Source organism: Macrosteles quadrilineatus, unplaced genomic scaffold (genome assembly GCF_028750875.1).
Source record: "Macrosteles quadrilineatus isolate MER2022 unplaced genomic scaffold, UCM_ALF_1.0 Scaffold_2__2_contigs__length_208266976, whole genome shotgun sequence".
Lineage (NCBI taxonomy): Eukaryota > Metazoa > Arthropoda > Insecta > Hemiptera > Cicadellidae > Macrosteles > Macrosteles quadrilineatus.
The window spans coordinates 78,671,408-78,815,020 of record NW_026542595.1 but is presented as its reverse complement, the minus strand read 5'-3'; the positions used below and the strand labels follow the sequence as shown (position 1 = coordinate 78,815,020).

Below are 143,613 nucleotides of genomic sequence, written 5' to 3'. Positions count from 1 at the left end.
CGGGAAGGGCAAAGTAATCCTATTACCGGGAATCTGGTACTGACTGGCTTATGTTGATCCAGTCTGCAGTTATGAATAAACACGAAACACTGTTGACATGTGACGGGGCATTGTTGATGAGGTTGTGGTACATTTGAGTGGTGAAATTTACTAAAATGGTTACTTTTGCAATTGAAGAAGGCACCACCAACGTAATTACTTCAACAATAAATGGCTTATAGCTTAATAAGAGCTGCATATAAGAAGGAAGTAAAATGTAAACATACATCGTAAATAACATTTATTGAAAGATTAAAATAGAAACGCATACCTCGAAGAAAGTTTTAAAAATAAGAAAACAACCAATTTTCATAACAAACGTAAAACAAGGACATTCCCAATGGGTGTGGAAACTATTGTTGTCGATCAGCTATTGCAAAAATAATTTATATAGGCTATTACACCCCCGTTGCAGAAACCCTGCAGATTAAGTAAGTTGCTAGATTTCTTAAATTGTTTTATCAATATCTTCCACACAGATATCCAGCTATGTTTGGAGGACCTGAAGTTCTAGTTCTAGATACTGTTTTCTAGAAATGAAAAATACAGTTAAAATGTTTTTTTGGAATTTTATTTTTAACTATTAAGCACATACCAACACTTCAAAAATACTAAATTATTTGTTTTTAAGTCTCACAAAATGACAATGAAATGAAAGAAATTGTAAAGTGTTATGTTTCGAATGTCAAAAATAGGAAACCAAAATTTTACCCTTATAGAACCCTGTTCCCATAGTTCAATCATATGACTATGGACAAATTGGACCAAATTTACAAATGCTGGTTCTTGAACTCGTTCGAATAAATTTAGCTTTACACCTAAAGTAAATCGGTGCCTGATCTAGGTCGTGTTATGAGACTTAGGACAATACCTTATTTTCTACATGGGAAATTAGCTTAAATATAGTGTCTCAAGAGCGAGGAGAACTTAAAGTGATCCATTCAATAAAAATCCTGGTAAACGCAATAACATCACCAAATCAAACTTCAAAGTTAATTAGACAAGGGATGCACCAATGTCCCCGTTATTGAAACATTCGCCAGTTAACAAGCAGTGTCCGTGTTCGTGTTGTGTTATCATCGGACACAGCTCGTTATCTCAGCCGTGTTGTCGTGTTGTGTAGAGACCACCAGCACGAGCCGCAGATGACGACAGATAGCAGCCAGCTCATTACTCATCCACCAATTATACGCAACATCCACATGTATTGGCCAGATCACATCTGTGTATTGATGGATCACCAACCTCAGCTACAGGATCTCGAGTGTGGGAACAATACTGAACTGGCTTTAGACTTGGTTAAACACCTTCTGAGTACATTATGTTTTAAATACGTGCATCAGACTCTTTCCATTTTCTGTCGAAAAATCTTTTAGATGGATTAGATGACTTCTCTATCAAATCAATCTAAAATGAAGAATAGATGCTCATATATTCTTCATTTTAGATGGATAAGATTACATTTCTACAACAGCAACTCCCAAGTTGTGTACTTTATAGCCGAAGAATGAGTTTAGAATATAAACGATATATTGGTAAGGTCGACCACTTAGAAAAGAACCTGCGCGCTAATGCTAATAGCATTATAGTAATATTATAGTAACTGATCAGTTATAACTATAGTTCTGTAGCCAGGACCATTTTGAAGACCCAATGATCGAAGACAGCTGCACACATACTCTATTTGAGCTAGCAAAAACACCATTAGTCTTACATCCATATAGCATACATGTTTAGCCTTAGTCATAATAGTCAATGGTCATAATCAAAGGTCTTGGTCGTATTTACAATGAATTGAAGAAAATCGGACTTAAACCTCATACATAACTATGCAACGATTCATTGTAATTTTGGTTGCTTAAAAACACCCTGTATATGGTATGAAAGTGGACAGTAGTTAAATACAATTGGATTTTTAGCGAATTTCCCTATAGGGAAGTAGCTATTACCGTAGGTCTCATGGTAAGACTTAGGCCCGGGACCGATTTACTTTTTCATTTTAATGTCCCCAGAGGCCAAAAACACCATTCGTTCAAATTTTTATATATGTATATATATATATATATATATATAGATATATATATATATATAGATATATATATATATATAGATATATATATATATATAGATTTATATATATATATATGTGTCCGTGAACACGATAACTTGAGTAATTTTTATCCGATTTTGATGAAATTTGGTTTGAAGGTGTAAGGCGGGATAAACTTGAATGAGTTCGCGATCCAGCATGATCGGACCATGGGAACAGGGTTTTATGGGGGGTTTTATGGGGTAAAAATTGGTTTTTCTCACTTCTTACCCTCAAAACACAAAATTTCCCAATTTTTCTCTAAACCTTCTTAAAGAGCTTAAAAAAGCAAACAATTCAGTATATCAAAGTGTTTTTGTACGGTTATTGGTTACGGAGAAAACGAAAAAAATGGTAAATTTAAAATTCCCATGTTATTCTTATGGAGAATATTGTAAAATGTTGTAGTTCGCTTGTTTATGGATATATTTTGATCAAACTTGGCAAATTTATTTATTTTATAGTAAGCTATCAATATTTTACTAAAAACACACTACTTTATTAGTTTCCTTGTAGCAGCAAACCTAGGTACTCGTTAAACCTAATGTTATTTAAATAGATCAATTGAAAATCAATTCGGCCAAATGGAAATTCGCTTAGACGGCAGGTTTGCTGCGGCGGGGGTATTTTTACTAGAAGTGGTTAAGGTTGGACTTCACTTAAGGTAAGGAGAAATCATGAGTTCTCAAATATATACAACCATTTTTTAAATTGAATTTACTGGTATTAATTGATGCCTTCTCAAATGCAACTGACTCTTCTCAACTTCATTTGATGTTGTCTAATATATTTTTTACTAATCTCAAATACAATTTATATGTTCTGAAATAAACACAACAGTTTCTCAAACAAAATTGGAAAAGGTGAAGTTTCCAACTGTAAGTTGTAGTGAAATCGCCACGATATTATAAGTGGGACTCAAAAACATTTAATGTAATTGAATACCTTTAAAATTCCCCAAGATCTTTTCTTTGCTCGCAACTTCTTGAAGATTTTTAAAACATCGTTAAAATCTTAACACTTTAAATCGCGTCTTACGAAACCCGCACAATGAACATAAAGGGCACGACAACAAGAGGCTCTCCAGCAAATCCCAAATCCCACATGACTAATGGCTAACACTCAATGTAAACGTGAGCTAGAAATTTAATGATCCAGATCATGATCGCGGAAGAGAGATCCGTTATTGTTGTGTGTGGGAAGAGTGGCAACAATGGAGTGTGCAGCCAATCAGAGAGCAGCAGTGATTGATGTTGCCGACTGTGTGAAAGCTGCAATTAGAGAGATGAGTAGCACCTCTCGAGAGCGGCTGTGAAGAATAAGTAACTCCTGTATAGACTACTGGTGCCTGCTGAAGGCGTGAGATATGTCACGTTTATCTTATGTGCGTATCGTGGTGGTTGTACGTGAATCGCAATAGCTAGTAGGACATTTTTACGACACGATGGCAAAGAATTGTCAGTCGAAAAACGCCGTTGGGATATAGTCTGTGGTGCGACAAACGAGGTTATGCGGAGCGCATGAAAAGAGCCCAAAATTTTAATCCCCAAAAAGGTTCACTAATCTTAAGCATGGAAAGAGCCCGGGTCTCCACAGGTACCTGAGGAGGAGGAAGCTGACTATAAATTGTGTGTGTATATATAGTAGTGTTTTAGTAAATACTGTTGTGTTTGGTTGGGTTAGGTTAGGTTAAGTTAGGTTAGGTTAGGTTGGGTTAGGTTGGGTTAGGTTAGGTTAGGTTAGGTAAACAGACTATATCTTAGTAATGTAAATATCTTTCAATAATATATATTTTATTATTGTATCTTTTAAAAGTGTATCTTTTAATATTGTAAATAATTTCATGTAATTCAACTGTGTTATTTGTTCTTTATATTTTGAAGACCCGTTGTGAAAGTTCTAAAAAGAGACCGGGCTCTTTTCGCACCATCCTGGTTGGGACCTTGGAGGTCCGGGCGCTTTTCAAGCGTCTGCCTGAGTTTTTGGGCTCTTTTCATGTGCGCCCAGGTTATGTATTAGTAGCGAGTTTTTCAAGAAGGGAACTATTACAATTTTCCATGCAAATAAAGGTGATGTAAACCAACCTAATTTAACCTAGACTATATAACCAAACAAAACCTAACCTAACCAAACCCAACTGTGCTCACCCAACATGCATAGGAGACATATTACTAGTGACAGCTCTCTTCTGGAAGCTTTACACGTTGTAAGGTTTCAACGCAAAATCGTAAGTTTTACAAAACTTCCATAAAGGATTATTCAAAATAAAACATGCTCCTTTATTAGTTGAGGTAAACATTTCAATATTTGTATAAGTTACTGAGATTCTTACTCGCGTTGTGAACAATATGAGTGACCGCGTCATTGAATTAGCGAATATAGATGTATAGAGCTATTTGATTGAACTGTAGTTCTCCCTGAAGATGAATTTCTGCAATGCATGCGAAAGGTTGGCCACCACCTTAGCCAATTCACCAATGGCTTACTACCTCAAGGGTCAGGCCTTGACTCACCCTCGTCAAAGATCAACCTGGTGGACTATACGCAATCTATGATAAATTCAAGTTGTACGCAAACTTTGCTGTACGTAATCTTTGCGACACTATGAGGCTCTCACCCGAAGACAAGATTTTCTCCCGTGGCGGTCTACTTTGGCCATGGAAGCCTCAGTTAGTGCAAAGTACAATAGTGTAATTATCTGTTATGATTGAAAGCTTTTGAATCTCCCAGTCGAAAGTAGAGGCTATACGTTAGAAGGCTAGTCTGATATGTCCCATTTTTTCTCCATATCTCCGTGACAAGCCTAGAAAGATGTTGTCGCGATACTGTGGGCTGCGGACAGACTGTGTATGTGTGTGTGTGTATTTTTGGGTGTAAGTGTGAGTGTGTGGGTGCGTCCCAGTTTTTGTCGGGCGGCCCTCTAGATCTGACACCAGTCCCGCAGTTTTTACTCTATTTTCGGTTGAGATATCAAGGCTCCTCCACATCTTATCGCTCAAATCTCGACGCGAGGTCCATTTCTTCTATTTACTTTGGCATAAAAGAAACCTTATTAAGGGCAGATTTAAATTAGACTTGTTAGCATTCCCTGACGTCCAAACAGTTCAAATGAATAAAGGAGACCGCCGAATGTGATCCTTGATTATGACGGTGTTCTTTGACGTGGTATTATTTAAGATAGAAGCTAATATACATAAAATCAGATTACCAAAGTATAAGTTCGCATTAGTAGGCTAAACAAGAACAGTTTTAGTAGAACTTCAGACGGACCTATGTCTATACCGAGTACATCTAGGGATTAAGGTGATGCGTGGAAAGAATACTAGCAAAGAAAAACATTGAGAGGTTGTGGATCCATCAAATTCGACCTGAAGCTACTAATTATAATGTTGTGTAACAACAGGTCAGCGTTGGAGAGCAAGAGAAGTTTTCACAAATTTCTTACAAAATATGTTCGAAATTTCCGTTTAAAACACACAACTTGAAAAATAATTAGTGATATGCGGGGGTTAAACCACCCAAAACAGAATTCACACACTCTCACTCCCCAATGAACTATTCGCAAATGAAATATGCTTATTCCAGTGATGTACACGGCAATGGTAGGCTTAGTTTTTCTTTTTACCCAGTTTTACGGCTTTTAACTTATTCTGAGGAAACAAATGGGTGGATGATTCTGTAACCTCCTTAAATAGCCCCGAAACATAAAATGCAAGTTTACTTCACTCATGAATTGTTCGATGAAGCGTGTTTTAACAGTTTAATTGTCAAATCATGAAATATTGAAGCTAAAAAGATGAAGTATAGTCGATTTAAAATAGGTACAAAGATTTTCACGTTACCCTAATCGACTGAGCCTAAACAAACCTTCGCAACCCTGAGGACGATGTTTACACCACATTACCCACAATGCTCCGCACGTCAGCTGATGCCTGTTATCATATTGACGTACAGCTCTTTGTCATATCGGTTTCACCTACAAAAGGCGCGACCGGTCGATTACACGGCTAGTTTGGCCGGTAGAAAGTAAGATTTAGTTTTGATTTAGAGTTGTAGAGCGGCAGACGCTCGATTACCCGATGAGCTACTGTGGACTGTGGAGGTAGTCTGACTAATCAAACCACATTCAGCCGCGCCGACACAGCGCAGCCGCAGCCGCGCCGTGTAAACCGTGTTTAATGACCTGCTGGGAGATGACCTCACGAGCCCCAGACGCTGGGATTACGTTCAGATCAAAACATTGAAACACTTCTGAAATATAACACAACTTTGTTTCTAAAACAAATAGTTATCCCTCCATAAGATTCATAATCGTGATTGTTTACTATTTTTAACCAGTTATATGAATGTATCTATGAAAAAGATTTAAGAAATATGAAAACATATCAACGAAAATTGGGTCTTTTTCAGAAGAGGGCCACTACTATTTCAACTGTGGAAAACCTCAGTTTAGGTTAGGTTAGGTTATAGCTTCACTCACACATATTTTTACTGAACAGAAATAATCACAAAGACTAATCACGTACAGAAACCTAAAGTGGCGGCTTAACTTGAAAACACCCCAAAATTGTTTTACTGCTTTTCTATATGAAACAAATCAGCACTGTGTTTGTGTGACATTGAATTGTGAGGAACAGAGTATCAGGGAATCGGGAAAATGTCAGAAACCTTCAAAACATAAACTTCACGTTTTTCACCTTCGGTAAAAATGTTCTACTCATTTCACCCCATGGACCGATATCATAGGTTTGGAAGTTACATATTTTTTTTAACCAGTTCTAAAAAAAAAATCTTTTTCATAATTTTTCATTAGGTCATGAACTTAATTATGAAAGTTCTTTTTACAACAAGACAACAAGACTAGGTTATGGATTGGACCATTCCCTACAATCATCTGCCATAAAACCTACAATAACGTGAGACATAGGTGTGGTCGACAGCTTCAACCTCAGCCTCCAACAGTTCATGCAGCGCCGCTGCTCCTCTGTCGGTGGTCTTCTGATCAACCTCCAGATAGGACTTTCATCGTGGCTACTGTTCAACTGACAACTGACAGGCAGATGATGAGGGTCTAATTTTCAGCTTATTAAATCCTTCCTCGGTCGACCGGTTACCAAAGCGCCGCCGATGGAGGATTATTCAGGATAAATACACTACGAATCCTCAACTCTTCTACTGGTCTAGAGTATAGACTGTTGAAACTGCTAATGCAAGGTTCTTCTACCTTGGTTTCATCTACATTCTCCTATAGTCGTGCACAAGTTACCAAAGCACCACCGATGGAGGATTATTCAGGTTAAACACACTTCAAATACTCAACTCTTCTACTGGTCTAGAGTACAGACTGTTGAGACTGGTGATGCAAGGTTCTTCTACCTTGGTTTCAACTACATTCTCCTATAGTCGTGCACAAGTTACCAAAGCACCACCGATGGAGGATTATTCAGGTTAAACACACTTCAAATACTCAACTCTTCTACTGGTCTAGAGTATAGACTGTTGAGACTGGTGATGCAAGGTTCTTCTACCTTGGTTTCATCTACATTCTCCTATAGTCGTGCACAAGTTACCAAAGCACCACCGATGGAGGATTATTCAGGTTAAACACACTTCAAATACTCAACTCTTCTACTGGTCTAGAGTATAGACTGTTGAGACTGGTGATGCAAAGTTCTTCTACCTTGGTTTCATCTACATTCTCCTATAGTCGTAGACAAGTTAACAAAGCGCCACCGATGTAGGATTATTCAGGATAAACACACTACGAATACTCAACTCTTCTACTGGTCTAGAGTATAGACTGTTGAGACTGGTAATGCATAGTTCTTCTACCTTGATTTCATCTACAGTCTCCTATAGTCGTGGAAAAGTTACCAAAGCGCCACTGATGGAGGTTAATTCAGGATAAACACACTACGAATACTCAACTCTTCTACTGGTCTAGAGTATAGACTGTTGAGACTGGTAATGCATAGTTCTTCTACCTTGATTTCATCTACAGTCTCCTATAGTCGTGGAAAAGTTACCAAAGCGCCACTGATGGAGGATAATTCAGGATAAACACACTACAAATCCTCTACCCTTTCTCTGGTCTAGAGTATAGACTGGTAATTCATACTTTATCCAAGTAATTGCCAATAGAAAAAGATACGGCAACAAAGCACCTCTAATAGAAGATTATTCGGGATGGACCAAGGCATATTGTCTTTGTTTGATCAAGAGAGATTGTATAGTGACAGTTAGATAATTCCAGGCTATTTAACATATTTCTACAGATAATTTTCTAATTTATAATGGAAGAACGAGCGAAATTTTTACAATGTTTTTACTCGTATGGAAATAGTAAAATTAGCTTTTTTGGCTTCCCTTGGGAATTGCAGGATTGAGAATGATTGCATCCTTATTTAGGTTTTAAACCATACCAATTGAAATTTCGTATTTGAAACCCTAGCATGCAATCATCACTCTCTCTCCAGATGATGTAAGGTCCGTTGCACAGTATTCTTCTTTACGCGGAGGGTTGAGGAAGGCATATTGATAAACAGGCTGGTAAAAAAAATACTTCTAGTGAAAGACTAGTAAAGAATCTTTCATTTTATTAGACATCCTGTCAGAATAAACCTAACCCTATGTTTAAGTGAAGTAAACCTTTGATCATAGTTGATGAGTTACTATTAAGAGTTTTCTCTTGAACTGCAGTATACCAGAATCGCCTATTCTTTTTTGCTCCCACCATTTGGTCTACAATCTGTTCATCTGCTCTTAGGATAAATCTTTGCGCTGTAGGTAATAATAGCCTAGTTTTGGTCAAACCGTAATCAACATTGTAAGCCGACACTTGAAATGTTTGTAGCTGTAGTTGGTGAACTTTGATTGAGAATCTGAGGAGTTGCTGTGCTTGTGGTAGTGTCATCCCTGACAGTGTGCAGGTTCAGTAGTGAGGGGAGGCAGCAGGACACCGACTGGCCAAGACAGGTCCTGGACTCAGGATTACTGGCTAATTGAATATTTGTACACGGTCTTGGCGGCCTTCCACTTCCACTCAGGATAACATGAGATGAGATATCTAGTCTCTGGCAAACTACGCAGCTGCGGCTTAAAATTATTAATTACTATCCAATTCACCTGTACCCTACTTCGCAACGAGATGAGGGCGCAGCAAAAATAATGCGGTTCTTTGAATATATTGTTGAAAATAGCCATACAACAGAAGTACCACTGATTATAGAAACAGTCACACTCAATCGTGCCACTTGTTTTCTTAATAATTAACTCTTCTTTTATTCGAACAGCGATGTAGCAGAGTGAGATACAGCTTCATCTAAATGTAAACAAAGTAGAACATTTGGTAAAAAAATAGTAACTACTGTATTGATAAATAATGTAATTATTAATTTATACAGGGTGGCTGAAAAGTATCTTTCACTCCCTTTCCTCAACTTTTTAGCTATTTGAGATGTTTGAAATTGGTTAGCGGCAACCTTCTTCAATATGAGGGGCTACAATAATTATGGTTAGTTTGAAGAATTGTACCTTTAGGGATAGTTGTGTTTGGGAGTAGCTCACATTTTTTTAGATGGGAAGTATAGTCGACTTTTATTTTTAGGGTGCCATTTTGTTGTTAGTGGTCATATTTTTATAGATGTATTTGTAAAGATTTCTATAGCTAAACAGGAAATGTTGGTTAAAATATAATTTATTTATGAATAAGATAGTACCTTGTTTGGCCAATAAAAGTCCATCATACATAACCAGCCGCAATAACAACAATGCTGTACAGATTCTATGAATTTGAGTTTTGTATGTTCAGAAACCTTCAACTAAGCTTGACATTTTAGAAAATGATGCATTAATGTGGAGATCAAGAAGTAGCTAAAACTAATATTAAGTCCATACTCTCTCTATTTATCCTGAATACTCACTACGATGTGGATAAACTAATGCCATGTTTAGGAATATACATTACTGTGAAGGATACCTTATTCGCGTAAACCAATTAATTAATTAATACTAGAGGTCGTCCAGTGATCGAAAACTCGACCAAAATATGTAATGTGGCAGAATTCTCCATTTTCACCCCACGCTAAAGAAAACATGCGTTGAAAATGTATTGCACTTGTTTTGATTTTTCTGTTTATATGGCGTTGTTATTTTGTCACCAGCATGGCAACCCATAAGGCCCATGTTAAATTTAAACACATTTAAATTATTTTTTGTGCTTATTCTTGAGCCTACGGGTATTTGAATTTATAAAGGGATTCTGCACATCTACAGGCAAATATATTTTTAATTATATTTTTTTGTCCTGTGATGCACAAAGGCTGGGGAAAAAGGTTTTAAAGAAATATGCTTGCCTATTAATATGGATATCTGTGCATATTGTACATTACAAACCTGAGACCTGAATTGATTGCACTTTCTACACACTCTATGGCCTTGTATGTGTATTTAAATACTTCCTCAGATTAGTTTTCTCGCCACTTCCCACGTAAATCCTACCCGTTGAAAGGCCCATCACATTCCCCAGTTGCGAGTGTTAGCTGTATAGACCGGTGTCGGACTCCCCCGCTGCGTCACTGTACCTTCTACGTTTCAATCGCGCCGCTTCGTCGCTTCTTTGCCGCTCTTAAAAACCAATTTGTCTTGCTTTCAGCGGCGCACAATGCCCGCTCAGGATACATTTCACGTTTCACACAAAGCTGAAAGCGCCTCCGGTCACTCGATGACCGTGTTGGCGTGTTTGGGCTTGTCCAGCTCGTTTGTCACATTGTGCCGCCACAGTCGCACTCAACTACGGTCCCCATGCTGGATTAAGGCCTGGTTCCACAGGATGCGGAATCTCCGCCGTGCGGTGCGATTTTTTCCGCTGCGGAATTAAAACGACACTGGTCTAATGGAGTTCCCATGTATGCGGTTCCACTGACTTGCGATTCCGCATCCCGAAATTTCCGTTCCGCATGGCGGAGAAATCATACTGGTCTGAGAGCAGTAGCAGTGCGGATTCCGCCAGCGGAGAAGAGCCATCAAATATTGTGACCGTGCAGTTTCATTATGTCTTGTGCTGTAAAAGAGTTATAGGAGTAGATGAACGATTATAAAGTAACGCCTATAATCGCAACGCCGATTTTCAACAAACTTACTGTTAAAATAAATTATTATAATACATTTAACATAAACTGTCAAAAATTGTAGACCTGACGAACAATTATCCTGAGATGTTTGGGTATCAAGTGTTAAACGGAATCTCGTGATTGAAACGCTTTAAGTTTTGTTAAATAAATAGCAAAAATAGGCCCCTTCACTGTCTCGATTCTTAAATATGTCACTTCGATCACTGTGACTTGACGCTAACAAAGATAAAAGATCGACAACATCATCATCAATGTCATCATATAGCATCAAAGCCAAAAGGGCTTTCGTCTTTCTATCCATACTCGTCGCTAGTTTGGACAGAACTGAATCTCCGCAACGTTATTTTCGCAGTCTGTAGAACCACCCCTCTAGATTTTTCGCTGCGTAATTTTCCACTGCGAAAAATTACGCACCGCATGGCGGAGATTCCGCATCCTGTGGAACCATAGCTTTACAGAGGTGCTATCATCCCTCGCCAAGATCGGATACTTCAACATTCTCTCTAGTGTTGGAGGATACGAGCGCGTCAGGACTATTGTGGATAAATATTTGTACTGAAGTGTATTTCAACAATTTGTATAACTAGTGTGCGAAGGGGCACTTTGCTACACATGAGAGAAATGTTTACGCACAAGCTGCAGGCGAGTGTGGAAAGTTTCTCGAGTGCAGGAAAGGCACTTTGCACTCGTGTTACACATTATACTTTGCCTACAGTTACTATAAAATCATGGAAAAATAATCTTTCAAACAGTAAACAACACGTTTTAGGTTATGTTAAACCCTAGCGTTTAACGAAATGGGAAACAATTGCACCAGCTGATCGTAGTCTTAATATGTGTTGCCACCATAACAATTGCACCAGCTGATCGTAGTCTTAATATGTGTTGCTCCCATAATTCCAAGCGTACACGGATTACGTGCATAATAAAAGCACGCTGTTTTGTGTTGTTTGGTTGGAAACCAAACAATGCCAGTTTGCGGCAAAAAAAAAAAAAATTGTGATTCAAAATCAAGTAAATGCAGCAATTAGCAACCTTCTGTAGGCCTACTATAATCAATGCAATGAAGCCCACTTTGTCGGGTAACTGTAGGAAAACTATATTTACAGTATAACTATAAGTTATGTCAAATACAATATGGTTAAACCGTATGGTTTCATCATTTAGTATTTGACATACAAGTATGGATTTCGCTTTATGGTGATAGAAAGTTGCTTTACAATATTATCCTAGTATTTCAAATTCAATATGGTCAAACCTATGGTCAATACGATACTATACGGTATAACAATATTATAAGGTAATGAAATACATTTTATCACCACAAAAATTAGTAGATTTGGATTGATGAAGATTGATATGAAATCATATTTTAAAACACTATTTTGTATGCAAAGTAATTATGTTCTGCTTAAGATGGAACTCAACTACAATATAATTGCACAAAGCAAAAACTTTAACTTTCCGAAACCCAAGAAATCCCAGGAAAATTATTGCACCAATAATTATAAATTAATCGGTGGCTGCATTTATAAACTATCCAAAATCAAGTGGGTCGTGATCAATTGTTTATAAATTATATTTATTTTGTAGTTTTTACTATAGTTCACCCCTATGGTAAACCTCCCCTGTTTGAACAAAATGATTCTTCTATTACGCAAGAAAAAAACGTTAAATCTCTGTAAAAAAATGTAAATACCCCAAAACTTGGGGCGGCGGCACCCCAAAAAGGGCGTTTTTTGGGGCGGCGTGTTTCAACCCGCTAAGCCGGGGTTGCGGCCGCGGGGGTAAACAAAACGTCGGGTGTAATCTACGCTCTATTGGCGGCGAAGAGGACAAAAAGGCGTCAGCAGCCCAGGGGCGGACTGGCCCGCCGGCCCACCGGCCGGTGGGCCGATACGCCTTCTCAACATTCCAATATTTGCGCCCTCGTTAAAGGAAAAATTCATAAACAATTTTAAAAAATGAGTCGAGATGTGTTTTTAGAAATCAAGAGGAAAAACTTAGAGTAAAAGTTTCAGCAGTGAATAGCAAAACATAAAGTCGGGTGTGAGACCTGAATAGACACTGTCGACAAGCGAGAGCAAAGCAGCTCTTCTCTCTCGTACGTGTAGGCCTACTCCGAGTTGAAGGCACTTTAACTCTGTGGTCTGAGGTACTTAAAAACAGCTGTCCTCTTCCCGCGTCATTTTACGCCGAACCCCAAAAAAACTGCACTGCGACTGCATCCGACATCGGTCGGTGTCACGATGTCGTCTGTGGTAAACAACTAGTGAAGATAATTTAATATTATTCATATTTGTTATAATATTTAATTATTGCTCACACTATAACTATTTCAGTTTAAGTCACATTTAATTTTTATCAATGTCAACTCAACTCTCTTGTAAAATGGCGTTTGCCGTGCATGTAATAAATAAATAAAGAGTGTGAGCTGCCAATTAAAATGTGTCTCTCTTTAGTGAGTGTCTGATTTGTGTCTCTGTGTCGAAAGCTTCAATTTATTTTTATATTATTTACCTACACAGGAAACATGAACGAAAGCAGTATTGTAGAATCACTACTTTTACAAAATTTAAATTAGATTTAGTGACAGTGTATTTGTTAACTTAACCATTACACAGTAAAGGTTAAACAGTAAACATTATTTTAATACCGTGTGGCTACCGCCTATTAATTAATTATTTCAATATGCACTATGGCACTAATTTGGTCAACTTTCCTATTTTACTTACAGATAGCCAGCTCAAAATACCTTCGTAGTTCTCTCTAGGCTATTTCGTTTGTAGAAATAGGTTAGGTGGGCCTACTTTAGGGTTACAGTTTTGACTTAATGTAATGCTAAAAAAGTTTAAGTCAATAAATTGGTTTTGTTCACAGTGAAAGCATATTGTTTGTGTTAAAATAATTTCATAGAAATCTAAAATATATAACTTCTGTTATTTACAGTGCCAAAAAATACAACAGTTGCAAGTTCAGGTTGTAAACAGGAAGCAAATGATTTATATTGTATGCATGCAGCCAAGTCATGCAAGGGAAAATAAAGAAAATACACAAATATAATACGAAAGAACCTAAGAAAATCATTTGTATTTTTATTTTTGTTAGGATATTTACTGTCAGAATAGCACCAAGTCGTGTGGGTAAATAGTCTAAATTTTGTAAACCAAACATTGACCAATAGTGTCAGTTATCAGATTTCTGATTTTCCACTGTTAATGCCTCTAGATTGCCTAAAAATGCGAGTTTACAGGTATAATTTTTAAAAAATTTCCCGGACCCCCCTCTTTATAGGGGGGTATTCCATACCCCCCAGACCCCCCGGTTGGCGCCTTCGGGCTGGTCAAGGTTTACGCCCTAATAGAGTACCCAGTCCGCCCCTGCAGCAGCCGCGGGCAGAGTGGACCAAGATCAGCTGCGGACGTATCAGGACACTTACGAGAGACGACGAAATTGTCCGTCCGGCCGAACTGTGTTTGAATAGTCGGTAGAGATTGATTTTGGATTGCAAGTGCTTCATTTTAAAACTAGATTTCATTTGATCAACATGGTGGTTGGATACTCGCACTCGCCGTTGGCTCCATGTGGGCTGGGAATATTTAGAAAACTGAAATCGAACTGGTTTACAGTCTTATGAAGATGTCCAAATAGTTTGCAAATTAAATTATTTTAGATCATGTGCATTGTGATATAACATTCCTGGGTTTCTCTAGTTCCTGGTAAGACTTTTAGAGCATCATTTATCCCATTGAATCGTATATGTGCAACTTTAGCTATACTAATGGTGGTTTTAAGTGGATATACACACATATTAAATAAGCAAAGACCACTGGACTTTTTTATTCAGTTATACTGACGTAATTGTATTACTTCATCCAAAGAAGCACACACTTCTTCTGCAATAATTGTGCCTGTTACATTTTTACTTGGCTCGCTAGCATGTTACGGGTAAAGAGGTTCTCCAAATTACCACAATCATGCTTAATTCTATGATGTTAAACTGAGAAATATTTTAACGGATGAAAATAATACTTTTTCAAAAATAGATTATTATAGTTTATGGAAAATATAGATATAATATAATAACATAAAAAATTTAGATTTTCGATCTAGTGTCCCCTGCACTGATATGCTGCTATAATAACTTTGTTTTTAAATTATTAGATTACCATTAGTTATTTTCAAATATGCGTATAAATAGATTATGCTCATAGATTCACTGTAAAATACTACTTCTAAAATTGCATCGTCACCTAAATTGTCATTACTTACTTACTTGATACTCTTCTTTATCTTTAACCGTGATTACGGGTAGATAGCACCAAATTTACAAAACTACTTTAAAAAATAAAAAATATTCAAATCTACGCATAAAACTGATTGAGGCTGTGGCGGAAATGCATCCCAGCATGAGGTTCCTCAACTAACTCTTGCATACCATAGAGTGGCCTTTGCAGAAGATAATTACCCAGTGTTGATCTGAGAGCCTTGAGGTCTATGTGTCTGACTCTTTGCGACAACAATAATTAACAGTAAGTATTACTGTTGCTGTGTTTTCCTTGCCATAACATTTTGTTATTTGGTGTTATATAGTTATTGTATAATAACCATATTGTCGTTGTTGTTTTTGTTTTCTATAAAGTTTCATTTGAGTGATAAGGGTAGCCTAAATTTACATTTTTGAGCACCGTCTTTAATTCTCTTTCAGACTCTTTTCATGGTACATAAATTACCTAATAATACTTCAACAATAACACTAAAACCCATCTGTATATCCGATCTTTATTAATTCAAGCATCCTAAATACAGAATACATTAAAATGCCGTGAGGCTGTTGTTGTTGAAACACAACACTGAGTTGTTTCTCATTTTAAATGTTTCAACCATTATCATATAGATTTTCAAATAATGGCTTGAAACCCAAACGGTTGGGGTTGTCTATTTGGAAAAGCGTGTTTCCTCTCATTTAATTTAACACTATGTAAATTATTGCAAAAGATTATTAAAAAAATAATTTTATAGAAAGCGGTACTATGAGTACTCTGTTTTAAAAGAGTTGTTGATGCTTCTAATAGTATCTTTTAAACGAGTTGTGGAATGTGGATGCTTCCAATAGTATTACAAATTTTAAAATGCTTTGACTAGGAAATTTTCAATAAAAATCAAACGTGTACATTTGAGATTTTCGTCGGCTGCCGAATAATATCAATATTCAAGAAATTGCTATATTACTCTATCTTCACTCTGAACAATTTCAGGGCTAAGCTCATACAGCATCAGTATCAGGACTTGAAGAAATCAGTACTATTGTGCACCCACTTAATATACATTTATTAATTTTAGGCTTCCACCACTAGCATTGACTATTAGATACTGAAGCCACTACTGTCGGGGAAATAAATATGTGCACTCGAGTTTGAGCCTAAATATCTCTGAGATGAATTATCCGATTTTGTTGAAACAAAAATTAAATGTAAGCTTGTTTAAATACATTTTACGTGGTAACAATTTAAAAATTTTCCGTTTACCAGAAAAATTTATATAGTTGAAAGATCCTAAAAAGTACCGGTTTTTAAGGAACTCTGCACTAACACTGAACTTTAAAAATTAATTGTAAACAAACCACTGAGCCAATCTTTCTGAAATTTTTATGGCTTATTGGTAGGTTTATTGTTAACATTTCCATGCATTTTAAAATTTTTACTCACAAAAGTTTTTATGCTGCTGTTAATTTTTAAAACCTATGCTAACATCGTTAATAAGACGCTAAAAATTTCGTTCAAAATACCATCGTGTTTGTCGTGACACAAGAAATAACACCAATATAATAGATTTATAATGCGAACAAAGGTGTTTTTTAAACAGATTTATATTTGTAAACAAAAATTTCTCCCGCGACTGGCAGCGGGCCGCCTGGTGTGTGTACGATATTTCCCAGCCGGGCGGGAGCGCGGCGAATCTGCGACGTTGCCGATGTGTACCTGGCCAGTGGCCACCACACTGACATTGCATCGGTAGCCTATTCAATCATGGTAAACAACTTTGAAAATCAATATTTAGCTTCTGCCTTAATTTTTCGATCGTTGGAAACATTTTTTGCACGTAAAAATCATATAAGTACCTTCGTATCGCTCCCACGGTAAATTGGTCCACATTTATCCTTGTTCCGATGTTAAAACAATTGGCCACATGATCATACACGGGATAACGTTTGTCACCGCACTTTTCTTTTTCCACATGAAAGAAACAAATCGCACTAACTATCATCTGTATTTCACCATCGAAAAAATTCCGGCGAGGAGCCATTTTCGAATGGATGTTACCGACCGGTGTAAAAATCTAAGACGAACTGGTTAGCTTGGTTAGTCATCTCTCATAGCGACCATAGTTCAAGAAAGGTGGGAGCTAATGTTTACATTCCATTACTCATCGGATATTCCAGCTTAACGCAACACTTCCCGGAAAGGGTGATGACCGCTCCGATTTCTACTCTCAGTTGTATATTTAAAAGTGGCAAATTAAAGAAACCATAAAAAAAATACTGGTGGAAAATATTTACTTGGCATTTAGCTGTTATAATTTATTAACTAGCTCAATCAACACAAAACAGTTGGCTTGTTGCTTGTAATACAAAATTAATTTTTCATACCACCAAAGTTAACTTATTATAATGTATTTGTTTCATGACTAGTTAATTAGAATATTTTGTTAGTAAATTTATGTAAATTTCAAACTAAATATTGATATACACAGTTGTTTGCCGTGAGTTAATACCGATGCAATGTCAGTGTGGTGGCCACTGGCCAGGTACACATCGGCAACGTCGCAGATTCACCGCGCTCCCGCCCGGCTGGGAAATATCGTACACACACCAGGCGGCCCGCTGCCAGTCGCGGGAGAAATTTTTGTTTACAAATATAAATCTGTTTAAAAAACACCTTTGTTCGCATTATAAATCTATCATATTGGTGTTATTTCTTGTGTCACGACAAACACGATGGTATTTTGAACGAAATTTTTAGCGTCTTATTAACGATGTTAGCATAGGTTTTAAAAATTAACAGCAGCATAAAAACTTTTTTGAGTAAAAATTTTAAAATGCATGGAAATGTTAACAATAAACCTACCAATAAGCCATAAAAATTTCAGAAAGATTGGCTCAGTGGTTTGTTTACAATTAATTTTTAAAGTTCAGTGTAAGTGCAGAGTTCCTTAAAAACCGGTACTTTTTAGGATCTTTCAACTATATAAATTTTTCTGGTAAACGGAAAATTTTTAAATTGTTACCATGTAAAATGTATTTAAACAAGCTTACATTTAATGTTTGTTTCAACAAAATCGGATAATTCAGTTCAGAGATATTTAGGCTCAAACTCGAGTGCACATATTTATTTCCCCGACAGTAGTATCAATTGTTATTGTGTTATCGTTATTGTTTAACTAGTGTGATTTTGTGTTACACATCACACTTTCATATTTTACAGAATTTTTTCAACAGCTAAAGGACTTAAGTTAAAAATATTTTCTTCTAAGATTCTACTTTGAATCTATGGTTAGGTTTCTTGGCTCTTGTATAAAGGTAAATTTGTAGTATCATTTTTAGCATTAATAACATTTTATGATATGAAATCTTCTCCCGCCATTTGTAGGTGCAACATCTCGAAATGTAGATGAATTTCCAGTCTTCCAAAGGTTTACATTTCTCTTCCCTTCTTGTGAATTAATCTGTAAATTAAGACAGGGGGAGATTTGCAAGAGCTGTATTTTGGTGTCCTTTGCACAGCCTTGTCCCCTCCTTTTCTATTATCTTAATGTTGATTGTAATACTGCAAACTTTTTATTCCACAATGGCAAAATCATCGTATTTGTTCAGCAAAGACTTAACAATGTCGCCAAAAAATGTCGGACGCAAGCAATAGGCAGTAAGATTAAACTGCCATGTACTTTTAAGTAGGAAAAATATTTTTATCAACACCGCCGACACGAATGTTGTATATTAATATAGGCTGCAATTTGTTTGTTATTAACAGCCTATAGAGTTAAAAGAATTATGGATGAGACACTTAAAAAAGTTAAATGTAAAAACTGACGCTTTACCTTAAAAATTTACAAAAGAAGGGGAAAATAATGCTTATTTGCGAGAATGACAGGGTTTGCATCTATTTTTACATCAGGGCTATCTATTTTCATCATCTAACTCCTCTATTAATCTGTAGTAGGCCTATTATGATTGAGCTTGTTCGATTTGTTTGTTTTTGTTATGCTCTGTAAATGACACTAAATAGGCCCTACTTATTTTTCTAGTTTCACGTCAGGCAACGGAGAAAAAAATATTCGGTTGCCTTTGATACAGCGCGAGCACAAGATAGTTTATAATATTTTCCACATTTCCCGATTATGAGATGTGTATGTACCTTAATACGGTTAAAATCACAATCTTTAACCCTGGTTTTTATTTACCCAAACGAATTTTAATTGATGGTAGATTCTAGCACCCTAAATAAAAATATCATATCAAAATTAAAGCAAATAATATAATCATTCAGTCCAAAATATTGTTCCTTGAATAAATATTAATCAAGTTTGTAATTTTCTCAAATGACCTGTGGAGTTCAAAATGCATAAATTTGTTGTATCCTCCGAATTTATTCATACAGACCAGTTATTGTACCGTAAGTTTTCTTTAGTGCAGAGAGTACAGTAAATATGATATTACTATTGTCATTTATTTTATTATGTAATTATTTATTGTTTCTTTATTCGTGTATTCATTCTCGATTTTCGTCACGTTTACATTATATTTGGCAACTTCTTCATACAAAGCGTTATTAAATGTTAATTTCCACGTAACAAATAAAAAAAAATTGTTAACTGAAATTTATAAAAGTGTTTTTTTATTTGTTTGATCTTTTGAATATTCTAAATTGGTAAAAATTTAAGTTTTTTACAATTTTTTATTCAAGAGTATTTAGACCATATTCCCAGATTGTTATATCTTCGTATATTACTTAACATTGTTACAAAATATATATATATAACACGAAATTATTATATTTTTGCCAACTGCATCTTTTGGAATTTGTTTCACTGAAAGGAATTGAAATTTGTTTAACTAGACTAATCATAAATAAGTTTAGATTTGATTTAGTTTGCAATTTATTTAGAGTTTGCAATCAATTTATATATCAATTGGTTAGAGTTTTAGAGCACACAGAAGCGTGTAACCGGCAAAAATATAGGCTGTTGAATTACTCAACAGGGGGTATAACCTATTCTAAAGGCAAGTGGACTAATACGTTATTTGTAATTCTATACATTACATGATTTACAAGAGGAGTGATTGAAATGTCAATTAATTAATATTAATTAATATAGTTACAGAATCAATTGCCTGATAGAAACTAAACTAATTTTTGTTGTTGTAAGGCTGTTAGCATGCATTAAACAGTTCTTAAAACATAAAACTACAAAAAAGTATTTAATTAAATATGTCAATTTAATTTGAATTTTGTATTTAAATATATAAGTAGGTTATTTACTTACATGTTAATGGTGCATAAACAACAATTTAACTATTTAAACGATTCTATTTTTAGCAGTTATTTCTTTCTATAGACGTATAAGTTGTTTGAGTAAAATTAAACTGACTTTTTAACAATACTTTTGAGACACTTCGATATTAGACTAGGGTCATATTATGTAAACATTAGCAGAGTACACCAATAAACAAGCTATGAATAAATGATTGTATCTTTATTTGATCCCCTAAACCCTACAGTATCCTATACAATGGAGACTCCATGAGACAGTCTGGCTTAGGTAACTCCAGACTCACTGGATCAATAGCTCGCTTCTCTCACGTCTAAGAGCGAAGTACGGACTTCTTGGCTAACCCACGGACACCACACAACTACGGCGATCGCCTAGATAAGTATGCAAAATAATATATTTAATAAATATTAAAAATTCACAGTGGAAAGTATGTTGCAGCTGTGCTGGCTAGGAGCCGTCCACGACAACTAACCCCCTCTATCGCCACAGGTCGATACTAGGCCACGCCCCCTCGTCTGGACCAATCACAGCGCTGAGTTCCCACAGGGGGAAGTGGAGTCGTGGTAACAGCTGGTCTCGCGCGTTCATCACTTCTTTTCAAGCCTCGTTTTGGTTTATGATGTTCAGACCGCTTTTCAAATGCTAAATCGGACACCCCTGAATACTTTTTGGTTGACCGTTTCCTCCCCCTATGATTTTGACCCATTAGACCACCGCTTATTTAAATAAACGCTCATACGATTTGTTAGTTAAATAAACACTGCCGCATATATTTGCCTGTTGAAGAGGGGCGTGAATTAATCGCGAGTAGTTCTGGAGGTTGAATTGTGTAAATTAGTACAAATTTAAGGATCTGCAGTAAAGAAAAGATTCTTAATAATACCAAACCGACTTAACAATTACTCCCCTAATGTATGCTATACAAGGAACAAATCAAGAAACAGTACAAGCAAGCATTACCGGAACAACAAAAATTGCCCACAATTTAACATCTTTTAAAACACTAATAGGTTTAAATATTTATACTAGTTTTGTTTTTGATTTGCCTTTGAAATTGTTAAAATTTCTACACTTTTCAGTTTATAATACAGAATAAAACAATAAATATTTTGGTTTCGTTATACAGATTAAGGATGAGTCAAAATATAAAAACAAACTGTTATTTGGTTCTAGGCCTAGTGATGGATTTTTTGTTAGAGGAGTACCTCAAGGATCTGTACTAGGACCAATCTTTTTCTTAACATAATCGTACAGATTGAAAATGGTAAACTACTATATTTGTTTAGAGAAATCACTTGTCTGCAATTCTTGGGGCTTACCGCTGTTAAGTATCATATAATACTAAAAAACAAAAACTGTAAAGCCCAGTTACAAAACCATTATTTTTCGAAAACGCCAAAAATTACATTTGCAAAGTATGATTTTGGGTTTAAGCATAAAACCCCGCATAAAAAACACAAAAAGCATAAAATGCTCAGCTAGTTTAAAATTTGGTTTGATTCACAGATTTGATTCATAATTTTCTTGTATCTTGAATTATGTTGTATAATTTTATCCCTCTGTTGCGGTTCTTGTGGGTTTCTTCCAGTTTATGTTGCTGTAGTGTTTCTTCTTCAGGTACTGTGGTTAAATTTTGGATCGACAGTCCAACTTTATTGTTTGGGTATTACTTTGTTTAGGTACCAGGATGTTAATGTAAACATTTGTTTAAAGATTGGTTTGCAATGTTCTTGATAATGAGGTTAATTTAATAATTTAAGGATCTTAGTATTTCTTCCTCAAGTACGAAAACCGATTGGAAGGGAAGAGGTATGCACTTGCTGCGCACCATGAAACAATTCTAAAAACGGAAATGTCATTCCATAAATGCATGGTAAACATTTTTGGTTGTAGCAAAGTCTGAAAAAATTGTTCTTCTAAGTACATAAATTGGTGTGGGTAATTTTTGCTTAAGGAAGTTAATATTCTGTTCCCATTTTAGTTTCTCATCTGAAAAACGTCGCGTAACCTCCTTTACTGTTTTGAAGGAAAAACATTAACTGAACGATTCTGTCTCATCCTCCACCTCGCAGTTCCATGATTTCTAAATTTGATTTGATTGGTTAGCCTTTTTTTAAATCGTCTAGTTTAATTTTCCAGACTTTTTATTCTTCGGTAGCATAGAATAATCACTTATTCAATGGCGAATTTGTTTTTAGGACATATTGCTCGTTGTAGGAATAGTTACCTATCTAACACAAAAAAAGCTCTCGCACAAGAAAAGTACTTTTTACTTTTAGTGAATTTCCCATATAGGGAATGAGCTATTACCGTAGTACTCATGGTAAGACCTGGACGCGGCACCGATTTTTTTCGTTTTGAGGTCCCTAGAGGCCAAAAACACCATCTGTTCAAATTCATATACTGTATATATATATATATATATATATATATATATATATATATATATATATATGTGTGTGTGTGTGTGTGTGTCTGTCCGTTAGCGCGATAACTCGAGCAAAAATGATCCGATTTTGATGAAATTTGGTACAAACATGTAAACCTACATTTATTCGAACGAGTTCGCGATCCAGCATAATCGGACCATGGGAACAGGGGTTTATGGGGGGTTTTATGGGGTTTTCCCATTCCCCCCCCCAAAAAAACATAAAATTTTAGAATTTCTTTCCCAACCATTTTGTAGAGCTTAAAAAAATAAATAAATTAGTATATTGAAGCATTGTTGTATGCCTAACGGTCACGGAAAAAATTTAAAAAAATGCAAATTTAAAATTCCCATGTTATTTTTATGGAGAAAATGAAAACTGTTGTAGACCTAGTTTACTTGTTTATGGATATAAGTTATGTTGATCAAATTTGGCAAACTTTTTTATTTCATCCTATACTATTGTTGTTTGGTCAAAAAACACTGTTTACCTTCCCCGTAGCAGCAAACCTAAGCACTCGTTATATGTAATGATATTTAAATTGGGAATAAATATGTCTTATTTATGGAAGTATTTTAGTAAATATGTAATCAGACAAGTTGAAATTCGCTTTGTCTGCAGGTTTGCTGCGGCGGGGATATTTTAGGTTGTCTTGATATGTGAATAAGTAGGTATATCTATGCACCTAGTGAGTTCCAAACATGCCCAGTGGCAGTGAGTCCTTCTAGAGTCACGAAAATTACAGTATTAGCCTACATAGCTAAGTCATTGGTGTTTGCAAGATATGAACTTGGACCCTAGGAATGAAGTGTTGTCGTGGAGAGCATAGACGACTCCGAGCCACCAATATGATTTAGTAAGAGCCATCAATGACTGTCGAAGTTCAAGGAATGACTTTTTAGATTACCACCCAGCCGCTATATACACACATACACTCCGTTGAAGACGTCAGTAGGCAAATGCGTCTTGACAATAGTAGTGTTTACCTTACCTAATCTGTTTCCTAGAAGTTTCACCTTCGCCTAATTGGTCTCGAAGTGACCTCGCTGATCCGACCGCGGAAAGAGCATCAGTAGGAGGGGTGAGTCCACTTCCCCCTGCGCGACTCCTCCTCCGGCCAGTAGGGGTGGTAGCTACCCCCTCCACCGCTAGCGTGTAGCGTGTAGCCTAGACCCGACGACGGCAGTCGCTACCCGTGTGGACTGAAGCGTGTGCCTTCAGAGCCGTGTCATCATCACGCCACAGTAGACTATCACGCCACCGTCGTCTTCACACCTGATTGGTCATCGGCCAAGCATGAGTCCGAGTGTCCGTGTTTAACTAGTGTAGTCTCCGTGTACGGTACGTGTCGCGCCGTGTCGGTGTCACTTCGTCCAGGATTAGAGCCCAAGACTCGAGCGTGGAGCTACCCCTGAGTCTTATTGGTGAGTTGAGTTCGTCAAAACTTGAAATTGAAAAGTAAGGTTTAGTGTCTACGAAAGTGCAATTTTTGATTAAGATGTCCAAGACAAATAGGCCTACTATGGAAAAAATAAATACTATGAATAGGGTAGACCTAATGATAGTTTCGCTGACATTGACAAACCACTCTGTAATTAGTTTGTGGCGGTAACGACAAGTTATTTATTTACTCCAACGGCAATACAGTATCATCACCAATTTACAATGTAGATATAATGTCCCCGTGACAATGTTAGGAGGTTATGGTGTAAATTGCGATATTTTTTATCCCAGAATATGCGAATTGATTTTAACAGTCCTTCCTGAGATTATTATTTTAGCTAGATTACGATTTGTGTGAAGTTTCTGAGGTCATTGCAAATTTACAGTTTTGCAAAACCCCAACCTAGCGTTGGATTTTATTCGAAGATAGCGTTATGCTTGTTTTGATATTAAATATCAATTACTGTAGTAATTATAAGAAAGAATTGTGATTCGATATCAAAGATTTATTTATTGACGGAACATGTGCATCCAAAGATGGCAAAACGTTACTTTTCAGACTAAATACATGTCATACATGAAGGTAAGAACAGACAAAAATGACTAACATAAAAATATGATGTGTGATAATTTATGAAGAATATTTACTATCACGATAACGACAGGTCAGTCTGATAATGATGACAGTAATTAATACATTTTTAATTCATTTACGGTATGGTAATAAATATTTTAAACATGTATCATTGAATAAGTAGGTGATTTGTAATAGGTTCATGAATTATAATCTTATACTAAAGTTTTAAACCAACCTAAGATATTAATTCAACAAATAACATGGCAACCAAGGTGGACACACCGGAAAATGCATGTAATTTGGTGTACTCAAGATATACCAAAACACACTAACTAATACAATCAGTCATTCTATGGTTTTCACATTGCAAATGCATTTTGTATACCGGATGAATATTTTACTGTCAGTAAGATGCGAATCAATTTCTGTAAAAAGTACATATGCCTAAGATATAACTAGAATAAATAACATGACAATAAACCAAAAGTATTGCAGAACGAGCAAACCCCAACATTAAGTAAATCTTGAGCGTAATTAATTTTTTTTCCAAAATACATTTTAGTAACCTGAAGATCAGTTAATTTTGTTTTAATCTGGGGATGTATTTTTTCGCTATGTTTATATGAATAACATTAAACTAATTTCACTTTTTTTAACTAATTCGTTTAATTGATGAATTATAAAAGCTTTTGTGGTAAGGATGAGTATTTAGGGAGTTTGAGGGATTTATAAAATATGAGTAAGCTAATATTGTAACATGTTTAGATGAGAAAGGTCACATTTTAGGTACCAAGATTGTTATTTTAAAAATGTGTGTAGGGTCAAAATCTATTTAAATTCTTCTCCCCAGTGGGCAGTCGTATTTTAGGTACCAAGATTGTTATTTTAAAAATGTGTGTAGGGTCAAAATCTATTTAAATTCTTCTCCCCAGTGGGCAGTCGTATTTTAGGTACCAAGATTGTTTTTCTTTTAATGTGTGTAGGGTCAAAATCTATTTAAATTCTTCTCCCCAGTGGGCAGTCGTATTTTAGGTACCAAGATTGTTTTTCTTTTAATGTGTGTAGGGTCAAAATCTATTTAAATTCTTCTCCCCAGTGGGCAGTCGTATTTTAGGTACCAAGATTGTTTTTCTTTTAATGTGTGTAGGGTCAAAATCTATTTAAATTCTTCTCCCCAGTGGGCAGTCGTATTTTAGGTACCAAGATTGTTTTTCTTTTAATGTGTGTAGGGTCAAAATTTATTTAAATTCTTCTCCCCAGTAAGATTTCTAAATATTTATGGAGGATAAAAATTCTGTTTACATGTACGATGGTAATTAGTCCGTGAAATGAAAGTAATTTGTTTGATAAACTTTCTCATCTATCTTTTCATATATTCTCTAACGATTAATATATTGTAAGTATTTTATGGGGCAAATTTACTGAATGGCCAGGTTTCAATCAAGCCAAATCATTAGTAACGAGCAATTTAGAAAGAAAAAGTAAGTTATAGCGGACTTAAAAATCGTTGAATTGTTCTTAACGACAGGAAATGTACTAATAATAAAATGGCCAAAAATTATTTAAATGACGTTTGATTAGTAATGGGGTACGAATTTACAAATCCAAAATTCTTTATTTAGTGGTCTTATACAGCTTAAACAGCCAAAGGCACTAATACACAATAACATAAATTACATGCATTACAATTACCCTAACGCAAACAGCATAAAACTTTGATGTACATACATAAAAAATATTACATAAAGAATCGTGTTACTTTATGCAAAAATTAACATATTACATAACAACATTAAAATAAAAAATATTAAAATTAACAATTAAAATATTTTTGAACTGGTTTTAAATAACTATATTGCTGATAAATAAATAAATAAATAATGATATGATATAAATATGAATAATGATTAGTAATGGGGTACGAATTTACATGACATACAAGAATACCGTGAGTAGTGAGTACATTCCACAGTAATTTATGTGGCAAGGGAAATTAAGTCAAGTGTAAAACGTAAGGAGACCTGTCTCGTCTTGTGGGGTAAACCAATTTGCAATAATGAACAGCTGATAATGATATTCCAGTCGGATGGCGAAGTTTTGGCCCGGATAATGAGGGAGTGATAATAGAGTAGATAACAACATAGGTCCCTTGAGTTTGTAGTACAGGTGAGTCCTTGGTGTATGTGGTCGTAAAAAACGTACTTGGTTTTGAATAACCAGCGTAAACTTATAGTAAATAAATTAAAAGCTAATTTCTAAGTCTTCTGACTGTTGTTCACCTGTTTATTTTTTTTATTTTTATTAGGCATTAAGCGAGTAATTGGGTTTAGTTTTATAAATATTTGAAATATTACCGCTATTGTCTCATTTGATTATTTATTACTGTTAGTTATTCCTGACCAAAATTTCTTCTCTGATTATGAGATGCTACATCGGTATTGACAGTGCGATTGTTAGACAATTATTTTTTTGAAGAACCCTTTGTGGAAAGTTTGTAGTTATTAGTCATAAGTCATAAGTTCTTTATTCCAAAATAACAAAAAACACATTGTATTGGAAAAGTCATAAAAATAAACAATATTAAAAACTGAAAAATTCTTATCAAGGTAGGCTAAATAATGGGGCCTATGTACAAAGACTAACAATTTGATTCTTGTTTAATCTTTAGTCTAACAGGAATGACTGACTACATGTCAGCTGAGAAATCGCGGACGCTGTAGCAAGCCTTTTCAACTAATATGCTTTTCAGTTGTTTTCTGAATTTAAGTAAATCAGTCTCTAGCTTCAGCTGTTGGGGAAGTTGGTTAAACAGTTTAATGCCATTATACAAAAGATGTTTTTTTAAAAATGAGGTTAAATGGACAGGGATTTTCAGGTTGTGAGATGTGCGTAAGGAGTATGTACTGCAGTTAGTGCTGGTGTTAAATATTGACTGGTGTTTTTTTACAAAGGAAAGGGTTTCAAGGATGTATAGTGAGGGAAGAGTCAAAATAGCAGCTGACCTAAATGATTCCTTACAAGATCGTCTTTTGAAAAGTGAAAATATGACACGAATGGTTTTTTTTTGCATTTTAAAAAGGAAGGAGGTTCGTTTGTTTTCAGATCCCCAAACAGGTAGAGCATAAACTAGATAAGGGAATATTAAGCCATAGTACACAGAAAGAAGAACTTCCGTCGAGGCTAGTAGTTTTCTCGATTCACGACTTTTGGGGTTAGGATGTGCGTTGATTAAAATAATGAATGTCCACGAGTTTATAAAGTATCTTAAGAAATGTGTTAGTTTGAAAAAATCCAAATAAATGTTTATTTCATAGGGTAATAATGTTCCCAAAAGACACGTTCTCACACAAAGTTCTCGATTATCGCTCATGCGGTTTTAGAGGATTTCGCTTTAAAATCGATATTATATTCTTTCAATATCGCACCCATAGATTTCTAGAAATTGAGAATATAGGTTACGTTAGGGTAAATATTTTGTAAAACCTGTGTCAGTGTTATTTGTGGTAATTTGCTCGATTAGTTGATTAGACTGAGTGTCGTTTCGACTATTAATTGAGTGTAGAGTACTACGAGATCGAGATGTTTAACCTTTATGGGGAAGTAATTTTAATTCTCCTAAGTAGTACAGTATACGGCTTAGAGTACTGTGGTGTTAGTTCAGATACGCAGTTTATTTTATTTCGTCGGAAAAGAGACACTGACACAATATACAGAGCAATATGCAAGATTACATGATTACAATATGTCAAATAATCGTCTAAAGATCTTATTCTGACGTTTGTAAATTACCATAATTATTAGGTTTGCAAATGTGTTGTGAAGGAATACAAGGGTTTTGGTTTATACGACAAATGGCTAGTGGTGTTAGTTTACCGACAGGTTTTTTTTAATGATGTGTATTTCTAAGACAGACTTGGCGCCATTTACTAAATTTGTTAGTGCAGAAAAAATAATATTTTGATTTTGTTTATATAACATTAGTATTGATAACAACAGACCCCTCTTCTGCTGGATGACAATCCATGTAAAGCTTGGCATTCGTTACTGGATATAAGCTACTTAAATCGGCATGCTATACTAGTACTTCAAGACAAATAAAAGCACAAATAATAATTGAGACATAACATTTTAAATATTAACAACGACGGTGCTGATACGGTAGGTGAATATAACAAGATTATGGGCCTGACAGTTTAGTTGTTAACATATTCTAAAGATGGATCGGCGGCGGTTTTTTGATTGATTTTAGTTTCTTTCGTGTAAAAATAATAAATATTTTGGTTTGAATTTATAAGAAAACGTTTATTTCAAATCTGAAACTAAAAGCGCGTTATGGAAGAAGGAAAATGCTAAGGGCATTGTAGGACTCAAAAGTGTATTTTTACAATTTCCATGGCCTCCGTGAAGATATTAGAGTTGTAATTTGGATTAAAATATATGTGTATTAATCGCACAAAAAAAGATGCACACAACAATTTAGTTTAAGATACAATTATCAATTTTGAAGCTTTTTAATGAATACATTGATAGCAAAAACACATATTTCTTATACTGGAAATCAAGAAATCTAGATTTATTTGCCTTTGTTCGTGGATAATATTGTGATTTTGTATCGTCAAGAAAGTGTAAATACATAAATAGAGCTATCTAAACCACTATTCATGAGTAAGTACAAATATTTGTTTCTTATTACGAGGTAATTTTGAATTTAAGTAACAAATTTGTAGCAAAATAGAGGCTATGTAAAGGTCACAATTTACTTATTTTTCCATTGATTAGATTAAAATACAGTTCAATTCCACAATATCCACGCGGTAATTTTGGCATTGGAGAGGAAGAAAATTAATTGAGTCCATTTTAGAACGAAAATAAACATTATTACGAATTTTGCAAAACAAATAACAATTTTCGATAAAGACCGATAATAACAAATCGGAGTTAAAGGCATTCAGCGATTGGTTCTGCTAATCTATAGTTAATACCAGGCGATAATGAGTTTTCCCGCGTTGTATTAAAATGCAATGTAAATTCTGTGGAAATAATTTAAAATGTCCGACACCTGATAAAAACCGGCGAAATAATTAATGCGAAACTGCACGAGCCGTAACAGGCTTTGTCCGTGATTGGTTTTCCCCGAGTTTTAAATCGAATAAAAACCGAACTAATCAAGAGTTTTAAATTATCCGGCAATGTTTTGTCCGCTTAATCTCCATTTTTATTGAGCTCGCCACTTATAATGTGTTGTGATAGTTTTTATATTAGTGAACACTGTTTAATCTCATTAGAGCGTTAAAATTTCGCCTCTTTTGTGTTTTAATATTTGTTTTTCGTTACGCCACTGAAAAGTTTAATGTTTGAATAGAGCTGTATAGTTTTGCTCGCTTTGTGAACTTTGTTTAGTTTTTGTGGTTTATTTCCACTTTGTTTACTTGTACAAATGTATAGTTGCGGTGCATTAGAGTTGTGATGTGAAATGTTTTACATATGCAAATTATCTATACACATCCATTGATTGAATACTTGAGCTTACCAAACTATTGTACTCTGTACATATTGATGCTCAATATGCCTAATCTTCAGTGCCAAAATGGATAATCTCCTAACTTAATCTGTAAATAGTTTGCGTGGACAACAGAAATAATTTCCTGGTAGTTTTTAAAATGGATTTCGAGGGGTCAGGCAGGTATTCGGGGTGCTTGAGCTGTAGAGAATTCTACATATCGCGTTCGATGACCTCAGAATGTTCTGAAATCGCAGGTCAGATTTCAGTACGATTCTGCAGTGACACTTTTAGGTTGTGAGCTTGTGTTTGAAATAATTAATTCGTTTTGTAATTCTTTTTGTACATGTTAAACCTATTGTCAAGACTATTGCTATGAAAAAAAATGTTGCTAATATCTAAGTTTTCTGAACCTAAAGTTAAGTTGATTTTTAATGTTCTAACATAATATGTTAGGATTATAAACAACAAAGTTTTACACAGCCAGTGTCTGCATGAGATTGGACCAACAAATCGTGCAATCAGTGATCACGTAAATTAGTCTGTACAAAGCGGGTTAAAATGTTAAAATGCATGAAGCCGCGGTGGCGCATCTGCATACGATTTGTTCAATTTTGGCGGGTGAATAATGTCTGTTGTCACTGGGCCTGTAGTTTTGGCGGGAACTGGTGATTGGGTGTTGACATCGTGTACTCAATTTCATACGAAGTTGTTTCAATTGTTGACAATTTTTAGTAAGAGCGGAAAATGTAGAAACAATTCTGTTTTTGCTACCCTTTGGATAACTTACTAGGTCTGCGATAAGAGATTAAGCTACTGTATTAGAAAGTATGTCGCGATACTTGTGTTACATGACTTTATTGTGATTTCATTTATCATTTCTGTCCACCAAGATTTGTAAACAACTCAGGCAATAATTTTTCTCCTTAAGATGGGATTTGTTATTTTGATAGATTTTACTGGATGCTTTCGTTTAAATACTTATGTTGTATTATGTTTACGTAACATTAAAGTTTTAATTTTAGTACTTTAATTTGTAATTTAGTTGTAACATTTCTGTCGATTCGTTAAGAATAATAAAAAAATGCATCACTGAAGATTTCCCACATTATAAAATACCATTGATAACCAGAAGGTGCTGTAGCTTATCCAAAACCATCAGATTATGCTTGTAAGGTTTAAGGTTTATCAAATAAAACAATAGGCCACGAGGCCCAGCAAAAAAACCGTCAATAATTAATGAAAATTTTGCAATCCAACCGTCAACATGATCACGGTTTTAATCGCATATATTTTACATCCGTCTAGTATCTGAAATAAACCGTGTTATGTAGGTTATCTTTGCAGTTGTAACATTTTTTGTCGATTCGTATAGGATTAAAATTAAAAATCACATCACCGAAGGTTCCCACAAAAAAAAAAAACATTGATAGCCAAAAGGCACCAGCAGCACACTGTACCTTCATTAACATTACTGTATTTTTTCGTGTGGTGTTTCCATTCAAAATAATACTCGCTCAAATTAATGATTGCGACGTAACATTTGGTTCTTGACATATGTTTTACAATCACAGCTGATTGATGCTATGTTGATGTCAAATACTGCAGAGATAATCTGATACACAGAGTCGATATGTGAATGTGTGTAGCCTGTAGATATTCATGTTCTCGTTAAAGTCCTGATTGATTTTCATATCACTGTATTGTTGTTCGACATTTAGTCTAATTAGTGTAGCTCAGTCACCTAGTTAATCACAATAATTGATTGAAGATGATGTTTCAATAGTGTTGTGTGATATATTACGCGTGTGGTAGTTTTTAGAACGAAGTTTATTTTTCATAGAGTCGTTTTTTCCTCTATATTCAGGACGTTGTAGTTATTTTATCGTTATGTTGGCAATGCTCGGATTCATCGTATACCAGGAAAGAGGTGTGTAATCGTACTTTTAAGATGTGAATTAAACGTTAGGGTAGTCTACTGACAGTAAATTTTAAGTGGTAGTCTATTGAATTATAAATAAATGTATGGACGTTTTTAGTTTGGATTTTATCTAATTTAGTGTAGGAATTAAGATATATGAAATTTAGAACATCCTATACTTGTGTGTTTTACATATTTAGATTGGCTTACATCGCAATTGAGTTGGTATTTAAATTTGTATTGTTAAAAACTATTTTTAGGTGGTATATGATGATTACCGACCTACAAGATTTATCATCTTTAGGCTGTGGATCAATTGAGGCTTTTATGCTTTTTCTGTTGACTCGAGTTCGTTGATGTATTCTATTTGTGTATACAGATTTTATGCTCTGTATGTATACTATGTACATTTTGGCCCTATTAGCCCGGGACATTTTAACCCATAAGATAAGCTTGCAATAAAATTTCCGATGAGAAAGGAACATTTGGTCATCCTAAGAGTTCCATCATAGTACACACCAAAACACGATCCGTATTTCCCAAGAAGGATCTTCTCACCGATGATCCAGGCAAAAAAACAGGTAATTTAATTTTTGAATGGAAGGTCTTGCAGTTTTCAATGTTCAGCGGTGCAAACTTAATGTTTAGTACTATCGTAGAAATGTCTCCATAAGTACGGTGTTTAGTCACTAGCGTGTGTGTGTGTGTGTGTGTGTGTGTCTTTTTACATTTTACCCGGACAACAAAGCCAATGTATTGGTTATTTGAAGGTTACCGCTGCCAGAGGTTTCCATAAGTAGGGCGTTTAGTCATCAGAGTGTGTATGTCTTACCTTAGCAACATAGCCAATGTATCGGTTGTTTGAAGGTCGCCGCTGCCTCAGGTCTCCATAAGCAAAGTGTTTAGACATCAGCGTGTGTGTGTCTAACATCTTAGCCAGACAACACAGGCAATGTATCGGTTGTTTGAAGGTTGCCGCTTCCACAACACTAGCAGCTGCTGCGGTCTTCTCTACAAACATGGAGGTCGGGATAATCGCCCTCATTATGAACATCACAATACCTCGGCAGATGCGCTACTCTGTGATACACTCCGTTATATACTGTAGTCTCCCCTACTACCCCTAGCTACTCCATCTTGCTTGTCTAGCAGGGTTTGCAACGGTACTAATGGGTACGATTAATGGGGGATTAAGATTATGGGTTTCCGCGATTTGTGCAGTGTATCTGCTTATGAGTTCGGTATATATTTTACCAGTTTTAATTTAAACCTATGCCATTGAACACTTGAAGTATTTTTTGCTGGAAACTATGCTTCCTAGGTTTGCCGCCTTTGTGAATCAGGGTCTCTATAGATTAATTTAAGTATGAAGTGACTGTAAACTCGGTATCAATTGAGCATCCTTTGAGTGTTTTGTAGTCTCTTCATTTAGATGTTATTTCAATCGCTAACTTTTAAAATTTTGTAACCGAAGATTCGAAAACTGTAACTCAATTAATTGATCATCTACATTGACATTAACTATCAAAAGTAGTTTCTGCTGGGGAAAAAACTTTTTTTTTAACGTATTTCATTGCTTTTCAATGGACTGATACTGACTAAGAAGTTTTTTAATCTGTTAAGGTAAATTTTGCAGTAGATTATTTGGTAAAAGTATGATAGACCAAGTAATAGTTTTGTATGTTTATTTGGTTAAAATAGTTTTTATCTTGGTGAAATGACAATAACTAAATAGTTAAACATTGCTTCCTATGCATACAGCACCTAAAACCTCTTAAATTTTCATCAGGCGATCTACATGACAAATCTATATTTAATATGTATAAACTCCAATAAAATTGCAACGCTGTACTGTATTAGACATAGCATGTAGACTTAAGTACAGTACGTTGAACCTGCTGGTAACGTGTATTTAAAATACCACACAGGTGATGGGAATATTTTGCATACCCTAAAACACTTTCCAGGAGTTTCTCTCTTGATTTCTCAAATTTTCTGGAGTAGTAGACCTACTATAGTTTAAACTGGTTCCTTTTTATCATGCTAAAGATTATTTAAGTACCATGAGTACATGAACAGCTGTCATAGAATTGCTACTAATGTCAGTAGGTTACTGTTTTTTTTATATTTTTTACAAATCCATCGCTCAATTCAGTATTTTTGTTGATAATATAACTGCATTAGACTAGTAAAAATAGTGGCATATTTCCATTGGCTCTACACACATAGTCTAAATGAATCCAGATTATGAAAGCTTTACAAGCGTTTTCTCCGGAATGAAAAACATCAGCGCTCAATTATACCCGATGTTTATATTTATTTGCGTAATTAATTTTAAAACGAAGCCGGGGTTTAAACGGGGTTAGTTTTTAATATGAATGGTTTGAAAAGCGATTGAGCTTGTTCAGCGCTAGATCATCAATATGAAGTAGGCTTTTGATAAATATCTGCATTATAGTGAGATTTAAACTGTTAGAGTGCAGGGCTTACATTATGCAATCCTATGGTGAATTTTTTAACCCGGATTTTATTTTAGTAGGTTATTGAAACATATCTATTTTATTACTTGCGTACCTTAAGCGTTCGTTTTCCTTGAGTGTTTGGAGACAATTTCAGTTTAGGGGGAAAATTTTCAAATTTGTGTCATATTATATTAAACGGGCTTTGAGTCCAGAGTGCACGGTTGAAGATTACACCCTGGTGCAGAAAGAATACTAATTTGTAAGTCTTTACAGTATCTGTGTTATTTGTTCAAACACATTAACGAATATCAAAGTTGTGTGTGAATTTTATAAAGTATATTAAATTCAACCGTAGTATTGTCTGGGAGTTTACATGAAAATTTCATCAATTCCGCTTGTTGTTCTCACATAATATCTTTGATTAAAATTGAACTTACACATATAACCTGTCTCCTGAGTCCTGACCAATCGTCTACCTGGGACTAGTACCCCATTGCTCAGTTCCAAGAAGACCTCCGATAAGGTGACAGGTTCCACCATACAGACTATAGTGGCGACGTTTCGATTGAGTTTCAGCAATCCTTGGAACAAACTGCTGGCTACAGTTAAATTATAGTGTACTAAATAAAATCAATACAGTGCCATTCCTCACACGGGATCGATGCTATTTCAGTGAAATTTCAGCAACTTCGACGAAAATTTAAGCTGCACCACATTGTGCATATTTAAAATTAATTTAATCGCATTCCTCCCACAATACCTGCATTGAAATTTCAATTCGACTTTTCACCCAAGTATTAAAAGAGCGGGGACCTTTGAGCTGGAGCACTTTTTATTCGATTTAATGAGTCAAGGCAATAGTGTAGTCTGATCAAGATGATGAATAACCTCAAGTTGCGGTTGACAGCGCCACCAACGAGGCGACGACTTCAAACGGACCGCGACGACGTCGGTCACTTACACACGCACACACACACGAGCGCAGTATGAGCCACGCGACTCATTACCATCGCACATTCAAATCTCAGCTTTGATCGCTGTGGTCGCTGTAATTGTGCGACCCGTGCTAGTGACCCTGTCTTAATTACAGCACGTTTTAACGACACTTCAGCCCCATAGTTTGTTTAACCTCGAGTTATCGTCTATCTAGTGTCTCTTTTGGCGGCGTCGTCAAAGACATCGCCGCGACAATGTAGCAATCGTGGTTCGAGTGTGGTTTGTGTAGATCAAAGTTCACGGTGACTACTTGACTTGCGCACATTTTTGTTTGGGATTTAATTAAGACGTTTGATCATTTTCTCTAATAGACACTTGATGTTTTTTAACAGTCAACCCCATGTGAAGTTAGAAAATATTTTTTAACTTCCGGATACGATGCACGGGTTTTAGTGTAATTACGAATATGTATGTGGATAGATCAGACGATTTGGCTGCAAATTTTAACAATATATTTGTTATTAGGTCTTTTACGGCCTATGCGGGACTATTGTTCGTATTTTGTATATGTATATATTGTAAATTTTTTTTTTGGAAATAAAGCGGATTTTGATTTGATTTGATTTTATTTGATTTATTCAGTGTTAATTTTAATATTTGTTTAATTTCTAGATGGTATAAAAATCCAGTTATTAAACATCGAAACTATATCATTCATGTCCATTTATCTATGATTTTGGAAACATTAAAACTTGAAATCATCACAATCAGTATAATATGGGCCTTATAAATCTCCCTGTTTCTCTAATGCAAATAGTGTACAGATAAGTTTTTTGGCACTGTTTTCTACGCTGCGCATCGCCGCAGAGTCATGCATTGCGGATGATTATGCATGTAGTCGAGACTGAAGCTATTTAATTAATGATCCCAGCCCAATCACTCGAAATTGGCTGCACGGGGCTTAAGGGCCGCTGCCCTTGCATAATTGCAAATATCAGCGCGCGCAACGCTCATATTTAATGCAATAACTCAGTAGTAATTGCACCATGCGCTGCTGCTGGTCGTTGCGCGTACGAGCACCGGTGATAATCAAGTAATAACTCCCAGTCAACATTATTTGCCTTTTGCTTGAATCAAATCCAAACCTAATTTCGTCGCCGATGTATATTACCGCGTCCCATTTTTACGTTTGCGTTTTTATTGTTTTATGGCTGTTGTTTTTGCCAATTGTCAATCCGGTGCTTGTTTGCGTTTCGACTAGTGATTGGGGAAATTTGATAGTGCCTGGAAATGTAGTTAGCACGTTGTCTTGTCAAAACAGTAGATAAATCATGGTTATTCGTAAATTAGATAAATATTTTTGTTTTAACCCAATTTGTAATCAATTACAATGTGGCAAAATAGATGGAAGGCTGCGCTTTACATCCGGGATAATTTCCATTTACAAACCCCGTAACTTATACAGTATAAATACATTTTCGTACTTTGTTATTATTCCGACCACACCGATAAATCGAATTCCAAATAAGATCTTAATTAGTTCAAATAACAAAACCTCCCTAACCTAAACTAACCTAAAACATAATCCACCGTTAGGTTAGGCAATTCATTAGGTGTGGTCGGTATGACATCAAAGTGCAGTACCGAAATTTGTTATGGGAAATATAAATAGCGTTTATACGCATAAAACGTGTGTGTGTCCTTCGGTTGTTATAGATAACCTTGTAATACAGCATTTGCAAGGAATTTTTATAAAACCCTCGAATTAGCTGTAACTGTAAAAGACAATACAATTAGAGTCATGGTCGGTTTTAAGTTTCCTAACGGCCTATAACATCCGCCCTGTAACAGTTGACCGTACATTTTACTGCAGTATTATAAAGAGTGGCGCAATAAAGGCGTCTTAACTACGGGAGTTTGTCGTGGTAAAGGCTGGTTCTGCTGCTAGCCGGTTATTTATGCGCCAAACTGCGCAGTAATTTATATCGAGAAACAAATTAAGAGCGCCGTTGTTTACTTTGGGCGGATTTATGGTTCGGCGTTAAATATATTTTGGGCGCAGCGCTAACCGGCCCCGACAAAGCACTTAAGGAGAATTATGTATCTTGAGGTGGCATTGGGGGTGTTCGTTGTGGATTTACATAGAGATCAACTATACTATGTATACAGTGGCTAGAGAGCGACTGACTGTTTTATCCCAGGAATGTCTAACTGGATCAAAGCTGAGCCGCGGAGAAAGTGGAGAAAATAGTCCGTCGAACGACGAGGTAGAAGTGACACATGGACTACCATGTCCCGCGAAACAATGTATCAGCTTGAGCTTCGAAGAACAATTCTACTATACAATATATAAAAGAAGGATACTTATATCACGTAGCATTTGTAACTCTTCTTCCGATTGTTTGTTTGTAGCTTAAGATAGTGTTTAGTAAAAGGTTAAAATGACTTTATTGTTCTATGTTTCAATCGATACAATGTTGATGTTTTTGTAAGCAAAATACAGTTAAAAATAGTTATTAAGGAAATATTGCATTCAGGATTTAGACTTTCGATTACAATATTTAGATTTGATTTCTGCCGCATTAACTGTAGCCTATATATGTTGAGGAATAAAGATGAGCGATAAGGATTTTGTTTAATTACCTTCAAAGTTCTATTATCGAGGCGTCAAAGTAGTGAACCACTTATGTACAATATGTTTTATTTGTACTGTATCTTGCAGATTTCATACGCATTACACTTACTTAACTAGACAACTAACGTGTTTTTTGTTATTTAACTTGGTGAACGAATTCTATAAATTCCACCAGAGGAAAACTCATTTCAGTCAAATCTGCGGTGGAAAAAACGAGATCAATATTCCAATAATGCGTTTTCCAAACATTATTTCCATTAGTGGCATCTTGTTTTTATAATCCGGGCTGTTAGTTTATCGGCTAATAAAGCTTAAAAACGGAATGCGTTTATTGTTCAGCCAAATTCAATTAGTGCGCTCGCAGCCAGTCCCCGGCCACTGTTACATGTATATGCGTTTATACTGCAGCCACGTAGGTTGGTAGCCCTGCGGCGAGTTGGCGCCAAATCGGCTGTCACAATCGCGCCGAATGTTACCGCCTCTAGGGATCAACTTTAAATGGTTTTATTCGAATGTTGGCGTAAAATGGCTCTCATGTTTGAGGGTTAATATTAACTTTTGAGTAGCTCTGGGCCGGTCTGTGTTCTACCGTTGCACTGTTTTGGAGTGCTTTGGAAATGGTAAATTCAACAGAAAAGCCATATAGCTGCAGTACATAAATTTGCTAAATATGTGTGTCTGAATCCATCTTCTACAGCACCGTATAGTTTATTCATTTTCGTTACACAATTTTGTAAAAAGGATTATCAACATCATGAAGTTCCTATGAAGATATTGTAGTTCGTCAACCAAATTTGACCCAACTCGCGTTTACTTGGTCTGTCAAATGGATTGTTAGTAAATACAGTAGCAATCAGCTGGGTGTGTTGAAAGCGTTGCAAGAGTTGCGGGTTCGATCCTGCGTATCACCAAACATTTAACCCCTTGGGACTTTTGCCAAAAACCTGTTACAGTTCTCTGGCGCAGATAAGTCCTAATATATACAAAAAACATTTTTACTATCATGCTAGTAGACTCGTTCGCTCCAGGGTTAGAAAACCCAATTCGTTGGATTCTTAGGAATTATGTAGGTCATTTAGGGAATAAATAAAATATCAATATCTAATTTGTAATTAATTTAACTAACGTAGTCTTAATAACAGTAAAAGTCTCTTAATAAATCAGTTGACAGAATATACAATTTAACAGTTTTATAAGTTTGAATACATACGAGTTTTGTTATATTATTTAAATGCAAAACCGGGATTTTTCAGCTCCGATAAACGAAAACTTGATTTGCATTTTTATTTCTCTTTAGCGTTTAAAGTTGACATTCGTATACCTTTGTCCTCTGTGGACTATTTTAATGGAAATGCTTTGTTTGGTCGGGCTCGGTGTTTATTTTACTGATTTAAAATAGGCGATTCCTGACCGAAATTAATTCATTACCCACGGCTGACAGAGCCACCAATTCAATTTGCGAGTTCGTTTAACAATTTGAGTGAACAATTATTTAAATAGTGACGTTAGTTTGGATTGCAAATTGGACCTTTTTCCGATGCGGCAAAACTATGTGAAACAGTGTTTGTTTAGCATTACACCCGGGCGGAACATAAATAACGCAATAATTATAAATAAATTGGCAAACAAAGACCTGCACGCTAATTACTGGAATAAATTAAGAGGTTAAGTTATAAAATGCGAGCGTTGTTTGGCTTCTAATAAACAAAATAAATAGAGGCAAATGAGATTTTAATTGACTTTCAAAAGTCAATGAGTTATTAAATTAGTAGTTTTTTCTACTACAAAATATTTCAAATTTATATCATAAAATGTGGTACATATTATTCCTTATAACTAACAAATTACGATTTGTGTATTTGGTTAGAATCCGAAATTGATTTGACGGAATTCGTCAGTTTTCCGATAAGTCTAAGGTTGTAGTTCTTATCAACTCCACATAGCATGAAATCTAAATCATTACTAAATCAATTCTAAGCCTTCCATTAATTCCATTCCGATCCAAGCATCAATATAAAGCGTGAGAATAGTAAACCCGTAAAACTTTATTTTATTTGATTTTTTATTATTTTATTTTACAATAAAGTATTTACTTTATTTTTGGTCTCTGGAACAAACGTATTACTCGTGTGAATTCAACTCGCTTTGCTATATATCTCCTCTGGTACACCTTATACGATGTATCAAACTGAACCTTTGCATGAAAATATTGTCTACAGGGCCCTACAGAACCCTGTCTACAGGGGGGAGGGGAAATATTGTGCCTAGGGGACACATCTTATTATCAATCTTTGACCTATTAACACGATTGTTGTGTTTGTTGTGCACGCGATTGTTTGGGGAAAATATGTCGAACATCTATTCTTTAGTATAAGGATTTTCGCCTAAAAAGACTTATTTGGCACAGCGTAAATTATTTTTCAACCTTCTAGCCCTTTGTACACAAATTGTCTGTGTCTATAACAAAATGTCATGCAACATTTATAAGATTGTCAAATTCCTAACCTTTTGTGTGCAAATTAATTGTTTGTGACAACAACAAACCCCTGAGGTGCACCTTATAAGTCTTCTCAAGCTTTTATCTTTAGCATACTAAAGTAAAAGCTTGTACCTATAATAGACCCTTGTGGTACTCCGTTAATGTGTTAACATATTTAGTTTGATGTATATAATATTCCTTCACCTACTACAGGCCCCTGTTTTATAACTTGTAAGATGTTTAAGCCCTTTAGCTCTTTGTATACAAATTGCTTGCAACTATAACAAACCCCTGAGGCGCACCTTATAAAATGCTTAAACTTTCAAGCGGTTTGTATACAAATTACAGACCCTTGACCTACGCATTGTTCAGCCTTTTAGCCTTTTGTATATCTACATATTGTTTGTGGTTGTATCTACAACAAACCCCTAGTGTACTCCTCGTAGGATTTCTCAATCTTCTAACCTCTAGCATTCACCTTGCTTGCTGTTGTAGACCGACTCCTATGGTACACCAAGGGTTCTTAACCTTTTAGCCGTTTGTATAGAAGTTTTTGTATGTTTTACAGCGGGGGACGGTAGACCCGGCTCTAGGACGTTGCTCAGTAACGTAGTGGCGGGGGTGGCAAGTCTTGCCGCCTCCAGAGACGCCGCCTCCGCCGTCGACGCCTTCTGGAAGATGCCGCACAAGGGTGAGTCAAACATAAATAAGCTGTGTAGTTGATCAGTAAATTTCATTACAAACATTGATTAAGTAAAACTAGACTATTTTTTGTGTTTACCAACGTGATTGGCCTATTTTTTACTCGTTTTTCAATAACGGTAAGAACCCTGGTTTTAACACATACTTATGGTTTTAACATCACCCGTTTTCTTAGATAGCAATAGCATCATTAGTCCAATGACAATTTGCATCTGAATCGAACTTTCCTTTGACTTGATCCAGCGATCTTCATATTAAAGGCGAGCACCCCAACTCTGCTACCCTGTCATACTACTGCTGAATTCAGGTCGAACTGCAGTAGAACCGATAATTGTTACCCATATATTACTATGATAACCCAATTTTAATAGGCTTTCAATTGTTTTATTCATTCAGCCTATAGAATGGATGTTCATACATCCATGAACATTTTAAGCGTGGATGCTAAAATTTTTTACCATGTACTTATTAACTTCGAGAGAGCCTATAAACTTTTGTAGACGTTTGCTCTTATGGCAAATAAGAATTCAGGTCGAACTGCAGTAAAACCGATAATTTTTACCCATATATTACCATGATAACCCAACTTAATGGTCTTTCAATTGTTTTATTCATTTAGTCTGTAGAATGGGTGTTAATGCATCCATGCACATTTTAAGCGTTGATGCTAAATTTCCTTCACCATGTGTTTGTTAACTTCAAGGAGAGCCTATAACCTTTTGTAGACGTTTGCTCTTATTGAAAATAAGGTGGGTTTATCAATGCTAAGTTCAACATTGTCATTCAAAATACATGGCGCATTCGTCCTTTACTTAAAACACACTTCCTTGGTCTAAATCTTTTGAGAAGATAAGTTCCCTAAGCGTTCCCTTATTAGGCGTATCACACCAGTTTTGAAAACCCACATGATCTCGTAAACCTGTGAAGGCTGGAAGCTTTATATGGCGACGCTTTACATATATTGACAGAGCTAGCGAACAAGGTGACTCATACGTTTTAATCTCAGCCCTGAACAAAATTAAATTGCTTTATATCCGATTTGATAATAGCAAAGTAGCTGAGTGAATGTAGCGTTCCCCTAGTCGATCCTAAAAAAAGTCTGAAGCTTTTTGATGGTTTCCTTGACCCATCTGCGCATCTGCCTTTTAGCACTGGGCATTTAGTAAATGGTTTGCTCTAAAGAAGCAACTAATCATAGTCAGTGCCAAAGATATCAACTCCAGCTCCAGCATTCAAAACTCATCATTCACTCTTCTTCTCCTAAAAATACACACTCTAGTGTATCAGTGTTGGCAAACTCAATTCCAATCTATTATTTATCACAAGTGTAGGAACACAATATGTCTCCACAGCCGTCTCCTCGAACTACTCACAATATCCGCACACAATACTCTAGTCCGCCCACAATCGTGTTCTCCCCACACAATATCTTATTTTGTCCGGTCCCATTCAGTCGTTGTGCCGAGTGACAGTTTCAAGATGACTGTTTATTTGTCCCCCCGGATCGTCTTGACACAATAATTGTTGTTTTGGTCGGCCACCCAGCCCCAGTCTAGGATCGGCCCAATTTGTCGGCGGCGTTGCTTCAAAGGCCGTCACGTGAAGTTCTGATCCCCAGATAAGCCTCGGCGGCGACGTCCAGGCGCTGCTCATCCTTTATCTTGTATCGAGACTTTGATTTGCTTTTAGTTGACGTAGAACAAGGACTGTGGCCTATTTTACTGGGGAAGATTGATGGCCAATTATTTGGTTTTTTATGAACCTTTAATGTTTTAAAATTGGTTGGCCAGTAAATTTGTTCCATGTAAAATATCAGCGTTCGATGTTTATATGAAAAATTGACCACTTTCTTGAAAAAATACGAACATCTCTGCATGTATATTTGAACTGAAGATGTTGAATTGTAGTGTGAGCATGAATTGTAGATTGAGATGACCTATTACTTTGTAACTAACGAAGATGGTCTTAATACAATTCTTGGCTGAATCGGCTAGATCAGCCGTTTCTTTGGACAGTGTAGTGAAAGCTACCCCCTTGTGTTGGATAGTCTGTTGTGAAAGGCAATGGTTAAGAACAGCAGGGTACGTACAATTCGTTACATCTTATAAGGACTACATAGTATTGAATTGAAAGTAATAAATGTGGTATGTTCATCAGTATGTGTTTAGTATTTGCTTATGGCATCGATGTTTAACCATTTGTTTTTGTATCGCACTTCTCAAAATATTGTCTTCTCGAATGCGGCATGTTTCTGATGAAAAGTCAATCATATTGAAATGCGAAATCAAAACACGACCTCCAAATACTAAACGTTGAATCGAGTTAAACAAAAATTAAAACAGCAAAAAACACAGATCGTGTGAAAATAATCCCCTCATCTGGCATTACCGGTGGACCGAGAGATGAAAAACCACTAACGAAGTAAAACTGAATAAACGAGGACTTTTCACGCTGGCGGGTTGGAAAAACTGTAAATAAACTGGCAACTGCATGCGGTATAAATATTGAAATCTGTGATCACCACGGACAGACAGACAGACAGACGGATGAACGTGATTTGGGGTGTGTCGTCACAGCGACGAGTATTGGGGTTGGTATAGTATCGGAAATCACCAATAGTTTTTGATTATTTTAATTTTATTCATACCTATTTTTAATGCTTAAATATATTTTAAATATTTACATTAAAACAACGTAGTATGATTGCTAAAACATAAAAATAACTATAATAGACTTATATTGCCGGAAAATGATATAAGAAAAGTATAACATATCACCTGTCCTGGAAGTACCATAGAATTATTTACCGATTCGAATGAAAGAGATAAACAATGAAGGTATGGATGGAATTTCGTAAACTATACTCTAAAAACGAAATTCTGATAACTATCGAAAAGTCTGTCCAACATATGCATTTACCCACATTAACCTAACTAACCGAGTACTTTATTTTATTCCTCGTGTCTTGGATTATAACACAAAACGTAAAAGATTCAGACGTAATAACGCGTGAGATGCGACTGATCAACGGTTTGAACGTTTATATAAACTTTCAAATTTAATTAAACAAGGTTTTTATAATAAAATAAGTAAGTAAAGTGTATGCGTTTTATATTAAATGCTTGTACAATTTGCATATTACACACTATTTTTTGTATTTATTTGCCCGTATTTTATTTGTTTATACATATAAAACCGGATGTTTCACGCCCAAATAACCATTGTCACCTCCTCCTCCACAGACAGACGCAGGTAAAATGATGCGGGTAACCTCTATATTATTACTGTACACACAATTTACCAACTGTACGACCACCCGGCGTTTCACACAATTTTTGATTAAATGTTTAAAAAATCAAATACTCTGTAAAATATGAGATGTTAATAAATAAAAATATTTTTTATACATAAACTTTAGATTTAATATGGCTATAGGTAGGCTACATTAAACCAACATTCCCAAAAGTAGATTTTTAAAGGACACAATAAGTTTTTAAATAAAACTGTTTAGGTATTTTTTTATGAGTAATGTAAGGTGATCTAGACACTGTTGATAATCTGTTAAAAGGTGGGTCGAACGCAGAGGAAAGAGTTGTATTATAGAAAAAAATAATTAACTATAGGCCGACAGCAGTGCTGCGGTTAGCATAAAATCTTCTGGCGTCCAATAATAGGAGTGCCGTGTAGTTATGGCGTACACCGCTGCAATGGTTGTAATACTTGAAAATAGCGAATATATTCTAAACATATTGCTTATTCACTGATAAGGAATTTACTATATTGCTTATGTTCCAACCAAAACCTGATGTAAAGAATATGTTTTATAACAATTTTAATTATGTGCATTTACTATATTAGTACTTGGTTGACTAAGTTCATAAACCAGAAGGCAGTAAGAAGCTTTCAAAAATATTTCGCACTAGTTGTTCCTGGAATTTTTTTAATGTATTAAATAATTTATTTATATATAGACGTCATGAATGATTGTCACCGAAAATAAATAAAATACTAACTAAATAAAAATTATTTTCAACTGAAGGATTACTATAATCCTAGAATATGTTTGAATTATTTATAAATATACGAGTTTAAAACCATTAAAATATACGTTAACTAAAGACACATGAAACCTTGACGATCTGAATTTTACATACTCAGAATTTTCCCCAATTTATGGTCGTCAAGTCATACACCATTGAGTATCGATCGATCGTAAGGACGAGGGAAGGAAGTACGAGATGGCCAGAAGGCCGTCGCAGGAAATTGGCAAGATCGAGCCTGTCCTGGCAAAGATTGGCCCACTTGTATTTGGTTCCGCTACCGGAGTGGGATGTCAAAGGACCTATCTTTACATGCCCTTTGATACCCAGGCTGCAAAACATATTCATGTATATGCGTTGCTATTCGACAATAAATAAGTTCTCGTCGAACTAAATTCTGACTGAAATGTGGATTTTGTAAATGTAAATCATGTTTTTAAAAAGATTATGTATTGCTAATACGTGACTGTAGTACCCAAGGAAAGATTTTTATTGGTAATATGATGCTATGTATGGTATTTAGGGCCTTTTGTGGAGTGAGCTCTCCAAGAGTTAACTATTCTGTTTTCCCATAGACTTTTAAACTAGATAAGTAAACCAGTGAACCTAGAACATAGGTAACACGGATGCACCGGGCGAAAATAATATCATAAAGATAAAAGTTATTACTCTTTGACAGGATTTTAACCCAGTGCTTAACGATGGTTGTATCGTATCATTAGAAGTAACAACACAATTAAAACTCCAAATCCCACTCGATAATAATTAATTGTCTTTTCTTACCGTGCAAGTAATCGAATACAATTTCTCTTATAATTTCGTTTTGATTTAAGCTCATCAAGAAGTAATACATGGGTTGTGAATGAACTATTATTGTTGTGAATTTATAATTATCTTCAAGGAGTAAATAGTATAGGCTAGGTTAAGATTAAATTGCTCCATTACAAATAATATTCAATACTAAATCCAAGTGGTATTTAGATCGTTTATAGTCTAATTAATGTTAGATTATTCATTCCAGAATTCGATTATAATTTACTTTCTTAAGTTTTGTTATTAAATTTGTATTTTATTCGATATTTTTTTTTCTATTTGATTTTTCTATTAATTGCCTTTTACACCGTCTGGTCTTGTCAAAAAATACTCAGCAACAAGCTAATACAAACAAAATAAGGATTAACTTAGAAATAATTAATATACTATCTTTAATAGTTTTTTTTTGTAGTCGATTAGGTATTGTACTCGCCTTTAAATCAAAAAGTTGTCGTTCAATTTCAAACTGGGCTGACTTTGGTCCCAATTACATTATCATAGGGCTATGAATTAATGATGCTATTCAAGAAAATGACTACACAGTAATAAGATCACGGTTTGGGAATGGTCCAATACCCCTTACAAAAGTCACCAAGGCATTTAAACACACAATTATACGTGATAAGCATATGTGTCCAAAGTAAAGCTATTAATATTTCAAATTTGCCATTTTCACTGCTTACATGCTAACAAAGTCTAGCCGATAAAAGCGCAATACTCGTTTCAAAGCAGTTTCAAAGTGTCTCGCACCCTCCAGTGTCCCTTATTCAAAACCGATCGTCAATAAGGTGTACTAATTGCTACAGGCCTTTCATGTATCCCCTTATTAGAATGTGTAATAAACGCGCAGAGCGACGCGCGTCATTTAAATCACGTAATCTTTAAATAACAAGGTAACACGTGGCCGATGGAGTTCAAAGACTTGATTAAACCCCAATCATCGCCACGCCGGTCGCACGTCTTGCGGTGTCCGCCATATTGTGTGACAGACACTAGGGAGCGTTGCTAAGCGACCGTGGTGATGCGCGCTCATCCGGACAACTTGCGCTCATCACTCATCGCTCATCTCAGGCTAAACTTGTGTATCATTCGATAACTTAAACAATCTCATTTGTCGCTCGTACCCGACCTCGATCACTAGTGAAACTGAATAGATGTCACAGGTAAAGCAAAGGCAATAAATACAATGGTAATTCAGCTGAAATGCAAATAGAATTTTTGAAAGCATTAATGTAGTAGAAGGTGTATATTCAACTTTGTCCGTTATTTTGTAGGGTTTTTAAATACTTAGAAGCTTGGCAATATTAGAGGAGGATGAGTATTGGAACACAATCAAAGTAATTTAATACATAAGTTGAAAAAAAACTGTTTAGCTTAAAAGATTAAACTTTTTAACACTTAAGGCATACAAAAAAAAGGTGCAAGGTTTTTTTAGGGGACATACATAAGCCCTTGCGTTAAGTGGCAAATTCCACATTCCGTGGCATATTTATCCTGGTGGTAGTGGCAAATTCCACATTTCGCGACACCCACGCCCTGGTGGTACCGGCAGTGGCACATTCCCAGTAAAACATACACCTAGGTAGGTGGTTGTGGCACATTCCACATTCCGCGTCATCTACACCCTCGTGGTTGTGGCACATTCCACATTCCGCGTCATCTACACCCTCGTGGTTTTGGCACATTCCACATTCCACGTCACCTTCACCCTTGTGGTTCGTCACCTACACCCTCATGGTTTTGGCACATTCCACATTCTGCGTCACCTTCACCCTTGTGGTTGTGGCACATTCCACATTCCGCGTCACCTTCACCCTCGTGGTTGTACCACATTCCACATTCCGCAACACCTTCGCTCCAGCGGTGGTTTCACATTCCGCGAGACCACCGAGGGTATCGACCGGCGACAATGGGGGTGTTTTGATTGCGACGCTGGGGGATGAAATTGGATCTGTCAATCACGCGCGTCTGTCGCTCTCCCACGCGCCGCCGCCGACAATATGGAATTTTCTCAGATGTATTTAGAGATAAGTCCGGGTCGCCAAGTTTGTCAATATCCGAGTCAAGATGGCGGCTAGACACGTCCTTATTGAATCCACCTATCGCACAGATGTGACGCCGAATACAGTTTACCTCTCTTGATTTTCTTGTGGAGGATTTATCGAATCTCACATTCCTTTGTAGTCGCGTCTGATTTATGTGGGTACGTTTTTGGTGAAGAGTGCTGGAAAAGCTCTGACTTGTATTTCGAAGATGTTTAGGACATATTCATCTTTATGTAAAATATTTTTAAACAGTTGGGTTAGAAATTCAGATTTTTTCGGAATATTTTATACACAAATTTTTATTAAGTCTTGATTATGCCCTAAATTATGCGAAAAGACAGATACCGACATTGCGACGATTACTTTGCCTTGGCCCTACTATTGATGGGATGTATGCATTACTTATCCCATCCTCACCCCGCCATCGCGCCGCGGTCGACAAGCCACAAGCCAGGTGTAGGCTGTAGGGGTTGAGCTCGAGATGAGAGCCAAGAGGGTATCATCGCGTCATATCTCGAGGACCATACAAATATGAAGGGCAGGTGCGATAAGCCACAGGTAAGCCCCTCACAATCACAGTAATCGTCCCATTGTACCCCGAGTGGGGAGACTGGGTTTTTGCTTTTGATTCTTAAGTCTCGTATAACCGTTGGGGGCGTTTTCGTTTTGTATCGTTTTGTTGGGGAGTGAGGATGAGGATGAAACGGTTATAAATTTGATTCTTATCTCGGCTTTCAAAGTCCCCCGTTCTAGTTATAGAGTTTCAATTGTGGCTTTGAAAAAAGTAGCCATCTTCAGATACACAATACTGTTATGATGTGGTTGTCATTCAACTTTCCTTATTACTTTTATTCTTGATCATTTAAAGATGAGGACCGCATCTCTTAAAAAATGTTATATGCGAATCAAGGTGGTGTAAACTAATCTAACTTAGCATAATCTGGCATAACCTAACCTAACTCAGCCTAACGTAGCCTAACCCAACATAACCTAACCTAATTTGCTTTGATGAATTTTGATAGTGTCGCCCCTCTTCTTAAATAGAATTATACACTTTTATAAACCTCCCCCCCCAAAAAAAAAAAAAAAAACGATCAAAATATTACAATTATATGTGTAGAAACGTGTTATCAAAGGGTAGTTAATACAATGCAGGATCAAAATAAACCTCCATTTCCTTGTGTGCGAGGAAGTGGTCGTATGTGTACAGTTTGGTTCTGTATTTGTTTATACGATCACGTGATCTGAGAGAAGCTGCAGGGATTCAACAAGCCGAGAACAACTGGAGACAATTACAGTGGAAAATAGCGCGGGAAATAATGGAAAGCGATTACAGCGGCGTGGCGGGAGCGGTGTTGCCAGATCGTGCCTTCCTTGGCAATGTTGCCACATCGTGCGTCGAACGCTCAATAAAGACAATAGCCTAAGTATTTCACTTCACCCATAACTCGTATAGCGTCGTTACCGACCTTTATTTAGCAAATATACTTCTCGTTAAAACGAATGCCGTTTTTCTCTCAGATTGATTTCACAAAAGATTTTTCTTTTGTAAACGATTTTTAAATTGAAACCCGTCTTTTGTTTTCATTTCGACGTAAGCTAAAAGGGGATAATTTTGGCTCCATTAAAATCGTATTTTTAACGTCCGTGATTTTCCTCTTTGATTTCTACTATAAACGTTTGTTTGCATTGCACTCGACATTTACACAAACGTTAGCTCTGCAAAGCCAATATTATCGGCATAAAAGTAGCAATGACGCTTCCAATAGTAATTAATTAAATAATGTATGAGGCTACAATGGGGTTTGCCGTCAATGATTATTTAACTGTACAGTATTTGAGTGCCTGTGAATGATTAAATGCTGCTGTCGATTTCCTTTTACGGCATAGCTCGTGATGACAAAAAACTTTCAGAATATTTTTGTACAGATAAACACATCTATGCATTTGCATTCCTAATATTTTGTTTAATTAAAATTATCCAAATAAAATTGCAATAATAAATAATGTATGTAGCTATTTGGACGTAGATTGAGCTAATGTATAAGATTTCGAATTATTTAATTGAATAGACATTTTATAACAAATATACTTTTTACAACAAATCATAAAGGTTATGGGATTCATGCAGAAGAAACTTAAAAATTAAATAATTAAAAACATGTTTAGTTTAGCACGTCTTTTCTAAAAATATGAAATGAAATATGTAGTATAAGAGTGCTACACGACGTCCAAAAGTCACGACGTGCAATGATTTTAAGTCAGTGTCACAACATGCAAAATTTTATATTTTTAAGATTACGACGTCCAATAGAAACTATTTGACTGCTGCATGACGTCCAAATCTCATCATGTCCAAATAAAGTAACTGAAAGAAACACAGTCTTTCTACAAGCTTTGGACGTCATGGGGCAACAGTCAGATATTTTATATTGGACGTCGTGAAACAGCTGAAAAATGATATTTTGGACGTCGTGGCACTGGCTTATGTCATTGGACGTCGTGGCACTTGGACGTCGTGCAATGCATCCGAAAATATTGTCCTTATCTTAGTGCTGGGTTTTCATGCCCTCTAAAATACTGTAGACCTAATTAAAATGATACTTTAGTGTTGTTGACTATTTCCTATCGCAGTATTACAGCAAACTAAAATATTTCGAATATATGGTGACACTAAAATACATTTATCCATTTTGTATACGAACTATATGCAAATAAACAAATTAAATTAAATTAATTAATTATGCTATTTTATATTCTACTTATTTACGATTCAATTGCACAGAGAATATTTTGTAATCATGAGGACAAAGAATTATATTTAGAACGAATTTTAAAATCCAATAATTAAAAACAATCTAATATACAGTAGACACTATTTTAGTGTAGGCTCTACAATCAACGCTATTTTCCACTACTCATCCTCTAAAATCAGTTTTAACGTTAACTTTGACCGTCGTTAACTAATAACGTTCTATAATACCCTCCCCCCTTCCACTCCCCCTCTTTATCCTGTTATCCTTTTCGATAAAACCAAACCAATGTTCGGGAACCCTTTGCGACAGTAGCACCTGACGCTAAGCAGATTAGTTGCATAAAAGGAATTTAATGTAGTGGCGGGCCCTTGATACCCGATATCCGAGATGCTATTTTCTGATTGGCCCCGAGATTTTCTGTAAAAAATCATCGACAGATCCCAAACCCTCGCATTCCTCGGCTTGAATTACCCGGCTTCTATTTGTCTGAGGCGACGAAGGTTTGGGTCGAGATGAGTCTATTATTAGTGTCTCCGATATTAATTATTTGTTTGTGTTAACTGTCAGGCCATGTATTGGGTGAAAACGAAAAATTAAATTTCTTCAAAATATGAATATCTATTGTTGAAGACTTAACTTGACTTAACAATAACTATATGCATTACATTAAATAACATGAATTGAGTATGTAAATGTTGACGATACACTCATACAATTGACTAAGAATACTATTGAAGTACAAATTCAATCAAACAGTTCATGCGCACAAGTTGTCAACTCAAATTTTTACAGGTTCAAAAGAACAAGTAAGTTTCAAAATATCATCTGCGTCAGTGAAATATTTTCAGCATTGATGTGGACAGCTACTAAGGAAAGTTTGCTTTCGTGAACTTTGTACCAAATGCTACTTGCAATGACTTGTTTCAGAGGAAGGACGGTTTTCACTGTGTGCATAATAATGGGTTAGTTTCAGAAGGCTTGGTCAGTAAAATTTGTTCTTTGAGGAGGAAAGTTTGCTTTCGTGAATTTATTGTATACAATTTTGACTTGCAATGACAGGTTGAAAAAGAACTCTGAAGTTCAAAAGAATAGGTTAGTTCCAGTAGGTTGAAGGTAAAATTTGCTCATCTTTGAGGTGGAAAGTTTGCTTTCATAAACTTATTGTTCCATTTGTTCTTCCAGAGGAGCATTGCAGTGCGGCGGCGGCCATCTCCCAGAGCTCGCTGTTCGGCTGCTCCACGGCTGGCCACTCCGGCATCAATCAGCTGGGAGGAGTGTACGTCAACGGCCGGCCTCTGCCAGACTCTACCCGCCAGAAGATAGTGGAGCTCGCCCACAGCGGCGCCCGGCCCTGCGATATCTCTAGGATACTGCAGGTCTCCAACGGCTGCGTCTCCAAGATACTCGGCAGGTCAGTTCACAGCCATAACCAAGCTGAAAAGTTATTTTGTGCTGGCTATAGTATAAGGGGGAATATACTAGATCAGGTTACTACAGAGAGGAAAAGTCTAAATAGTTGAGAAGGTAAATAAAGAAGATAAAAGACGTCTCTGACTTGTAGGGTATCAACCCAGTGCAAACAGCGAAAAGGCTACAATATAACTTATGATATCCAATGGTGGTACCATTCCATTATCCATAGCTGTTGCATTTTCAATATAGTTTACATATTGCTAGTCACACTTCCTTTTCATAATAAATACTATGTCAAGAAGTTGCAAATGACTCACATTATTGAAAAGCTCCAAAAGGGGTTGTCTGAATGGTTTCTCAAGCAACTGTCTGTGGATCAATTGCGCCCATCGGTAGAAGCACTACCTCAAGAGTACGTGCGTTTCCATAAACATCTTAAAAAGACAAAATTTATCTTGACATCAAAAAAGGGAGATCAACAGTCACTTACATCATGCAACCACTATCTTATTTCTTCATGACTGTTTTGCAGCATTTTTGAATAACTGTTCTTAAATCAGTTGTTAGCGATCTTTACCCATGAAACATTTTTCGGGTGATTCATAAGAGTTTAGCACGGGTACATCTGCTGTTGATACACAGTAGACTTGCAACTCTTGCAAGTAAGGTATTTGGAAGTTTGTAGCCCAGCAGCGAGTGTCAACCTTAGTAGCATGCTGTATCGTTGTAGAGAGCAAATCACGGCTGACGTAGCTACTTCCCCTTGTGTTCTAGGTACTACGAGACAGGTTCCATCAAGCCCCGTGCCATCGGCGGATCCAAGCCCCGGGTCGCCACCAACGGCGTCGTCTCCAAGATCGCCGAGTACAAGAGGGAATGTCCGTCCATCTTCGCCTGGGAAATCAGAGACCGTCTGCTCAGCGAAGGAGTCTGTACCAATGACAACATTCCTTCCGTAAGTCATTCCTATACTCAACTCCTATACTCAAGTTTAGTATTAAGTTTTATTTAAATCGACTACTCTGTAGTCTGCTCTTGGAGATAAAATGTCCTGTCAACTAGAACGCGTTGCACGTATTGAGCGATTCTGATTTTGAACGGTAACCCGTGGGGTATAAGTCGAATTTCACAGCAACCTGTTCTATTGCTTAGTGTTACAGCACATATCCAGTCTTAACTTTCCAATGTAAACACAAGACATGGCTCTAGTTCGCGACAATGACAAAGTCGGACAACGGAAAACTTGGGCAACGATAAAGTCAGACAACGCCAAAGTCTGACAACGAAAAAGTCAGAAAACGACAAACCTGGAATCGTCCTGGTTTGTTGTTACTACGAGGCATGTTTTTTAAGTAAGTACCGTTTTTAAATTTCTCCGTTGCAGTGCTGCGATTGGCATTTTGGACACTTTCGCTGTATATGTGCATCTATTGGCAAGCCCTAGCCGGAAATTCGACAACAATCGGCCGTGTTTACATCCGGTATCGAGCATTCAAAATGGTGCTGCCAATTGAGACTGCCGCCGACTGTCAAGTGCGCGCTGTAATTAGATTTTTAAGTGCTAAAGGTGTGAAAGCCATTGAAATTTATCGACAGATTAGTGAGGTGTATGGCGAGAACATTTATGAGTGACGGAATGGTACAAAAGTGGGTAGCAACGCACTGGGCAGCGTCACTGTCCCCCGGGGCGCCCTTACTGCGCCAGAGGGTCTACTGTCGGGGAAATAAATATGTGCACTCGAGTTTGAGCCTAAATATCTCTGAACTGAATTATCCGATTTTGTTGAAACAAACATTAAATGTAAGCTTGTTTAAATACATTTTACATGGTAACAATTTAAAAATTTTCCGTTTACCAGAAAAATTTATATAGTTGAAAGATCCTAAAAAGTACCGGTTTTTAAGGAACTCTGCACTTACACTGAACTTTAAAAATTAATTGTAAACAAACCACTGAGCCAATCTTTCTGAAATTTTTATGGCTTATTGGTAGGTTTATTGTTAACATTTCCATGCATTTTAAAATTTTTACTCAAAAAAGTTTTTATGCTGCTGTTAATTTTTAAAACCTATGCTAACATCGTTAATAAGACGCTAAAAATTTCGTTCAAAATACCATCGTGTTTGTCGTGACACAAGAAATAACACCAATATGATAGATTTATAATGCGAACAAAGGTGTTTTTTAAACAGATTTATATTTGTAAACAAAAATTTCTCCCGCGACTGGCAGCGGGCCGCCTGGTGTGTGTACGATATTTCCCAGCCGGGCGGGAGCGCGGTGAATCTGCGACGTTGCCGATGTGTACCTGGCCAGTGGCCACCACACTGACATTGCATCGGTATTAACTCACGGCAAACAACTGTGTATATCAATATTTAGTTTGAAATTTACATAAATTTACTAACAAAATATTCTAATTAACTAGTCATGAAACAAATACATTATAATAAGTTAACTTTGGTGGTATGAAAAATTAATTTTGTATTACAAGCAACAAGCCAACTGTTTTGTGTTGATTGAGCTAGTTAATAAATTATAACAGCTAAATGCCAAGTAAATATTTTCCACCAGTATTTTTTTTATGGTTTCTTTAATTTGCCACTTTTAAATATACAACTGAGAGTAGAAATCGGAGCGGTCATCACCCTTTCCGGGAAGTGTTGCGTTAAGCTGGAATATCCGATGAGTAATGGAATGTAAACATTAGCTCCCACCTTTCTTGAACTATGGTCGCTATGAGAGATGACTAACCAAGCTAACCAGTTCGTCTTAGATTTTTACACCGGTCGGTAACATCCATTCGAAAATGGCTCCTCGCCGGAATTTTTTCGATGGTGAAATACAGATGATAGTTAGTGCGATTTGTTTCTTTCATGTGGAAAAAGAAAAGTGCGGTGACAAACGTTATCCCGTGTATGATCATGTGGCCAATTGTTTTAACATCGGAACAAGGATAAATGTGGACCAATTTACCGTGGGAGCGATACGAAGGTACTTATATGATTTTTACGTGCAAAAAATGTTTCCAACGATCGAAAAATTAAGGCAGAAGCTAAATATTGATTTTCAAAGTTGTTTACCATGATTGAATAGGCTACCGATGCAATGTCAGTGTGGTGGCCACTGGCCAGGTACACATCGGCAACGTCGCAGATTCGCCGCGCTCCCGCCCGGCTGGGAAATATCGTACACACACCAGGCGGCCCGCTGCCAGTCGCGGGAGAAATTTTTGTTTACAAATATAAATCTGTTTAAAAAACACCTTTGTTCGCATTATAAATCTATTATATTGGTGTTATTTCTTGTGTCACGACAAACACGATGGTATTTTGAACGAAATTTTTAGCGTCTTATTAACGATGTTAGCATAGGTTTTAAAAATTAACAGCAGCATAAAAACTTTTGTGAGTAAAAATTTTAAAATGCATGGAAATGTTAACAATAAACCTACCAATAAGCCATAAAAATTTCAGAAAGATTGGCTCAGTGGTTTGTTTACAATTAATTTTTAAAGTTCAGTGTTAGTGCAGAGTTCCTTAAAAACCGGTACTTTTTAGGATCTTTCAACTATATAAATTTTTCTGGTAAACGGAAAATTTTTAAATTGTTACCACGTAAAATGTATTTAAACAAGCTTACATTTAATTTTTGTTTCAACAAAATCGGATAATTCATCTCAGAGATATTTAGGCTCAAACTCGAGTGCACATATTTATTTCCCCGACAGTAGGTAGAAGGCCCTCACTGCGCCAGCACTTAAATCTACCCCCTAAAATCAGAACTGTACTGCGCCAGAGCGGTGTTTTCTTTGTAATAATAGTCCTGAGAGAAACTGTCGTAATAATGAGTCTGAGAGTTCATTCAGTGTGATACCGTATACCTAAATTCAGTGTGTTAATCAAATCAAACTTATTTATCCACTTATTTATAAACACTCTGTGACTTATACAATCATAATACCTACTGTATTTTGTGCTAAAACAAATTACTTCAATACTCAATCTATTTTATGAAATAAAAACTTGAGTAACAATGCTGATCCAAATATTAATATCTGCTTCTGGTTGTTGGTATAATAAAATATAATTGAATAAAATTTAACGTAAATTTGACGTAACTATATTTCTATAAGTATATCCGTACAACACTATCAAAGTTTTCCCCGTTCACTCAAAATTTTCTTCATGATTACAAAATAAACACTTTAATTCAAATTTTTATATATAATACGTTGAAGGCGATTTCTACGAAACACTACTCCTCCATTAATAATGGACGGATTTTTTAACATGGGGGAGTCTAAATATTTAATTGGAAACTTTGTCCCCACTAATTTGAGAGAACGGCTTGGCGTAGAAACTTGGTAGAGGTATCCAAAGAAAGGACTTGGTCTGTAGATGAGTTTTCAAAAGAAAAACTAAGACAAATCCCTCAGGACTCTGCCCCAGAAGCCTTAAAAGATCCCTCTACAGAGTTGTTTACATTTTGGCCATGTGAATAATACTTTTTAATGAAACAGCTGTTCATTTTTAAATTGTATTTCAAACAACACACATTTATTGGGAGTTAATGCATTCTACCAAATAAGTATTTGCAATGTTATTTTCCGATTTTAAAATTGATTTTCTTCTTTATCATGTCATGTTTTGCAATATAACGTTCCATTACGAAAACAGTGGGAAATACTTTTATGACAGCAATTCTTAAATTATTTCTTATTGAACTATCTTATATCTATTGTACGGGCTGGTGTCTGCCTTTTTCACAACTTTTTCCTACATTTTATCATATTATTCTACACATATAAAATATTAATGTAGACGTAGGAAGTGCTAAAGGAAGTACTAAAGGTGAGCAGTCTGGAGTGTGGAAACTGTTTATGACGATTAGATTTAGGTATCTGCATTCCTAAAATTCTATGGGAAGGAAGGAAAACGGGTCCGCGACGTAGGAAGTGGTGAAGGAAGTACGAAAGGTGAGCAGTCTGGAGTGTGGGAACTGTTTATGACCATTAGATTAAGGTATCTGCAATCATAAAATGCTATGGGAAGGAAGGTAAACAGGTCTGTGACGTAGGAAGTGGTGAAGGAAGTAGTAAATGCGAGCAGTCCGGAGTGTGGGAACTGTTTATGACCATTAGATTAAGGTATTTACAATCCTATGGTGCTATGGGTAGGGAGGGAAACAGGTCCGCGACGTCAGAAGTGGTGAAAGAAGTAGTAAAGGCGAGCAGTCCGGAGTGTGGGAACCGTTTATGACGATTAGATTTAGGTATCTGCATTCTAAAAATTATATGGGAAGGGAGGAAAACGGGTCCGCGACGTAGAAAGTGATTAAGGAAGTAGTAAAGGCGAGCAGACGGGAGTGTGGTAACTGTTTATGACCATTAGATTAAGGCATTTGCAATCCTATGATGCTATGGGAAGGGAGGAAAACAGGTCTGCTACGTAGGAAGTGGTGAAAGAAGTAGAAAAGGCGAACAGTCCAGAGTGTGAGAACTGTTTATGACGAGTAGATCAAGGTATCTGCGATCATCAAATGCTATGGAAAGGGAGGTAAACAGGGTTTTGGCGTAAGAAGTAGCGAAGGAAGTAGTAAAGGCGAGCATTCCGGAGTGTTGGAACTGTTTATGACGATTAGATTAAGCAGGTATCTGCAATCATAAAATGATATGGGAAGGGAGGTAAACAGGTCCGTGACGTGGGAAGTGGTGAAGGAAGTAGTAAATACGAGTAGTCTGGAGAGTGGGAACTGTTTATGACCATTAGATTAAGGTATTTACAATCCTATGATGCTATGGGAAGGGAGGGAAACAGGTCCGCGACGTAGGAAGTGGTGAAGGAAGTAGTAAAGGCGAGCAGTCCGGAGTGTGGAAACTGTGTATGACGATTAAATTAAAGTATCTTCAATCATAAAATGCTATGGGAAGGGAGGAAAACGGTTCCGCGACGTAGAAAGTGATGAAGGAATTAGTAAAGGCGAGCTGTCCGGAGTGTGGGAACTGTTTATGACGATTAGATTAAAGTATCTGCAATCATAAAATGCTGTGGGAAGGGAGGAAAACAGGTCCACGATGTTGGAAGTGATGAAGGAAGTAGTAAAGGCGAGCAGTCCGGAGTGTGGGAACTGTTTATAACGATTAGATTAAGGTATCTGCAATCGTAATATGCTATGGGAAGGGAGGTAAACAGGTCCGTGACGTAGGAAGTGGTGAAGGAAGTAGTAAATGCGAGCAGTCTGGAGTGGGGGAACTGTTTATGACGATTAGATTAAGGGATCTGCAATCCTTAAATGCTATGGGAAGGGAGAGAAAAGGTCCGAGACGTATGAAATGGTGAAGGAAGTAGTCAAGTTGAGCTGTCCGGAGAGTGGGATCTGTTTATGACGATTAGATTAAGGTATCTACAATCTTAAAATTCTATGGGAAGAGAGGGAAACATGTCCGCGACGTAAAAAGAGGTGAATGAAGTAGTAAGGTGAGCAGTGTGGAGTTTGGGAACTGGAAACCGTTTGTAGCGGTTAGATTAATGTATCTGCAATGCTGAAATGCTATGAGAAGGGATGGAAGCATCCACACGACATAGAAAATGGTGAAAGAAGTAGTAAAGGCTAGCAGTGCGGATTGTGGGGAATGTTTGTGGCAATTAGATTAACGTATCTAAAATACTAAATTGCTATGGAAAGTGAAGAAAACAGGTCCACGATGTAGGAAATGGCTTAGAAAGTAGTAAAGTATGAGCATAGTGTGAAAACCGTCTATGGCAGTTAGATTGATGTATCTTTAATCCAAAAATGCTATGAGGAGGTAAGGAAACAAGTCTATGACGTAGGAAATGGTGAAGGAAGTAGTAAGGCTTGCAGTGCAGAGTGTGGGAACTGTCTTTGGCAATTACATTAATGAATCTGCAATCCAAAAATGCTATGGGAAGAGGGGGAAATAGGTCCACGACCTAGGGGGTGGTGAAGGAAGTAGTAAAGGTGAGCGTGTTGAGTGTGGGAATGGATTAATGTATCTGCAATGCTAAAACACTATGGGAAGAGACTGTAGACTGTAGGTTAAAATAATTACGAAGCACGAATCGATACCTATTTCGATACATGCAATCGTTTATAATAGTAATTTACAACTGAGTTGACAACAGCAGATTTTTACTCCATAGAGGATAAAAACTATGTTTACTTCCTAAAGAGTAAAAATGCTACTTTAGACCCGCAACGCATGCATTAAAAACGACTGGTATTACTGCAGTATGACCAAAAGAATATAATATAATCCCTTGATGACTCCGCTCAATTTTGTGGATGCCTCTGCGAACGCCACCTAGTAATAGTATACAGTACATTGCAGAATTCTGGCAAATGAATAATCCAGAAATTTCATATTGCTTACTGGCTTGATAATAAATCACGATCAGCTGTATTGAACTAAACAGAAATCAGCAGTAAATGACTTCTAATGCTATTCTTATGGAGAACATTTGACGTTATATCTAATTTTGTGTTAAAATTTGGGGAATTTCACTATTTTTCCCGCCGTCACGGGATCGAGACCTTTAATTTGAGCCCTCTCCCGTCGTTCTACGACAACTCAGTCGCCCACAATTTTGACGCAAAGAATCGGCTTACGTAATTAATATATAGATTGTTTTTACACTTATTACTCTTTAAACAATGCTAAATGCTCAAAATATGTATAATTTCACTCAATTTATCGCAGTTAGATGAATTAGCGTAAGCCGTGAAAGTAACCGTCGATTTCGACGGGTTTCAACTAGTAAATAAATAAAACGCTAACAAAACGAAACTCAACAACTAAAAACACATTGAAACAAAATAACAACTACAACTCCTCACGTTGACAACTAACGAACAACTGAAATTATTTCAGGAGGGGGATCAAATACGTAAATGTAAAAATATGTGACCAATAATAAGTGGGGAAAACAAAGTTGAAAATATGAATTCCAAATAACGAAAGCTGTGATGTTTGTTTACATTCGGAATAACAATGGTGCGTAAGGGTGTGTGGTTTGTTTACATCCCAAATTCCAATGGGTAGATTAACCAGAAGGCGCCCCCTCGCCTACCTGGACTAGTGCTGGCGCAGTAAGGGCGTTTGCTAGAGAGAGATTATTTAGTCCTGGCGCAGTAAGGGTCTACCCACTGTCCCCATAGTACCCAGTGCGTTGCTCATCATGAACGTTGGTGGGGCCGTCTTTAGATGCCCTTACCCACTTTTGTACCATTCCGTCACTCATAAATGTTCTCGCCATACACCTCACTAATCTGTCGATAAATTTCAATGGATTTCACACCTTTAGCACTTAAAAATCTAATTACAGCGCGCACTTCACAGTCGGCGGCAGTCTCAATTGGTGGCACCATTTTGAATGCTCGATACTGGATGTAAACACGGCCGATTGTTGTCGAATTTCCAGCTAGGGCTTGCCAATAGATGCACATATACAGCGCAAATGTCCAAAATACCAATCGCAGCGCTGGAACGGAGAAGTTTAAAAACGGTACTTACTTAAAAAACATGCCTCGTACATCACACTAGTAATGTGAAAAAATCTGCCCTAAGGTTGCGTTTTATTGTAGTTTTCTTGAGTATCCAAAACATATCATGTCCAATCAGTACAGTTTACAGAAGTAAGTCTGAATTCATAGATTATTTTTACAAAGACTGCCAAACTCTCACATTTCCTATGACAGTAACCACAAAGGGGTTTAGTGGACTGTCTACATGCAGAAACAAGTGCCTGGTCTTCTGGACCTCTCGTTTTCCTAGTTGTTTAAGTTCATATTCAAGAATGCATCCCCCAGTTCTCAGCATACGTCAAAGCAATAACGTGGGGAAAATTACATATTTCTTTATATCCTGATTCCTGAGAGTCTTGTCTTTGGCAATTATACTCCTTGATGTCCAGTTTCCTAACAAGACAGGAAATATTTAGCCTGAAAATTTTAATTACACTGTTATTTATTACTTGCAAATGTATAAATGACTAATGTCACTGATATCGTGTATTGCTAGTGGGTGCTTTTTACTGATAAATACTGATAGATAAGTACCGTCCATTAACTGCCACAATGTCCCGACGAGTTCCACAGAGATATAACGCCGGGAACCGGAGTTTTGCCAACGGGTGTCAGGTAGATGGGGGGGATGCCTTCGGCCACCTCTTGGTGCGGAGATTTGCCAACGGTGGTGGTGGGAGAAAGAGTGTGACGGAGGGAGGGAGAGCGATTGTCAGGGTTGTCTACGCTTGGCAGTTATGCTCTTGTCGCAGTGGGTTAGGTTAGGTTAGGTTAGGTTAGGTTAGGTTAGGTTAGGTTAGGTTAGGTTAAAAATTCAATACATTTCCTTTCACAGTCAGAGGTGCATAACTCCATTACTTTGAATACAGTCAGCATCCTGCCTGGTTTGTCCACCCCTAGCGGAAGCCACTCTCACGGTCACGTGTAATCGCTCTCGCTCAACCCACAACCGTTGGCAAAACTCCGCAGTATGTGGAATTCATGGATGGGGACCCTTTCTACCTGATACCCGTTGGCAAAACTCCTACACTCTATAACGCCAGGGATTAATCTTGGCTAAATCTGAGAAGAGTATTTGTGTAGGCAACAATGCAGTTGTTTTGGTAAAGCCCCGCTAGTGAGGGGTGTGTAATGTCAACCCATTAAGGCGATATTGTGGGGTAACCCGATAGTTGGGCCCTTAACCTGCGGTAATACGGCTTGACTCCCCGCGGGGCTTCGACAACACGCGCCGCCTTCACCTCCCACCTTCAACCTTCAACCTGTCATTACCTCTGACTTGCGATACATCTAATCTACAGTTTGTACAACATTGGTCCACACGCCTTCACCTACTACCTTCAACCTTCAACCTGTCATTATCTCTGACTTGCGATACATCTAATCTACAGTTTGTACAACATTGGCCCATGCGCCTTCACCTACCACCTTCAACCTGTCATTACCTCTGACTTGCGATACATCTAATCTACAGTTGTACAACATTGGTCCACACGCCTTCGCCTACCACCTTCAACCTTCCACCTGTCATTACCTCTGACTTGCGATACATCTAATCTACAGTTTGTACAACATTGGCCAATACGCCTTCACCTTCAACCTGTCATTATCTCTGACTTGCTATACATCCAATCTACAGTTTGTACAACATTGGCCCATACGCCTTCACCTTCAACCTTCAACCTGTCATTATCTCTGACTTGCTATACATCCAATCTACAGTTTGTACAACATTGGCCCATACGCCTTCACCTACCACCTTCAACCTGGCATTATCTCTGACTTGCTATACATCCAATCTACAGTTTGTACAACATTGGCCCATACGCCTTCACCTACCACCTTCAACCTGACATTATCTCTGACTTGCTATACATCCAATCTACAGTTTGTACAACATTGGCCCATACGCCTTCACCTACCACCTTCAACCTGACATTATCTCTGACTTGCTATACATCCAATCTACAGTTTGTACAACATTGGTCCACACGCCTTCACTTTCAACCTTCAACCTGTCATTATCTCTGACTTGCGATACATCCAATCTACAGTTTGTGCATAATTGGTCCACACCACATACCTTTACCTTCGATGTCCCACAACCTATAACCTATGACAATCTACAGTTAGTACGACAGTAGTCCTATGTGACAACACAAGCCACCTTCACCTCCTACCTTACACCTTCAACCTGTTATAACCTCTGACCTGCGATATATCTACTCTACCGTGGTCATCACGCATTTAGACTCACCTTCAACCTTCAACCTCCCACAACCTTTGACTAGTGATCCGACTGTTTGTTTCTATCTACAGTTTTTACACCAGCGATCGAAGTAAAACCATGTAAAACACACATTTCTTTCTTCATCTTCAATCTTCAACCTGACACAACATATGGTGTGCAATCTGGCTGTGATACATTTAGATTCCATCCGCTGTATTACAACTATGGAATTTCTACAGTACCAAGTGATATTTTTGTCCCTCTAATGTCTCACAATTATTGTTGATCTGTATGTAAATGCAAACAGAATCTACGCTGCCTTCATTCTCTTTCCTACTATAACTTCCATTCCTCTCATTTACCACATATATGGTCTAGCCAATGTCGTATAGGTTGCATTCTGTACAATATATATGCCCAACAATATACGTCGTCTTCAATCACATAGTTGGTTTGATTTAATTTTTGGTGTAACCTAGGTCCACTGTCCAAAAAATTACTCTGCCTATTTTCATTTCCATGAAGGGCGCAACATTTATTTATTACAGGTTTATGAAATTACAATATTTTGTTTAATAAATTAATGTTCTATCATTGATGGCAATTGGGTTGCACACGTTTTTCTTTTATTGTTTGTAAAAAACCTCAAACTCCATACCCAATATACAAATTCTAATAATTGCAAATTAAGTAATTAATATTACAAGATCCCAACGAGATATAACAAGTAAACATAACGTGTATGCTATGTTGATGTGAGATTTTATCATAATGGAAGCCGACACGAGTTAATTTCAAAACGAGATGGAAATGGCTTAGACCTGTTAAAGTGTTAAGTAAACGTGCTGACGCATGACGCAGCCCTCGCGTGCGTGCGTGTGTGTAGGTGCGTCTGTGTGTGCGTGTAGCGTCATGTCCGCCTTGTTGCATCATATTACCATCTAATCACTTTGAATTTAATTTACTTCATACTTCACCATAATGCATTAAAATAAATCACCTTGAATTCAGTTGGCTTTTATTTAAGTGTTTTTCAGTTACTCCTTAAACTGATTGTTTTTACATTGACTAGTGGATACTGAAGCAGACATTCCATCTAAATAGACCTAGATGTGCTGTAGCTATTTTTTTTATTTAAAAGAAACATAGTTGAATGGACTACTTAGTAAATGTTCTACAGTTATAAATTTAAAATTCTTCCTTAGATTTTGTGACTGAGTTAGTTAATGTGACATAATAGATACAAAGATACATTTTACACAAGTTAACGCTTCAGTTTAATTTTGCTTAGGTTGTAACACACGGTATGAAAATCATTCATATTAGCTCACTATGTCGATTGCTTCAATCAATGTCCATTTTAAACTCTCAATGATTGTAGCTTTAACATGAGAATTAAAAGTCTTTATAGTTCTATAAGTCAAAGATATCATCGACGTTTGCGGAACTGTGTAAACGACACATTGCTTCATTTACTAATATTCGTAGTGTAAATGTAAAAAAATCGCAAAAAATGATTACGTAATCCGAAGTCCTGCTCGGTGTAAACTCAAATACTGTAGTGAGATCTTAATTATTCAAACCTAGCTTGGATTAAGTAACGAGCTTTGTGCGAGAAGATTCTCTAACGATGCGAAAAACAGGAAATGAGTGGTTGAAAATTCCCTAACAAATAACAACAAAAAGTCTGAAAGGGTGATTTGCATGGAGGCCCTTAAGCAGTTTCCCGGTCCTCGAGTGGTCTTTGAAGGGGTAGAAGGGGGGGGGTCGTCCACTCCTGGTGACATGTCCCCCCCTCAAGTCTGTCAATGTCAACTGTCCAGTATGACAGTTCAACGGTCTACTTGGGGAAGGGGGGGGGGTACAACTATAGATATAAAATAACAACATATCTATGGATACAGCACTGATTAATTATTCGTGTTAAGTATTTATGGACAAAACACTACGCACACGGTAATCCAGTGTTTTAGATCCTCGGCTTTCTTAACTACTCCAACTTTCTTTTGCAACTGTTTCAATAAATAATGATGTTTCGTAAATGTCTGTTTTCCAAGTCAATGAATCAGTTACATTATATAGACGGTACGTATTTAATATTTGCACTACATTGTTAAAATAAGTGGATAAAATAGTGATGTTGCTTTTATATAGTCTACATTTTCATTTATACGTAAAATAATGAATTAACTTACTAACTTGTAAGTAACTTGTAACTTGTAGTTCTCTCTATCTATACATGGGCCCTACATAGCCTCTAACTATTCAAATGTTTAGACTATAACAAGTATTACATTATTATGATTATCTTATATAAATTTACAATTATTTCTTGTTGACTTTTAATGTTGCTCTTTTTGCGAAGTAATCAATTCCTCCATTCGAAATTTCTTCAAAAATATTACACACACAGCATTTAAAATCATTTAGCTCGGTCTTACTCTTACATAACTTAAACTTTATCCATTGGTTCCGTAAAATAGCTACATAAATCATTACACTCCACACTACACTCATCCTTCACTCATATATGTGTTAAAATACATAGTCTAAGTGGAATCCCCACCTCAATAATTGATAGGCAGATAGCCAACATTTCAGCATAAAGAAAAATCAGAAGGAATATTACAAATATTACGAAATGCGTTAAATAAATGTGTATCCAACAAATTGATGTTAAACAAGACCCAGTATAAGAGAGTAAACTCACGCTTTGTTTACCGTAGCTAGACAACAGAAACAAAGAGATGAAGGTAATGCGTTAACCCGGTCTGAGGTTAGGGGATTATACAACGGGGGGGGGGGGGGTGAACCCCTCGCCGCCATTTTGATCGCCTCTCGCCCTCGGCGCCGCTTTTTATATCAAAATACACATCCAGTATAATTTGGCCAGATTTTAATCTAGCGGTGAATCTCTCCCCTAAATATCGAATGGGGTTGGGGGGTTGCGCGCGCGGTCGAGGGTGATGTCTTGTAGCAGATCTGTTGTCGGTACAGTCAGTAGTACAATATACTCGACGTTAATTATGTCATTTCAGGAAATACAAGTTTTAACTGTTCAGTATTGTCTATTAAAGGGATTTTCATTGTGACCGTCTAATTTAACGACATTGTTTGAAGAACGGTGGAAAAGAATAAAACATATAAAATTAGTCTGTTGATCCGAAACTAAAAAACTTTATGATAGCTTGTGTTTTATTCAAGACTATTGGATTTGACCAAATGTTGTTGGTACTTTCGTATCATACCGACTACACCGATGAATCGACTTTCAAATATGATTTTAATTAGTTTAAATAACAAAATCTTCCTAACCTAACCTAACACAACCTTACTTAAAGGTTCTGACGTATATCAGTGAGCATCATGCCTGAATAATGTTTTCATCTTATAATTATAAAAAATCCACAAAACATTATCATAAATATATGCACAACTGTGCAATAGTTATCTGTTTATGATACAAACTCGCGTTAAATATAATAAACAACGTAACAGACAAAATGCTAACACAATTCTGAAGAGGAAACATGGTAAAACAACCAGAAACCCTTTAAATCTGTTTCAGTCTGTAATGAAAAAGAGAGATGAGAATCATACAATCCTCTAATTATATTAGTTATCCCGTATAATTAATATCATATTTTAAATTACTGTACGATTGTACATTTTTAAAATCTAGAATACCCGTACTTGTGTTTCTTTACGTAAAACCCACCATATACTTATACCGGCCTCACACTACGTATATTCAGTAGGATGAGGGTATTTTGATCACTTGTCGATCCGAAACACAGCGAAGTGGAAAGTGGAAGCATTCCATATCCCCCGACGACAGCTGGTGAGGGGTGTGTAAAAATGCGAGCAGGGACGCGGGAAAACGGGGGATAAGCGAGGGAGTGTTGGGGAATCCATCCCCTACTAGGGGGAGTTCTACTAGGGAGTTCCACAACAAAATACTTTGGTAGGTTATAACTGACTAGTAGTAATATTCACCTCTAATTCATTATAGATTGGGTTGTTGATCGTGTTAATACAATGGTTACATTTAATAAAAACATAATATATTTTAATTTGGGTTATATGGTACAAAGAAGGTAGGAGAATAGTCAGTGTCTTTCACTTCGGTTCTAGAAGGACGAGTTTGTTTCCTAGCATACCCAAAACATTTTAGAGATTCGGATTTCTTTCTCTTTAAGATTTCTCTGATAATTCGCCCGAAGTTATACGTAAACACTAACCAATACATATGTGAACATATTTTCGACGATATTATAAATACCGGTATATATTTCTCTCATACCTATTTCTCCACAATTCTGGACGAAAACACAAAGTCCACGAAAACCACGTGCGAGTGAAAAAAGTATTAAAAAGTATTAATGTAGGTATTAAAAAAGTGCATCGATGGCGACAGTATGTTGACAGAGTTTTATTGTTTTTGTATTTCTATCTAAAACTGTGAATATTTCCAAATTATTGCAGTGATCCGTGTTAGTGTACAGAGTAGTCTCTGTTATAAGATTAATTAATTGTTTATTGCACCCTTCCTAAATAGATATAATCGGAAGATTTTTAACTGTAAAAGTCATCCAAAATTCAAGTATTATTTCTTTTTGTAACATGAGCCAAAAACATCTGAATTACGATAATATTCGTATACAGAAAAAATAGAGTACAGTTAAATGTAGGGTACATTATCATCGAAAAATTCCGTTGAGTAAAATTTATTATAATCTCAGATTAAGTAAAGCAGTTAAAAATCCATGAAACCGTAATATTGAACAATTCAAATCGCAATTTCGGCTATGCTCGATGAGACGTGTATTGTAAAATAATATGCATGTGTCATATACATATTGACTTAACATGTTCTAGTATTCTTTGATTCATTATTAAGATACATTGGTTTTTAATTAATTGGATTAGGCATTAAAAATGTCAAGTGCAAAAAATGCACAAATACATAGCTAATTTAATTATATTTAACTTGTCTAAGCCTAACTATATTTAAATTATATAATAAAAGAATAAATACACTAGTACTACAAAATAGGCCTACTTAACTAATGCATTCACAAAAGGGACAAACATTTAACTCAATAAAACAGTAAAAAATTTCATATTGAACATGAGATCCTACAAATCCAATTTACGTTTATAAACCAACATCAATTTCCATATGAAAAGTTAATTATGAATTAACACATAATTAAGCTTCGAACAAAATTACTCGCGGCTTTCAAAAGAAATGCCCAATTACAAAACACTTTTGTAACGTAATTGGGGACATTACAATATCCAACAATCGAGCCAATGGCGGACCTGGCATTGTTGCCAGCCTAATTGGCAAAGAACAATATGGCGGCATCCAATGAGTCGGGAACTGCGACAAAGCCGAAGACCGAGCTTATTTTGTAAACACCGCCCCCCCCCCACCGGTACTCACCCCTCCTAATATTTCCCAACTCCTGCGAGTGGAGAGCTGTTCAATCCTTGGTAAGCGAAATAATTGGATTCATCGTTACACACCAATCTACTTATTATACCTCGCGATCTTTTGTAAAAATAACTACTTGTCCCCCCCCCCCCCTCCCCCTGACCACGTTAACAATAGCTGCTTTATTGCAAGAGTCAATTGGTTCACTATTGTTGTATGCAGCTTTAATTGTATTTAAAGTTGTGTAGTTGCTACCACTAGTGTTGCACTGTAGCTCCTATTGTATTTATTTGCGCTGTTGCTAAGTACCGCTGTTATATATGCAAATCCTACTGCGCTGTTGCGCCTCTGAATGTAGTTACGGCATTTGAAGGCGGTAATCTTTGAAACTGGATTTCCAGCGTGAATTTGTGTCAGAAACTGTGTTTATTAAGGATTTGTATGTTTACAAGTGTTTTTTTTGGGTTTCATTGATTAAAAAAATAAAAATGCTTACTTGTCCTGATATAGTATTCTATTTACAAAAGTTGTTCTCCTAACTGCATTTTCACATTGTAAATTCCTTCCAGAAAGGTGTTTACTATAGATTTGTATGTTTTAAGGTTTCAAATATTATATACAGTACATATTTCTTACTGTTGATCATTTTAAATGTCACCCAAATGCTCTTTCAAAATAATCCTTTTAACAATGCGTTTTAAGTTTGAGGAAATATTGTCTTGAATTTTTCAGTTTTTCAACCCTAGACTTCATTTTAACAATAAGTTGATTAACAACAAGACGTTTTTCTACGGAACACAATATTCATTGAAAGACTTGTGTTAATTTAAACTATAGCCTATATGATACTAACACTAATGTTATTTAAGATAATTGCATAATGTATCATTGTAAAAGCTCATAACTCATGAGTTACGAGTACCTACAGAATGTTATAACCAAACACTGATTTCAAAAGTAATAAATCACCGAGTTTCAAAGCGGAAGCAAAGCGCTTATTTCAGGAACCCTTCATTCAGCGAATTACAAAGGCAAAATACGTTGTTTAATCACACACGTTTTCATTTGGCTTGAAATTTCACTTTCAACAATTATATTGATCCTCAAGTTATTTCAGGTACAATTGCATTAACATATACAAAGTAGTTAGGCTATATTGGCTATATATTATGAAGGCAAGTCTCTATTTTGGTGTTATGTCGAGTGGACTGTATTAACAATTTGAATAGTTACGTTAAATTCAAATATTTTGTAATTCTAATTCACTGACATGTTGTGTTACCATTGAGTATACGCCGTCACCAAGAGACAAAAATTGGTAATATTGAGTAGTAAGCACAGTAGTTTGTCATTAACACAAAGCATGGTCCAAATAATAATTTAAGCATTGAAATTGTTAAGGACATTTTGCATTAAATAATTTTCTCTCAATTTATTGTTTTGTGTACAGTGTTGTGTATGTTAAACAACAATTGCTCTTAAAAAGTGTGTACTAAGTTACTTTAATCTAACTGAGAAAGTTGTCGGAGCGTACTTCACTTGAGATAGTAAACAAATGGCCTCAAAATATTAAGACCAACCTCACCTTACCTGTGTTTGCTTTTGGAGATAAGTTAAGTAAGCCATCTATAACATCACAAATAATGATCCAAACAATATTTAGCCTACACATGTTTGAATCGAAACTACCCAAAATTAATTTAATGTTAACATTATTGTGACGTTCATAAACATAACCTCGACATTTCTTACACTGTTTGGGATAAGTTAATTATTCAAATATGCTGTACGAAGTTCTCTAGCAGCACGTAAAATTACCTTAATAAATTATGATTATTAAATTTTTACATAAAACGTGTTTACCAATAGTTCAATGTTTACATTATTGTGTCGTTGATAAACATAACCTCAACGTTTCTTACTTGCTGTTGGAGATGAGTTAGTTAGTGATGTATGCCTAAACAAAGGACTCCACCAGCCCAAAAATACATCATTTGACATATTAAATGCGCTCACTTACAGTGTTTAAGTTATTGTATCGAAGTGGCGAAACATAACCTCAACATTTTCTTACACATGCTGTTGGACATAAATTAATTAATGAGGTAAGTAATGTAATGCATAAACAAGAGACCCCAACAGTACAGATAAGTTCCCAAATAATATATTATTACATTCAATATATTAAATGCGCTTACCCATTAATCATAGTTTGCTTTATTGTGGTGACTGGCAAAACATAACCTCAAAATTTCTTACACTCTCTGTTGGAGATAAGTTAATTAGTGAGTTAGGCCTACGAGGGGCTCAACAGCACGTGCCCACTTGATCTGACTGTCAATTATACCAAACACAACAGCAGACAATTACAAGTGGCTATAGTCCATCGTCGTCGCGTAGCAGGTGGCAGTGGAGGGGGGAGCAATCTATCGAGCCAATCCTAGCGGGGCGCCGCCATCTTCACGGCGCTGCCGCTGCCTCCTCGATCGGATTATAATTGATTTTCACCTGTAATTGGTTCCGCGCTTCCTTCCTGTTTGTTGTTATTTCTCGCCCGATTGCGTTGCCGGAAACGTCCGCAGTTTACTTTTGTCGCCAGTCGGCTGTTAAAAAATAATTGAATCATTTCTGTGACTGGAGAATCGTTCTGCGATAAGCTATGTAGACCTATTAGTCGTGTTTTGTTAAACTGTTAATTGGATTATGACTTTTAACTAGTTGTTAAGCAATTAAATTATTTTAATTCGTAGTGTAATGTGTATATGTAATGTATATTCTAATTTATAATTTTATGCCACCTTGCGGTTTTGTAGTTCATATGTTTTTAATATATGTTATTATCTTTGTCCAATTTTGTTAAAAATATATTTTTGATATCCAAGTATATTAATTTTCCCCTTTTTATTGTCGTCTTTCCGTTTTACACGTTGGTTTATGAATTTAATTCAAACGTTTTTTTGTAGGTCACGAAACACATAAAAAGTTAAAAAATTCTGCCACTAACAAAAATGTCAAGTTGTTTGGCGTTTAGGCCTATGTACGAGTAATTAGCTAAATCTTTAATTAGTGTGTATATCAAAAGCATTAAATTGTTTTATCACTGTATTGACTATCAGACGGTGTGTTTATTTACTTAGTTTCGTATACCTACCTTTGACTTTTTTAGTTCATTTGAATGGATTTTAAAGATGAACTCTTATAACATAAATATGTAGCTTACCATGAGAATTTACACGAATAAAGTAATATTTTATTTTTGTGTTGATTGAAAATCATAGTCCTACACCTATACTGGTACAGTAAACGACGCACTAAAATACTAAAGAAGTGCTAAAAAAAATTAATAACTTCATCACTAATTTTGTATTTTGAATATTTACTAAGAGAAATGTAATTAATTTTTAATTTAAGACTTGGGCAATGAATGAATGTAGTATCCTAATTTATTTTTGCTCAATAAATGACTTATTTCTTATTAACAACTTGCACCTTTGGAGGGGGGGGGGGGGTTGTAGTATATGAAAATGTATTATGTAAACAACACGTTAAGAAACCAATTATTACTTAAACGTAAAAAATGGGTAAAACCCACCTTATCAAAAAGCTTAAAAATCATCTCTTTTTCAAATTCTAGTATTTTAGGTATGAAATCTGACACGTATTTTCACAAGCAGGTAGTGTCCTAAAGCTTTGTTTTATTCACTACTATGTGCAGCCTAGCCCTACAACACATGTCTATGTGTGTGTTTGTGGGGGGGGGGGGGTGATTGAGGGAGGTTTAAAAACATTCACATTTGGCGGTATGCATTAGCCACGAGACCAGCAAACAGTGCATAATCAACAAGCTTTGCCAATAATGAAATATCTGCGATGGTACACAGCGCTGCGCCGCGCAGAATAAATTATGAGAACAGCTAGCAACAAACACACCAGCGGCTAACTATTGGCCACATCAATGGTGTATTTGACTGAAACGTTTTTCTTAATTGAGCATTCGCCGTGATCATTCGTGCGTAGTTGTATTTTAATATTGGAAATTTCTGCTTACTTTACAATATACAAAACTTCTTTATAATAGATTACTAACATGGAAAATTAACAGTTTCACTGTAAATACCTGCATTATAATTCTTCTGGTGAGGTGTGTGTGTGTTTTAGCGAATTTCCCTATAGGGAAGTAGCTATTACCGTAGGTGGCACGGTAAGACCTAGACCCGGGACCGATTTACTTTTTCATTTTGATGTCCCCAGAGGCCAAAAACACCATTCGTTCAAATTTTTATATAATTATGTATATATATATATATAGACTTATATATATATATATATACGTCCGTGAACTCGATAACTTGAGTAATTTTTGTCCGATTTTGATGAAATTTGGTTTGAAGGTGTAAAGCGGGATAAACATGAATGAGTTCGCAAACCAGCACGATCGGACCATGGGAACGGGGCTTTACGGGGGGTTTTATGGGGTAAAAATTGGTTTTTCTCACTTTTGACCCTCAAAACACAAAATTTCCCGATTTCTCTTTAGACCTTTTTAAAGAGCTTAAAAAACAAATAATTTAGTATATAAAAGTATTTTTATTCGATTATTAGTAACAGAGAAAATTAAAAAAAATTTAAATTTAAAATTCCCATGTTATTCTTATGGAGAATATTGTCAAATGTTGTAGTTTGCTTGTTTATGGATATATTTTGATCAAACTTGGCAAATTTATTTATTTTGTACTAAGCTATCAATATTTTACTCAAAAACACACTTTACTAGTTCCCTTGTAGCAGCAAACCTAGGTACTCGTTAAACCTAATGTTATTAAAATATATTTAACTGAAAATCAATTCAGACAAATGGAAATTCGCTTAGTCGGCAGGTTTGCTGCGGCGGGGATATTTTGTGTTATTATAGATGTTTTGTTCATCTAGTTTGCTTATCATTTTGCTATATCGGTAAGATTTGTTTAGCTTTATTCTTATAACGTTGAATATACTGTACAATTTAAAATTACATTTAATATACAACATGAAAACCAACTATTGTATCTTATCCCATAATACTTATACCATAACAACGTACAAATCGGGCAATAAGTGTACTGTATGATCATTTTCAAAATGTTACTTTTAAGCCTTAAAAATACATTTATCTTGTATTTAAACAAAAACTTCCATGCAAATTTAACAAACGTAAAAGCAACAACAACCAAAAAAGCTTAATTCCTCATAAGTTAGCTTAAATTTTTAATAAAATATATACAGTAGCTAATTAACTACATTCAGTATAACCAATTCATAGTCATAGTTATAAGTTAGATAAATTCATAGTTTGTAAAACAATAATTGTAACAATGAGTTAATGAACAACTTAGAAAAACATTTTACAGCTAAATGAAGTCTTGTCGCTAATATAAGTTTATGTCTTTAAATAATTTTTTATACCATTTTTCGCACTTAATAACAATTAACTGTAATAATTTCAAACCCAATTTTAAATCACAAACCTGCAGTATAATGTCATCTAATTTATCCGTCTTCTACTCACAATTAATTAAAGAATTAAACACATTTCCCACAAGAGGTGTGCGAAGACAATGTATCGCCACAAACAATGCGATTGCAAGTGCAGCTACCATTGTTGCACTCATTGTTGGCGTTATCAGTTGCACGTTGTGACGTTACGCGCAGCCGCACCCCCTCCCCTACAACACTGAGGGGGGGGGGCACAATCACGTCAGCTGCATAATTAATACAGCTTTTTACATGACAAGTCGGGAGTTACGGCATTAGGCAATTGCATTCACAATTTGCACCACCCGCCGCGTCACATGAGGGGTAGTCGGTTGTCAGTTGTGTTTTTGACGTTACTATGTGACTTTATTAGATTATATTTTTTTCTCGAAAATGTATTTGCATGTAATTCGACTATGTGGAATTACGGGATTGAAGGTTGATCAAATGAATTGTAATGGATTGATAACTCTAATTGGAAAAACATATTTTCAGACCATCCGTGTTCCCACACTAGTCTACGCGGTATATTTTATTTACATCTTTCTTCTGGCCTGAAAGTTTTGTGATTATTGAAAGTATGTGGTGTGTAACCTATCGATTAGTTTTTATGCGTTTAAAGAAATTGTTGCAAATAGGCTATCACTAGTATCATTAGCAAAACAGAAGTTAAACGACGTTTCGAAATATAGATTCTAACCCCGTCTTCAGGTGGGAAGAAATAGAAAATGTCAAACACAGTAGTTGAACAAGTTTTAGATAGGGAAAATTTTAAAAATACATCTGGAGGTAAATGGTCTTACACAAAAAGAGCCTAAAATGTAAAAAAAAACAAAAAACACCATTAATGTATTTCCCCCTAAAACCACCCCGATTGTAGCGTCTGAAACAAAACGTACTGTACGACCTTCCTTTGCATACAGTTTAAATTAACGACGAAAAATATGAGCATGTGTGAGCTTAGCTTATAGAGGGATCTAATTACAACATAAAAAATCTATAGACGATTCAACCAAAAGGTACACATTACCTGTCCGTTGTGAAAGTTTACCTACAATGTCGATGTTTTAAGCGCCGAAGGACTAGTTATGTTGTGAATCAGCTCATCCCCCAGCACTGGTCCTCCCCTCAACTAATATTGTAATCTAAGGGAGAAATGAGTATCTCTGTTTATTTTAAGGAGCAGTAAATAAGGCCGAGTTGCGAGGAGGGCGTAGACGCATTCAGATCTGGTCGAACGTGAAATGCGCCGCGCACCGCACTTCCCTCCGCAGCTGCTGGTCCCTATACTGCAGTATGTGTCGTACAGGGTGATATCTGGACTGTACACTGCAGTATGTGTCGTACAGGGTGATATCTGGACTGTACACTGCAGTATGTGTCGTACACATGGTGATATCTGGACTGTACACTGCAGTATGTGTCGTACAGAGTGATATCTGGACTGTACACTGCAGTATGTGTCGTACAGGGTGAAATCTGGACTGTACACTGCAGTATGTGTCGTATATGGTGATATCTGGAATGTACACTGCAGTATGTGTCGTACAGAGTGATATCTGGATTGTATACTGCAGTATGTGTCGTACACATGGTGATATCTGGACTGTACACTGCAGTATGTGTCGTATATGGTGATATCTGGACTGTACACTGCAGTATGTGTCGTACAGGGTGATATCTGGACTGTACACTGCAGTATGTGTCGTACACATGGTGATATCTGGACTGTACACTGCAGTATGTGTCGTACAGAGTGATATCTGGACTGTACACTGCAGTATGGGTCGTACAGGGTGATATCTGGACTGTACACTGCAGTATGTGTCGTATATGGTGATATCTGGAATGTACACTGCAGTATGTGTCGTACAGAGTGATATTTGGACTGTACACTGCAGTATGTGTCGTACAGGGTGATATCTGGACTGTACACTGCAGTATGTGTCGTATATGGTGATATCTGGAATGTACACTGCAGTATGTGTCGTACAGAGTGATATCTGGATTGTACACTGCAGTATGTGTCGTACAGAGTGATATCTGGAATGTACACTGCAGTATGTGTCGTACAGAGTGATATCTGGATTGTATACTGCAGTATGTGTCGTACAGAGTGATATCTGGACTGTACACTGCAGTATGTGTCGTACAGGGTGATATCTGGACTGTACACTGCAGTATGTGTCGTATATGGTGATATCTGGACTGTACACTGCAGTATGTGAGGTACAGAGTGATATCTGGATTGTATACTGCAGTATGTGTCGTGCAGGGTGATATCTGGACTGTACACTGCAGTATGTGTCGTACAGAGTGATATCTGGACTGTACATTGCAGTATGTGTCGTACAGAGTGATATCTAGACTGTACACTACATTATGTGTCGTACATGGTGATATCTGGACTGTACACTGCAGTATGTGTCGTACAGAGTGATATCTAGACTGTACACTGCAGTATGTGTCGTACAGGGTGATATCTGGAATGTACATTGCAGTATGTGTCGTACAGGGTGATATATGGACTGTACTCTGCAGTATGTGTCGTACAGGGTGATATATGGACTTTAGTATGTGTCGTACAGGGTGATATCTGGACTGTACACTGCAGTATGTGTCGTACATGGTGATATCTGGACTGTACACTGCAGTATGTGTCGTACAGAGTGATATCTAGACTGTACACTGCAGTATGTGTCGTACACAGGGTGATATCTGGCGTTATGATAATAACAATAACTGACAACATTATAAATGTCACGTTAAATGTGGTATAGGCTATATTATATTAAATCATACTAATAATTTAAAGATGGTGAAACCCCATCAGCGATTACCATAGCCTCCCTAATAAAATCATCGAACAGTGCTAATTTTACCACGGCAAAGACATTGTGGACGTCTTTTGTGTGGATGTAAAGAAACCCACGACCCCCTGCCGTTCAACCCCACGTCACCGACAATACCACAGAAATCATCTCCCGATTAAAACGGTGGTTACCCGGACGTGTTAAGACGGTGACACACTATCGATCTTTTCCCCGAACAAGACCCCGAACCGAGCAGGGAGAAGGGAGAAGGGAGGTCGAAGGGAGGATGTTCGATAGTGTGTCACGGGTCCGTACACCGATCAAGACGCCGAACAAGACATCAGGCCGAGCAGGGAGACGAGCGCTCTGGAGGCGGTTTTTTGGCGAAAGATCAAAGAAAAGATCGGTCCGATGTACGGTCCGATGTACGATAGTGTGTCACGGTACATTTTTGCCCCGTACATCGCCGCGAGCGCCGCACCGAGCGGCCGCCTGCGCTAGCATTGATAGTTCTGATTTAATATGGCAAAACTCTTTAATTGGTAAAATAAATAAATGTTGGGTAATATGTTGCCGTTATATATTATAATCATTTAAGATGTAATGTTTGTGGTTTGTTTGGTCAAGGTTGAAAGTGTAGAAACCGTTAAATCAATTATATCAATAATATTAAGGTTGAATTAAGTAATTGATGTTGACTTAAATTCTTTCAAAAATAATATAAACATTAATATTATTAATGGCAATTAAAATGATCATTCTGTAACGTTATTTCAATGAATAAAACCAATAGAAATCAATAGATATATAACCCCCCTCCCTCTTCCACGGCACTGCCTCCGCGCTCTCACTCGCACACACTCTCTATCTCTCTCCAAACTTCCTTTTGCCGCGCTCGGTAGAATTCGTCTGGTCTTGGTCATGTTCGGGGAAATGTTCGGAGTAAAATTTTGCTGATATTTATCTCCCTTCTCCCTTCTCCCTGCTCGGTTCGGGGTCTTGATCGGGGAAAAGATCGATAGTGTGTCACCGCCTTTAAATCCGCCGGTGGAGCCAGTGGGGCGTGTACCCGCGATTGTAGTCCGCGAGCCCTGGGGAGCAATCGTCGCCCTATTTTAATCAAGGTTTTCTGTTCCGATGCAGTCGAACGCAAGGGGTTTGCGATGATCCGCGCAGTCTAATGATCTGACGAGGATAACGACGGTTCCTGGTCATTGGAGCTCAAACTGAGGTCTGCGTCGTTAACCTCTTCAGTACACACCAATGTCACTACAGTGGAGTGATGTCGTGTTTTACGCAGGTTAATCATAATCACACGTATTAGATTTATAATTTTACAAGCTGTTTTCGTTATACCGTATCAATAACGGTTGTTTTCATTATATTCGTTGAGACTAAAGTAGTTGTTTCGATCCTTAGACTTGGAGGTATTAGTCGAAGGAGTCAGATTTTTGTAAACGCCGTGTTGGTACGTCACACTTTAACACATTGTACAGTAATTTAAGAAAACATTTCTGCACCCTTGATGTGATTTTCACATGTTTATTTAGGTTGCCCAATTTCCTTAACATTATTTTCTTAGTTTAATGACTGGTCATTAGGACTTTGCGTATATCATACGTATTCGGTGTGTTTTATTACTTATTCGGTTTAAGTCCTATATATTAGCCTAACAAAATACTTTTGAGATACACTTTTCCAATTCACGTTCATTAGACTACAACTTACAAAGTCCCACAGTGACAGGCTCCCAATGCACCACAGTCGATACCCAACCCTACTCATTACCTCCACAGCCCTAACTGACTCAAAAGATTAAAATTATTCCAGAACATAATTTCCGACAGCTAGGGGCAACGTGGGGTCGGTGCTAGGGGACTCAGATATTAGGCGATTTTACATTAGTCGGCATCATAGCTCTCGTGTAGTTTGTCCAACAAATTTCTGTCCCCTATTAGGCAATAAATAGGGTGCAATCAGCCCGGGGGGAGGTAATGTTGTTACAGCAGATCTTGTAGAAGCGATCGCTCCAGCGACTCCTGTCAATGCCTTATTCGATACGCCTAATTATTGTATTCACGCGGTCCCTATTGTTGTGCTTGTTTTACATATCGGGAACACAGTCCGCTGTGGTTACACACACATACACACGCACTGTGCGTTATGAGGACCGAGTAAATAGAGGATCTTAAGGTTATTATTCCGTTGTGACTGAACACGAAGCGATGTTGCGTTTTCTTCTTCTTCACTGATGACGTGTGAGTTATGTTAAATGGGTTTTGCAAAAAGTGACTTTGCGTAGAACTCTAGTAATAGCTAACCTTTCAATGGGTGGAGATATTAATGAAAAAGAATCTTCAGAATATTTATGTGAAAATGTAAAGCTATTTAACGCTTGTTTAAGAAATTATTATAATCGTGATGGACAATTTCCGCAATTATTTCTTAAACAACACTAACTTACCATTACCCCAATGGAACCTCAATCAAAGTATTTAACGCTTGATATACAAATATTTGCAACGAGCACATGGACATTAAATTCACTATGGTGATGCAGGCGGTTTAAGTTTCGGAAGCGTTGTTATTGGTTACTTCAAACTTTTCGTAAGATGCTACTATCGATTGGGTTTACAGTCGATGTGTTACATCAAAAATGAGGTCATCTAATTCAATAACATGTTACCAGGGTATTTCTTCAGCTTCTATTGAAGAACCCCGCATTGAAAACGCGCAAAATGACCACAAACAAATTAACATTCATAGCTTCCAATTTTTTTTAAATTTCTTTCAAAGGATGACTTTTCAATCCAAGGTGATGCCACGCAAAACCACTTAAGCACTCTTAAGTGCTAGTGTGAAGCTGTTTACATACAAGCCACTTCACTTATCTCAGTTCAACTCAGTATTTCTTGGACAAACTAATTGGTTAACACCAATGCCATGCAGATACCACTCGGTCGATGAAAGAAGTCGACGTTGTGGAAAAATAATGCAATTACATGTCGCTGCGTGTGACGACGGATTACACGTCCTTCGTTACGTCAAGCGTGGGATAAACCCACAAAATAACGTGTCGCACACAATGGCTTGTTTAACACGATCCGTTCTGTTCCGTGGGGGTGCGCGGGTGTGTGAGCGTGTGCGTGTGTGAGGGGGTTTACGCAAGTCGCCCGCTGCCCGGTTTCCGCGCGAACGGTTGCGAAGAATCGCCCGATCAGCTGCATCTGCCATCATTGTTGCCCAAACTCCACGCTCTTCAAGATAGGATTAAGTTATAGGGTGACTCTCAAAAACAGGATCCATTTATCTCACTCGTAGACACATGTTCGGTGGACATCTGGGTCGTATCTGCGACAACGTTGTTGTGAGTGGAGGCGATGACTTGATTGCGACATACACGACACACGCCGGTGACGTCATGCGGTTTGTACTGCACGCTTCAGACGTTACATTGTCGCAAGTTGTCACACAACATTCGTCAACTCAATCAAATCTCCGGATCACCTGAATCCGGCATGGGTACCCAGAAATAATCACTCTGGATATAAATGGTTGGCTAAACTACATAGTAGTTGTGTATAGTAAACTAATCAAAAGGCGAACTGTGTCTTGAAAAGTTGCTGACATATCATAAACGTGACCTACGTTTATATCTGCAAAAGTGAAACGTCGCAGTGAGCTCAGCCAGTTTCTTCTTATTTTTTAAACATAATCACTGGAAATCGGAATTTCAACCATAGTTTACTCTCTATTGTAGTTTTAATTTCTCTACAGAAAAATCCTGAATTGTTAGCATTCGTAGATATTTTAGGAACCATAAATTATCCATAGTTTTCAAGAACTTTCGTTGGTTTTAATTCCTCCTCATTTCCATCATCTATTACTATTCTTTAAGATTTCGCCTCATATGTTTCACTAAAATACAAACAGACAAACAAAAGACCGTCAGTTCAATACCTAATGGTCTACATCAACAGCACTATGGCCCCATTGTCGGACCATAGTAGTTCAAGTGTGCCTGTGTAGTGCTGTAGTGGTCAGGATTACCCAGAATCCTCCACTCCACTACAATGCTCATTCATCCCATTATCCTCCAAGTCCGATTCCGCGACACAATGTCCTTATTATTTCTTACCTCGCAATCCAGTTGCACGGTATAGTGCTGGCTCAGTCAGTGGAACGCCATTCATCGGAGCTCCATCGGTCGTCAATACTCCAAAACATTCCTCCACCAACGTTTTCTCCTTCCAATTTCTGTTTTACTGTTCCTCATTTAGTGGAATTTTACAAAATTGTTTATGCCGTAAATTTAATATAAAGCAAAAATCTTAATATTTTTTATTTAAGTAATATTCTAAAGAAATATGTAATGTATTATTAAACGTAGTCGAATGGTATTTTATGTTTCCATGGTTTTTTCACAATAATAAACACAATATCGATTCGAGTACAATTTTTCAAAAATATTTCACGGAACAGCTGGAACAACTCGTAACGAATCTTAAAAGTGTTTAACATTTCAATGGAAAGTCTCGATCAATTTACTTACTGTAATTAACTTTGGAAATCCATAATTTACAAATTATAGTTGATACCCCCCAAACCTGTAGTCTTAAATGAATGTTCAATATGATTGGATTATCACCAAAATATGTCCTTTTAAAAAACATATTATCTGATTTATTTCCCATTTAAATAACATTAGTATTTTAACGAGGAATAAGGTTTGCTGCTTAAGGGAAGGAAGTATTTTTTGTGGAATGTTAATACTGTAGCTTAGAATGAAATAAATAAACTTGCCATATTTTATGAGAATATATCATTAAACAAGCAAACTAAAACATTTACCCATGAGTATTTTTCATAAGAATAGCATGATAATGTTCAATTGCAGTTTTTCTCCGTAACCATTATGTGTAAAACAAAGCTAAAGCGTTGTAAAACAACAGTTTTGAAAATTTGAATTTTTAAGGGCTGAAAACATGATTTCGGTCCAGGGTCCATAGGTCTTACCCATCGCCGTATGGTCTTACCGTGCCACCTACGATAATAGCTTCATATATACAGGGGAAGTTCACTAAAATCCAAACAATATAAATTAAATTAATAAATAAAATAATTAGTTTAATTAATTATCAATTTACTTTATTGTGTTTTCCCTCAATATGATCCAAATCGAAATCCCTCCCTTAGAATTTGATTATTAAGAATAAATAAAAAAATAAAAATATCAAATAAATTATTTTGTAATAAATTTGTAGAATATTTATCAAAATCAAGTATTTAACTAACCTGTAAACTACTTCACTGAACACAGATGGCAGAGAGACAATTTGTTGAGCGGTTAAGCGGAATGTGTACACGGAATCAATGCTTTGTCGCCAAAACTAACGGAGTGAGTCAATGCTATCAGGATATTGCTAGATTGACGCTCCTCACAGCCAATCACGTGAAACTTACAACTCAGCTGTTACAAATCAGCTGTTGGTGTATTATAATTTACTTAAGTGATAATCACTGATTATAATCCATATCTTAGAACATGACTCCATTTGAGAAGCGTAATATTATTGAAGAGGTATTTTTATTTGAGATATTAACAATTATTTGGTACTTTTATGATATAATATTTTATAAATTAATTTTGGTTATCTAATTATTAAAAAATATATCCCCTAAAACGTTGTGTACAATACTTTAAAACCTTGGTGGTGACCTGACGATTACAATTTGTGCGAGGTTTCAAAATACCAGAGCACAAAATATATGAATTTTTAGGTGGCTTTCAACTACAGAAGTCGATTAAAAAGCCTAATAAAGACTAGTTGAAAATGATTGGTCATTTTGACAGAGCAATAAACAACTTAAAATGAATCGTACCATTGGAAATAGATTATCCGGATGGATTTCGTTAGAATTTATTATAATTTAGCTACATTTAAATATGAAACCTATCTATTTTCATTCAGTCACATATTTTCTTTTTACATGAGATTATTCAAATGATAAAAATTGTGGTTTGCTTTGGCTGACTTGCTAAAAGCTTATCTTACAATTTTTTAAATACCAATTACTACTTTGACATTAACTGAACAAATGTTTAGTTTTTACATATTCAAATCACAACAGAAACCACAGAATGAAAACATTTGTTTTGAGCGGAGGCACCTCGCAGAAATAACCCGTGGCTCAGGGATGATCAAAGATGACCTAGAGTGCAGAACACATGTAATGTAGTCCCTGATGGTTGTAGTGAAGTGTTTGTACGTCAATGTCAATAGTGCAGAGTTATGATATCAATGCGCCAACAGCTGTTCGACCCCACGCCATTACTGCCACGCGACCGACGTTTGTTCTGCTTGATTGTTTTATCTAGATGTAGACTTGAAGTGTCGAGGGTGGACGAAATTGACTACGACTTACTTAGTGGGAGAGAGTGTGCTAAACTGAAGGTGGATTGGGTTTTTTAATGAATCGTGAATTTGTAGAGAAAATATGGTCAAATTTGAAATTTACGTATTTCTACTGTCCACCACATTCATAGGGTGATGTAACTTACTCATTGTAAACATTGAGTGCTCACCTAGCAATTAAAAAGCTGTGGGTTCGATCCTATGAGAAAAGCAAGAAACCCTTTGGTGGTTCAAAACTGGACCAGTTGATCAGCATTGCACATAAGGTCGTGTCGAGAATAACAACAATATAAGACCAGAATATGGGTAAAAAGAAATTGTAATCACAATTTTAGTAAAACGTGAGATAACTCTGTTGTGTTTTACGTTTGCAAAAATATTCGGGTTATTTGTATTTATTTTGGGGAAATGTGTGAAATAAAGACTTCACATAACTATTGTTTAAGACATTTATAAATATTAGAATATGCCGGAAAGAAATTCAAAGAAAGTTCGCAGTTGCGCTCGAACGTTAGTGTATGATTCGTAGATTGTTGGTTTATTGTAATGGTCTGGCAGGTTAAGACTACTCATTTAATCTGTGGTTACAGTAGTCGCATAGGCACGTTGTTGTCCATATAATTGTCGTAATTAAAGTTTTAATCATACAATTTATTATAAATCGGTGGGATCCATTGAACTCATCTTTTATTAAAAATACTTGAAGTTTATCGAGTAAAAATATTCTAAATGAAAATGAGAACGTAGACCAGTTCATAACTTACAAGTTCGATTACTCAATTTCGGAGGGTGGATGATTCATTGGAGTTTTTCATAGTTAATTATCTTTCTCAGTGATTTAACAACATTATTAACGGTTCTTGAGTATTTCAATTAAAACGCAAATGTGCCAGCGGAGGAGTTTAGTGCCAGACGATTGACTCGGGCACACTCGGGCGTGTTCGGCAGTCATCGGCACGCCATCACTCACAAGCTGTCGTCTGCTGACAACAGGGAGCGCGGGAATAAATTATGGCGGGGACGCAACACCTAATCGCACAACGCCGATTGGCATTGTGTGTGTATATACGGGCGTCGAAACTTGACGACCGAAGCGTGGTGATCAGGTCGTCTAGAGATACAAGGGATAGATACATATACAGGGGATATGAGATGTGGGCTAATAAGGGTTGCTGTCTCTGATCTTATAGCTGGGCATATAGCTGGGCAGTAGTGCTTACCTAGCAATCACAAGGTTGCCGGTTCGATCCTGATAAAAACCAGAAACTTTTTAGGGGTCCGAAAGTAGACCCAGCTACCTTTGGTCATTGGTCTTTTACTAAATAGTCCTGGTCAAAGATACATCAAAGCTACAACAGCATCACACCAAAGCCTTCTCTAGAGGTGGCTATGATCTCATTCCATCCTTCACTCATATTTTGGTTTTGGTTGATGAACGCCCAGTTACGTATTCAGTCTTCATCTCAATTTGAAATTAAATGATGATGTATTAACCAAACATCTGTTGTAGAATTTGTTGAATAATGCCAGAAATGCGAATATTGTTGATTATATTAGAGTTTCGACAACAAACAAGAGGCAAGCTGTGTTTTGCTGTCTCTACACCAACAATTACAGCGTATGTTTTGAGTTCTTGATGATAAACAAGTTCTTTTCACAATGAATTCTCCTTATTCAATAAAGTATATTGCACACCTTCCTGTTCTTGAAACCTCATTTAAAAAGAAATTGTGTTAGAACTTAATTTCTTAGCTATAGCTTACGGACACCTTATTATTTAAATGATGAAGGGAGTTGGGCTAGTGGTAGAGTGCGCGGGTTCGGTTACCGAGGTATCCAGTTCAAATCCCGCCAATCACCAATGACCAAGCACCAATAATGCGACTATAGTCTGTTTCTAAATATGCAAAACTGTCTCGGACTAGAGCCTAGCGTTCTGGAATGTAAATGAGCAACAATGATAAAAGCACTGAAAAGCTCAACCTCTCGTCATGATACTGGCATGTATTGGCCGGTAGATGGCAGATAAGTCAGTAGCATCTCCGTGTGTTGTGTTGTGATGGGTTGGGGTCCGTACAATTGCCACGATACCATCAACCGCCGGCTTTTGTGCGGCCCCCTCCAAAACGCTCCCCCGATAACTCCGCTTTTTGCCAACCTCCGCCTTTCTCTCTTTAAGCGCACGCCTTTAGAGACATACTCCCACTCTGATGGGACCCAGGTACTTGAAATGATTTGGAGGCGGATTATCTGTTTCGGAAATAGACCATCTGCTACACTGAACGACTCACGGCATATGTAGGCCTTATGTAGAGGTCTTTTCGTTGTGTGAATTATTCTATGTCTTTCTAAACAAAAATTGAATTTTAATGATTACAAATTAACAAAGTATAAAACATTCCCTGTACATCTTAAACAGTTTAGTTAGTATTGCCTCACAATGTCTGAGCTACAAATCGTTTGGTACATCGATCAAAGATTTTACCAGTGACAGTTTACGCTCCAAGAGACATGTATTCGGAAGAATATGGGATGAAAACGCTTATATCCGATACCAACCGAACTAGTTTGCATAAAGCTAAACATATGTTTCACGAAGTGTGGGTGCTGAGCAAAAGCTCCTGTGTTGTAGTTCCTTGAGAAGTACCGCTTCAAAGTATAGTCTCCATGTCCGATGTTAATGACGTTTAAAGTCAAGCTAGCTCGACAAAGTAACTGCATATTAAGTTATTCTACGTTCTATGCCTTACTTCTTCAAGACTATTCCCAAGGTCTTCAAGTCTCAATAATGTATCTTGTAACGAAAATATTCTTCAAGAAGTTTCGATTATGAGTCAGTGCTCACCTATTATAGTTGCTGGAAGATATTTTAACGTTACTTTAATCACAATTTTTATGACGTTTATTTGTCTAGCCAATACGAACTGCATTGGATGTTTTTCTTCAGCATTTGTATGTTTAACCTCTGATCCTATGGCTCTCAAGTCTTCATACACTGTGTTCTGCAGGTATCCTCCATCAACCGAGTGTTACGGAACCTCGCCGCCCAGAAGGAGCAGCAAGTGTCATCCCAGAACGAGAGTGTGTACGACAAGCTGAGGATGTTCAACGGTCAGACCCCCGGCTGGGCGTGGTACCCTGGTACATCACCCACAGCTGCCCACCTGGGTCTGCCGCCCAACCCGGCAGCCGCCCTAGCGCCTCAGGTCACCCGCGACGACATCCCCAAGAGAGGTCAGTGTCTGTAGCGATAAGTAGAGCTTGTGTAAAGGCTTACATCACAGTGAACCCCCGCTTTAACAATCAGTAGACAAGACTTAGAAGTCACTACATTTCAACGTCAGGTTTCAGTAAAAGATAAAAATTTTCAACAGAGTTTGGTTTATGTTTTCAATAATAAAAAAACTACCACTAACCAGTTTGCTTTGCTGATAGTTGATTTGGGGGTTGGCTGTGTTATGTCTATAGTGCCTTTAGGTCTGTTTACGGTATACAAAACATTTTATATGGCTATTATATTACACGAGGTGGGTTGATACAAAACACTCTGTAACGAGACTGTGTCTTTTAAGACATAAACAAATTTGGAACAAAGTCATCTCTAAAGAGAGTAATGTTGTCAAGCTGAGTGTCTAGGTATTCCTTAGACTCCTCTTCACCTTAGATTAAGCTCTCGAGAGACAATTCAATGTGATTAAAGAGCGTTCCGAATTGCTCTGGAAGAATCACCCGCTTACTTTTAATCAGGAGTGAGTAACTCCAATGTTCCCCGAGACGGTCGGTTATTAAACTAAACGTCGTCGGCAGTAAGGGTTGTCCAACTTTCTCTAAATTGCTTTCTTCTACGCGACTCGGAAGGAAAAAGAGACCGGAGGCGAATCGGATGACGAGAAGGCGAAGACAAGGAGAGGAGGAACATCCGAAATAATAACGTTTCAAAGTTACCCCAGTCTCGTGACATGCTTCGCTGCGTCGCTCCCTACCCTTGAATGGCGCTTCAAATACACTAAACTTTGTTGACCACCCCCACCCCCCTCCTCCTACATCTACATAACAACTCAGACTTGACTCTCCTCCTTGTTCAGCGGAGTTTTGACGTCTATTGATTAATATAACTTTGCCTCTCGCTTCCGCGAGTTTCATACCAGATTAAATTGAACTCCGAGCCCAACGGCTGAGAAAATCTGGCAGGCTAAGTTGGGCCGACTCTCGACCCTTCAGGCAAATGTTCAGGTGATAAACACAGCACGCTTCACGTCACCTGACGCTCGTTATCGCGTTTACAGGATAGATTTGCTAATCAACAAACAATCCTCTTTTCAACACTAATTTTACAAGATTATTAGTGATTTTAAATCACTTATTCGTATCAACAGTTTTTTTTTCTTTTATTTCTAACTATTAGCTATTCAAACGCTTAAATCCATTAAATTTAAGTCCTCAATCATTTGTTGATTACAAAATATGTTTAAACGACACTGTACAGTGATTAAGACTTTCTAACTTTGTCTAACATCAATCTTCACTCCCAGTAGTACAAGTGTACAAGCCCTTGTGCAGACAGTAGGATTGTGTCATACATGCGTGCATTCCCAGCACTCAGTGCTTGATCCGATGACCATCCACTCTCTGCCAGATTAGATCCGAGTGCCACAGTAAAGGGCTTTACTAGGACCATTAACTACTGCAAGGTGCGCTAATTCACTGCACTCTACCTGGCCAAGCTTCAAAGGATAAGTCCCTCGTCAACCGGATGCGCTTTACGTTTTCGAATAATGTCTTGTTGTGCACGTTGGATTATTCTGCAGTATTTTCATGGAATTAATATATTTAATTGCTGGATTCATTTTGAGTTATCTCTTAAACCTCTTTTGTATCACGAACCCTAATTGGTTAATGTAAAGAATTACAGTTCTCGAATCTTAAACAACAAAAAATAATAGTTTAATTTATACAGATTCTAGATTGGTAATTCAAGTTAAATCCCAACACCAATATTGAGATTTTCCAAATCTAAAATCGGTCATCAAATCGTCGGTGTTTGCAGTTCACGGCGGCGGGGTAGGGCCAGGGTGCTCTCTGCCGGGGAGGGTAATCTAATCTTCGAAGCTCGGGGCGCAACTCAAGACGTTCTCGTGATGAAATTTACCACTAACGCAATTACGACCTCACCAACTCGTGGGCGGGGGGGGGGCCCGCCCAGTCAGACGGAAATTATGTTCATTTCTACAGAAAAAAGTTGTAATCGTTCCTCAGAGAATGGGCGCAATTTTGAACCGGGAACATAAGGTAGTGACATTACTTTGGAAATATAACAATTCCGCGGGCGGGACTCGGGGCAGCCATGTTTGAAATTTATTGTAAATTGCATCAACCACAATAACAGACGTCTGTAATTCTTGAGACGAGTTTCTTTAGGAACTCTCTTTAGCCGCTTCCCGTCTTTGTCTTCCTTCTTTACTCTGGAAATCCCTTAAATACTGGTGATTGTTTGAACAATCGGGTTTGTTTTGATAATGACAGATACTGCATCAAAATCTATTAAAATAGCAGTTAAAATCATATTCACATAATGATTTTAATTTTAAAAATATGTCTTACGTACCTTATCCTTTTTAAGGTGAATTTTATTTCACATCAAAATATTTATCTAAAACACAATGGTCTTGAAGTGCTTTCAAATATATCGTCAAAATTCTTCTGCTACAAAATATTGCTTTTCAGTTTCTTTCCATCGAGTAAATTGTCCCTCCAAAAATCGACTGCATTCACAATGCATTTGTGGTAATGTAATGGTTAATTCAGACCTAAGAGCCTTCTCACCGCCTACGCAGACTACACGAGGACTTAACCATTCTTAATCCCTTCGACCAGGTCAAACAAGACCTAATAGCCCTAACTCGATCTCCATTAGACCCAGGTCCAAGCTGCAGCTTCACTCACCGTTATGTGTTTCTCGCTCTAGAGTTCGTAATTCCCCTGAATATTTATTTTATTAAAGTTCGAACTGTGGTAAAAAGTCCATTTTGTTTTAGTTTTAATTGTGCATGATTTATTAGTTTTAATACTTATTATATTTTTAATTATTATGAATTTTAATTTGTTTTCCAGGATTACATTCTAGATTAGATTCTATTTTCTTTATTTGCTGTTTGTGCGTCCCAAGGCCCTTTTTGTTTGATCATTTACACAATTTTTTTACTCGAATGTGATCAATTCATCAACTGCTATTACGTGATACACACAACAAACTATAAATACAAATAAACATACTTATAATTTTTTCGTAATGTATACTTAAATCACGGTGCTCATTGTAGAATTTGCATTACACTAAGTCAATTGAACACTCTTGGCGGTTTAGTATCAAATAGTCAACGTTATGTCAATAGTCGCTTACAATCCCTGCTATTCCCGTTGGATAAATCATTTTAAGAATAAACTTGACAAATAAATGATAGTTTAATTTCAAAAATTCCAACTCATTTTACAATTTTTAATAATCCCTAAACCCTTGATTCCGTACTGAAACGAATTCACATACCTTTTGCGAATCACCAAGTAGCCTTAACTTACACAATCACCTTCAACTCCAGTTTGACATGTCCCTGCCACCCTCGAAATAAGGAATAGATTTAGAGCCTAGAATCACTGCTATGTTTGTGTTTTATCACTTTGATAGAATAAGACGGAAGAGATTACGAAAAGGCTAAGGAAATTATCGAACACCCTGAAAGTAACCAATCCGGAAGCTAGTTCGTCATCCCTCCCGTCTTGTTCTATGCCTTTCTTCACCGGAAGTCTTAAGTGGCGTTTTCCCTCAGGAGATATGATCCACGAAAACACATCTGACGGCAACTCAGAACACAACTCATCAGCTGATGAAGACTCCCAGTTGAGGCTACGGCTGAAGCGGAAACTGCAGCGGAATCGCACTTCCTTTACCAACGAACAAATAGACAGCCTGGAGAAAGGTACTTGAATCATGCTTGAATCTCACATCACTAAGGAATACCTACACTCTGTCTTGGTACTAACAACCTGTGTAGTGCGATGATCTTAGCTTACTAACTGTAGTGGTATAGAGGTTGGGGATATTTAATGGTTATTTTATAGGTTTAAACTCGTCACTAGTAATGGTTATTCCTTGTTGACTGGTAAAATGGTTGTGGATATAGGCTTACTCTTAAACTGATCTATCCGACAGGACCGTAAAACAGCCTATATGGAAGTAATCTCGTACTTTGTTACTTACTAACTGTGGTTTAGTGGTAGAAGGTGTTTGAAAATGATATTTTGTTGTTTTTTATCAGTTTGTAACAGAAATTAGTGAAGAGGGCATTTCTCATTGTATGGTAATATGTTTGGGCTCTTTTTCTAAAAAAAAGACATAATCTAAAATGAAACAACCCTTACGGTGTGTGATGACAATGTACGTTGCCATAGGTAAAACATAATAAAACGTTAATTTTGTGGGTTTATAAACTATATTCGTTGTGGGGTTTTCTCGTTGCGTTTCAAACTGTTTGGGTGCACTCTATAAAAATTATAACAACCAAAATGACTGTAAAACGTAGCATGTTTTTCTAATGTTAGAGTAACTTTAATCTTGTTATTCACCAACTAACTAGTCGTAGAGTTAAAGTAAAAGCATAAAAGAAATACCTTCAACCCTTATAAAAGTAAACGCTAGATATGTCAAATTTTTGAGAATTGAACGTTTGAATAATGTTACCTTTCTTAATTTATGTAAGCTCTTTATTTACCTATTAAAATAATTAAATAGGGTAGCAATGCACTAATAAAACCAGTCTTTATTTTCAAGTAGATTTATAACAAGTTAACTGACTGGTTTAAATACTGCGATCGATCTCTCCTTACCCGAGATGATGAAGTATTTTCTTGAAAGTCTCGTCTAAGTATTCATCATTACAAAATCAATCCATCAACTCAACTAATATTTGGTTCAATTAAATTTAAGTAAAATTGATTATTTATTTTGTTTAAGATTTTGTTTTGATTTATGTTTGTTATAGAGTTTGAGAGGACACATTACCCAGACGTGTTCGCCAGAGAAAGGCTCGCCGAGAAGATCGGATTGCCAGAGGCTAGAATACAGGTTGGATTCTTAACAGTTTTTACAATATACCCTTGTTTGATAAGTTATCAAATCCTAAGATATTGTGCAAACTATAAATTCAATTTTTCTTGCACATTGATATGTGTTCCTTTTAGTCATTATTTTGATCTTGTTGGTTCCTCTCCTGTCCAGTAAATTCTTACTAGAACCTTTACATAGCTAGAAGATTAAACGTGTTAAAATGTCAATGGTCAACAATGCATTGCATTTCAACGAAAATGTGCTTGCTTCATGCACTTGCTTGACAATTTCAGCTGAGTTAACATCATTGTTAACTAATTAACTGTCTTGCACTCCATCTTTGAAGAAATGCTCTACCCAAGAACTCCCCATTGTCAAAATGACCATTAAATTAGGTCATCATTTGTGTTTAGTACTGAAACCATGTTTTTTATTGAAGCAACTATTGGATACGGAAAAATGTGTGACACCTTTTGAAACCGTGCTTCATCTTTTTAAGCTGTTGGTAACTGAAGTCACGAGTTGGGGAAGTTCTTGTACATGTACGGAAGCACCTAGCATTGTTGTTAGTTGAAAAAAGTGAAGTCTAAGAAATTTGGTATTAAATTACTGCAAGTGTGTGCTATGAGCTCATGCATACTATGAACCTATTTTTGTTTCCATTATATATGATGTCTCCCTCTTCCTCCCCCATTTTCTCTTTAACTCTCTCTCTCTCTCACTCTCACCCCCACATATTCTCTATCCCTCTCTCTTTCATTACCCTCTTCCTTACCCATATTCTCTTTCATTCTCTCACACTCTTTCATTCTCTCTTTCTCTTACAATAACAAACACCAACTTTCAATTCTCATTCACATGTACCCCTCCAATCACAAATACCATCACACTCGCACATAAATGAAAATTTTCAATTTCATTTCAATTCTCCATAAAATCCTCTCCTTCCATAACTACTGACTTGTGTTGTCCACATCTTTAACGAGTCAAAATCTGTGTTTGTGTGTGTACAAAATGTTAATTTTGTCGTATGCAACTGTGAATTTCTGTACACCAATCCTAAAGAGTTGCACACCTAACTTGGCGCACTTCAACACAAACGCAAATCCAACCCTAGTCAGCTAATAAACCTCGACAATAAGCTTTTTAGCGATTCATGTCAGATTTCAACTCCGCACAAAGCCGAACCAGATCAAACACAGAAGAAGTTGACGCGAAGAGCGAATTTGGCGGGTACAATGAGGCGACAGAACGTAAAACTGGCGGGAGACTGCGAGGATTGAGGTGACAAAACGTGAAACAGCTTTGACGCGCTAATTGCCTGAGGAGCAGAACGCGTTGTTATGCGCGTAATGCGGTAAAGTGCCATAGGTGGCGCTCGTAATTAGATAAGCTTTTGTGTGGCGGAGGTAGCTGCAGCATTCATACCATCGGAGTTGTTTGATGTGTCTTGGGGAATATCGAATCGACGACACTTAAAAATCACGGGAATCGTGTTTGAATGGGAGAGATGAATGGCTGGGAAACACTACAAGCTGATAAAAGCTGGCCTGAAAATAGTGTAGAAGTCGAGCATGGTAAAAGATTAGCTGTGTTTGAACGACAAAATTACTTTGGCATTATGACATTGGGAAATAGTTTAAATTGTAATGGTAATTGCTTTTGGAATATAAAAAAATCTAACATGGTTAAGCATTTTGAGAGGGAATATTCCTGCAAAAAGAAGCTATTAAGGATATCTGCTAGGCCTAAAAGTTCCCAAAAGTCAGACTGCCGTTCATGAATAATAACCTACCAACAGTAAAGTAATTTTGAAGATACTGTATTTGCTATACAAAAAATCTAAATGAAATTAGATCCTTTCAATTGAGTAATAAAGCCCTACTATCTGTTGAAAACTGAACGTAAAATGAAATCCTTGTTTATAATACTCCGTGGTTTCTAATTGCACAGTAATTCAAGCAACAAACGAGCTCACGAATTGTTCCAGAATCCAAGTTTAAATCAAAGAATCTGTAAAAGAGCGAGAGTGGAGGGGATTTGAGCTAATTTCGTAGATGATTACAACGACAAATTAGGGAGACTGAAGATGAATCGCGTTTATCTGTAATTCAAACGAGCACAACGAACCGACGACAATCTGGGGGCGTCAGGGGAGGAATTTATTAAAAACAACCGCCAGAACCGCGCGGCGTTGCAAGAACAACACTTTTTAATTCGGAAAGCAATTCCGCGCCAAAAGGATGTAAATGAAAACAGTAATGAAAGGGTGCGGGAACAATACGGCATACATATAGATGATTCCGCAAAAAATGTTCGGGAAAAATTACAAAACGGCGGGAGAAGAAAAGCAACAAAAATAAAAAGAGCATCCGCGGTGATTATAAAAACAGTAGACGCGAGGGGGTATTGTTGTAAACCAAAATGAAGCATGGAGCACGGAGCGCGCGCATTAGCATTTTTGTGAATACACACAGACACAGACATACAACCAGCACCGGAGCGTGAACATGCCCGACAAAGCAAGAAGGAAACGCGCATATCTCTCCTCCCTACCCGACAAACGTACTGTTTTAATTTTCAGAATTATTTTTACCTACAGCACAAAATTGTTCGTCGGTCTGGAAGATATTAGAGTTGCTGGGTTTTTGTAATTTCGCTTCTTTGTAATCACCGAACGTGTTTTCGCTGTTTTAGTTGATTAATTATTTAGACAATCATTTTCTCCGTGTAAACCGTGTTGTACCGGGTTTTCGCGGTGCGGTGTTTAGATTCTCGCTTGAGCGTTTTTATTCAACTTTTTATATAACAATAGGGCATTTTATTATTATTTTTATTGAGATTAAATACGTAACACATACCGTATGTATTTCTTGTAAAGATGAGCAATGAGCATTGGTGATACTGTGTGCTTATTGTAATATAAACAGTTGAATAAAACAAAATAATAATTTCATCAAGAATGAGTATCTATTGTATAAGTTCTGTGTGTATTACATAGGCTTACATGTAGATGGTGAACATTATGAGTCTATTAAGGCTATACAATTCGAACTCCATACAGTTAAAATAGTTCAGAGCAAATGCTTAAAGAATTTCTGAAGATTTCACCCGTGTGGTTTGGCGGAAACCCAGAAAGGACCAAAAACAACTTGCTAACGATAGATGACAATGAATTAAATTTCAAATATTTTTTTGGAGTTTGAATTCCACTATAATGAAATCATTTCCATGATTTTGTAGGATAGGCTCGTACTTAAAAACCTGAAATTGCTGTAATCGTTGTATATTATGAACGCTACTCTACTACTCTCACCGAAACATCATCCTACGACAACTATTTATACCCGCAACACTTTTTTGCAAAACGAAAACTATATCTTACTACACTGTACCGATTTAGAATAAAAGAAAATATATTTATACTCGCTTAACTATTTGCAAAACTAAAACTATTTCTTACTATTTAATGCCGTTTTATAGGGGATTGCCCAACTCCGCGCAGTGGTCAAATTTAATCCGAGGAAAAGTTTTATGGCCCCCGAAGGGTTCAGCCCAACTCCGCGCGGTGGTCACTTTTAGGGCCGATTCCAACTCCGCGCGGTGGCCACTTGTAATATTAAGGTTAGGTACCCGTCAATTACAGACCCATCAACAAGTGTTTGAGACAGGGTAAAAGTGTGAAATGTTAATAGTTAAGTGTAAAATAAATGCATTTGACAATTTAATCAAAATATGTTCCTTTTACAGGAATTTACAACAGTTTACTTATTCGCCATAAGAATAACATGAGAATTTAAAAATAAGAATTCTTTGGCATTTTTTCTGTAACTATTATGGCGCTTTTACGCTTCGATATACTGAATTATTTGTTTTTAAGCTTTACAAAGTGGTTTCAAAAGAAATTTCAAACCGTTATACTTTCATAATATATACATAAGCCCCCGTTCACATGGTTCAATCGTGCTGGTTTGTGAACTCGTTCGAATAAACGGTTTACACGTTCACACCAAATTTAATCAAAATCAGATCATTTTGCTCGAGTTATCGTGCTAACAGACTTACATATATCCACATAAAATATATATACCGGTATATATATATATGAATTTGAACGGATGGTGTTTTCGGCCTTTGGGAAATAAAAACGAAAAATTTAATCAGTGAGTCCAGGTCTTACCATGAGACCTACGGTAATAGCCTATTCCCTATACAGGGTGATTGATATAAGTGTGCCAGCCGTTTTATTCGAAAACCATAAGAGATATCAAAAAAAGTTAAAAGGTAAGTGCCTTGGATGTTTTATTTAAAAAATTATAGTCAAGCCAAGAAAAATATTTTAGCCACCATTTTTCCAATATGGCCGCCAACTTTGATTTTTCTTATGGAACATCCTGTATTTCATGATGTATTCTGGTAGAAAATGTAATTTTAAGACGATTTTATTCTTGTAATTATTTTCACAAACCTAACCGTTTCAAAGATAATAATGGTTTAAGTTGTGAAATTTTGAATGGTTTTAGAATAAAACAGCTGGCATGCTTGCTTAGGCCTTTATCGAAACTCTTTCTCATGCAAAAATTTCAAAACTCAACCATTATTATCTTTGAAACGGTTAGGTTTATGAAAAAAATTACAAGAATAAAATCGTCTTAAAATTACATTTTCTACCAGAATACATCATAAAATACAGGGTGTTCCATAAGAAAAATCAAAGTTGGCGGCCATATTGAAAAAATGGTGGCTAAAATAATTTTTTTGACTTGACTACCATTTTTTTAATAAAAAATCCAAGGCACTTACCATTTAACTTTTTTTGATATCTCTTATAGTTTTCGAATAAAACGGCTGGCACACTTATATCAATCACCCTGTAAATGGGAAATCCGCTAAAACGTTGGCCTGGGTCTGGATTCAATGAAAACCCTCTTCATAGACGTAAAATTTGCCAATTTTAATAAGATGTAAAAGAAATATGCTCGTAAACCAATTTCAGCCAATTTTTTCCCCAATTTGAGGTGTATAGCTAACTGTTTTATGAAACAGAGATTACAGCCAATTTGTTGAAGCAATCTGTGGTTGTTTACAAGACTAACATTTTTGAATTTGGTACTCAAGTTTATCAGTAAGCTCATAAACCCAGTGCTAATGTGAATGATTGAGTATTGTAGACTTTGGAACATATAAATTTACAGTCACTCTTTCTCACGGGCTTTTTAAAACTTCTTATATTAGTGGTTTTAAGCTTCGTCTCCTGTTTTGGGTAGGCATATACCTTTTTACTTTCCCTTTCTTATAAATGATTAAAATATATCATAATTTCAAACTTAGAGCACAAACTCTCATCCGTCAGGGCTGTGAGAGCCAAAATTGACCACTGCGCGGAGTTGGGCATGTGACGCGAGGGACCCGAAGTGACCACTGCGCGGAGTTGGGCAGTCGGTTTTGACAGATTTCTGACCACCGCGCGGAGTTGGGGTAAGCCCGTTTTATAACTAGAGAAAATCACATTGTTCATTTTGGTAGCGCATATTGTTTCGAAATAGTAGCACTGAATTTTGTTAAAATTGTGGTACACACTTACGAAATAACGGTAAATTCACTTACATCCTTTTCCTTAACTGCAATCTTAAAATTAAACAATTTGACCAATACACTAATGTCGTACTAATAACCGCGCATATATCCGCGGTCGGCGGATATATCCGTCAAAGGATTGTCAATGGATTAGGAGATCAAACGCACCGCCATCTGGCTCGTATTTGTTTCAAGCAAAGTTTTGATTTGTAACGTTTGAATGCGCCATTGAAACGGATTTCAATCACGTGTTTTTGATGTGGCCGACTTCATCTGGATAAGTGATCTAGCTTCATTTAGATAAGTACCCCCCCCCCCTCCCCCCCGGCGGTCGCCAGCGCCATTTTATTTACCCGTGTTTACCGAGAATATCGTGTTAATTGGAGGACGTTTTACACATTTTATTCGCGTCACTGGTCCGCGTTTTTTCTCGTGGTTTTGTTATCTTTATTTTTATTCACGCTTCACGTACTTGTTTGTACGTTAAAGTGCTTCACCGTGTGAGCTGAAAAATTATATGCTCAAAAATTGAACGAGTCAACTATTGTAAGACTCGTGCTCTTAATTTTCTAAATGGATGTTCATAGTGGCGTGCATGCATCGAAAACCCACTTTGATACAAAAGTTGTTGTTTTATTTGGCCTATTTAGTCAAAAGTGATACATAGTTTAACTGAGTGTTAATGATTAAATTATGATAACCTATTTTCTGCAGTTTACTTAAATACGATTATAATTAGGTCCTTGATACTAACCAATGTCTTCTGTAAGTATAAAAAAGAATCTTATACTTTTTTGAAATCCCTTCTCCCACTTTGATAATTAACTGTGGGTTTAGTCAATAAATAAAGGTTTAGGTCAGCAGGTAAAGTAATCTAACTCACTTCTAAGGGGAAAATATGACATAAACTTTGATGGGAAATGTGTCTAGAAAAAAAAATCGCGTTACAGACATAATATTCACATAATATCGAAGGTAAATACTCTCTTTTTACCAAAACACCACAACTTTCCCACGTCAATCTAGGAACGGAAAAATAAAACAAAACCTTTAGTTTTATTAAAATATCAAACGCATGTTTCGATTAAACAGTCTTCAATTTGACATCGTTTAACTTTGAATGATAAAGATTTCCCCGCCCGACGTAAGGTAGGTTTACTTCCTCGTCTCACGATGTCAATACCAATACCAGCCGCAGGTAAGGGGGGAGGAGGAGGGGGGGCTTCAGATAAAGAGTGATTAGAGAGAAAGACGGGTCTAATCCCCTCCAGCGTGGGCCACTTAGGTAAAATCAATAGCGGCAAGGAACGGAACGGACCAAGGCGGCAAACGACCCTTGAAAACATGCGTCAACAACCGATGTTTGCCCGGCCAACACCCCCCCCCCCCACATTACCTGCCCCCCCCCCCACAGGTTACGTGGTCACCGTGGTACACTGACTAACTTTGTTGTCCTACTACTTTACTGTCACATCTCAGATGTTACAACTTTAACGTGGGGAAATAGTCGTTGAGTAAACCGGTGGATAATTAATCAGGCGAAGACTAAATCGTTATCTAAATCGTTTTGTTAAAGATGTTAATTACTTTTCGAAGTCACCCACATTGAATTCACCGCCAACGATCTTTTTCATTGCGAATCCGATTTTGTCCCACCTTCATATTTTTAGGACGCCAGGTTTTCACTTTAAACCGTTTCGCCCATTAAGGCTAGGCCTGAGGGTTACTGCATTGCATTATCAGTTAGCTAAAAGTCAATGGCAATTTTCGGGATTCGAACCTGGGACCTCGAGGACCGAAACTGCACGCTTTACCAATTGACCAGTTACTTCCCCAAAAATGCAGCCACTGAAAACTATATCCATATAAGGGCTTAAAAGTATGTTTAGAAACGTTTTACAAATATGACACTTCCCTTACAAGGTGCTTCGATACCATCAATCAGTGCACAAAAAGACCAACCATTCAATTTGCTCGGCTCCTATAAAAGCCGATACCGGGACAAATTGCATCAATTTCCTAATCCCCTCCACATAACTGCCACAATAAAACGACAATCGCCAAAGGAAATCCACTCGGGCGAGCGACACGTCGCAAACAGACGAATAATAGCGCAAAACACATAAATCTGGTGTCTCGATTAGGGGCAGAGGCAATAAAAGAAAACAATATCGTTAGGTCTGAGGGCGGGTAGACCTGCTCGGCCCTCGTAATGACCTAGGGGGAGGGGTTGGGAGGGAGAGGGGCATATGGCGACCGGCCAATCGGATTCCGCGTGAGCGAGCACAAAACAAATCAATTATCATAACAGTGGAGCAGATCAGAACAGGCAGCGTGTAGTAGACAGTGGAGAGACGGTCGATGAGATAAGGTAGAGACTGAACATGTAGTAGTACAACACAGAATATGATAAGTTAGATGCTGAATAAGGATTATACTACAGAGACAACGGAAACCATGATAAGATAAACATCAAAACATGTAGTGGGTGATAGAGGCGACGGACAATGTGATAAGCTAAAGGCTGGACATCTTGTGATGTCTGGACAATGTGATAAGGTAGGGGACAGGAGAAATATAGGTAGGTGATGAGACAATAGACAATGTTATAAGGAAAATGACACACACATGCAATAACAATAGAGGGACACGGAAGTAGACAAGATAACTTGAATGTTAGTCACACGCACACGGTAAACAATAGAGACTACAACAATGTGACAAGGAAATGATTACACATAGGGACTCAGTGGACAAGGTACCAAACCCTACATACCTCTAATAAAAAAATATACCTGTATTTCATATAGAGTATCTCTTTGATCTGTAGGATCTCTTTACCTAACCGTCGACACATTTCATTTTTACTTTGATTACTTTAAAAAGTTGTAAATTGGACACATTCCACAGGCACTGCTGCTGAATGTAAATATATTTCCACGGATTCTTTTTACTTGACATACTCCGTGCAAAATCCCATATATCTTGAAAATCAAGGATAAATAAAGTATAAAAAATAAACAGAGAAGCCGCAGAGGACATACGGAGCCGCGGGTGATGGGGGGAGGGGAGGGGCGAAATACATCGACCAATCAGCTTCCGCCTCGCTGCACACGGACCAATCGCCGCCGCCGCTGACGCTCTCTCTCTTTATCTGTATCTCTCCCTTGCACGCCAAGGATATATCACACCTTGCCTTGGAAGACCCACTTTTATTGACATCGAATTATTGATTTCCTTCAGTGGTCTTGTTCTTTACTTTACTTCAGAGAAAAGTAAAAAAATCTGTATTATAATTTTAATACTTGGGGAGTTATTTTCAAAATATTGAAAAATGTAACAAGGTTATTTGAAAATTTAGTTTCTGTTAAATCAAGTGAAAAAGTTTCAATTGGGGACAAAAAAGTAAACATTCTCAAAGTAGGGTCCTAAAGTGGATAAAAAAACATGGAGCATAAAGCGTGAATCGAATAGAGAAGTCAAATAACAATGCCGCGAAAGGTTACAGACCAATGACGCGAACAAAATGAGTAAAACCCTCCAAATAAACACACTCTTGGTAATCACAAAGTCAAAGTTTTGAGAACCCCGCAGAATTTGAGTCAAGTTTTCAAACCATTATTTATGTAATAATTTGTAGGAACAGGATGCTGCTGGCAAAAGAAACTATTACAGACCTATAGTATTTAGGTCCACTTTCCCAAATGTCTAATTGTTGGTGATCTATGATTAAATGGCCGTTGAAGGATCAGATCACCTGAACTGATTGATAATGGATTACATTAACCAAGCGCTACATTACATTGACATCTTCTGTAACATCTAGCCGCTAGGTACTTGTATGGTTTGAAGGTGGAGCGCAACACCATGATTGTGATGTTTCAATAAATCAACAACGTTCATAGAGACTGTTCTAGGACTCTGGAGTTGGGATTGACGTGGAAGGATTTACAGTGGTTGATGTAGCTGGGTTGGTATATAAGTAAGTTACGGTATTATGATAAGATGCGGTTGGGGAAGTAGGGCTGGAGAACTGTTGCAGCATCTCGCAGAAACGGCCACAGACAAGACCTTTGACGTTGGTCGAGTCACCTTTGATGACGAAAAGTGTTTGATGTTTACAGGTGTGGTTCAGCAACAGACGAGCCAAGTGGCGACGCGAGGAGAAGCTACGTAACCAGAGGAGAGGTGGCGACCCTGTGACGACCAGTGCTGGTAGTCCCCCGGCCCCTGGTACACCACGGCTACCAGTCAACTCCGGAGCGCCCTTCAACTCCATGTACTCCTCCATCCCTCAGCCCATCGCCACCATGGCCGACACTTACAAGTGAGTAACCTCTAGAGCTAAAGTATTGCTACCTCAAAGGTATGACCGAGACAAAAAGGAGATAATTCAATATGATAGTGGTAGTTGTAGCATTCACTTTTGGTTACTGAAGCAGGCATCTCATCTATATAAGCAAACTGTAACTAGTTGTGCATACGAATTAAACATAACTGAGCCTAACAGAGTGCACTAGTGTCAAAATAATATCTTCTCCCTTAGTTTTTGACGGTACGATGGTTTGTGTATTAAGAATTTATACGGAAATGATATGGTTTATAATTTGCTGTATTCTCAAACTGACTATACATTTACATAAGAATGGAATGTCTACTTCTGTGAATTGACAACGCCTGCTGCAAAAGGTTGAACCGTCTTTCCATCTGGTACGTAGTTCATAAGTCGACTAGTTCTTTCCTACACGATTTCCACACAGGGAGTTGTAGAAAATATATACGTAGAGTATTTAAGTGAATATAACACTACCAGACTTCTGATATACAATCCCCCATCATTCATTGAGCTCTACAAATTCAAAAATTATACTATTTTCAAAGTTGTGTAATAAACACTCGTCCACCAACTAAACGTATTTTCCTCCCGGCGGCGGACACAATCCACACTCAAGGATTTGCACACAATTTCCATCGGTGGCCTTTAATCAAGTGATGAGATCCACAACAGGTTTGTTCCCCGAGGTTACAGCGTATGTACAAACTGTCCTTTGATTGGTCAATGTTGGTAATACTACAACTGAACAACGCAGTACGCGGCTGTCAAAAGTATGGAAATGTGCTGCAAGCGAACACATGCGACTGCACAGCTGTTTGTGGCTATGATGGCGAGTGTGTTACTGTAGTGGGCGAACTACAGTTATCAGCTCTCGCGGCCCAAAACTCAACTTTTGTAAATATGGTGGGATCGAACTCGTCCCGCTAGTTAGAAGTAAAGACACTAACCACTAATCTGACAACATACGTAATACACACATATTGCGAGTAAAACGTCTACTAAGTAGAACTCTTTATACCTAAATATGAACTGAAAACCCGTAGACCTTAAGTTTCCGATTATTACCAAAGGAACGTGTTTTTTTTTTTGGAAATTGTAAAAAAGAAGGTAGAATGAAATAACCCAATAAATTATTACCACTTAGGCCTACCTGAAAAAAAAATACTTTTTATCTTTAAAATGTGGTGAAATTGCATTTTATTTCTAAAATCGATTACGGATGTCTAAATACCTCATACAGTAGATTTAAGTAGCCAATTGTTTCCTTCTTTGCCCCTCCCCGTTGCAAAGCACAGATATAGCGGATAGTAAATTAATAAATGTGAGAAAAATCAAACTAAAAATCGTAAAATACAAACTAAAAAGTGTAGGCCTAATCCTAAATCCCTGATTTGGACGAAGGAACATGCTTTTGGAAGGGGTAAAAAGTAAAACACAAGCTGGAATAAAATAAAATGCAGAGAAAATCCCGGAGAAGTAAGCCACTGGGTGGGAAGGGAAGGGGTGTAATCCCGCCATTATTTTAATGCCCAGTTCCGGGATTAGTGCGAGGTCCCGAGAGATGTCGTTGCTGTCAAGTGACCGCCGCCACTGCTGCGCTCTTGAGGCGGAAGCAGACAGATTAAGCGTCCCCGAGAATAAATACTGCATCGCATTCACCTCTACTTTTGTTTTTAAAAATGCCGCCATTTGCCTTTATCCTATGACGTCACTCGCCTTTGTCATAAACCCTAGAGATGGCGTTCTCGGAGTACTTTTAGGAATCCGTTCCTGAACCGAATCAATACTTGTAGTTTTTTAGTACGTGGATTTCAACGGAAGTAACATTTTCCTAAATCGTTTTAATGATCTATGATGTAATAAAATGCTTTTCATAAAAAAATGTGTTGGTTAATTTGTAACATATACGATGTCCTTACTTGAAGTAATTTTTGGGTCAAACATGAATTAGGTATATTAGTTGTTAGTACGAATACAATATGAAGGAATACAATTAACCTATTGCGTCATAAAAAGGGGTTTCCCACAACGTTCAACTAACAATCATACACAGATACAGTGAATTTAAAGCAATTTCATTGATAAAAACAATATGAAGGAATACAATTAACCTATTGCGTCATAAAAAGGGGTTTCCCACAACGTTCAACTAACAATCATACACAGATACAGTGAATTTAAAGCAATTTCATTGATAAAAATTAAACTTAAACTATGTTTGATAATATTTGCGTTTTGCAGTGATTTGTATTATTTCACACAAATTTTAAAATCTGAAACATAATAAAACTAGATAATCATAATTTAATTCCATTACTGAACCGTTTCTTGTAAAAAATAAACGTTGAACAAACTTTAACAGAAAATTATTGTGCCGAAATCTATCAATAATTTAAAACAGTGATATACAATCACTTTTCAAACGGAACATATTTTGTTCCTTATTGTTACGAGTCTTCCAGTATCGCTCTTCAAGATTAAAACTAATATTATAAAAACGCAACATTTTCCCCTTGGAAGCACCATATTGCTTTGAAAAAGATTGTTAAACGAGCAAACGTTAAATTATACTTTCACTGATAACGCACAGAAGGTTTTCACTTGTCCGCGCTTTGTAGTTTTATGTGACGCGACGCCTGCAATAGTCGCGCAGCAATATGAATACTGCGTCTGATTTGCCTAGCGTAGTTTGTACGGCGCTGAGAGGGTAACGCTAGATACAAGCTTATTTTTATCTTGTAAATAGATCTAGGAATCTAGCATGGTTTTTATTTCAACTAACTACTTAGAATGAAGCGTAATTTGTTATATATTATTTTTACAGCATCTATTTTATTATTTGTACGACATATAGTGTAAATTATTATTTTTACAACATACTGTACTCATTATTTTTCAATCTTTTTCGTACTCATGGACACAACTTATCTTCTCTATGACTCTAACGTATTGCATTTTGTTTGGGAATATCATTGATAAATTCCAAGGTTAGGGTTTACTATCAATTATGAAATTGAAGAAAAACATTAAGTAAGAAGTAAAAAGTATTTTTTTAAATAAACTTATTTTTTTGGTTGGCTGGTCCAATGGGTAGGGAATAAAAGCATGCAAAAATGTCGTTCCCTAGTCTGTAGTTAGAACCCAGGAACTCTGTCCTAAGGGTTCAAATTACAATCCACCCAATTAACAATGGCTTTACACATTGTGAAATTTCAGTAACTCAGGATTCTTAACTAGGTATTTTTATTGTGTTAGCGTTATTATACAAATATCATAAGATACGTCGCCCAACATTTTTTGAAAACTCTATATTCATACAGTAACTATTTATAAAGTAAATTAGAATGGTGATTATTTTTGAACAAATCCATGGTTGATGATGATAGCCCAATTAACGACTTCCCTTAAAAAAAAGCTATATGAGAATTTATATTTACCCTGAAAATAAAGATGAAGTTTCTGTTACAGTGGCATGTCCAGCAACTTGTCCAGTAGTTGTCTTCAGCAGGCCAGAGAGCACCACAGTGGCTACCCTTACATGTTCCACGACCCTCTACACTCCCTCACATCCAGCTACAACCACTCCAGGGTGGGCAACCCCGCGGTCGCTCACCAGGGGACGGTTGGCACCACTCATCCTGGCACGTACCATAGCTCTGCTGGCGCGTCCCCGCCTGTCAGCAGCACCGGCTCTCACACAGGTAAATAAAATTCATCACTGTGTTGAATTAACGAGATACTTCTGACTACGAGATTGTGTCAATAATAAGTGATAATGACAATTTTTTAACGGAGATGGCAGCAAGTTATAGAGCGGAGGCTGGCGTTTACCTTACCCCCCCTCCCCCCCCGGTGGGAATTTTCGACATATACATTTTTTTGTTTGTATTGACATGTACTTTAAGGTTTTAGGTGTTTGCCACTTGTGAATTACAGCATGTTCTGGAAAACACGAAAATATCATGAATATATATATTTTAAAAAATGGTTTTTCTTTAGTGAGTTCGTTTGGCTCTACAACCCGACCGATTTTCATGATTGAGGTCTCAAATTGAAGGTATTAACGCACAGATTTCACATCAAGCATCGGCATATAGTTGCCTACAGTCCCACTCGGCTTATACGTAAACAACATTTTTTCCCATGTATTTCTTATGGGAGTTAAATTTGGTTTTTCTATTCCGAGTTCGTTTGGCGCTTCTACCCACCCGATTTTCATGATTGAGGTCTCAAATTGAAGGTATGCACGCACAGATTTCACATCAAGCATCAGTATATATTTATCGACAGTCCCACTCGGCTTATACGTAAATTAAATTTACCCCCCATGTATTTCTAAAGGGAGTTAAATTTGTTTTTTTTTCTTTTCCGAGTTTCTTTGGCTCTTCTACACGTCCGATCTTCATGATTGAGGTCTTAAATTGGTAGTATGCACACATATATTTCACATCAAGCATCATCGTATATTTATCTACTTTATTACTTGACCAAAAAACATAGGTTTGATATATTTTTTAATTCGTATTTCAATTTAAATTGTACAGTATTTTACCATTTGTAATTATATAACCCTATATATTTTGGTCTAAGAACCTTCAGTGAAATACCGGCTTGCATTTAAGATATTAGTTATTCAAATCGGACGGTTTTCAAGCAAACGCAAGGTGATCATCCAACATAAAAAAAAAAAATGATAAGGTTTTTCTATGATTGAATATCAATAGCACCAGTATTGTTAACGTTTTTTTATATGTTTTAGACTCAAAATAATCAGTCAATTATAGGCTTTAATTTGAGCTATTGATCATTTGAATCAGTTAAGTTTAAGATACTGTATTACACAATCAAAAATAATAAATTTGATTATTTCTCGGATATGATATTTATTTTAACGCCGCAGTGCAGCATGGGTCCTTTAGTATAGATTTTTTAGTTTGATTTGATTTGATTAGTTGATTCCTGTGCGTAGGACGGGCCCACAGCAAGTTAGAATTTTAAAATGCAAGTATGGTGAAGTCATCAGATTGTTCTCAGTGACATGCAAGCAAATGAAATGAAACGAAGTGAGCAAAGTATTTTGCAAGTACTGTACTTGATGCTTTTGAACAATGCATTATTCTGCTTGAAGTTGAAAACCGTGATCAGAATTCCTAGATGTTCTGTTTATCAGCTAGAAGACCTGTACCCGAATTGGTGGAAGACAATTTACTCAATGTAGATAATCTAGAGAAAGCTGCATGCAAACAGATTAGTTGAGATAAGAGCAATAAAAAATATTTTTCTGGAGTTTTACTGCTGTCCCAGGAACGTGATATTAACATTGAGAAACTGATGACATACCCATTAGATCCAGTACCATGGGCATCAGCCACTGTCGATGGATGCCCAACCAAAACAGAAAAGGCCAAACTGCTCCATGCTTTGGAGAACAAGGGTATAGACGAACCTCTCAAGATTGAAGAATGTATGTATGTAATTGACGGTATGGCTTACTTTTAGGTTCTTACTAATATTCCAGAAACCTCTGGTGAACTAGCACAGATTGCCTTCAGCTGTTTTCCGAAATTCAGCAGGATATACTTTATTACGGATACCAATTTAGATGTATCTATTAAAAACATTGAAAGAGAGAAGGGGATTTGGAGAAACGTTTTTGTGAGAGGTCCAAAATCAAGATCCCATGGAATTGGAAAAATCCTAGCTAATGGTAAAAATAAGGAACAACGGGTTAACCTGCTAAATAATGAATGGTCTCAGCACAAATATGCATAAATGCAAACAAGCTTCAATACACGTTTCTAGGGTAATGTAAGGTTCTTTTTGGTGATATTTTGAAATTCACCCCCCACCCACAAACAGGGTTGCTAAGAGTAACTTAAATTTTTTTAAAGGCAACCCATATCAATCAGCACATTATTTTAAAGAGATTTAAACAAGAAAATTACTGTCGCAAATCCGACTTTGATATGAGGAAAACAAAGTTTTAGACGTTAATTTAACTGGAACCTTACATTCCAGTAAAAATTACGTCTAAAATTTCTCAATAAAATTTATTTAATTTAAATAGAATCTCTTAAAATCTATTTCCTAGACGTACTCGTTAAATCTAATGTTATTTAAATAGATTTAATTGAAAATCAATTCAGGCCAATTGCCAGAAATCCGCATTGCCTGCAGGTTTGCTGCAGCGGGGGTATTTTATTAACTTTTTTTATTTTCATTTAAAGCCTTTGAATACATACTAAAGAAGTCCATAAAAAAATATTGCACCAGTAATTAACGCAGGCTACCCTTTTGTAATTTAAATAAAACAGTTTTTAAATTTAACAGTTGTTTTTCTTTATTTTCCGGAATACGCTGTAATTTAAAAGAGGCAATCAACTGAATTCTTAATCTGGTAGGTAATACCAACAAAAAAAAGTATAAGTCATAAATTCCCACGGGGGGGGAGGGTTTCATATTGGTGGCTCATGGTCTATTAGATAACATCATCCAACTATTTGGACACATGTACAAAGAGGCAAAACAACTTTTAGAATAGACACAAGTTGTCTTTGCCTATTTACATGTTTTGCCCTCGCTGAGGTTTTAAACTCGGTTTGACGTCCAAGAGTATAAATCAGGAGGTTTGTTTTCATTTAGTTTATTTTTTTTTTTTTGAGCAAGCATTGTAGTCTCAAGCAGTGCTCTTGCTTCCCTCTTCACCTGATCAACATTGCCTCCTCTTGTCACCAACTTGTGTCATCTGTGAATAGCAACTACTGTCCAACAACTCATTGATGAGTATCAGGAAAAGTAGAGGTCCCAGGACAGAGCCCTGAGGATTACCATGAACACCACCCTCACTGCTAGCGGAATGTCCCTCGCCAAAGGCACAATTTTCCGATTACTAGTTAGCTAAAAAGTGTTCAAAGCTCAATTATTGTAATTCTATATGACTTCAGTTTACTAAGCAGGATGTCGTGTAAGACACAATCAAATGCGCAGCTCAGATCACAGAGTGCAACAGCTGATAGTTCCCTAGATTTAAAAACATTAGTTATTCTTGAAGCCCAAGATAGAACTGCAGTTTTTGTTGAACACCCTCTTCTAAAGCCATGTTGGGAATCATTTTAAAGATTGTTTGACTCAAAGTAGCTGCAGAGTTGAGTCTTTATTGCAGTTTTGATGACCTTAGACAGCACCAGTAGCACTGATATGGATCTGTAATTATTGAGTTCTACGGCCTTGCCTTTCTTGTAAACTGGAACAGACCTCAATATCTTGAAGGATTTCCACAATCTCTCAGGCAATTGTTTAAAACTGAATAATAACACCTTCTAGATGAGGGAAAAGTGATTTTGTTCACCACAAATTACAGGACATTATAGGAAACACCGTGGATGTCTAACCCTTTGGAGTTTTTAAATTCTGATTTGTTTTACTACGCTGCCCTAAATTCTAAAAGTTGATGAACTGTGACTGAATGACCTATTGACCTACCTATATATTTTAATAACTGCTCTATTGGTACTATATGAATGGAAATCTCTCATATTGTAATACCTTCAATATGGTGGTTTCCCATACATAGATACAACACAGAAGATAATTTTAATTTTCTGATACTGATAAGTTTCCTGTCTTGTTATAGGGGTAATATCGGCTGGAGTGTCAGTCCCAGTACAGATCCCCAGCCAGGCCAGTGTTACTGACCACATTTCCTCCAACTACTGGCCGAGACTTCAGTGATCTCAGCTGTTCGGGTTCCCAGGGACCCGACTGATGCTGGATCACGGCTCTCCTCCGTCGTCGCTGACACCCACACCTGCCAACCTTCAACCATGAACTTTGAGTTTCAACTGGTGAACTGTTTGAAAAAAGCTCACTTCAGTTTGTTTTATTTCATATTGGTGAATATAGTGTCTATATTTTTACAAAATAATTCTTCATTGAATTGAATATAGTATGTTTCATATAAAACCAACAATTGGCTATTCGTACAGAACTGATTATTATTTTTATTTTGTAATATTATACTTTTTTAGTTTAAATTCAGTTGGCCAAGTATCTGAAACTGAATTGTGTTAATCTTACTAAATGGCCATGTAATATTTTTTAAATAAGCATTTAAAATGCCGAACAACCATTAAATTACTTTACAACAACTGTTTTCTTTAAGACAAGAAAAATACATAGAAATAAATTATTTTTTTTTGTTTAAGGTAAATGTGATGTAGTTTTGGTAAATTACCGACCAATTTTAAGTTATACATAGTAAAAAATGTAATCAACAGAGTTTATCTAAACAATATCTTTGTTTCTAAAGAAGTTGTATACCAAAATACCTGCGTACACAAATAAATGTTATATCTCAAAAGTATACACAGTAATTATTTACAGTTTTTAACTCAGAATGTATATTTTTTCAAAATAATACGAGTGACTTTGATAAATGTACTGTCTTTTCCTTGTTGAGCAAGTTTGAGTTTGGACTTTACGATTCCATTGGACAAATCTAAAATTTGTTAGCAATAATAAATTAGTGCAATCGTTGTGTTCCACTATTGGTCAGTAAATCGGTCTTTGTGATTCGCAATAATTGACCAGCTGATCAATGTGCAATGACGGATACAGGGTTAGTTTCCGTATCAGCCACTAGGAGCGCTAGTGAAGTAGTCAGTGTTTACATAACTGTAGCATCCACTAACTGCTGTTTACTCCGTGTAAATATTATTTTACATAGTGAATCGTGTTCAGCGCCTAGTCCATACAGTTCGGACTATCGAATAAATGTTTTATATAACTGTGTGAATAGCCCTAAACTGGATGTCGTGAATGGTGCATAGTGTATTTGAAGCTATTTTTTGACGATGTATCAATTATTGATTGTAATTATGTAGTTAGTTTGTGTAAAGAATACAAAAGAATTCATTATGATCTCTGTAGATTTATTCGCATAATTTTACATCGTCTTAGTTGTTATAAAATTGTGATCAACTCGATTTATTGTAAAAATGTCAAAACTAATTCTAGCCTATAGCTTAGTTTAGGAACATTTTTGTTAAACAAATTGATTATTTTAGTGTCTTGTGAAAACTGTATTCTACAGGAGCTCCAATAATTTGTACCATACAAAGTTTACAATGTTTAATTATAGCCAAATTCATATCTGTATATAGTGTTTTATTTTAGTCCCCAATGGTAAAATGCAATTATAGAAAAACTATTTGAAAATCCACCATAAAAGATTGTTTAAATTGTGGTGCTTCATCTAGGGAGTATTTTAGTTTGATGTTCTTAGGAATTTCCTTTTGTCATTCCCCTATGGGTCTTCCACAGACATTATAAACTCTAGAATTGCATACAAAAAAATATTACAGAGTTTATCCCACATAGTATAGCCTATCTGAAGTATGCCTACTCTCTGAAACCTGCAAAATGTTTTACAGTATAATAGGGCGGGAACACTCTGCTGGATGTCACACTGTGTAACACTGTAACACTGTGGAAACTCTGCTTTTTACACATTTATACCACGTGTTAGTCAGTTTTTAGACTAAGGTAAGCGTTCCCAAACTGGAAAATTTACGAATACACCTCACCACTGATAAAAAACATTACCACAGTGTTAAAAATGCTGTAGTTCCTTAAAATATAAAGGCCCCTGGTTCGATTCCTAGCGAGTTTGATTCTAGTCACAGATGCCAAATAATTAATTGTCATCGTTAGCTATCCAATTGATTTCATCAAACTAAGATCAATGTTATTAAAAAAAAAAAAACATGGTTTGGACCATTCCCTCACAAAAACGTTTAAAAAATACCAATAACATTGAAACGGAAAATAAATTATAAAAAATAAAATAAGAAAGATTTTCTAGGCTGAATGACAATATTGTACAAAGTGATGGAGTCGGACAGGAGTGGCCACAAAGTGTGTGGACAGCCATTTTATTAGTTTGATGCACCAACCAGACCTCTGGCCGACACAATTAATTAGTGGTGTTTTACAAATGTTCGCTTTGTCCATCATAATTAAATAAACTCACCTGCTCTCCTACCACCACATCAAACTGTATTGTATCAGAAATCAACAAGCGATTTCGACATTGACAATTGATCAATTTCAAAACATGTACCAAAATAGGTAACATTTATTTTTTTATATTAACATATTGATCTGTTGTTCAAAGTAATTCCCCTTTTCTAAAGAGATTTTTTTATATAATCATAGGGATTATTGACTAGAGTACCATAAAAATGATTTAAATATCATTATCATCAAAAGACAAGGACATTATTGTGCCTTTTAAATATATAAAAGGCAAAGCCCTCACTGACTGACTGACTCACTCACTCACTCACTCATCATCACTAATTCTCCCACTTCCCATTTACCTAGGAAGCTATAATTCGGTACACCGATTTTTTGGGCATTAAATAAGAAAACTAAGTACTTTTTGTTGTAAACGGGCTTTCGGGCTCTGCCCCAGTGGCTCTGGAGTTTCCCATGTCAGCCTTATGATTTTTCATATTTAAAAGGAATTTCTTAACAGCTGTTTCAATTAAACAAGTTAGTTCTGTTCTATGATGTTCAATAGCATTAAAGTTACAAGGATTGCCAACAGGGTGCAGCACTATTATTTTTTAAATTTATGACTACAGCCAATTTGCAACCAAAAGGTGAGTTAGCGTAGCGAACGAACTAACCTGAAGGCAAGTGAGCGGAGCGAACGAGCTCCAACCTAAAGGTGAGTGAGCGTAGCGAACAAACTTCAATCAGGATGTGATTGAGCAATGCGAACGAGCTCACTTGTGAAGTTAAACGGGTCAAAGCCTGCGGGTACAGCTAGTCTGAATATGAATGAGTGAAGAATGGGTCCTACAAAGGGCCAACAAAAGGACTGAGATTTCTTATGAAGCCTTGTTTACTCACTGGTTTGGTATACGGACCGGCTGTAGCAATTTTGTTATTCAAAAACTCTAGAACCTTGTGAATGAGCCAGTCACAGATTGTTCTGAAGTGAAATTTGTAATATCACTTGACTTAAAATACATTCTTTGTATTGTCGTCATTTCAATGAAAAGTGTCAAAGTATTTTTTTTTTTTTTTTGTAACTATGGTACAAAAAAAATTCAGAAAAAGCAGATGCCGGGGCTCAACACGCCAGCCAGCTGCACCGGGCTCAACACGTCTTTAGCGCGGGGTGCACCGGGCTCAACTCGCCTCTAGTATCTGGTGCACTGGGCTCAATACACCTCTAGTGTGGCCAGTGCGGGGTTGCTGGGGCTCAACACGCCTCTCGACTGCACCGGGCTCAGCACGCCTCTAGTGCGGGAGGCATCGGGCTCAACACGCCTTTAGTGCAGGCTTAACTGCACTGGGCTCAACACGCCTCTAGTGCGTACCCCACCGGTCTGGAGTCCCCCAAGGATGCTCCTTATATACGGTCGGAAAGTGTTTTGAGGATGGGGGAAGGTACTCAGAGTACCTGGTCCCCAGCGAAAGTCCTGAACACTTTTCCCTTAGTACTTTCCTTGAGTAATTTTCCCTGGGAGAATTCACTGGGCACCTTTTCTGGTACTTTGATGTTTTTATTAAGTGTTTTTCCCTATCCCTTGGTCTTCCAAAACACTCCTTTACAATGTCTATGAATGCAGATGAACAAAAACGTTTATTTTGAAGATCTTCCTTGATTACATTCACTATTATTCACTATTATTTCACTTGATTATGCACTAGCTCGATGGTGGCATGACTCGACTGAACCCAAACTGGTGAAAAGGAAATAATTCTCTTTCATCGACTATAATTTGGAGTCTTTGTAAAAAAAGTTTTTCAAAAACTTTAGAAACGACGTGAAAAAGAGATATAGGCCGATATGAGGATGGTTTATATTTAAAGGTTTACCAAGTTTTGGAATAACAACAATTTGTGAAACCTTTCCACTGTATTGGGAAGTACTCAAGTAAAAAAAAAAACATGCATTGAAAAGTACTGTATGGAACACTACGGTATACCTTTTCTTGGCAGCTTCAACATTCAACCTGTTATCAGACCATGACCAGGAGATTTTTGTAGCTTAAATCGTCTTTTATTACTTTAGCTACATCAGATGCTGTAAATAATGTTATTAGTAAATCAATTTGATTTGGCAAATCGAGGAATTCCAAAATTTGCTGTTCAACATTCAAATTTATACAGGGTGAGGAAATGAAAGCGCCCCAATTTATAAAAATGGTACTAACTCAATAATATTCACCCTATGGACATAAATAGCACATCAAAACACAACTTATCTTTTCAAAGTCATTTGTCCATTTCTTGAAAACAAAATCCTGCAAGTGACAAAGTCTGCAAAATCTACTTGACATTCCTTTTTAGTCACTTGAAAAGTCCATCAAATACTCCTCCAGCATTTCTTCAGGAATCACTTTAGTTTTTGGACAACTCTTAGCTTCGGTCCAAGCAAATCTGTGGGGCGACTTTAAAAACATTGAACTTTAAGTAGCTTATAAGAATACCCCCCCCCCAAAAAAAAAAGAGCCAACGTAAAGCGTTCAACAACGAAAGCTTGCTGGCAACTCTCTTTGGACTTCGAGTTACTGTGACTCGCACTCTTTCAACATTTGCTGGTGTACAAAGGGTTTTGCGGCACCCACCGATTATTTTTAAGGTTTAAGTTGTTATCCTAAATAATTTTACCCATTTTACCATTGTTTTCCAATCTGGAACTGCGCCATGTTTGAGGTTTTAAAAGACAGAAATAACAAGAAACAAATTAACTGTAAACAAAATTCGACCCCTGCAGTGCACTGGACGAAATTAAAAATAAAATTGGCATTAGCGTCTGTGGTCTTAGCAGCACTGCCACCATGGCCAACTTTAACTTCAGGCCGCGGCCTGGCAACGTTGCAAGTAGTGTTGCCTAGCCCCAGACGTCCTATAAGATAACATGGCAAACAGGTGACACAAGCTCACCAGCTTCACGTATATTCATTTAAATTTAAATTTGTGAAGATAAATTAATGAAAAGCTTGAAAATAAAACATAGAATTGAAACCCAAAACAATGTGTAAATTGAAAATCTATTTTAGTACATTAAATTAGAGTCAATATTTTCATAGCCAAGTAACCAGCTTTTGTATTCTTAAAAAATATACAAATTACTAGCTGTACCCGCGGGCTTTGCCCCGTTTAACTTCATAAGTGAGCTCGTTCGCATGGCTCAATCACGTCCTGGTTGAAGTTCGTTCGCTACGCTCACTCACTTTTAGGTTGGAGCTCGTTCGCTGCGCTCACTTGCCCTCAGGTTAGCTCGTTCGCTACGCTAACTTGCCTCCAGATTGAAATTCGTTCGCTACGCTCACTCACCTTTTGGTTGCAGATTAGCTGTTGTCATAAATGTAAAAGAAATAACAGTGCTGCTACCTGTTGGTAATCCTTGTAACTTTAATGCTATTGAAACATCATAGAACAGAAACAACATGTTTAATTGAAACAGCTGTTAGATTCATTAATTCCATTTAAATATGATTACTCATAAGATTAACATGGGAAACTCCAGAGCCACTGGGGCGGAGCCCGAGAGTCCGAACAGAATAAAAATAGCTTAGTTTTCCTATTTAATGCCTAAAGAATCAGTGTACCAAATTTCAGCTTCCTAGGTAAATGGGAAGTAAGAGAATTAGTGATGAGTGAGTCAGTCAGTGAGGGCTTTGCCTTTTATATATATAGATAGCCTACCACTAGCCGCCTCCAAACAAATCAGCTGTTACAACCCTACTTGCGATGCTGCTGCTTTCGAATACCGCGGCCTGGAGTTAAAGGTGGCTGTGACTGCCACTGTGTGAGAGAATTGCGAGATGTGTTAGCCGCCATCTACTGGCTGAGGGATAAAGTCTTAGACTCCTCTTATGCCGAGTTTTCCTAGGCGCGGAAGTGGAGAGCGGAGAGAGGAACGCGGAATACGGAAAGTGGACTCCACTTGTCTAAGTAATTTAATGGTACTGTTTTCCTAGAAGCGGAGCGGAACACCATGTTAATCTCTTTTCCGCTCTCCGCGTTCCTCTCTGCGCTCTCCCCTTCCGCGCCTAGGAAACCCCAGCTTTTAGATGACTGCACTAACCTCATTTGCGACCAACATAACACAATTTTACAGCTTCTCGATTTTTAGGCAGAGGCATAGAGAGTTGCCTTGCCAGTGCAGTGCTACCTCCAGTTGTATTTCTAGCTAAAAGTGGATCCGTCTGTACAGTTTGTTACTAACTTAAATCTGCGGTTTCTTAGCCAGAATTAATAATCAACGCTACTAAGCGTTTTAGGAAATAAAAAAAATTAAAAATACCTATACCTAAACAAGCAATAATATTATAAATTAAACCAACGCCTAGAGAACGCCTTTGACGTCACTAAAGATTCACATGTCGTAAGCCAGGTATTTCCTATTTCTAGTTAGACGTTTGGCACGTTGAATTGAAATCTTGAAAAACAATCTGACTGAAGAAGAAGAACCACCTAACCTCAAACTGTGAATCTCTCGGGTCTGACTTAGGGGAGGTACAAATGAGGCATTTAGTTCAAAATTCCTCCGTGAACAGCGCTGTAGTAGAGAGCACTTTGGCAATGAAGGTTTACTAATCGCAAAAATAGTTCTGTTCATAAAATAAAATTATAAATGCCTAAAATTCAATTTTATTAATTTTTAATTATAAAATTTAACTATCATAACCTAACCGAACTAACCAAACTTGCTGATAAAGAAATAATATAACAAAAGTGTATAGTAATCGGAAAAATAATTCTGTTTATAAAATAAAACTAGAAATTGCTCAATTAAAATTTTATAATGACTTAATAATAAAATTAAACTGTAATAACCAAACCAAACCAACCAAACTTGCTGAAAATAAAAAAATCTTGAACAAAAAGTTAATGCTACCGGCGGGATTCGAACCTGGGACCTGCAGTATCTCAGCCCGATACGCTATCCATTAGACCACCGAAACCGATGGCTATCGACCGTTTTGTTACGGTAATGGCGTTCCCTCAGCTAATAAGAAGCCCACAGCTGTCATCGTAGCCTCTTCTATACCTCCCCTGAGTAAATACCGAATCTCTCTAACCGTTATTATTATAGCTCAGTCTCAGTGCTCTAACCTAACCTCAAACTTTGAATCTCTCGCTGGTCTCTCTCCCTAACCTCAACTCAACAATTTCGCCTATTTGAATCAAACAAAACACACAACAACTTGTTTAAGAAAGATTTGTATTTACTTACTGTAAATTTTAGTTCTTATAACATTTTTATTTTATGTAACTGGGTTTTGGTAAGTACTGTTATTTATTTGTTCAGTAAATATAAGTGAATATCAGCAAAAATAGTGTAACCTGGACTAGGCCTTCTCAGTCCATCTGTAAACAATACTCCTCTTTCTGTATTTTGTTCGGTTCCAAATTGGTACAAAGTGACTAAAGTGGCTGTTTTATCTGTATCATAAACAACTTAGCCTAATTGATATAACGTAGGCCTACCTAATAAATTAACTTAAGTTATAAGATAACTTACAGTAGCCTATTCAACCTGGCCTCGATTTTAAGTTATGTTACACAGTTACAGTTTGACTTTCGCGATTTCTAGCCTAACCTATTGCATCGCATGTCTTTGGTATGAAGAAGTGTTCTATCTGCCTTAAAGATTAAAGTCCTAGTATTCCTTCAACCAGCATTTTGCTTGCCGTCTTTAAAAGACTTGCTCAACAGGCTTATATTTTTATATTAAAACAAAACTGTAATTTTATTTAGCCTATATATATGAAAATCATTATCCTAGTCATAAGTTATGGTTTTGCACTCTGAAAACATTAATGGATTTTGTCGGAATCAGCCCTACCTAAGTATCCGCATTCTAAACCACATTCTACGAATGTGTGCACAATCAAAAGAGTTTTTATGGTGATCTGGAGGGTACAGTTTCTTAACTGGACTACTCAAATATCGATTGAAAATATAGATCGCTGAATAAACAGTATTTTTAACGGTTAGTATAAGGGTAAGTTATTTTAGTTATAAAATGAAACTGTTCTAATCTAACCTTTGAACCTAAACAAACTTGCCAATCAGGAGATAGAATGAAGGTTAAGGCCTATTAATCAAATTGATATTTTCAGCCATACCTAAGGTAGCCCAGCTAAGAAACTGCACCCGATCCAGAAGAGTCTAAATATTTGAGTGGCATCTTAACATTTAAAGGTCAGCTTAGGTTGCAGAAATTTTGTTTGCTTGTGTCACAGACCTTCTGGCATGTTTATAACTAAGACCAGTGCTCGATTTGCAGGAGAATGCGGTAGAACAGCGTTCCGGACCTCCCTTTCGGGAAGATAAAAATATTGGCATAATAAAATATTGGCATTAGGTACAAATCACACTAAATATGTTACAATTCTGGCAGTTTATTTTTTACAAATCGAGCAATGATTAAGACGATTAAACGCATTTAGGGAAAATTGTCCAACCCTTTAAAGTTTTGTGTAAAGACTTTTTACAATTTCTGTTCAATTTTTGTAGGTATGACTGTGATGGGAAAATTTCCAAACCAAGGCAATAAGTTTTCTAAGAACCAAAATAATAAGAAGATAAAACATGGAAAGGTTGGAAAGAAGGAAACAACTGGCAAGAGGGGTCGCTTGATTGTGAGAAATTTGCCATTTAAGGTAAGTGATTAGCTTCATCTAGTTATAAATTTTCCACTCAATCCTTCCTTCCTTGGTTTTCGTTCTTTCTTTTTATAGCCTGAAAAATAACTTTAGAGTTGCGATAACATACACTGCAAATGTTTGTGCATGATAGTAACATATTATGCAAATGATAGTTTTAATTGGTTTAATTTGTATTTGTTCTAGTTTTGTATCATCACAGTGTTTGTTTTCTTACAGTGCAATGAAGATGATCTCCACAATCATTTTAAATCATTTGGAGATATCAAAGATATTCAACTTCTCCGAAGACCAGATAAAAAGTTAGTTGGCTGTGGATTTGTTGAGTATGTTTCAAGACTCAGTGCCACAAAGGCTGCAGAGCAATTGAACGGAAAGGAGTTTTTAGGTTGGTTGAATTATTTATTTGTTTACTTAGGAACAGCGTTAGCTTCTCAGACTTTCGTGAGGGAGAGACAAGTTCAATTCCCGGCACATCCTTTAAAAAAAATATGAGTTTGGGGCTCTTTCCCTTAAAGCGTGTCAGCGCACACCAGAGTGCCTACTGTAAAAAATACCAAGCTGGTGAAGACAAGAGAAAGAAAATAAAAGATATCAGCAATCTGACACAAACTTTCTCCCATTAGCTTGTCAACAACCTTTATCATGGGTAAGCGATGAGAGTAACATGATATTTAATAGGTAAAATCACAAAAGTTGCATTAACTTTTGAACCATAATTTTTACAGGAATGGGGCTGCACTATTTTGTTTAGAATTTTAAGGACCATTACAGAAATGGGAGTTATACCATTTTGTTCAGTATTTAAAGGGCTACAACATACCGGTACTAAATTTTTATCAAAATAGTTTGGGCCATTTTCAAGAAAATCATATTTTTCCGTTATGTTATGGGTTCTTATGGGAAAATCAACATTATAATAAAATAAAAAAAAATGCATAGAGATACCATGGATTAGTACCTAGGCCTACATACCAAGTTTCATCAAAATCGGACCACAGGTGTAGTCTGTAGCTCTGTACACATCCACACATACAGACACACACACAGACATCACTTCGAAAACCACGGATATATCCACTCCAAACTCAAACTCCAAAATTTTGAGGAAAACAATACTTTCTTCATATAGGCTACTATGGTTTAGGGGGAGAAATTAAAAAAACAGCAACTAATTTTTTGAATAATAGATTTGTAATGAAGAATGTTAATTTAATATACTTGTAAGAGAAATATCAAGTTAACTAACAAGCCTCCTCAAATATACATAAACAAAATTTCTTTTGGAAAACTCCAAAGGCTATCTGTAAATTAAGGTCTCCATCTATAGGTCAGCCGCTTAGAAAGCGACGTCCTCTTACATGCGCGATAAATCCTCGTGCTGGTCGCTATTTGTCCGGCTGACCTATAGCACCTGTCACATTCAAGGGAGCTAGTTCAAGTCCTAGAGACCAGTGCTATGCTCTTTACTTGACTTGTGCAACGCTATTACTATTCCAGACAGTCCCTGCCCCTATGAAACGATTAGTTTTGTTATACTGTAATAGCCTATGTGAGAGAAAATCAACACTCCTACAAAGTATGAATCACGTTATGTAATACAACTAAAGTGGTCAAAGGTGTCAACAGCTATTGAAGTCAATCTCCTGTTGACACACTTAACTGGGGTAAGATATTTGACAAAAGAAAATGTGTGTGTTATAAGATACAACATATTGTAGTGTTATTATATTATTGGGTAAAGGTTATTATTTCTGTTAATTAGGACGACCTATCTACATTGAAAAAGCTGTATCAAGAGACAATTATGATGAAACCCAAAGTAATGCGGTGAGAAATGAGAAGAATAGCGACACATATCCTGATTTAGAAGAAGAGAAAGGAGATGAAGATGACATGGAAGAAGAATCAGATGAAAAAATCGACACGTCCCAAGTTAAGGAGGAAGACCCAACTTCAGGTCAAATCTTTGTTCTATTATTATTCTGTGTGGTGACTGAGTTTATGCTTGGTTGTATTTCAATGACTCTTGTTAACTGAATATATAGGTTAATAAGAGTTAGAGTACTTTTTAATTTTTAGACATAGGCCTACAATTTTCCTCACAGTAAAGAACATAAGTACAGGGACGTAACTAGGTGGGGGGGGGGGAGGGGCACCACGGGCACAGATTTTTTCAAACAAAAATTGTTGAAAATATTTTTAATCGAGTATGAGGATGAGCATACTGCGTTGTCTGTCTGTCACCGATGAGTTACTAGGACGGCGCCGGCGCGGCATCAGAACACTTCCACCCCCCTCCCGGCAACCACCTACCCCTCCGCTCACCATCCCTCACACCAGTCACCACACACACACATACCACAAACACACAACACTAACACATCGACACCTGCTGATATAGACACTATATATATCGATATTGATATATATATATATATATAGTGATATCGACACTAACACATCGATATACAAAACGTCCGACCTTGACTAACTGTGTATGTTGTGCACTAGTGTAGTTGACAACACAGTTCATACTCAATGTCAGTTGACAATCAATGTCAACTAAACTCTCTTGTAAAATGGCGTTTGTCGTGCATGTAATGAATAAATAAATAAAAATACTTCATTCCTACTCGTAATCAGTGGTTCAGAACACGAAATGTGGTTGCGGTGCTGTTTCTTTGCGTGTTACTAGCAATATTATTTTCGTGAATGATTTAGTTTTAAAATAAACTATTTGTCTTTGAAAATACGTACCGTGTACTGTATTCAATTATTTACCACATATCTAGGCCTTAGTACTTTGAACTTGAGGTTAAGCATTTTAAGATCTAAATAGTATTAAATGTATTGTACCGATGGACAACTACACATATTTTAAGAAGATTTGTAAGGAATTAGTTTCAGTCCAATTGAGGGGGGGGGGGGGCCAAAATAGGTGTTTGCCCCGGGTGCTGAATAGCCTAGTTACATCCCTGCATAAGTAATGTGGCCATTGGGCAATAATACTTGCCAATTTGTTACCGATACCCAAGATATATTTTATTTAATTGAAATCAAAATTTACATTGTAAACCTATTATTGGCTTTATTTGATCGCATTTGAAACTGAACGGAAACAAAATGGTAGCTTATTAACATTGGAACGATATCAAGGTTGTCACTAAATTGTTAAGGGAAGTGTTGAGAAATATTTTGGGAGTAGGCTGGATGAATGCTGACACAATAGCTTGATCTGCTGACATGTACAAAGCATTTGCTCAAAGTAGAGTAGGTTGTTAACCCAGACATAGGTTGTTAATGGTAGTGATCACCCTGAAAATGAAAGTTGATTTAAGCTGAACTTAAATGAATTTTTATAGGCAAACAGCTCTCTGACGCTAGATCGATAACTCTTGGAAATATGGCTAGAGGTAGACATCTTCCTGAGGATGAACTAATTGGGAAGCTACAGGCATTCATTGGGCGCCTCAACTTGTAGGTCAACAAGAAAGCAATTAGGCTAAGTATCTGGGGTGCGCAATAATTCGATTTCGGATGAAGTGCTTTAAGGTCTCGACCTGCCCCTGTCAGATAAGATAAGATAAGATAAGGCAAACACTTGAGTATACCACATAAGAAACAATAAGTATTTTACTAATTTATTTTTACATTTCATTATTCAGATGGTGAACATGATAACGGAGGCAAAAGAAAAGCGTCCAAGGAAAGAAAAAAGAAACAAGAAAACTTAACAAATCTTAAAAAAGGGAGGCTGATAGTTAGAAATTTATCGTTCAAGGTATGTTGGCCTGTGACTCCATTTGTCAATAATTCAACGGTGCTAAAATAAGCCACTGTAGCCTATATATTTTTTTGAATCTTAAACTTAAGTAGTTGGAATCTTGTGGCTGTCTACTACTTGCATCGGGGCAGTAGGCCTAAGTAAGTAATTGAAGTAATTTTTAATATTTTAATACTAAGTATTTTTTAATGGCAAGTTAGCAACTTATTGTTCATTAGTAATGTTTCAAACTCAAACAGATGTAAACATATCTCCTCTTTGATTGGAATCCTTATATATAATATGTGAAGGCGATTTCAACGAAACACTACTCCTCCGTTAATAATGGGCGGATTTTTACAAACGATGTGTAAAAATTAAGTATTTTTTGTGTAGACGCCCCCTTTCACCAACTCCTAAGAGTCCTGAGGCTTTGCCCCACAGGCCATCAAAATCCCAATTTATTTCTTATGAAGAAAAGATTGTGTTTACTTAAACAGACAAATAATTTGTATTCATTTCAGCTGTTCATAGTAAACACATGATACCCACCAGAGCGTTCGTTTTCAGAGTGAGTTAGTTTTCAGTTAACTGGAGTGGAGTGAGCATTCGTTTTCAGAGTGAGTTAGTTTTCAGTTTTAACTGGAGTGGAGTGATTGATTACATTATCTTTGAGTTGACTCTTTTAAGTCATCGGAGATTATGACTGTTATTCGTTTTGAAATAACGCCTGTAATACTTTGCAATTGCTCGGATTCGAGCAACAGGTGCACTAGTTCTATTGTATTATGTGTATGGAAAATATTCAGTACATCCAGTATTCAGACACATAATTTAATAATTGGCATTGGTCAAAGGTTTTTTTTTTAAGACTGAACATTCCATCTTAGTGTGTTCGGCTCTAGATGAAAAATGATATCTTACGCCATCCTTGCACATTTTCTAGTGTTATATGGCGTCAGTAATCCGTCCTAAGATCCAAAGATGCCAATTAGTGAGTGTCTACTGCCTGTGGATTTTTCACTTGTTTGAGTTATATATAATGAAGGAAACGGATACATAGGTACTTTGATTGCCCTGCAAATTAACTTTGGTTGAAAATGATTTTTTTTTTTAGACAACAGAAGAAAAATTGAAGCAACATTTCTCTGAGTTTGGAGAAGTAACAGAGGTTAAGCTTCTTCGTAAACCAGACAACAGTCTCGTAGGCTGTGGTTTTGTACAGTTCAACAAGAAACTTGGAGCTGCTAAGGCAATTCACCACACCAGCGGCAAACCCTTCCTAGGTAAACTATTCCATTAGTCATCAACACACGTTGCTTAAAACACATGTTGCACAGCTATGATTCATTGGTGACTTGAAACATTTACAGATTGAGATTATACAATTTTCCCCCTTAATGTTTAGTGGGTTATTTAGAGTTTCTGGGAATCTCAACTTGCATCTAGAGGTTTCTCCCCTTCATTCTCATACTAGCAGGTACAGGTGCAGCTTTTTTTAACAAACACAAGATATGATAGAATTTTGATTTCACACCTAAAAAATTCCAATTGTTTTGAGTCACAAAATAACACGCAACGTTATATTCTTATTATAAAAACGATTCATCTTTATTACCAAAATGTAAATTACTTACATATACTAGGGGCCACAAGAGTCTAAAGTTGGCGGCAGCCAATACCAAGACTGGACTAGTGTGATGCTGCAACATCACCCCGTTCACTACTTTTTGACACTAATAAAAATACACTAAACAATATTTTCAAATCAGCTGGTATTATTAGATTTGGCAACACCGCATTGTGCTCATTGGCTCCTTTGAAGTCACGTGGTAAATAGGCTCCTCCCTCAAATGCAGACTCACGTGGACCGTACCGTACTGTAGATGCTGTTGTTGAAATGTATGGATATTGGAATAATGTAACGTAGGTATTGAATATGTATTGATGGTCATAGTTGGTAGCTTGTCCAGGTATTAGTAGACCTCTTAGGAATAAAATAAGCTTTTTGGATGAACATGATTTTATTATGCCTTGACTTGACCAGTGCATTTTTCCTTGCATATTTTCAATCTTAATTGAGACTAACAAGTTTTTTTTTATTCAGGCCGACCGATTATTGTTGATTGGGCTGTGGCAAAGGATAGGTTCAAACAACTGCAAGAAGAAGCGGTTAAAAAGAAAATAAAAAAAGAGGAGGATAGTGATGAAGAGACTAAACCAATTGAGACTGTAGATGTTACCATAAAAGAAGAGAAAATGTCTGATAAAGATTCTGATGATGAAAGTGATGAAAACAGGTAAACCGTCAATGTCTTAAATCAGTAGGTAGGCCATGGTCAAAGCAGACTGTGGAGTCATGGCCTTCAAGATGAAACTGGTAGTTAAACAGGCAAAAATCCTGGACCATGTTTTGAATGCAATGCAGCAAGCCAATTCATTTAAACTTAAACTGTACTCCTAGTTTGTTCAAAAGATGGATTATTTTAATGTATAAAAAACATTGGACAGTCTTTTTGCCCATCCATGGTCATCTCTCGAAGACCAATAATCAACCTTGATTGGTTCAACGGTTCAACATTTATGTGATCTATGTATATTTGAATTAGACAAAAAAAAATTATATTTTCAATAATTTGTGTGAATTTAATTCTCCAAGAGTTGATTGATACCTTTCCAAGGATGTTGAGATACTATTATTAAGGATAATGGTTTGTATTGTACATGAATACATGTATAAAAATGTTTTAGTGGTTTAGTAGTTTACAGTTTCCTACACATTTAATTGCTTGAAGTACTGCCAACCTATGTATTTTTAGAAACAAAATATTGCACACAGTAGGAGACAAAATTTTGTCGTTAGCAACATGTTGTTCCACAGAGATATTCAATTGCTTGATTGTTTGATGATCTTTGTCAGTGTATTGTTTACTAGCTTAGCACCTTGATTCATATTTATTTCGTACTTAATATAAGATAACACAGAATTCATTATATTCTATAAATATGCGATGCAGCCTTCTGCACTGGAAAAAATAATGTTCAAAGTGCAGTCGCAACCGTTTGCCGGGGATAGCTCAGCCTACAATGGCCGGGTAAAGTTCCAGGGTCTGCGATAAGGTCAGGGAAACCACTAGGCCAATAGCCGGGTCCAACCGGTATAGGACTGGCTCATACACGGGCACTGTGAACAAGTCAAAAACAAGTCACCAAAACAAACGTGCAATAATCACTACCAGGCCTACGCCGATTCTCCACACTCGTAGGGGGTCGTTGCTGACTACGCAACTCGGGCTTCGTCCTAACTATCCAATAGTTAAGCCCAGAGTGCCTAAAACACGGTGAGTTACACGACGACTTGCCAATAAAAACCACAACGCGTGTTATCACCAGGCGGGGTCTACTAGGCCACTATAATCCAATACACAAATCTATTGCCCAAGCTAACAACCAAACAGTTTACTCAATCATAATACCAGATAACAATACAAGTGCACTATAGGTAGAGTGACTACACCACTAGTAGCTGGTCTCAATAAATACCAAGCCAAACAAGCAAAGCTAAATGGCAATTGCACTACTATTAAATTATTGAGCTACTTAGTAACAGATAAATAAATATTAAATACGTTCCAAACACTAGATAAATATATTATCTGATAGCCGGTACTCCGCTATCCAAGCTACCAAGATAACGTGTTGGATTACCAAACAAGCTGTTCAGGTTAAATTAAAATAATCAAATGAATAAACAATAACAACCCTACTACTGCTACTGCTACTATATCAACGTTATATTGCTTAGCTGGGCTTCTGTGAATAGGCTAATAATATTAGCTAGAGATATAAAGTCAATGCTACTAGCCTACTGGCCACGTGTTTCCAACTACGCACGCTAAATCGTGCAGCCTAGGTTTGTCGGGCCTCAGAGTTATTAGTAATATAACTAACTCTTGGTACAACGCAAAATAATAACTACTACAGTCAATAAATTATATTATTTGCGCTCTAGCACCTGCCCAGAACCGTCAGGAACATACTTTTTATTCCTGACACCTGTAAATAAACCCTAACTACCGTCAGGCTTTGACCAGCACGGTTACAACTCTAACTCTCGCAATAAAACCAGATATTAATATTATCAAACTAATAATATCAAGTCGTCCACTCACCACAAGTGGGTCACGGACTCACTACCCAACTTGACACCAACACGCCTTGAGCACCAATATCACACCGATGTCACCAAAGCACTTCACGTCTCACTCGACAATCACGAACCAGCTGTTCACTCACCGTAGGCCACGACTCGAATGTCCTTCTCGGCTATCCAGTAGTCCCAGGATACCCAAGCTTATCCGAACTGATAAGCCGGGTCAAAGGGCGCTAGCCAGGTTCGCCGCCGCCGCTTGCTTACCTCTACAATCGGTACGCGGCCAAATAGCGAAAATATACCCCCCTAGGAAAAATAACTCGTTACATCCCCCACTTACATCGGGATGAAAAAAAAGAAAACGGCCAAAAAGAAAAAAAATATTCAAACTCCGGCCAAAACAAAATACTCCAACACCTAACCCAATGGTGAAACCTACACCACAGGTCTCAAACTTAAAACAAACAAAAACTCTTCTACTCGCCACTACCAGCCAACACGTTGCTGAATGATTTGGCATCAGGGACCAGACGGGGATTTCCATCGCAAGGGCCTTCGTCGGAGTCTTCGTCACCAATTTTGACACTGTCCATGCGGCCTCCTTGGCCAGAACAGTCATCACCCACGCCCATTCTTATCACCTCCGTCACGACCGTCACAAGTCCGAGATCTCGTATGACATCCATTCCCAAAATCATATCCGTGGTAAGAGTGGGAACGTACAAGGCGTCTCCAACCCACCGTCTTCCCGCAGCCTCTCCTGCCAATCGGAACGAATACTCGGCCCTAGACCGTGACCCATCTGCCATCCTTAGAGGAGCGGGTTTCTTAAAAGGCTCTAACCCCTGGCGTTGAAGATGATCGGCGACTTATCGCCCAACCAAGTTGACGACGGACCCAGTGTCCAGTAACGCCACAAAAACGCTGCCCATCAGCACAACTTCAACGAAGGGCCTAGAGTCCAAAGTTAGCCGGTCCTCGTCTACTCCACCAACCAGGCTGTTTAGTTTTCCGAGCCACTCGGACCACTCTTCTGAGGTCGTCCGTTTTCGGTGGCCTTGCCCAGTTGACCTCCTGATGCCTGAGCTGGCCTGCCGTTTCCCGCACGACATCCACAATGATTCACCGTCATGCCGGGTTTGCCACATCCATAACAGGAGACGGTCCTCGGCTTGCCGCATTCTTTGGCAAAGTGACCAGTCTCCTGGCACCTAAAGCACCGTACACCATCAGCATCTTTCCTTGTCATTGCGGGCCTTCGTACACGAGCCTCGATCGAGTATGAACCAACCCGCTGCCCAACTGACTTGGCTTCAGGAGACGGTCTCTCAAAACTACCTCTTTCGAATGTGACAGTCTCAAGAGTCTTCTCAACTTTCTTCCTGGGAACGTAGGCGGTTTCCAAAACCAGCGCTACGTTTGGTGAAGGAGGAGGTCGGAAGGCCGCCTTCTCTCGCAGATAGGCCTCATAGTCTTCAGCCAACTCAACCATCTCAGCCAGGTTGCTGAAGTCCCGCCGTCGCACCATGAGTTTGTACTCAGGTCGCATGTTGTTGTAGATCAAGTCCAACCTACTATGCTCCGACAACGTACCGCTACGCCTAAGCAAGGTACTTATGGCCACGACATAATCTTGGAAGTGTTCGGTCTCACCCTGCGTCCTTTTCCGGATCTCCTCATCCAAATTCCTCTGATAACCAGGTGGAAGGAACTGGATCTCAAATTGATGCCGGAAAGCTTCAAAAGAATACAGGAGCTCCTTGCAGTTCCTATACCAAAGAAGTGCTGAACCTTGCAGCAGCTCCGGTAGCGCTCTGAGCAGGTCCTCCGACGATATAGAGTACGAGACCATCAGCTCTTCAAGACGCTCCAGGAATGACACAGGGTCTCTACGTCCATCAAACTTCAAACCCCACTTTCGGACCATGTCACATATCTTGGAGCAATTCTTCGGCTCCACCCTGCTGGCCTCACTCAAGAGCATACCTGATCCACGTGGCACCTCCACACTAGAAGGACGGACTGGTCTCTCCAAATGATCACTAGGTCGCTGCCATCCCTCGGGTCTACTTGGTAACCCAAAGGTAGGCATGGGAGCAGCCACAACAGGGGACGTAGGGTTGGCGGGTCTTTCGAACCCATAGCCGACCTCATTGCTTGGCGAGCCTCTCGCCTGTCGCACCACCGATGCCAGATATTCTCGAAGAGTCTGGGTATCAGTATCCAAAGACAACCCAAGAATCTCTTTGACCGCCTCTAACTCCCAGCTAAGTTCCCCTATTTCTATTTGGCCCGAATCAGTACTACCCAGTACCTGAGGTACGGTTCTCGGGGGGTCAGGAAGTCCCACAGTTGTAGTAGCCGGCGGTACATATGCGGTGCAGCAGCCCCAGCCGTCACATACACAGCACATCATATGAACACAGCATATCATCGCTGTACCGACGGGCATTCCGCTGCTTCCAAAACGATGAAAATCTCTGCCGTAATTCCACAGAAGTCCCAGTGGTCACCAAACCATACTGGTCCATCGTTCTCATGAGCTCCCCTTTCGAGAGGTCATAGATCCAACCCACGCGACCGTCCCGGGGCTGCGACCCCAAGGACATAGTCGCTGGCGCGGAATAGGTCAAAGAAGTTGTCACTGTCGTAGCCACGACCGATGAAATAGTCGGCCAAACGGGCGAAGACGCCGGCCACCATGACGATGTCGTCATCACCGACAGTTCGGAGCTAACCCCAGAACTAGTCGTAGTAATAGCAGACGTAATAGGCCTACCGCCCAGCACAGACGTCGTACTCGTAGTGACAACCATATTTAAAATTCAAAACACCACGACAAATCCGCAAAAATAAGGGCGTAACTAATTAATACCCCCGCCGCAGCAAACCTGCAGACTAAGCGAATTTCCATTTGACTGATTGGATTTACACTGAAATGTCTACTTAAAAATATAACATTTATTCCCTATTTAAATAGAATTAGTTTAACAAGTACTTAGGTTTGCTGCATCAGGGAGGGTAAAACTGTTTTTTTTATGTAAAATGTTAATAGTTAGTAAGAAATAAAAACATTTTCCAAATTTGATCAAAATATGTTCATAAACAAGCAAACTACAACAGTTTACTTATTCTCCATAAGATTAACATGGGAATTTTAAATTTACAATTTTTTGGAATTTTCTCCGTAACCATTTGGCGCATAATAACGCTTCAATATATTAAATTATTTGTTTTTTTAAGCTCTACAAACTGGTTTGGAAAGAAATTGCTAAATTTAATGTTTTTGGGGTCAAAAATGGGAAAAACCTATTTTTACCCCATAAAACCCCCCGTAAACCCCCGTTCCCATGGTCCGATCATGCTGGATCGCAAACTCGTTCGAATAAACGTAGGTTTACACGTTTGTACCAAATTTCATCAAAATCAGATCATTTTTGCTCGAGTTATCGTGCTAACGGACACATATATATATATATATATATATAAATATATAAATATATAAATATATATATATATATGAATTTGAACGGATGGTATTTTTGGCCTCTAGGGACCTTAAAACGAAAAAAAAAATCGGTCCCGCGTCCAGGTCTTACCATGAGTACTGCGGTAATAGCTTATTCCCTATATGGGAAATTCGCTAAAATCTATTTAACACCGTACTATTAAAGCAAACCAATTATAGGTGTGAAAGTCAAACCACAAATACACAGTAAGGGTTCTCACTCAAATAATATTCAACACTAAAGCTCAATTAATTAGCAAAATAATATTACTAACTAATATCTATGTATACAACCACTAAATAAATTAGGGTTTACAACACACCACGCAGTAACAGAAAACAGGTTAGGCCTACCCAACCGACTATAAAATCACAGCAGGTCTGCATAAAACTCTGCTCAACAGCTCAGGTCCGCAGCCAATCTGCACAAGTCCGCAGCAAATCTGCACAAATAAAATTATTTTGTTCGGGCGCCGTTAATACTTCATCAAAGATTAACTAGTTGTACCTACCTCTTATTAACCTATATCATACTTAATCAAAGGGCGCTAGCCAGGTTCGCCACCGCCGCTTGCTTACCTCTACAATCGGTACGCGGCCAAATAGCGAAAATATACCCCCCTAGGAAAAATAACTCGTTACAAATAGATTTTATATTACAACTTTTGTTAACTAAATTGCAGCAACAGCAGCAGTGATGATGAGGGCAATGATGATCATGATGAAACTAGTGAGGACGAAAGTGATGATGATGAAGAAGAGGATGAGAAAATCAAAGAGGAGCCTGAGGAAATCAAATATCAGAGAAAAGAGGATGTCGACGAGGGAAAAACTGTGTTTGTCAAAAACTTGCCGTTCTCAGCCACTGACGAAGAGTTCAAAGAGTGCATGGAGAAGTTTGGGCCAACCTTTTATGCTCTTGTTTGCAAAGACAAACTCACAGAACATTCCAAAGGGTCAGGATTCGTCAAATATAAGGTAAGGAAATTGTGTGGTTTGCATTTGTTTTTAATGTTTTGTAATGTTTGAGGAAAATACACTATATAGACTGTAATAAACAAAATGCTAAAGAAGAGGAAAATATGTCATCCCTTGCTTTGCAAGAGAGCTCAGCCTCCCTAAAAAATCTGTTAAAGTTCAGTACTTTTTGAATCATTCCTTGAAATATGTTTTTCAGTGCCTTTGTACTCAATTATGATTTTTTAAATTCAAAGGCTCTAAGCCAGGATTTTTAATTGCAAAATAAAGGGGGATAGCAGCTATCTTACCTTAGAAGTGAACTGTCATTCTCTAAATTTTACAAAGTCCCTCCTGGTTACGAAATATTTTTTTTTATTTGTTCTGTTTTTTTGTTTTGTGTGGCCTAAATGTTCCTAATTCTTCTTAAGTAGGCTAGCTGCTATCCCTCTTTTATTCTACAATTCAAAATTCATTGTCCTTAATAAGATGATATGAATTTATTTAACAGATATTTAAATATTGTAATTGTTTACTTTTCTAATTAAATTTTCATTTCATTGAATGCAGTTTTCTCTTTTCATTCTCTTTTCAATCATGCTAAAATTACTTTAACAATAAAAATTCAGTCTACTATTTTTATCACACAATTGCGTTGGTCCTAGCAAACTTAGATTAATTTACTTGAACTGTTTATTTTCCTTCGTTAATTAATTTTTCAAAGTTCATTGGTGTTCAAAATCTGTCAACCTATGTCTAAGGAATAAAAAAGATCAGATTTTTAAAGAAATCACTGCTTTGGAGCTTCAAAGAGTCACTTTTGCTATGAAGATAAATACTGTCCACTCAATCAGTGTTGATTTACCTAGTGATTAGATTATTAATCTATAATAATTTCAAAGAACGTTTTGAGGAACTCAAATCTAAATAATTATGATGTCACGTTTAAATTTTAAAGCTTAAAGTCTGACTACTCTAAATGGTCTATTAACCACAAACACACTAATAGCAAGGTAAACCTCCCTAACAATTACTTTACCCAACTTAAATTCATAAAAATGGCCAAATTTAAAAGGTTAATTTTCTTGATTTATTTTTTTCAGAACAAAGAAGATGCAGAAAAGTGTTTAGCTGCAGGAACAGAATTAAAACTAAATGGTTCCATCCTTGATCCTCACCCTGCCCTCAAGAGATCTGATATACAGAACATAAATGATAAATCAAAGGATAAAAAAGATAATAGAAATCTATATTTGGTCAAGGAAGGAAGTAAGTAGGGCCTATTTGTATTACTGTAGATAGAAAATTGATTTTAGTCGTCTCTCAAAAGTGACTTCCAAGTCTCTTTTTTTAGCATATTGTGCAATTAGATGGAATCAACCAACATAGATTTACTATATCTAGAGCCAGGGTAAAGCACCAAGCTCAGAAATCTTAACTTGTTGGCAGTACCGCATTTCCCATTAGGCCCACTAGGCCCAGGCCTAGGGCGCCAAATTTTAGGGGGCGCAAAATATCCAACTTCTTAAATGAATCCCACGAACGCACCCACGCGTCAGACCGGTAGCCCTGCTACCAGCCCACTGACGCGCGGGCCCATCCGAGACCGAGTGTAGTTTGAATTTGCCGTGTTTAGTAAGCAAATAGATGAAGAAGAAATAAGGGTTGCCTTGTTTGGTACTGCCGTGTTGGGAATAACCTGCTTTTACTCAATAAAAATGGTTTATATTACCTGTCCGTCAGTGATCCTATTGTTGTCGTCTTATGCGACCGGTTTCAGGATTAAAATCCCATCATCAGGCTGATAAAAATGTCATGTCACTCAAGTTGAGGTCGTCGGTAAACATAAAAACACACACATACAACACGAAACACGAAAATACGAAATAACATTGCTAGCTACTGGCCAGTACAGGACACTACGACGCGGCACGGGTAGTTGCGTGGTCATGACTGAGGTGTCCTTGCTCCTCTCCCGTTATCTATGGAATGCCGGTGGTATTGTTGTCCTATTCTAATCGCTGCGTCATAGATAATGTTGGACTTGAAAGAGGTCTGTTCATTTAAGATGTGTTGTGGCTCATTCTTGATGGATTTGTAGATCTCGAATTCCTCTAAACAATCTAAAAACCGTCCTTTTTTAGGGTAACTATGTAAAATGTGTAGGTTATTGTCAAGGCTGGAATAATTATGGTTACTGTCTGCGAGGTGGTTGGCGAAAGCGGATTTTTGCTGGGCTATTGTTTTGGATGGAATGTGCTCTCGCATAAGACGACAACAATAGGATCACTGACGGACAGGTAATATAAACCATTTTTATTCTATAAGTGATCCTGGGCCACTAAGCATAATGCTTTTACTCGTGTGATATTTCGTTTTGCTTTTGTCCCAACGACATCCCTGCAGCGACTGCCAAAATTCAGCTATGTTATTCTCTCCTGTTTACTTAACCTGTTGTGTTGTTCTGTTTATGTTTGGTTAGTAAAAAATGTCGAATTATGCCGGTATTTCACTTAGAGATAATGAAATACCCTAGGTGTAATTTTTTCATCAATTATATTTGCACACCGGTATTATGTATCGTGATGGAATTATTTCTGATTTTGAATGTTGTTCATCAAAAACGTATTTTGTGTTGTTTATGTTAAATGAAAAAGACTAAAAACTCATACTTTTTAAGTTATTTCACACCATCCAAATAAAACTTTGACCATAACAGTTATTATTTACTTAAAACTGGTGGATACCGGTACATATAGGCCTATATTTTTTACAATACAATATGGTACGGTATTGTAAATGTTCCACTCCTACATTTTACAAGATTGGGATCTTCTGAGGGAAGGTATTTATCATTGTTCAGTTAATCTCATTAGATGTATAGTATTATAGGGGCATATATACATTTTAAAGGAGTTGATTTATTGAAAGTATCAATGGATTATCCTTGTATATGCTACTCAATGACAATGATCGTGACATTATTTACGTTTCCTGACCAATATTACGGCCGGGAGGGCGCAACTGTTTTGTGGGCCTAGGGGCGCCGTTTGGCTAAATGCGGCCCTGCTTGTTGGCGTGTCTCACATGTTGATTGTGTTGTTGTAGTGATTGTAGCAGGCACATCTGCAGCTAAGGGTGTATCTGTGGGAGACATGGAGAAGCGACTACAGCTGGAGCAGTGGAAGAGCACCAAACTGAGGAACCTCAACATGTTAGTGTCCAGAAATCTCAACTTGTTGGTGTGTCTCACATGTTGATTGTGTTGTTGTAGTGATTGTAGCTGGCACACCTGCAGCTAAGGGTGTATCTGTGGGAGACATGGAGAAGCGACTACAGCTGGAGCAGTGGAAGAGCACCAAACTGAGGAACCTCAACATGTTAGTGTCCAGAAATCTCAACTTGTTGGTGTGTCTCACATGTTGATTGTGTTGTTGTAGTGATTGTAGCTGGCACACCTGCAGCTAAGGGTGTATCTGTGGGAGACATGGAGAAGCGACTACAGCTGGAGCAGTGGAAGACCACCAAACTGAGGAACCTCAACATGTTAGTGTCCAGAAATCTCAACTTGTTGGTGTGTCTCACATGTTGATTGTGTTGTTGTAGTGATTGTAGCAGGCACACCTGCAGCTAAGGGTGTGTCAGTGGGAGACATGGAGAAGCGACTACAGCTGGAGCAGTGGAAGACCACCAAACTGAGGAACCTCAACATGTTAGTGTGTCTCACATGTTGATTGTGTTGTTGTAGTGATTGTAGCAGGCACACCTGCAGCTAAGGGTGTGTCAGTGGGAGACATGGAGAAGCGACTACAGCTGGAGCAGTGGAAGACCACCAAACTGAGGAACCTCGACATGTTAGTGTGTCTCACATGTTGATTGTGTTGTTGTAGTGATTGTAGCTGGCACACCTGCAGCTAAGGGTGTGTCAGTGGGAGACATGGAGAAGCGACTACAGCTGGAGCAGTGGAAGACCACCAAACTGAGGAACCTCAACATGTTAGTGTGTCTCACATGTTGATTGTGTTGTTGTAGTGATTGTAGCTGGCACACCTGCAGCTAAGGTTGTGTCAGTGGGAGACATGGAGAAGCGACTTCAGCTGGAGCGAGGAACCTCAACTTGTTGCTGTCGGTGTGTCTCACATGTTGATTGTGTTGTTGTAGTGATTGTAGCAGGCACACCTGCAGCTAAGGGTGTATCAGTGGGAGACATGGAGAAGCGACTACAGCTGGAGCAGTGGAAGACCACCAAACTGAGGAACCTCAACATGTTAGTGTCCAGAAATCGTCTGGTCATCCACAACCTACCCCTTGGAGTAGCTGATAGACAGTTACGGAGGATATTTCAGAAACACGCTGGTCCCACTGCTGTTATTCGAGAGGTAATTTTAACAGTACTAATGAGAATTTTGAACGGATGTTTATAAACTCAAACACAAGGGCTGTTTGTAAATTAACGTATTCAATGAGTTCCTGCATGACAAAGTAAGTAAGTTAAAATCTAACACTTGTACCATCATCAGACGACAGATGAAAAAAATGTGCATCATTGGGGTAGGAAGCTCAGTATCTCAATACTTTAGCACGACATAGTTAACCGCAGGTACCAAAGTTGAAGAATTCTCATAGCCGAGCCTCCATTTATTGACAGAGTTCCATTGGTTCTCGTTTAACGTCGTAAGGGAATTGCAATCACCACCAGCGAGTGTCGCCATGATCGCGGTATTGCTGAGGTCTCAATATATGCTTACGAGTGTTGCCTTCATCATGGGATATGATCTTGGTTTTGCTGAGACAGCAAGATATGGCAACAAGTATTCCCGCGATCGCTTGAAACGATCAAGATATCGCCAAGACCGCCAGAAAAAGGTGTTAACGTGATCACGGGAGAAGATCATCTGTGTTTGGTATCAAAAAGATTTTTCCCTGTTAGCCTGGGTACTTTCTGCAGGCCGTATAAAATTTCTCGCTGGCCAAATGTGGTCTGCGGGTTTTAGGTTGGAGACCCCTGCTCTAGAGGGTTATACCAAGGCAACACTAAATAAACAAGCTGTAATGCTCGTCTGCCATGACGTCATCATAGGCGACGCCAATGACGTAATGTTTGCCGTTTGTGATCAGCTGCTTGTCTTAATATTTTCTTGGGAAATAAAAATATAACTAAAAAAATGACATTGCCTCATTACCGTCGCCTAAAATGACGTCATGCCAGAGGAGCATTACGGCCTGTTTATTTAGTGTTGCCTTAGTTATACCTGATCAACTGAAGGTGATAATTATTTACAGCTCTTTCCATTAATTATTGCTGGCTTCTGAGATGACTTAAAAAATTCTAATTCATCTGATAGACTAAAACCAAGCAATATTTTTTTTATCACATAGTTCTATTGTTTTGGTCTTCACACTGCAATTAATGAAATCACTAGGCCTAATGTCGCAGCTGGAAGTGTAAACAAAGGTACCTGCTTGGACAATATTGTGACCTCAGTACACCCAGATAGATGGGAAGCCTCAGTTATACACACTCCTGTCTCAGATCATAATGCAGCCTTTCTGTCAATGAACATCGAGTCATATTCTAAATCTAATCCAATTTCTTTACCGAGAAAAGTTACTAGGAAATTAAATCCTCAGAATTCCTTAAAATTCTTATCCAACCTTAGTCAGTTGAATTGGTTTGAATTATATGACCATAGCCTAGACTTAAATGCTAAATTCAAAGTGTTTTTTGACAAACTGTTGTGGGCCTTAAATGGTTCGATTCCCTTGAAAACTACTGTCGGTTTTAACAACAAACCTAACAAAAGGTGGTATCATCAAGGACTTGTAAATATGAAAAATGAGCTGGACCGGCTATATTTTTTGTGTTGTAATGCAGGGACTGCTGAAGTTAAAACTAAGTACAACTCATTAAAGTTGCAGTACCGCAAAGAAATCAAGAAAGCCAAACTTGACCATAACAACAGTTTACTGCTAAACTCTAGTAATATTTCTAAAACATCCTGGTCAATCATTAATGAAATAAGCAACTGTAATAGTAAGCCTTTGTCTATTCCTGACTGCCTAACTGCCGATGGACTGAACTCCTACTTTGTCGACTGTGTTGAAAACCTAAGAAGTAATGTTCCCGCCTCTTCAAATGGTCCTGAGCAATTTCTAAGAAATTTGACCTCTTGCAACGCTCTTCCGACTATTGAGGACAACAATGCTTTTAGGATTGGACTATTTACTGTAGAAGAGGTGTATGCAGCCATCAACAGTCTTAACAATAGCTCTTGTTTAGATATTTACGGAATTAATGTCCCCATCTTGAAGTTAGCTTCTAGTTACATAAGTGAAGTTTTGACTTACCTATTTTTTCCTAGCTTTTGCGGACGATGTAGTAATTCTGTCCAAAAACAGAAATGACCTAGAGGAGCTAACCAGACTGTTCATAAAAAAAATCAGAAAAAATGGGCCTAAAGATTAATGATGAGAAGACAAAATATATACACTTCACGAGACAGCCAAATGAAGTGAGGACAAATGAAATTAGTATAGATGGACATACTTTTGAAGTTGTTGAACAATTTAAATATCTAGGGGTAATTATATCAAGCAGCAATAGTGAAGAAATGGAAATAAATTATAGGATTGCTCAGGCCAATAAATGTATGTATTCTTGTAAGAAATTGTTGACTTCAAAGATTCTCTCACATAAAACGAAAATAAAAATATATCATAGTATAATTCGACCAGTATTAACATATGGAGCTGAAACTTGGATTTTAAATAAAAAAGAAGAAAACAAAATGATTGTTTTTGAAAACAAAATTTTAAGAATGGTATATGGACCAATACAAGAAAATGGGGAATGGAGAAAAAGGCATAATAGGGAGATAAGGAATATGTACAATGATTATGATGTAGTAGCACACGTGAAAGCAAGGAGAATAAGGTGGGCAGGACACGCACTACGGAGAGAACGAGGTTCACTACTAAAAGAAGCAAGTATAGGAAAGCCAGAAGGGAAACGACCATTAGGAAGGCCCAAGAAGAGATGGTGGGATAGTGTTTCCAGGGACGTCAGAGAAGTGGGGGCAGAAGTGGAAGAGGCAGAAGATCGAGAGAGATGGAAAGCAGTTGTTGGTGCGGCCAAATCCCGCCTTGGGCATAAATGGCCATGGGAGTGTGAGTGAGTGGGGAGTGTATAACACAAGGCTGCTACCCAAACAAGTTCAAGATTTCTAAGGTTATACCAGTCCATAAAAAAGGGCCTAAAAATGTCATTGCTAACTATAGGCCTATATCTATTATCCCTGCAGTGTCGAAGGTCTTGGAACATCTCGTACATCGTAGATTTTCTCAGTATCTTGAGGATAGTAACCTTTTAGCAAGTAGTCAGTTTGGCTTTAGGCCCAAACACAGCACTGTCCAAGCAACCCAGGCACTGATATCAAATTGCTTTCAAAGTTTAGAGGCCAAAAGTGGTATAGTGTTCAGATCGTACGACATGTCTAAGGCCTTTGACACAGTGGCTCATGATCTCCTTGTGAATAAGCTTTCTTGCTATAACCTTGATGCTGTTTTGGTTAGGTTTTTTCAATCTTAACTTAAAGACAGATGGCAAAAAGTCTATCTAAATGGCACTTATTCTAGCCCTGTTCGAGTGCCCCACGGAGTGCCCCAAGGCTCTATATTGGGCCCTACCCTGTTTATACTGTATATAAATGACTTACCTTGTAATATTAATGACTTATCTGTAAAAAGCTTTCTTTTTGCTGATGACTTGGCCTTGTGTGTACTCTTTGAATGATGTTACAGACACATTGGACACAAAATCTGCTGTTATTAATGACTGTTGTAATGCAAACAAGTTATGTCTTAATGCTGATAAGACTCAGGACCTGACTATTAGTCTAAGCAGTAACGGTAATGATGTAAACACTCTGAAGTTTTTGGGTTTTCATTTGCAGTCAAACTTGAAGTGGTTTTCACATGTAGATTTTGTAGCATCTAAAATTGTAAAAGGCATATTTATGATAAGAGCACTTAGGTCCACTGTTTCAGATGATGTCCTTATTTGTATATATTATGGCCACATTCATAGCTATTTGTCCTATGGTACCTCACTGTGGGCCAACAGTTTTTATGCTAACAGGTTGCTTTTTACTTTACAAAAGAAAGCGGTGAGGTTAATTTGTAGTGTGAATAGAAGAACACATTGTAAGCCCCTTTTCGTGAGTCTTAACATTCTCTCATTTCCATCCTTGTATGTTTTGGCAAGTTTGTTGTATGTAAAAGAAAACATTTCTCACTTTGAAAAGATATCTGATGTTCACAACTATTGTACTAGATCTAAAGATAATCTGTCTACACTAAGGCATAAGTATACAGCCACTCAAAATAGTTTTGAGTACCAAGGTGTTAAAATGTACAATTTCTTGCCTGCATCCATAAAAAACCTGTGTGTTTCAAAATTTAAACATGTTTTAAAAACTACTCTAACCCAGGCTTGCCTGTATAAACATGAAGAGTACTTTGGTTTAGAGTTTTTGTTTTAGTTGCCATCTTGATTGTTTTCTTTTTCTTTTGACGATTGTCATGAACTTTGTACTCAGTTTTAACGACAATAAAGCATTTCATTTCATTTCATTTCATTGTTATTTTTTGTAGGCAAGAGTGATGAGAGATTTAAATCAGTCCGATGCAAAGGGGAGACCTGTTTCCAAGGGCTATGGCTTTGTTGCTTTTGAGAAGCATGAAGATGCCTTGAAGGCCCTTAGATCTATCAACAACAATCCTAGTATCTTCAACCCAACACAAGTAGGTAACATTCATGAGACATTGATAAGATATAACTTAAGCACATTCATATAGATTGCTTGCTGCGCCGGCAGTGGACCAATCATTGATGCTTATAAAAATGTTCATTTGTTGTTGATTGTTTATTTAAATGCCTATTAATATATAGATACTAGTGTGTACATCTATAAATCCACTGGATCTAGCTGCTTTTGAACAGTCTTGAGAAGCTAAAAAATTATAATTGTGGAAAAGCAATAAATTATTTCCAGTTGATTAAATGCAAAATGCTATAAGAAAACACAGTTGAAATAAAACTAAGTAACTACAGGTAACAGGGTGCCGTAAATGTATATACATGTAAACCTATTTTTATGTCTATTTGACCATATTTTATAATTTTCTTGGGTAAGCATCCCTGAAAACTCCTTGGTTCTTAATGTCATATTGTGTCTTTTCACAAGAAAAATGTGTCCATCAAACATTGTAAAATCATTGCAAACCATTTTCAGAGACCAATAGTGTCGTTTTCAATAGAAAACAAAACTGTGCTCAACGTCAAAACAAAGAGGCAACTGAAGAGTCAACAAAGAAACCCTTTGTCCAAAGACTACAAACCTGATGAAGATGGAGGGGAGACGGTCTCAAAAAAGAATAAAAAGTTTAAAAGAGAAATCAACAACTCCAACAAAGACCAACCTCAGCCGGAATATGCCGGTATGGCTGCAACTCCCGGAGCTACTGTCAAGATGAGGAAGAAATTCAAGCTGCAAGACCAAGCACAGAAACACTTAAAAGACGTGAAGAAACAGAAACAACAGATGAAGTTGAGTCGAAAAATGAGGCGGAAGGAGCATTTACAAAAGCAGAAGGTATTGTGTTCAATGTCATTTTTTTGTATTCAAGGTTTGGATGTTAATGGCCTGTTAATTTGAGTAAAGGGTGAGCTTCACTTAACAATAACACAGGAATACTTATAAAAAGATTCCATAACTATTGTGATTTATACCTTCCAATACCTGTGACTGAGGAAACACCTATTTATTTCATTGTATAACTCTTGAGTGAAGCTTATATATGTAGGGACAATAAAAACCTTTACTTTCAAAAGCTGCGTTTACACAAGGCCAGTAAGCAGGCAAGTTACTTTCCTCTAGTGTATTTCAAGTTACTTGAGGCAAGTAACCTGCCCGCCAATTGGGTTGTTTAAACAGGGCTTAACCAGCCCCTAAGATACCAATCCTTGCCAAAAGAATATTATTTTGTAACTTTCTAGATACATTTGTTTCTGTTGTGTTTTTGATTGAAGACCGCTCCTAATTCAATATTGTTAATCCAAAAGTTACTATAGTCATACATAACTGTGCAGTAAGGCTGAAACGTGTGAATATTTTAGCTTGTAAACGTTCCTGTCATCCTGTCTGGCTGGCCGTGGTAGTACATATTGTATTGTAGAAATCACGAAGCACTCTATTGGTGCTTTTGCCACCAGAACGCACGCAGATAAAAAAAACATAGTAAAAAAAAACACCCATTTCAACTACAGTATATTCTATGGTCGTTGTTTATGAAAAGTCCTATTTAATTAGTAAAAGCTTATATTTATCTAATTGGCCAGATAAAGACAGTATGGATTCTAGATAGAGTACACTGTTCAGTAATACAATGGAACTGGGTCATTTAAACACCAAGGGACTGGTAAAAAAAATAAATTATGCAAAATTTTAAATTATTTTCCAATTGTCCGCCACATTATTTATACACCAATTACATAGGGTAGTTTTACGGATCAAGATAAATTTATAATTCCTTTTCTCCATTTCATATTCCGCAAAGTAATTTACTTTTCTTTTGAAAATTACTAATTTGGACTTGAAACCCTCTGTTTTAGGTTGAAAAAGTTTCATCAAAGAAAAAGAAGACTTTAGAAAAGGACGAAACATTCAGTAAATTGGTTGACAAGTACAAATCAAAATTACTATCTCAAACTAACAAAAAGAAGTGGTACGAATAAAGGTGCTTTTTACATTGTTTATTATGAGACTTTGTTTTATAGTTTTATTTTTCCAATTCTGTATTTTGTAAATAAATGACTGTTTATAAAGTGTTATCGATTATTTTGCTAAAATCCAAATGTAATCCAATTACGTTGTAGTTAGCATTCACAGACAACATTCATCAAAGTGTTGTGAAACAATCAACTGAAGTCCGTGAGCATTAAATTGTTAGCTGGGTTCTAGTTGCAGGATGCCGCAACGAAATAAACCCTTTTTAGATACCCTACATTAAACACAGTCATTAAAAGCTTTGCAGCTGTTACAGTCTTAACTCAAGAGATCCTACCTTAAGGTATAGTAAGCATAGAATTAGAATTTTGACCCAATAAAATTGACAATAACAGCCAATATATATCAAATAAATAAGGTATTGTAATGGGATGAGTAAAAAACAAAGCCAAATTAAGTCCTATAAATATGGAAAATATTTAATTTTAATCCAAATATACACAATGGTAATTATAAAAACTAAAAAAGTAGATCTACCTTACATTACAATGGACGGATTGCGTTATTTCAGGAAGACCAATAAATTTGATTTTATAAATGTTAACAAACTTAAAAATTACAAGGCTTAAGCAAGACACACCTTACATTTCATCAGTTAAATAAAATTAATTCAAAACATTAAACTTAATTTTAGCAAATAATTCCATCAAATATAAAAATCCTAAAAATTAAGGATAACAATAAAATTGTGCAACCAAGCATGAATGCTAAAGTACAATAAGCCACAAATTTATTATTGGCACGGCTGTGAAAGTGTTCAAAATAGCTTTCTACACTTAACTTACAATAATTAATAAAATTGTACAATTTGTAAAAATAAATAGACATTACAAACAGAAAAGTGTACAGCAATGTATTACTCAGTACTCATATAATATTTATAAAGCCTCGTAAAAATCAACCTCTCAATTCCCTACAAGAAAAATATACACCTTTATGATTAATTTAACTTCAAATGGCTTTTAATTAGCAATATGTTGTAGGATTAATATTCAGAAATTGTCTTCAAATGCCCTCACAATAATGTATTCTTTTATAGCCTTCTCTAATACATGTTGGTGAATGAAAACGTTGCAATGTCATGCCTATTTGATTTGATTTGATATTCCTATTGACATAATAACAAATAATATTCGTTACTAAAGCCTAGACACGTATCAATTATTCAGTATAGTTTACCTTTTACTAAGGTATCGTTTAGTTTGATTCGTCTGAGTCGTCAATGTTAGTAAATTTGTAAATAATGTGTGTCCGTATTCGTTGTTTTATTTTAATGTGTGACAAACATTCTCAATGTGAGCTGTTTTAACCTGTGCTACCCAGCTGAAGATGTATCGTAGTTGATACGAAAAACAAACTGCTACAGGAATTCAACTGTTTGACACCTTAGGCTACTGTAAAATGTAAATTATACTGGATAAATAACAAATAAACATTGGTTATATAACAGAAATAACTTAAGTGTAAACATAAATATTGCATATACAGTCCATTATAAATTTGTGCAACAGCTATTTCGGTTTTTTGGGACAGCAGTGTTGCCACTTTTGTCTAGCCGTCGCCTTATATTAGAGGAGGCTATGATAATTTTTGCCTTTGAAAAATTGAAGTGTGTTACTCTTTTTATGATACTTTCCTTGATTAACAATTTCCCAAGTTATATATTACCATTACCTGATTTGAAAGGCTTTTTAATACACAAAAAACTCCCTTATTAGAAAAAATGTTATTTTTTGAAGGTAAAAAAGGTCACT

At 37.0% G+C, this 143,613-nt stretch overlaps 2 protein-coding genes across 4 annotated transcripts; both read left to right on the top strand.

Annotated features, from left to right (window-relative positions):
* Positions 1-24,438: 24,438 nt before the first annotated feature.
* LOC128985074 (paired box protein Pax-6-like) lies at positions 24,439-109,730 on the top strand. 3 transcript variants are annotated; one of them, XM_054404450.1, is made up of 10 exons: positions 24,439-24,664; positions 41,762-41,884; positions 52,732-52,960; positions 53,737-53,917; positions 86,926-87,151; positions 90,745-90,891; positions 91,954-92,036; positions 101,720-101,922; positions 105,400-105,632; positions 109,565-109,730. In XM_054404450.1, the coding sequence occupies exons 2-10, from the start codon at positions 41,872-41,874 to the stop codon at positions 109,660-109,662; spliced, it is 1,413 nt and encodes a 470-aa protein (XP_054260425.1). In that variant the 5' UTR covers positions 24,439-24,664; positions 41,762-41,871; the 3' UTR covers positions 109,663-109,730. The 3 variants fall into 3 exon arrangements, with proteins under 3 accessions (XP_054260425.1, XP_054260424.1, XP_054260426.1); XM_054404449.1 differs by having other exon boundaries at positions 90,742-90,891; XM_054404451.1 differs by lacking the exon at positions 90,745-90,891.
* Positions 109,731-117,096: 7,366 nt separating this feature from the next.
* On the top strand, positions 117,097-141,894 carry LOC128985073 (RNA-binding protein 28-like). The gene is made up of 13 exons (XM_054404448.1): positions 117,097-117,242; positions 118,480-118,625; positions 118,848-119,016; positions 120,394-120,588; positions 122,297-122,412; positions 123,512-123,680; positions 124,502-124,694; positions 130,739-131,033; positions 132,116-132,281; positions 135,174-135,391; positions 139,665-139,814; positions 140,306-140,665; positions 141,685-141,894. Exons 2-13 carry the CDS (start codon positions 118,482-118,484, stop codon positions 141,805-141,807), a joined length of 2,298 nt encoding a protein of 765 aa, XP_054260423.1. The 5' UTR covers positions 117,097-117,242; positions 118,480-118,481; the 3' UTR covers positions 141,808-141,894.
* The last annotated feature ends 1,719 nt before the right edge of the window (positions 141,895-143,613 follow it).

What these genes read in the sequence shown, in the direction of transcription:
- LOC128985074 (XM_054404449.1), top strand. An exon ending in CGACGACATCCCCAAGAGAG is followed by an intron (nt 87,152 to 90,741) that starts GTCAGTGTCTGT and finishes GTTTTCCCTCAG; the next exon opens with GAGATATGATCCACGAAAAC. An exon ending in AATAGACAGCCTGGAGAAAG is followed by an intron (nt 90,892 to 91,953) that starts GTACTTGAATCA and finishes TGTTTGTTATAG; the next exon opens with AGTTTGAGAGGACACATTAC.
- LOC128985073 (XM_054404448.1), top strand. Translation starts at nt 118,482, where the DNA reads ATGACTGTGATGGGAAAATTTCCAAACCAAGGCAATAAGTTTTCTAAG. An exon ending in GATGAAAGTGATGAAAACAG is followed by an intron (nt 124,695 to 130,738) that starts GTAAACCGTCAA and finishes ACTAAATTGCAG; the next exon opens with CAACAGCAGCAGTGATGATG. An exon ending in AGCATTTACAAAAGCAGAAG is followed by an intron (nt 140,666 to 141,684) that starts GTATTGTGTTCA and finishes CCTCTGTTTTAG; the next exon opens with GTTGAAAAAGTTTCATCAAA.